General features: G+C 41.9%; 2 protein-coding genes across 2 annotated transcripts; both read right to left on the bottom strand.

Moving 5' to 3' along the window:
• Nucleotides 1-4,176: 4,176 nt before the first annotated feature.
• On the bottom strand, nucleotides 4,177-49,303 carry LOC144603425 (sodium-coupled neutral amino acid symporter 1-like). Its single transcript, XM_078416623.1, has 16 exons — nucleotides 49,064-49,303; nucleotides 36,288-36,437; nucleotides 35,300-35,357; nucleotides 33,204-33,319; nucleotides 26,412-26,485; nucleotides 23,586-23,678; nucleotides 22,929-23,007; nucleotides 19,549-19,631; nucleotides 16,983-17,041; nucleotides 14,725-14,826; nucleotides 13,027-13,106; nucleotides 12,840-12,940; nucleotides 10,276-10,394; nucleotides 9,649-9,790; nucleotides 9,408-9,505; nucleotides 4,177-4,695 (listed from the first exon to the last, which is right to left on the bottom strand). The coding sequence occupies exons 2-16, from the start codon at nucleotides 36,362-36,364 to the stop codon at nucleotides 4,579-4,581; spliced, it is 1,398 nt and encodes a 465-aa protein (XP_078272749.1). The 5' UTR covers nucleotides 36,365-36,437; nucleotides 49,064-49,303; the 3' UTR covers nucleotides 4,177-4,578.
• A 10,536-nt stretch (nucleotides 49,304-59,839) lies between these two features.
• LOC144603678 (sodium-coupled neutral amino acid symporter 2-like) lies at nucleotides 59,840-81,196 on the bottom strand. Its single transcript, XM_078417293.1, has 16 exons — nucleotides 80,796-81,196; nucleotides 79,665-79,905; nucleotides 79,314-79,395; nucleotides 79,110-79,225; nucleotides 76,788-76,861; nucleotides 76,600-76,692; nucleotides 76,358-76,439; nucleotides 71,808-71,890; nucleotides 71,097-71,155; nucleotides 69,434-69,634; nucleotides 68,734-68,813; nucleotides 68,081-68,181; nucleotides 66,827-66,951; nucleotides 64,676-64,820; nucleotides 64,480-64,577; nucleotides 59,840-63,519 (listed from the first exon to the last, which is right to left on the bottom strand). The coding sequence occupies exons 2-16, from the start codon at nucleotides 79,766-79,768 to the stop codon at nucleotides 63,418-63,420; spliced, it is 1,545 nt and encodes a 514-aa protein (XP_078273419.1). The 5' UTR covers nucleotides 79,769-79,905; nucleotides 80,796-81,196; the 3' UTR covers nucleotides 59,840-63,417.
• Between the last annotated feature and the right edge of the window lie 24,621 nt (nucleotides 81,197-105,817).

Raw genomic sequence — 105,817 nt, 5'->3', positions numbered from 1 at the left:
TGTTTCTACACGTGTAAAGTGTTACTTGTATAATTTACTACATTCAGGAGGACATAGCAGGATCACAGTGTTTGTTCATGCTGCAGGTTAACTGCCTCGCTTCCCCTGATAAAAGTCACATCCATTCACTGGTTCTCACTGAGATGGGCCTTAGATGCTAGGGCTTTTGGATGGCCTTAATAGCACCAAAGTACCCAAGCATGACCTGGATGTCAGTGAGTTGCTGAGTTTTTTTTCCTCTCTCCATCCACCATCTGTTCTTTAGGTCAGGAGTATTCAACCATCAGCTGTGTGCCGCCTGCCTTGCCACCAGCCCTGACCAACAAAATGTCAAAGAGAACATACCCCAAATTAAAAAAAGACAAGGTCTCCAGAGTAGATAGTAACCCTGCTAAAGTTGAAGAGTTGTAATCACTGGTTAGGATCATCAATAGCTTTCAATAGTGAACCAAATGCAAGACAGTGAAGATCTTCAGCCAAAAATCCTTATCCTCAGCCTTCATTCCTGGGAAGAGAAGGATATACTCGGGAACCTCTGAGATGCTGTGATCACGACCATCTTCGAAAAAGGTGACAAGTCCAAAACAAAGCTTTTCACTGTACCTCGGTAAACGTGACAACAATGAACCTAAACTTGACCGTAAACAATGGTGGTCACATGACCATACTGGAAAATTGTGGAAATACTTTGGTGTCTCATGTGCAAGGAGAACCGAGCACAAAAACCACGTACTTTGTTCAACTTGCATGAAGTTCCCAATTTTTAATTACATTTAATTTATTTGGAATTGGATCACTTATTGGACTAAAACATGGCACTGCTGGAACATATAACAGGAATAGGTCTTAGCCCCCATGATATCCATGCCGAAAATGATGCCAAGATAAACTAGTCCCCTCTGCCTGCATGTGATCCATATCTCTCCATTCCCCACTATTTCAGTGCCGTGCAATACTCCTACTTGTAATGATGGAGAAGCAAGATAAATAGTCTGACTGCTCTCTCGATCATCTAACGATACGCCTCTAAACCGAACAGGGGGACATGGAAACATATAAATAGTTTCATCAAAAAACTTAAAGGTAAACGGTTAAATTAAGAATATAGCCGTACAATAGTAAGGCAATTAACAAAAGGAGAACAAAAAGGGATTTTTATACAACTGAAATTCACGAAATGTCTTTATTGTCATTCATATTTAAAATATGAAAATATAAAATTAACATCCTTGAATCTATATTTAAGGACAGTATTTGCAATTGCTTCCCATAAATAAGGAAAACTTGCTTTTTTAACAGCTAAGTGATTTTTGAGCATGATTGTTGACACTTAATTTCAGAATTCACTGTCACAAAGAGCTCAGTTGTTTTCTGAAATGCAAGTATGTGACACCATTTTCACTCTATTAAAAGAAAGCATGCAGGCTTATTTGCAAATCAGTAATCCAAGCCAAAATAAATGAAAGTATATTTATGTTTGCTGAAAAAACAAATCTGTCACCAATAGAAATCCATCCAAATTGTAAATCTTCAAATCAGCGGAAAGTTTGCATAATCTAAAAAAAAATATATTTTTTATGCATCACGATTGAACTTTTTGGCTTATTTTTTGTAAAAAAATGTCTTCACTTTCTCCCTTTGAGAAGGTCCGAGACTACGACTGTAAAACTCTGATAATCTGGCATTCTTGGGACGTTGGTGATGCTGGACTATCAGATTTTCTGGACTATTGGATGTTATGTGCATTATTACATTAAATTGTTTTAAATTCATTTGTTTTAAATGATACATTGTTTTATAAATGTGAATCTGGTGAGTTTAAAGAGAGGAAGGAGGAAATGGGGTTGCAATGATTGGAAGGGAGTATGAAAGTTCATAACTTCATAAATTATAGGAGCAGAATTAGGCCATTCGGCCAATCGAGTCTACCCCACCATACAAGCAAGGCTGATCTATCTTCCCCTCTCAGCCCCATTCTCCTGCCTTATCCCTATAACCCCTGATACCCTTACTAATCAAGAATCTGTCAATCTCCGCCTTAAAAATATCCATTGACTTGGCCTCCACAGGCATCTGTGGCAATAGATTCCACAGATTCACCACCCTCTAACTAAAGAAACTCCTCATCTCCTTTCTAAAGGCACGTCCTTTTATGCTGAGGCTATGGCCTCTGGTCCAAGACACACACTAGTGGAAACATCCTCTCCATATCCTCCAGGCCTATTACTATACTATTGTTTATCTCTTAGTACAATTGGAATTATGTATCACCACCATCATGTCAAAATAAGGTTAACCAAAATCAGATGGATCCTTTGACAATGATCTTATTCCAGACAAGTTTGATCAGGCGTTGGTGAGTTGGAAGGGGGCATTGGAAGTGGGGCCCAAGAGAGAGAAAAGAAAATGTCCATCACGTCAGCTCTTGCTGAAACCTTCCTTTGCTAATTTCCAATAATTATTCCAACCTCTCATTCAAACTTCCATGAAATTGAAGTCATCCAAAGTGTGGTGTGCTGTCCTAATTTGTACTGTCCAATTTGGTCATGATCCTTGTCTCTAGTGATCTATGGTGTAACAGTATTTAATTCTCACCATTGACTTCAAATCTGTTCATCGTCTTTCATCGTCTTTATCTTTGTAATCTTCTCCGTTGCAATAATCGAAGATCTTTGAAGTTCTCAATTTCTATCCTCTTGAATGATCCAAATGTAATCATTGTAGAACAAGCAGCCAAGTGTTCAGCAGACAAGGGTCCAATTACTGCAATTCCCTTCCTCCATCGTCATACCGTTTACATTTAAGATGCTCTCGTGCCAGATGCTGTTTGTACCATGCTTGGGAAATGCCTTGGGATGCTTTGTTACATGAAAAGTGCTATACAAATATGTTGTTTTTGTGGAATGTAAATGAACAGATTGCTTCTCAACTTCCAAGGAGAATAGAGTTTGGAAATAGATGCTGGATTATCCATTGCTTATTTTTACATTGTTGCAAAAAAATCAAAGTCAGCCCCAATCAGTCTTCCATTTAAAAAAAAGTTTGGATAAAAACATTTGGAGAGGATGTAGTAGATGTTTGGAATTTGGGCACAGAGCTTACTATTGTAGAATCCTCCCAATTCTATGCTCAAGCCTTATGGTGTACAACAAATTCACAAAATATACCTTTAACTACATAACATTATTCAGTCATGGCCTGGGAATGGGAAGGCTGGACTTTGATTTATCATCTCTGAGAATGCAGCAAGCCTTCAGTACTGCTGTAAACTGTCAGCACGTCCCACATGTAACAAAGTACAATTAAAAAGCTGACATTAAGATATTTAAATTTTGTAGATAACATTTTTGTGGTAGTGTCTCTACGAGCACAGCTGATACTACTGCTGCCTCACAGCTATCAAGACCCGGGTTTGATCCTGACCTCGGGTGCTGGTGGTGTGGAGTTTGCACGTTCTCCCTGTGACCTTGTGGGTTTCATCCGGGTACTCTGGTTTCCTCCCACATCCCAAAGGCATGGGGTTTGTTTGGCCTCTGTAAAATTGCCCCTGGTGTGAAGGGAGTGGATGCGAAAGCGGAATAACATAGAACTAATGTAAATGGGTAAATCAATAGTGGGCATGGACTTGGTGGGATGAGGGGCCTGTTTCCATGCTATATCTAAACTAAACTCTAAAAGTTGCTTATACAGAGGTGGTGAACCTTGAAACTCATGGGTACATTCATAACAGCTACATAATAATCTAGAAATGCTTACTTCTGATATTAACTTATACCTGTATAATACGAGGAATCGCTGCACTGCATCAATTTACCAATAATGAAAAGGGTAAGGAATATATTAAATGTTTATTTCCATCTCCTGATGACATTTGAAAGCCTGTTTAAATCAAATTTTATAATTGAGACCTTTTATAAGTGAAGTAGAAGTGACTTTCCTGATGGATGACAATATGCCATATTACAATAGGTTTCAAAAGAGGACGAGGAGAAAAATAAGGTATGGAATAGTTTACGGGATGTAACTGTCATTTGAAAACATTGAATTAAAATAGAATCATTAGCAAAATGGGTAAAAAAAACTAAATAATTGATTTACAATTGCAGTATGAAAAATTGTCAAAAATATTTATTTTCCAAGAATGATAGAAAATTGGTTTCCAATTTTATTTACCAGATAAACATCCAAAAAAACAATCCATGTATGATTATAAAGACACAAGACACTGCAGATGCTGGAATCTTGAGCAAAACACAAAGTTCTGGAAGAAGGGCCTGAAGAAGGGTCTTCATCCAAAACATCATCTGTCCATTCCCTCCGCAGATGCTGCCTGACGCAATGAGTTCTTCCAGCACTTTGAATTTTGCACATATGATTATACATCTGTGAAGGATGCCTCTTCTTTATGGTCCAAAGTGATCTGTTTGCAATATCATAGGAAACGGTAACTGGTAAGCTACCAGGTGTGTCAAATCTTGAATAACCAGACAAACCTTTCACTGAACAATACTTCGTTGAACGCTCCAGAATGGCAAACAAATCTTGTCATTTTTCTTCACACTCTCACCAGTGTCTTTGTCATTTTGAGCAGCTACTCACGATTGTGCTATTGCCACTTCTTTCATGCCATTCAACAAAGATCAACGGTATAGTAACGGCCATAATTATTATCCCAACAATGAGAAAAGGTTTAACCTGGAAAAAATAAAAGTTAAAAAACAAATTATTCTCCGTTTATCGAATAAAGAAAGCTATAGGTGATGTCAAACTGATGGCATTTAACTGAGATTTTTAGAAAGAGATGCCTAGAAATGTATCCCTGATCAGTTGTGGGAAAAGTGCTCATTTCGTCAGTTTCAGCAGCAAGTAAGTAAATGAGAGGAGGAGCAGTACAGGAGATTTGGAAAGTGACCATTAATGTCCGGGATTGACTGGTCCTCGTAATACTCAAAGGAAGGTATTAACGGATCTAAAGAAGGGTCTCGACCCAAAAGGTCACCCATCCCTCCTCTCCAGAGATGCTGCCTGTCCCGTTGAGTTACTCCAGCTTTTTGTGTCTATCTTAGGCATTAATGGAATGGCTTATGTTGAGGTGGTCACTGCTAAGGTACAGACAGTGAGTAGATGATTGTCCACAAGGAAAGAAAGTAGGCAGAGAGTGCAGCAATCCCCATTGAAAACAAGTGTAACTGTTTGCATGCTGTTAGAGGGGGTGCCAATTCAGAGGAAGGCCGCAACAGCAGTCAGGTCTGTGGCACCCAACCTGGATCTGAGGCACAGTGTGGTCGGGTAAATTCAAAGAGGGCTATAGTGAAAGGTGACTCATTAGTTAGGACAGGCAAGAAATTCTGTGGCAAACGGGACTCGTCACCCAGTCCTTCCCTCCAGATATGCTGCCTGTCCCGCTGAGTTACTCCAGCGTTTTGTATCTATCTCCAAGGTGACGTGTTGCCTCCTGGGTGCCATCTTGGAGAGGATGCAGAACATTCTCAAGGGGGAGGGTGAACAGCCAGAAGTCGTTGTGCACATTTCCACTACTTATGAAGGGCTGCAAAGTAAAACTTGGGAACTATAGACATGCAGTCCTAATATCTGTGGTAGGAAGGTTACTAGAGAGGATTCCAAGGGATAAGGTATACTTGCATTTGGAAAGACAGAGGTTGAATGGGGATACTCAGTATGGTTTTATGCATGGGAGATTGTGTCTCATGAATTTGATTGAGTTTTTGAAGAAGTAACCAAGAAGGCTGACGGGTGCAGGGCCAAAAACATAGTCTACATCGAATTCAGTGATTTGTAAGTTTGCAGATAGCACTAAAATAGGTGGCTAGTGATGATGGTTATTAAGGATTACAACATAATATTGAACAACTGGCAAGTGGGCAGGGGAAAAGTGAATGGAGTTCAATTCAGGTAAGTGTAAAGTGTTGGATTTTGGGAAGTCATACTAGGGCAGGACCCTCACAGTGTATGGTCGGGCCCTGGGAAGCATTGTAAAGCGGAAAAACCCAGGTGTGCAGGTACATACTTCCTTGATAGTGGTGTTACAGATAGATAGGGTGGTGGTTGAAGCTTTAGGCACATTGGCCTTCATCAGGGAATTGAGTATGGAAGTTGGGATGGTATGTTACATTTGTACAAGGTGTTGGTGAGGCCATACTTGGAGTATTGCTTTCAGCTTTGGTCACCCTGCTCTAGGAGAGATACCATTAAGCTGGAGAAAGTGCAGAGAAGATTTGCCAGAACTCAAGGGCCTGGGTTATAGGGAGAGGTTGGGCTGGCTAGGACTTTATCCCTTGGAGTGCAGGAGCATGAAGGGTGATCTTATAGATGTAGATACAACCATGAGGGAAATGAATTGAGTAAATGTACAGAGTCCATTCCTCAGAGTAGAGGAATCAAGAACTAGAGGTTTAAGGTGAGAAGGGAAAGATTTAATAAGAACATGAGGGGCAGCTTTTTCACAGAGAGGGTGGTCAGTAACTGCCAGAGGAAGCAGTTGAGACAATGGAATAACAACATTTAAAAGACATTTGGACAGTTATACGGATATGAAAGGATTAGTTGGATATGGGCCAAATTGGGGCAAATGGGACTAACGTAGAAGGGCATCTTGGTCGGCCTGGATATGTTGAGCTGAAGGACCTGTTTCCTTAATGACACCTGTATGACCCAATGACACTTGTAGCCATGGTTGATTGTCGGGTAGCTCAAATAATTAGCAGTGATGCCCCATTGCTGCTGTGACATGGGTTTGATCTTGATCTCGGATGCTGTCTGTGGCATGTGTGTGTTCTTGTTTCCTCCTTCATCCTCACAAAGTGATGGTAGTTAACCAGCTACTGTAAATTTCCACTCAGCATAGATAACTGGCAAATAAAAACAAAGTGGCATGGGAGGAAATAAGTCAAAGGGGTACAGGGAATTAAGGAGAGGTGCATAAAACTGTTAGGATTGCTCTGCTGGGAGACAGTGTGGACCCAATGGGTGAACGGTCTCCTTTGTCACACTAAGTAAGTAAACTCTCTGCCCTCTAAAGTTCAGTCCACAGAAGCCAATGCAATGAATCTTGGAAGCTGCATACAACATAGCGATGCCAGATAATGCTGTCAGCCAGGGATGGATTTCTAGACATTGCTGCTGTGAAATGCAAAGTTAAAATACACAGCTGTTTCATAATGCTGAACTGTGATTTTCACAATCACATACTGTGATTGTGAAAACTATTTAGATCACATACTGTGGTCTAAGTAACAATAGTTACCCGAGTGCTGAAAACTTGTGACAAAGGCAGAAATAAATTATCACAAACTAGATCACAGTGTTTAATGCATCAACTGTGGAAATGTTTTCTAAAAATATCGCACTCATGGACTGCATTTTCCAACCACTATCGCAACCTATCAGAAACATTTAGGCAGGTACTTGGATAGGGTATGTTTAGAGGGAAATAGGCCAAAAAAGGGTAGGTGGTACTAGTGTAGATGGGACATGTTGGACGGTGTGGGCAAGATGGGCTGTCGGGCCTGTTTCTACTCTGTATGACTCTATGACTCTATGGATGGTCTAAAGTATTGAGCAGCCAGTGAAGATCAGAGAAAATGGAACGACCACTTTCACACATCAAGCTTTCAAAAGCGGCAATGTTTCTGACGCTGATTATAGTCTGAATATTGGACTGGACACTTGGGATAACTCGCCAGCTCTTCTTCAAAGTCGTGCCACAGAATCGTGGGAGACCAAACAAAGCCTCGATTTAATATCTCATCTGAAATACGGCATCTTGGTCTAGAAGCATCAACTGAGATTTTCTGATCAAGACTCTGGACTATAGGGTGAGAGTGTGATGAACTGGACATAGTCAAGGCATTCACGAAGTGAAAAATGGAGTGCGGTGCCGGTACCTTTACTGCTCGGCAATGGAAGCAGCAGTGGCCAAATGTCAAGATAAAAATGAAATAGGAAGTCCAGTGAATAATCCTGAATGCTAAATTATGATACAGTGAAACGGGATATACAATGCAATGGGAATGAAAAGTTTAGGATAAATATTCATGCTGAAGGATCACAGCAGGCCATTTTGGTTAAAATTAATAATAATAGGGCAGCATGGTGGCGCAATGGTAGAGTTGCTGCCTTACAGAACCAGAGACCCGGGTTTGATGTTAACTGTGGGTGCTGTTTGCACGAAGTTTGTACGTTCTCACCGTGACCGCGTGGGTTTTCTCAGGGCGCTCCGGTTTCCTCTCACACTCCAAAGACGTACAGGTTTGTAGGTTAATTGGCTTGGGTAAAAATTGTAAATTGTCCCTAGTGTGTAGGATAGTGTTAGTGTACGAGGTAGTCGCTGATCTGCATGGACACGGCGGGGCCGAAAGGTCTGTTTCCACGCTGTATCTCTAAACTAAACTTATAAGATCTACTGTGAGCACAGCAGCATTTACATGTTCCTGCATGTCATCATATGTCTAACCTTGGCCCTGAATCACATCTCTAGCAGTGGCAGTAGATTTTGACAAAAATGCTTGGCAATTATTTATAATTTCTTTGTAAATGTGCATCACATCAAAACAAATCAAACAGGGATGGCTGAGTGGGCAAACTACACTTGTGGTTAAGGCGTGGAATTTAAACAAAGGGTTTTCCCTGCATAGGTTCACTGTATCAGCGCTGTATTTCTGAACTAAACTAAACACTGTGATTTTTTTTCTGAATGAACGATGTTGCAGAACAGGGATTCAGGTTCCCAAAAGCATTAGAAATAAGATTGCAAATGGTCTAGGCCATTGTAAAAGATCTCATGAAATACTGGGCTGGGCTTTAATGTCGAGGGATGACAAAATAAAACTTTCAGAAATAACAGAGGTTTTGACAAATCACAGTTACTGTCTGCAAGTTCGCTTCAAAGATTTGGAACGACAGAGGTGGCGCAGTGCAGAATCAGCAGCATGCCGTCACTAGTACAGCAATGGCATGAAAAATGGCGATGTCGTCATTAAAACACACGTGTGTCATGTTAGATTTGTGTATTTAAATCTCTCAACTGACACTTGAACCCCACGACCTTTGAAATCGGAGATGAGGGTCCCACCAAACAATTCATGTAAATTTGGTGTTTCATTTTACTTGTGATGGGCTCTTTTCCCTCTGCAACCATCTGGTTCTCAAGGCATAATAAGCAAGTCTGGAGGTCAGTGCGTCAAGCTGACGCAGGGCATGAAGAAGATAAATAAGCTGGGTCAAGGTCTTTGTCAATTTATAATCATCTTTTGCAGAAGGTGCACGCAAAAAGAGTGTTTTTATTTAAAAGTAATAAAAAATATGTCACCCTTCAACACAAAATTGGATTTTAACATCCACATTCAGAATTAATAAAATTGATTGAATGCATTATTAAAGGTACCTACACTTATTTTTGTCCATTTGCCTTGAGACTCGATCTTCACAAGTTTTAAGTACAACGAGGCAGGCAGAATGAAGATCAACATATTAGCAGCAGTGGAGCCTGGAACACAAAAATATGCGATGTGTTTGAAATTTGTGCGCAATAAAAATTAAATGGAGTTACAGAAAAGAATATTGTATACAGGAATATATTATATATTCCATATAGCCATATATTTGTACAGCAATAATATTGCAACCGACCTATGACAGCAAATACATCCTTTATCGTTGGAATGTATATTACCAACAGATCCACAACAATTAGAAGAACGACTGTGACTATAATGTGATGAATCCAGTTGAACTTCCCCTTAAACAACAACAGGACAATTGAAGATCGGACCTACATGAATAGAAATCATAAACATGTGCTTAGCAAATTTTACAGTTATTAATCACCACAGCACTAAAGCTACACACAAGCACACACACACTTAGACAGCATATTTCATTATTATTTTCAATGCGAATAGTTGAAGCAATTATAAAAACACGACAAGTTCATAAACTTGCTCAGGCGTACATACACACTCATACCATGTCAAGAACTACCAAATGTACAAATTGTCTTCCTCAGCAGTTCAGATCACTAAATATATACTTTAATCAAAAATTAGTCCCTATTCATGACTGTCCCTATTCATGCTGTTATTCATTGAACTGAACAACCTTAGTCTGACTCTTAGAACTCTTATAACTTAGAATGTGTTTCTGTTCGAATGCAAGGGGAAATCTTCAGATCAGAGGATCAAGCATCTATTGACTTCTGCAGCAAATTCCGCAAAACTAAATTGACTAACAGTTTCACAATTAATCATGAGTACTCACAGTGAACAGAAGGACAGGCACAGTCAGTATTACTGCTATAATTACAGCCAAACGAATGAGCAAAATAAGCTTGTCACGAGGATCATTGTAAGAGTGAAGCAGCTCTTCTTTAACGTTGCCTGTGTGAAGAAACAAAAATAATCAGAAGCTGTCTTTCAAGAGAGTTAGATTTAGCGCTTAGGGCTAACGGAATCAAGGGATATGGGGGAAAAAGCAGGAATGGGGTACTGATTTCGGATGATCAGCCATGATCATATTGAATGGCGGTGCTGGCTCGGAGGACCGAATGGCCTCCTCCTGCACCTATTTTCTATGTTTCTATGTTTACCATTGGCATTTGACTAATTTTAGCCTGAATCTCAAGCACGTTCTCTGTGCATTTTCCAAAGACCTGGAGGCATTATTCCCGATGCTGCCTCATGAAATGGAACTGGCAAGGGTGACACAGCCACAGCAAGTCAAACCACCCATGGACTATCATGAGAGCTCTTTGGCTGGTCATGTTGTTTGAAGGCTTTTTCCACTGACTGTTTATATTTTTGATCATTGGCGACATTTAGAAACAGTTCAAATACATATTAATAAATTACAGTTTCAAAAACAATCTTAAACATTTAGTCTTAGAAATTTAATTAAAAGCCTTAAAAATGAATGTAAATATAAAGGAAAAAGAAAACAATCATTTAGCTGCACTTAACCTTCCACTGAAGTTGAATGACTCCATTCAGATGAAAGGAGCCATATTAAATGTGGCAGCTTAAAGTGTTGTAAAACTGATGCACCACGCTCTCAGTGGATCTGGTCCCTCAGCTCAAGACACTCCAGGACACCACTCCTGGATGCAGCAGTGCAACAGAAGGTCAAATGCACTGACCTCCAGCTTGTTGCATTGGGAGCGAAAGCCCCGTACTCTCTGACCCAGGCAGCTTAGCTAGCCAGCCCCTTTGAAAATACTTGACCATGTTTCAAGTTCCCACTGTCATCTAAATTAATTACTGATTCGCCTTTACAAGAACAGTGCTTTTAGTTGAATTACAGATCTGACTCTTGAGGCATTCATGTGGGGATAGTGAAATATGTTCTGCCCAAAACTTTGGTTTGAAGATAAAAGGCCATTTTCTACTTGTAACATTTCCGCTTCAATGCATTGGCCTCCTCTAACCCTAGTGATGAGTGAGTCGTAGATGGAGGTCATCCCCAGGTTACGGCAAGGATCCCTTCCTGTGAAATGTTCATAACCCCAACAGTTTTCAACTCAGAAATGAGGGTGCGGACTGAGATAGACAATAGGTGCAGGAGGAGGCCATTCGGCCCTTAGAGCCAGCACTGCCATTCAATGTGATCATGGCTGATCATTCACAATCAGTACCCCGTTCCTGCCTTCTCCCCATACCCCCTGACTCCGCTGTCCTTAAGAACTCTATCTAGCTCTCTCTTGAATGCATTCAGAGAATTGGCTTCCACTGCCTTCTGAGGCAGAGAATTCCACAGATTTACAACTCTCTGACTGAAAAAGTTTTTCCTCATCTCCGTTCTAAGTTGCTACATGGCGACAGATGTTTACATCCCCCCAGCAGCGGGAATGTCCATATGCCAGATGCCCATCTGTCGTACTTAAGTTGGACGTTCGTAAACTGGGGAAGTCCTCATTACTTTGTATCTCTAATTCCAACTGCATAAGAACAATTACATCTGAAATCTAATGACTTGAGACTTAGACTTCTGAGATAATGCAGGGAAACAGGCCCTTCGGTGCACCGAGACCACGCCGACCAGCGATCCCCGTACACTAACAATATCCGACACACTAGGAACAATTTACAATTTTAACCGAAGCCGATTGCCCTACAAATCTACATGTCTTTGGAGTGTGGGAGGAAATCGGAGCACCCAGAGAAAACCCACATGGTCACAGGAAGAATGTACGAACTCCATACAGACGGCACCCAGTAGTCAGGATTGAACCCGGGAGTCTGGCACGGTAAGGTAGCAACTCTACCGCTGCATCACTGTGCCGCCCCAATGCTAAATCTAGTTTTCAATTGAGGTATTTGGTTTCAGATAACGACGCGAGTGATTATGGTCAAAATCTGCACAATTCATTACTTGAAAGATTGAATCATTCAACAAAATGAATGACTGCACAGTTTACTACGCTGTATTCTATCTGCCACTTCTTTGCCCACTCTCCCAACCTGTCCAAATCCTTCTGCAGACTTCCTGCCCCTCCACCTATTTTCAAACCTCGCCACAAAGCCATCAATTCGATAGATCCCTTCGATGGTGGGGAGGTCAGATCACACAAAAAGGCAATTCCAGTTAATATTGGCACGGTTGAACCTCATGAAGAACTCGATCTACACATCTCGTTGATTTACTTACATATATGTTCCTCTAACACTGACAGTCAGGTGGCCTGTGGTACATAATAGCAGTGCTGGTGATTACTCCTAATATTTACTACCTTACTAAACCTCATGAAATAGCAACAAGAAGTGGCAAAGCAAATTAAGATCTGGGTTTTGAACCTGCGAAAAGAAGGATTAAATATTCTTTGCACTTACCAAAGAACGTCAGATATCCAAAAATTGCTGTCAGTAGGTACATGGTAAACATCGACCAAAAGGAATAGAGTGAAACCAGTCGCATTTTCTTCCATGTGTGCCTGAAAGACAGATTGGTCAATTTGTACTCAAACTGACTGCAGCTGGAAAATATATACATGTAATATTTTTAAATGATTACACTTACTTCTTAAGTTCACTGTAAATGGGCAATACTGATGGATGGCACACAAAAGCAAAGGCCACAGTGGGCAATGCATAGACTGTCTGTGGAATAAATCAATAGTTCAGATACAATCAAATTTAATTTGTTTTATTCATCGGATGCGGCCAATGCTGGCCAGCATTTATTGCCCGACCCAAACTACCCCTGAATCAGGTTATTTGTTGGGCGATTTCAACGGGCAGTTAAAAGACAACTACAAAATAGTAATAAAAAGGAACTGGCAGATGCTGGTTTATACCAAAGATAGACACAAAATGCTGGAGTCACTCACTGGGTCAGGCAGCATCTCTGGAGAAAATGGATAAGTTTGTAAGTTCATAAGTCTTTGGAGCAGAAATAGGCCATTTGGCCCATCAAGTCTACTCTGCCATGCAATCGTGGCTGATCTATCTTTCCCTCTCAACCCCATTCTCCTGCCTTCACCCCATAACCTCTGACACCCCTGACAGCTGCCATTGTGGGTCGGGACCCTTCTTTCAGACTGATTGTTGTTGGGAGAGTGGGGGTGGGAGGGGGGGGGGGGGGGAGTAAAACTGGAAGCAAACAGAAAACAGGACATATTGGGTCGGCAATAGATGACCTCAGGCAAGGAGGTTATCTGTTGGCTAGAGACAGGTGTGAGCCTAAGAGGGGTACATATTGGCAATCTATGGAACTAGCTCCCCCAATTTTACTGGAGGAGGGAGGGAGGAGGGAGGTGTTTGTAGAAGTCACCTAAAATGAGAGAATTCAACGTTCATACCCAAAGTATGAGGTGCTGTTCCTCCAATTTGCGTGTGGCAAATGGACAAGACCCCCAAATTTGTACGACTGGAATCATTCTGAGAGTAGATTTGTCAGGTTTTTATTCCTATAGTTAAGAAAATGGAATTTCATGCCATACAATGATTTCATGGTCCTTTAGATGAAACCCCAACATTATTTTTCATTTCAAATTGATTTACATCACTGGTCAAAGGAAAGCATGTGTGCAAAATCAAGTTTGAAAGAGAAAGTTACATGAATGGAAGCAAATTACAGCATCTAGACTACACACAAAGCGCTGGAATATCTCAGCAGGTCAGGCAGCACCTGTGGAGGGCATGCACAGCCGACATTTTGGGTCGCAACCCTTCATCAGACTATTGTAAGGCCCAACCCATAATTTTGCCTGTCCATTCCCTCCAGATACTGGCTGACCTGCTGAGTTACTCCAGCACTTTGTGTTTTGCTCCGGATTCCAGCATTTGCAGTTCCTTGTGTCTACGCAACACATAGGCTATTATACTACACATTTATAACATGCAATGAAGGGCAAATGCCTACCCCTTGATAAAAACATTGTGAATGTAATACATTGAAAATGTATGAGTATTTCAGAAAAGCTGTTGGCACATAGAACAGACAATGAAACAGGCAGCAGGTAAGGAGAGAAACACAGTCTGAAGAAGGGTTCTTTCTCTCCAGAGATGCTGTCTGTCCCACTGAGTTACTCCAGCACTTTGTGTCTACCTTCGGTATAAGCCAGCATCTGCAGTTCCTTCCTACACATGTAACACAACCTCCGTTTCTCTGCTGAGTAGCTGGGAGTTGACAGCATTTTCCTTTTTTCATTTCAGATTTCCAGCATCAGCAGTTTTTATACATTTCCATTTACTTATGAAACATAGAGTTTGGTACCTTATTATTCCAGACTAAGTACTTGGCTGTGCACATGTCTGTGCAGTTTGAAGAATTAGCCGCTATGTAAGGACAAGGAATCTGGGTCTTTTTATAGATAACCTGAAATCAAGACAAGCGCATCACTCCGATTTGCAGTTCTCTCAAACATTTGCAAACATTGTTGTTCAACTATGTGTAAAAATTCACAGTTTTAATCCCCATTTATTTATTGTATGTATATGAGCAGGCATTTTGCCTAGAAATCGCGCACAATCCCAAAAAGGACAAAAGCATTTGGTTTTTTGTGAAGGCCAGTGGGTGATTTTTTAAAAATGGTTCTTCTTCTGAAGAGTCCTAAGTTGAAACATCACCCATCTACGTTCTCTAGCGATGCTGCTTGACTCGATGAGTTACTCCAGCACTTTTTGTCCTTAAGTGATTTATTTTTCTTGGTTTGCTGCATGAGTTGGCTTCTGTAAATTGTCCCTAGTGTATAGGATAGAACTAGTGTCCATGTGAGCGCTGGACAGCATGGATTCGGTGGGCTGAGGGGCCTGTTTCCACTCTGCATTTCTAAACTAAACTAAACTAATCTTTGAATTGTAAAACTACACCCCCTTGGAGGGAATTCTTCTGTGATATATTATTTCTAGTCCCTGGGTGTTTGTAGCTGTTGAAATTAAATGACCCATGAAATCTAAGGTTTCAAATGCACTTGATTTAGTCTTGCAAGCTGCTGCCGATCCCTTTACAGGTGTCCAAAGCAGTCCAGGTCTGGGGAAGGCTTAGGGCATGGTGCAGGGAATGGATGCTAGGGCTTTGGGGAGGCACAGGGTTGCAGGTCAGGAGTGTGAGGGCTTGGTGATGAGTGATGGACAACATTGTCAGGATGGAGCTCAGCCGCTGGTGATTCTCTGCTGTAAGGCCCGACACGTGCGGCATGGTGGCGCAGCGGTAGAGTTGCTGCATTACAATGCCAGAGACCAGGGTTCGATCCTGACTGCAGGTGCTGCCTGTGTGGATTTTTCACGTTCTACACACGGGGAACAGTTTACAGAAGCCGGTTCACTGATTAACCTGCACGTCTTTGGAATGTGCTCCGGTTTTCTCCCACATTCCAAAGACGTGCAGGTTAATCAGTTAACCGGCTTCTGTAAACTGTTCCCCGTGTGTAGGATTAGAACTAGTTTAGGGGGATCGCTGGTCGGAATGGATTTGGTGGGCAGAAGAGCCTGTTTCCATGCTGTATCTCTAAACTAAACTAGTCTGAAGAACTGTCTCGACCCATACAATCACCTATTCCTTTTCTCCAGAGATGCTGCCAGATCCACTGAGTTACTCCAGCAATGGAATAAACTAAACTAAACTAAGTTGTCCATCAGAAGTGGGATTCGAATTCGGGTGAAGGGAGAGGTTTTAGGTTGAGAGAAGGCACGGATGGTAATGAAGGGGTCTGGTCAGTTGTTGTGGGGCCGAGTGTCCAAAATGGTGATGCCAGACAGCTTGTTGGACTGGAAGTTTGGATGTGGAAAATTCGGTCAATGTATTGAGGCGTCCACAAGCAGGGTAAATACCAATCTAAGTGAGGACCCATCAGAGTGGTGTTCTCAGAGCTGGACATGGACTTGTTCTACGAGGCTTCCACAAAAATATCTGAAACAGGGCATTCGGGCCTCCACAAATGAAGATTTACAGATTGGTGTCACTGCCTGCACTGCATCTTAGTGCACGCTGCTGCACATGCACGGCTTCCTCCACGCAAGGGGTGGCACAGTGGTGCAGTGGTAGGCATGCTGCCTTAGTGTTGGAGACCCGGGTTCGATCCTGACTATGGATGCTGTCTATGTGGAGTTTCAAAGTTCTCCTTGGGAACGCGTGGGTTTCCTCCGGGTGCTCCGGTTTTCTCCCACATTCCAAAGACGTGGGGGTTTGTAGGTTAATTGGCTTTTGCAAATTGCCCCTGTGTAGTGTCCGGGTGATTGTTGGATGACATGGACCTGGTGGGCTGAAGGGCCTGTTTCTATGCTGTTTCTCTAAACTAAACTAAGCTAAATTCTTGTGCATCAGATGCATGGAGGCCCAAAACATAAAATCATGGTCTTCCTTTAACCTGCTTGAAGATCCTTATTCTCAAGTTACATTTTACTTTATATGGAAAGTAAATCACAAAATGCAGAAAAAATGATTATCCACTTGATTTTATCCCACCATACAACGAGGCTTAGATTTATTGCAATGCACATGGTTTGACTCAAAGATACATGAAGAATACTTACTACAATCAGAAAGAAGGTCATACAGAAAAGCGAAAATCCGCTGGTGTATCCAAGGTATCCTATAAAAGGAATGATTAAACTATTACCTTGAATATTGATGCCTATTCCTTCAGCAGGATAAACCAGAATCATTTACCTGAGTCCTTCACAACATAATGTCCTTTCCAAAATATTCATTGCTTTTAAAGAAAACTAAGATTACATTTATGAAGAAATTGCAAGAGGTTTTTGAAATCATTGAAAATACCTCCCTCCCTACAACCTAATTTAGTTTAGTTTAGAGATACAGCGTGGAAACAGGCCCTTCAGCCCACTGAGTCCACGCTGACCAACGATCCCTGTACACTAACACAATCCTACACACCAGGGACAATTTACATTTTTTACCGAAGCCCTTGTGTTCTTTTTTCTGGCCCTTGTGTTCGGTGTCTTAAGTTGGTGTTCAGTGGTTGAGTCATCCATTAGTAGAACACATCAAGTCAAAACAGAAGGAGACAGGGAGAAAAAAAAAGTCCTGGCTGATTTCAGAAGGAAATGAAAATGAAATGAAACAGTGAGTTCAGATTGGGAGAGTCAGCCAAAATGTTCACATCAAAAAAATCACGAACACAGTTTCGATTCATTCGATTTCCCCACAGTGCAATCACAGTGCAATGAGACGATTGCGGCATTATTATACTTTATTAACATGGCGGCACGGTGGTGCAGCGGTAGAGTTGCTGCCTTACAGCACCAGAGATCCTAACCATGACTGGTGTCTGTATGGAGTTTGTACGTTCTCCTCATGACTGCGTGGGTTTTCTCTGGGTGCTCAAAAGACTTACAGGTTTGTAGGTTAATTGGCTTCGGTAAAAATTGTGTTTTCCCCAGTGTGTAGGATAGTGCCAGTGTATGGGGATCGCTAGTCAGCGCAGACTAGGTGGGCTAAAAGGCATGTTTACATGCTGTATCTCTAAACTAAACTAAACTGAAAATACTATGATAATCTACAGGATCTTGAGAACTGCACATTATGCTCAATAACATTTCTGTGTGATCATGTAAATCCATTTTTATGTGACACCTCATCTGAAAGGTAGCCCTGAACAAATAAGCCCTCTCAGTATTGCACCTCTGTGTCTACGGATCAAAATTAGAGTGAAACATGAGCACACAGAAGCCTGATTCATAGTAAAAGTGTTACCAAGAAGTAGGCTGGCGATTTATTTTAGGAAGAGGAGGAGGTGGGGATTTCCACACTTAGATCAGAAAGATAACTCGGCACTGATGGAAAGTGTGTCTTTACTGCAATAGCACAGTCACAATGATATGAACAGCAATGCAAAAAAGACAAGGAGGTCTGTCCATACAGCTCCCAAAGTTAATAATCTGTTCTGCCCATGCCATAAAGGAAATTAATACCTAAGTTGTCACCAGAACAGCAATTCATTAAAATCTAACGACAATGAATTAAGTTCCATTTACACTTCCAGAGAAGGGGTTTGAAGAATAAAGGAAAGAAATACAGTTAACAAAAACGATAAAAAAATATTAAAACATTCTAAAATAAAGAATATTGCTATCATTTGCTGAGAGTGCTCTGGATTCACTCTTATTTAAGTTTTGCTGGCTGCTATTTTCCTGTGTTTTCAATCTTTTAATAGCATGTTTACTCAACATTTTGCTCATTACTTGTCACCAAATTCAGTTGATGATTTTTTTCGTCATACTTAACACAATAACATAAACACTTCCTCTTTCAGTTCCTCGGCAGCGAGGTGCACTACCTTGTTTGCCACTTGCTCTCGTGGGGAAGTGAATCTTCCGCTAGGTTTTAGCAAGCAGTTAGTGGTGCAGTGAGGTGCATACCCAAGGAATACACCTGGAATGGGGCCAAGATCTCACCCACACCTGGTTGCTCATATCAATTGAAGAATGTTCATCAAATTGTTCTCTCCTTGAGATTTAATAAGTTGTATTAGAAATCACTTCAAGTAGATACAAGGCTAGATGTGCTCCTGACGCTATTTTAGTGAAACAGCATGGAAACAGGCCCTTCGGCCCACCGTCCATGCCCGACCATCGTTCACCCCATACACTAGTCCTACGTTATCCCACTTTTGCATCCGACACACTAGAGGGAATTTACAGAAGCCAATTAACCTACAAACTTGCACGTCTTTGGGATGTGGGAGGAAACCTGAGCACCCGGAGGAACCCACGCAGTCACGGGAAGAATATAGAGACTCCACACATACTCCACCCGTAGTCGGGATCAATTCTGGGTCTCTGGCACTGTGAGGCAACAGGTCACCCATTGGTTCAGCAAACTAGAAGCGTGAACACCCAGTCTTATTTTTACCATCTCTGGCATCTTGAGGTAGAACATAGAACAGTAAAGCACAGGAATGGGCCTTTCAGCCCACAGTATTTGTGCCAAACATGATGCCAGGTTAAACTGATATCATCTGCCTGTACATTATCCATATTTCTCTATTCCATGCACTTCCATGTGCCTATCTAAAAGCCTCTTACATTATATATACATATTAAAATATATATTGCTTTAAGGACATTTGATACCAACCTAAGTTCTTGAAAAGACACAAAGGTAAGATGATGACCAAAGTCACAAGTGGAACAAGGTACGTGCTGTTTAAGTACCAGACTCTGGAAAGAAACGAGAAATGTGCGTTATTATCTGCACTGAAAAAAATGTTTCACAACCGAGAAAACAACTGTAACCCTCTATTATTTGGAACAGTGAACAGTTGGTAGCTAGTGAGAGCAAAAAATAAACAGTTGGAAGAACTCAATGAGTTGAGGGGGAGACCTCATTGCAACTTACCAAATAGTGAAAGACCTGGATAGAGTGGATGTGGAGACAATAAACAATAGACAATAGGTGCAGGAGTAGGCCATTCAGCCCTTCGAGCCAGCACCGCCATTCAATGCAATCATGGCTGATCACTCTCGATCAGTACCCCGTTCCTGCCTTCTCCCCATACCCTCTCACTCCGCTATCCTTAAGAGCTCTATCCAGCTCTCTCTTGAAAGCATTCAACGAACTGGCCTCCACTGCCTTCTGAGGCAGAGAATTCCACACCTTCACCACTCTCTGACTGAAAAAGTTCTTCCTCATCTCCGTTCTAAATGGCCTACCCCTTATTCTTAAACTGTGGCCCCTTGTTCTGGACTCCCCCAACATTGGGAACATGTTTCCTGCCTCTAATGTGTCCAATCCCCTAATTATCTTATACGTTTCAATAAGATCCCCCCTCATCCTTCTAAATTCCAGTGTATACAAGCCTAATTGCTCCAGCCTTTCAACATACGACAGTCCCGCCATTCCGGGAATCAACCTAGTGAACCTACGCTGCACGCCCTCAATAGCAAGAATATCCTTCCTCAAATTTGGAGACCAAAACTGCACACAGTACTCCAGGTGCGGTCTCACCAGGGCCCGGTACAACTGTAGAAGGACCTCTTTGCTCCTATACTCAACTCCTCTTGTTACGAAGGCCAACATTCCATTGGCTTTCTTCACTGCCTGCTGTACCTGCATGCTTCCTTTCAGTGACTGATGCACTAGGACACCCAGATCTCATTGAACATCCCCTCTTCCTAACTTGACACCATTCAGATAATAATCTGCCTTTCTATTCTTACTTCCAAAGTGAATAACCTCACACCTATCTACATTAAACTGCATCTGCCATGTATCCGCCCACTCACACAACCTGTCCAAGTCACCCTGCAGCCTTATTGCATCTTCCTCACAATTCACACTACCCCCCAGCTTAGTATCATCTGCAAATTTGCTAATGGTACTTTTAATCCCTTCATCTAAGTCATTAATGTATATCGTAAATAGCTGGGGTCCCAGCACCGAACCTTGCGGTACCCCACTGGTCACTGCCTGCCATTCCGAAAGGGACCCATTTATCCCCACTCTTTGCTTTCTGTCTGTCAACCAATTTTCTGTCCATGTCAGTACCCTACCCCCAATACCATGTGCTCTAATTTTGCCCACTAATCTCCTATGTTTGCACTAGAGGGAGAGTTTAGAACCGGAGGGTACAGCCTCAGAATAAAAGGATGTACCTTTAGAAATGAGATGAGGAGGTTTTTCTTTAGTCAGAGGATGGTGAATCTGTGGAATCCATTGCCACAGACGGCAGTGGAGGCCATGTCATTGGGTAATTTTAAGGCAGAGATTGACAGGTACTTGATTGGTAAGTGTGTCAGGGGTTATGGGTAGAAGGCAGGAGAATGGGGTTGAGAGGGAAAGATAGATCAGCCATGATTGAATGGTGGAGTTGACTGAGTGGGCCAAATGGCCTACTTCTGCTCCTATGACTGATGAACTTATGAATGGGTCAAGCAACATCTGTGGAGGCAATGAGATCATGGATGTTGTGGGATGTGACCCTGCATCAGGAATGAAAGTGTGGAGGAAAGGTGGCCAATATCTTGAAGTGAAGGTTATGAGTCTAGGTAACGAGGGAGTGCTTTGCAGAGCACCTGTCGTCTGTCTGCAATAACCATCTTGAGCTTCCTACACCAACCTTCTCCACTGTCATGGTGAGGCTAAACACAAGCAGCACAACATATTCGGCTGGGTACCCTACAACCTAACGGTGTGGCCATTGGATTCTCCAATTTTAGGTAACTCCCTCTACTGTGTTCCCTTTCCACGCCCAGCAGCCTACACAGGTTTTCTCTCCCTTTATTCACCTTTTCTTTGTCTCCATCCTTCCCTTCCCAACTTCACCATATAGTTCCACCTGTCTTTTTTTTTCTTTTCTAACATTTCCACCTAACCCCTATGAACATTTGTTTCAACACTAGTCCCTTCTTCTTCAATACCTGGGTCCATCTGCCCATCATTGCTCCCTGCAACAACCCCCCCCCCCCTCCACACACTCTGATTCATCCTGTTCAACCTCGCATGTACCAAACAATGTCTCACTCCTCTTCTTTCTGCTACTTACTGATTATCTTTCCTCAACATTCTCAGTTCTGATGGAGGGTCAGGACCCCAAACATTGACTCTTCCTTCCTTTGTCTACACAGATGCTGCTTGACCCACTGAGTTCTTCCAGCGTTATTTTTGCTCAAGCATCCACAAACCCTTGTGGCTTGTGATAGCTAGTTCATCCTTTAACTATGTTCATAGGTTGTTCAAATTAATGATCACATTCCCGAGTATGAATAAGGAAAAGTCCGCTTCTGTGTGAAAGGTAACTTGATGATCCTGAATTGGCTCAAGAAGTGGAGGTGAGATCTTTATTAAGGCAGCATAGTTGTGATTCAGGATGCAGTCTCAGTGAAAGCAGATTCAGTGGGTAACATTCAAAAAGATTTTGATAAGCACCTGGAGGGGAAACAATTACAAACTGGATGAATTGAAGACCTTCAACAGAGCTGACACAGGCATAACTGACTGAATGGGTTTCTTCTGAGCTGCAATGTTCTACGATTCAACAATGGCGGATGATGGGAATTCTCTGCCACAAAACCCTTCCTGAAGCAGGATTTATAAATCATTTTATAAAAGAGTTGTGCATTTGGCTCAAAATGAAGAATGAGCAAGAGGGTGGGATTAAATCTCACATGTGGCTCACACGTGGTTTAGTGTGCAACAATAAAAATGACATTGATGTATTTAAAAGATAAGTTTTGAAATAGTTTTGAAATATCAGACTAGTATTTTCCTCCACAGAAAAAAAAATTCTACCCCTATCACTTTATTACAAGACATGAGGAAGATGAATTTCTTTAGTTAAAAGATCCTTACAACATGCCAATAATCATGTTTTAATATGTTAATTACATTGCCAAAATATGTTCTGCAGTGGAAGCTCCATAATGATTTGAACAATCTGGATTCTTGTCCGTTTTCATACAGACTTTAGAAATTCTCAATATTATGGACAAATATTTTCCCAATATATTTATACTTACTCAGAATCTGCTTGGTACATAAAGGACTCGATGACATGTGGTAGTTGATTCTTGACAATTAGTAAATAACTCAAGATGGCTAAAATAAAAGGAAGATCAAATGAATGTATTCTTTCTTTTCTTCTGCACAAATATATTGACCTTCCTTTAAGATTGACACTCAGTGTGAAGTGTTTTCTGACTGTAGAATTGTGCAGATTATCACAGGAGTGTTTTCAGCAAAGTGTGACCAAATCATAATTATGGGAGATTAAGTGTGACATTAACAGGAAAGGCACGTACATGTTCCATTCTGCTCATTACAGACACTCAACAACCAGTAGAACAAACAAAAATAACTGTTAGTTTCATCGAAACCCATTTTCAAGATTGCATCAAAATAAATTGAGGTTTTAATTCATTATTTAATTTAGTGCATATTTTGATATTTGTTAGAAATGTATTGTAAATCATAAAGGAATGTTTTAGAAAATATCATTCATTATCACTTAAGTCACTTTATTCTTATTTATTATTTCTCTCTTACTTATTCACTCTTCTTATTGTCCTATCATAAGCAGTCATGCTTTTGACAACCTGGACTCTAAACACAACCAGTGAACTGAACATTAATTTTGTACTTGAAAAAGTAACATTTCTTAATTCTGTAAATATTACCTCCAATGTTCTGAAGTGACGTCGATCCAAAAACAGCATATTTCCCAGGTCTGCCAAATGCTAGCTCTCCCAGTGTCTCATAAACCATGGAACCTAAATACAGGGACAGTTTTACATATTAAAATGTTAAGCTTAAATGTTAGTTTTAAAGTTCAACATATTTAGATATTATCTCTGTTTAAAATGTTGTGAAATGATTAATGGATTTGCAGCAGATAGACACAAAAAGCTGGAGTAACTCAGTGGGACAGGCAGCATCTCTGGGGGAAGGAATGGGGGACGTTTCGGGTCCAGACCCTTCTTCTGAATAGACCCTTCTTCAGACTGATAGATTTGCTGCACCTTTTCATTTACCTAAAGATATCTCACTTGAAAAACTATGAAAGATTAATTTCCATCAATCTTCATTGACGGAACATTAACAATTTCATCAATATCAGTATAAAGCAAGCATTGCACATTTAAAAAATAAATAAATAGATATACTTTATCTGCAACCTCTTGCTTGGAAGAATATAATGAATAATTAAACTGGTTCTATTTTAATGTTGTGTTTTCAGTTTACAAATTTCTTGTTATGTATCATTTCAGTGGCGTTGAGTAATTCAAATCATAGACGGCTGTGGAGGCCAAGTCTTTGGGTATTTTAAAAGCAGAGATTGATAGGTTCTTGATTAGTAAGGGTGTCAAAGGTTATGCGGAGCAGGCAGGCGAATAGGGATGAGAGGGAAAGATAGATTAGCCATGATTGAGTGGTTAGCCAGTGTCAATGGGCCGAATGACCTAATTCTGCTCCTCTGGTTTATGAATTTAGGAACTTATATCCAAGTTCCAGGCTTTCAATTCCAATTGTTTGATCTTGCACCTTTCTCGCCAACATCTGAGGACTGTATTGAAAGGATTATTTTGTCCCGGTTTATTGGCTGCATTTCAGATAATCCAATCTAGCAGTGGATAAAGTATTAAGAAAACAGCACGCTTGAAGAGATGAAATTAATAGATTTTTAAAATACATAAAACTCAAATAGTCCACAGCTCTGCTTTGCTATTTGTTCAAAAGTAGATGTTATCGACATTTATTATTCATCCTTGATCTAGTTGTACTAGGCTGTTTAATAGCACAATCATGCATTTCAGTTACATATTGTTCAAGGTGGCAGATTTTATTTTCAGTGAACTAGGATGGTGTTAAAGGTAATCTATTAGTTTTAGAGTCACTAATCGGCACTTACATGTATTATGTTAAATTTAAATCCCCAGCTACCATGGCGAGATTCAAATCATTTTCTCCAGATTAATACTTTGGAAATGTACACGCAATGCTGCTAAGCTTCATCATTTAGTTACTTCTTATCATTTTAAACTATATTAAAAATGAATAATTTATCACATAATTTCTTTACTTTCTGTTCATTTTTTACTTTCTATCTTTCCTTCACAGGCCTATTTAATAGGCTGATTGTTTAAAAAAATAAGTATTTATAGTTGCATATTAAACTTTTCTACTTAGTTTAGCTTAGTATAGTTTTGCTTTCTGATGAAACAGGAACAACATGGGAACAGGCCCTTTGGCCCACTGAGTCCGTGCCAATCAATGGTCACCCATACACTAGTTCTATCCTACATGTTAGGGACAATTTACAGGAGCCAATTAACCTACAAATCTGCATGTCTTTGCGATGTGGGAGTCAGTGGGAGGATGTGCATACTCCAGACCGCTAGCACCCCTGGTCAGGATGGAAGCCGAGCCTTTGGCGCTGTAAAGCTGCAACTCTACCGCCATAGAACACATAATAATGACCAGCTAAAATAGCATGGTATTTATTCACAAAATGCTGGAGTAACTAAGGCAGCATCTCGGGAGAGAAAGGAGCAAGACTCCTAACACCAATATTTGAAGGTATTAAGATGTTTAAGCTCCGTATTTTAAAAATACCGTAAGATTTGACACCTAACATACACATAATGTGGTTGCTGAGAATACGTGAATGTGCAGAGTGTGGCCGCAATCACCTGTCAAGTTTGAAAAGCAGAAACCCAATTACATAGAACATAGGAACAGTGCAGCACAGGAATGGGCCCTTCAGCTCCCAATGCCTGTGCCAAACATGATACTGTTAAACTGATCTCATCTGCCTATACATGATCCATGTCCCTTTATTACTTGCACTTCCATGTGCCTATCGAAAAGCCTTTTGAATGCCACTGTTGTATCAGCCTCCACCACAACCTACGGCAATGCGTTCCAGGCCCCCCATGAGTTCCTGTGTAAAAAACGTGCCCCACCCACACATCTCCATTAAATTATTCTCCACTCACCTTATAGCAATGCTCTCTGGCGTTGGACATTTCTATCCTGGGAAAAAGATTCGGACTGGCTACCATAATTATGCCTCTCATCATTTCATATACTTCTATCAAGTCTCCCCTCAACTTCCAATGTTCCAGAGAAAATAATCCAAGTATATCCAACCTCTTCCTGTATCTGAAACCCTCCAATCCTGCAGCATTCTGGTAAACCCCCACTGCACCCTCTCCAAAGCCTCCACATCTTTCCTGCGGACGGGCAACCAGAATTGATCGCAATATTCTAAATGCGGCCTCACCAAATTAACCAAGTGAGTTTGCAAAAAAAAACCCACAGTGCTGGTAATTCAGTGGTTCAGCAATATCTCCGGAGATAGGGAGACATGGATAGCTGACATTTCATGAGGTGTCCCTTCTTTAGGCCCTTCTTCAATTAGGTTTGTTAGTTGTTTACTTAAACATGAAGACTGGACAATTTGACAAGCAATTTGAGTGCTCGTGAAAGAAAGTATGACTTACCTGTTTCCACTGAAGCTTGGAGCAAAAGGTGAATTGAATACAATGACATCAGTGCAATGACAACTAAAAGGAATCTGTAAAAATAATTATAAATTTTAATTCTATGCTGAAAATAATAACATAGTTTTTTCTCATATTCATGCTGCTAATTCTTTTGAAGGTTTTTTGAAAAAAGGAAATAGTAGTAGAGAAAGCCATGTGCATAAATATAGGCAAATGGGGTTAGTTTAGTTTAGTTTAGAGATACAGCGTGGAAACAGGTCCTTCGGCCCCCTGAGTCCATGCCAACCAGCGACCACCCTACACTAGTTCTATCCTGCACATTAGGGACAATTTACAGAAGCCAATCAACCTACAAACCTGCATGTCTTTGGAACGTGTGAGGAAACCTGAGCACCCGGAGCAAACCCACGCAGTCATGGTCACTCACAAGTTCTCCGGTTTCCTTCCACATCTCAAAGATGTGCGGGTTCGCAGGTTAATTGGCCTCTGTAAGTTGCCCCCTAGATTGGAAGGAGTGGATGCAAAAGTGGGCTAACATAAAACTAATGTGAATAGGTTATCAGTGGTTGGTGTGTACTCAGTGGATCAATGGACCTGTTTCCATGCTGTATCTTTAAAACTAAACTGAAAACTATTTTTCCACAATGAGTTCCAGAGTTGAGATGGGGACAGAAATGTTATTTGTTGAGATTGCACTAAAAGATGAAAACTGGTGGTGAAGAATCTCCCCTTGGCTTATAATGCCAGGTAGACTGTAATTTAGTGGGTAGGTTTCCTGATGTGAAATAGGTGTCACCAGTTTTCTAACTAATGTTTAACACCTCCCATTAAGTGTCAAAGCAGACTAAAGAAGCAAACCCCACAGTGAGCCACAAGGAAGGTGAAAAGCAGCAACACCTTTCACTAATGCCGGTAATGTATGTTTACTAACGGGAACTCAAATGCTATTTTTTATCCAAGTCAAGTTGAGTTTAATGTCATGTGCACAAGTGGAGTACAATGAAAGGTCTTGCTTTGTGTGGGTGGTCGTTGGTCAATGCGGATTCGGTGGGCCTGTTTGCGCAGTATCTTTAAACTCTAAAATCTGCTTTCCACCTAATTATAAGCAGGAAATAAAGCAGCATCTGTGGAGAGAGAAACGTTTTATGATTGATGCCAGGAGGAAATTCTATACATTTGTACAAATCCTCTCCAGTCCCTTTAGCTCTGCAAACCTGATTAGTTTCGTTTTAACACTTGAACTATGGAGTAGGTGAGCTCTTCCTGTGAATGGTATGTTAATAGATGTCAGATAGAGGCATACAGCGTGGAAACTGGGCCTTCGCCCTTACTTGCCCACGCCGACAAGCATGCCCCACCTACACTAGTCCCACCTGCCTGCGTTTGGACTACATCCCTCTAAATCTATCCTATCCATGTACCTGTCCAAATGTCCTTCCGCTGCTGGACATGGGGGGGGGGGGGGGGGGGGGCAGGGTGAGGTGGAGACCCCCCACCAAATAAGGGATTCTGTGTAAATTTGGAACTTAATATCTGCATTGAATGTGTAACCTCCGGAAATGTCGGATGGGGTTTTTGAAAAGAAGATGTTTTGTAAATATTTATTACTTGAATAAAGTATTTTTTGATATTAAAAAAAATGTTTCTTAAACTTTGCGATAATACCTGCTTCAACTATCTCCTCTGGCAGCTCGTTCCATACATCCACCACCCTTTGTGTAAAAAAGGTGGTGAACTAATTAAAGCATTCAAATAACTTTCATAGGTGATAAAAACAGAAAATGCTGCAAATATTCAGCAGGTCAGGCAGTATCCGTGGAAAGAGGAAATTAGTTCACTTTTCAGATCTGAGACCCTTCATCACAATGGAAATATAAAAAGTTCTGACAAAGGTTCTCAACCTAAAATGTGAACTTGTTTCTCTTTCCACAAATATCACAAACAGCAGAGCATTCCAGCATCCTCTGCTTTCATTTGTTAGTTCTAGAATCTGCATTTTTAAATTTCCAGTGTTTTATCAAAGGTATTTGACTCGAAACATATAAAATTTGTTCCTCTTCCCACCAATGCTGCTCTGGGCATCTCTACCTTATAATATGCTGGAACATTAATTAAATGTGTCTTAAAATGTAGCTGGTGAATATTAACATTGTGCACCTTAAGTTGATCACCTTGAAGTCAATAAAGAAATAAAAAGAAAACACAATTTTTTAAAAAAACTGGCAAGAGAGAAATTTCAATTAATATGTAAATAGTTTTACTATTATATTAAATATTTTTAATGTGATAAAGTTAGCTGTAGATGGGTATCTGGAAAGGTTGAGGTAATAACAAAATAGCAATTAAACAGACTGCAGTTATGGAATGCAGGAAGTAAGGTAATGTGAGGTAATGGACTTGTATTTATATAGAACTAGCAAAGCGGAAAGGTCCATTTTTTATACGCTTATTCCAGACAAGAAAATTATCCCTTTGGAACTCATTGCACAAAATGTTGTCTTCAACTGAAACCACTGTTGCAAAGGCAGATAATTATGGGACATGTATTTAGGTACAAGAATAAAAGATGAGCTGGCTTTTTTTCCTTTGATCACAGTGAAATAGTGACAACAAATATGTTCAATGTTCTTAACATTCATGAAATCAGCTCACTAAAGAGCAACAAGGGGTTTTAGTTTAGTTTAGAGATACAGCGTGGAAAGAGGCCCGAAGGCCCAGTGAGTCCACACTGCCAAACGATCACCCGTCCACTAGTTCTATCCTGCACACTAGGGACAATTTACAGAGGCCAATTAATCTACAAACCAGCATGTCTTCAGAATGTGGGAAGAAACCGGAGCACCCGGAGACCACACGGTCTCAGAGAAAACATGCAAACTCTGTACAGACAGCACCTGTAGACAGGATTGAACCCAGGTCCCTGGTGCTGTAACTCTACTGCTTCATCACCATGCCACCCGGATTTATGCAACAAGATTTCTGTTCACTAAATTATGTGATAATTGGTGAATTTTAAAAATGTATTAATTCACAGGCTGTGGAAAAAAAACCTTAAAGAGCTAGCATCAGTTGGTTATTTTGACTTTGGTAATAATTGTAAATTGTCCCAAGTTTGTCAGATAGGGCTAGTGTATGGGGGTTGCTGTTGGTGGGCTGAAAGGCCTGTTTTTGCACTGTATCTCTAAACTGTACTAAGCTAAACTAAACTAAAGATTTATATAATCATATGAATTTTCCAGTTGCCATGGTGTGATTTGAACGCATGCTTCTGGAAACTATTCCAAAAAATGATCATGTTATTAGGCATTGAGCTAACAAGAGTCTGTGGGAATATTTTGTGCAGCATTATAATGGACAAATCATGAATTAAGATTATAAAATGATGAAGGATAGAAATCACTAAAATGATTTCAATTTTTTGATTCAATAATTTACTGAACTAACTGCATCATAATGGTATTTAACATAGAACTAAAAGGAAAGCGAGGTCATCTTTCAATCCTTCAAAATAATTGGCATGTTTATTTAGAATATGAATGTGAAAAATGTAGTTCTTCTAGAAACCAAAATAGATTAGTGGAATAGACCTTTTCACTGAAGTTAACCCTTAAGGGTAGACACAAAATGCTGGAGTAACTCAGCGGGTCAGTCACCCATTCCTTCTCTCCTGAGATGCTGCCTGACCCGCTGAGTTACTCCAGTATTTTGTGTCTACCTTCGATTTAAACCAGCATCTGCAGTTTTTTTTTTCTTACTTAACCTTTAAGGGATTAGTTCCAATAAGAGATTCATATTTTCATAATTCTAGAAGATATTAAATGTTCATTTAGTGTTTCATAATTCTTGACTAAAAATAATCCACCTTCGATGTGAATGACCAAGTGCAATGAATAACAATTGATGGACATATGGCAAATATTGACGTCTGTCTCTCAATTTCATTTTATGCACCTACTAAATTTGACAGACTGAATGGATTTGAATTTAATGCTGCCTAATGGGCTGTTCAATATTCATTTAGCTTAGAAGTGTTCATTAATCTCCATTCGGTTCCTATATGCATACAGACAATTCTGTCACTTTATTCATTTAATGAACATCTTACAAATGAAACCGACACCATCAGATAAATTCAGCAAATCTCAAACATCAGTTTTGATCGAATGAGTCCACATGCAGATTAAACTGCATATCTTCAATTAATCTTAATCTCGATTTTTTAAACATTTAATGACCTCAGTTCAGCTGGAATACTGATGCACTGTTTCGGCCTATATAATTCAAAGTTGAATCTTCATATGCAAGTTTCCTGGCCTTTACAATTGAATTTTTTTTTTTTTAAACATGCTGCTTCACCCCTTTATAAAAGCAGTTTAAAATCACATTCTAGACCATTCTGTACTCCTTTGCACATGGAATTACTCCCCAAAGAGAAGATGGTGAAATATATATTTTTTTAAATTGCAGATGCTAGAAATCTGAAAAAATAACAAAGTGCTGGAAATACTCAGCAAATCAGACAGCATTAATGGCGAAACAAACTAACAACATTTTAGGTCAAATGACATAAAATCATCCACCTGTAATGTTAACTCAGTCTTTCAACAACCCACAGCCAGGTGCTGTACGACCTGCTAGGATTTCCGAGCTTTCCCTATCGTTTAAGGTTTTCAGGAACTGTTGTGTTCTGCAACTCACAGAACCACCACGTTCTTTTATTTTGTTATATGCCCTCTTTCATCTGTTGATCAGTGGACAATTAAAGTTTGGACAACCTTGGTCAACCCTGTCACAGGTATTCCCACTGTTCTTTCTACTCCTCCTTTTCTACAACTTAACCGTTGTTTTTAGTTTAGTTTAGTTTAGTTTAGAGATATAGCCTAAAGGAAACAGGCCCTTTGGCCCACGGCCCATGAGTCCCTCCATGCTGACCAGCGATCCCTGCACACTAACACAATCCTACACACACTAGGGACAATTTACATTTAAACCAAGCCAAGTAACCTACAAACCCGTACCCGTAGGAGGAAACCGGAGCTCCCGAAGAAAACATACGAAAGTCATGGGGAGAATGTACAAACTCCGCACAGACAGCACCTGTAGTCAGGATCGAACCTGTGACTCTGGTGTTGCAAGGTAGCAACTCTACTGTATGTGCCACCATGCTGGCCTTTTTTCTTTTTTCCCAGTTCTTAAGATCAAAAATATCCATCCTGTTTCACTCTCTACAAGTACTGTTGATTATTACTGATATTTAGTTCTTATCACTACACACAAAGTTTGGCATGTATATGGAATGAGCTGCCAGAGGAGGTAGACGAGACAGTTACTATAACAACATTTAAAAGACATTTGTACACGTACATGGATAACAAAGGTTTAGAGGGATATGGGCCAAACGTTGATGGGGCATAATGATTGGAATCGGCAAGTTTTAGCTTTAGTTTAGAGATACAGGGTGGAAGCAGGCCCTTTGGACCTCCGAGTCCATGCCGACCATCGATCACCCTACACACTAGTTTTGAGTTATCCCTCTTCCACATCCTACACATTAGAAGCAATCTACAGAAGCCAATTAACCTACAAACCTGCACCATCTTTGGTACGTGGGAGGAAACTGGAACAAAGCCAAGAAAACCCAAATGGTCAGGCAGAACATACAAACTTTGCACATACAGCACCCGTGGGTCAGGACTGAACCCGGTACTCTGATGCTGTGAGGCAGCACTACGCCACTGTGGGCTGCTCTAGTTGGGCTGAAGGGCCTGTTTCCATGCTGCATGACTCCCTAAAACTCTAATAGTTTTTCAATAAGGAGAAATTGAATATGCAGTTGTGATGTATTAACCATTGTATTAGCATCTAAAAAAAGCATAAACTTGAAAGTTTCAAACACAGCCTGAAAATAAAAAATACCCCTAAAATCAGGGAACAATATTATTCATGGTTCGATTGTTGGCCTTTGTGCTTCTGATTCAGAGTATCGTAGGTGCGATTGGGACCAACGATCCAGGCTGACACTGCACTGCTGTACGAAGAAGCCATGTTATGTGAAATGTTAAACAAGCAGTGCATTCATTATCTCTTCTTGCAGTGAATGTGAAAGATCTAATGGGACTACACCGAACAGGAAGTACGTTATTGCTGGTGCTCCTGCCTAAATCCTTTAATCAACATCACTGAGATGTGAAAGACTAGCTTGTCGGCGCTACATTGCTACTTCTGGAGATATGTGAAGTGCAAATTAACCATCTGCTGCATTTCTTATATTAGAATGGAGATGTGTTTCCCAATATGTTGCATGGTTATGCAGAGTTGTTGCCTCCACGCTCGAGACCCGGGTTCAATCCTGACCAAAGGTGCTGTCTGTACAGAGTTTATACATTCTCCCGGTGACCAGGCGGGTTTCCCCAGTTGCTCCGGTTTCCTCCCACACTCCAAAGACATACAGGTGTGTAGGTTACAAGTGGCTTCGGTAAAGATTGTAAATTGTCCCTAGTGTGTAAGATATTGCTAGTGTACAGGGTGATCGGTGGTCTTGGTGTGGTCTCGGCGGGCTGAAGGGCCTGTTTCTGCGTTTTATCTCTCTAAACTCTAATGTACTTTGAGATGTTGCAAAGATGTGGAAGCCGCTCTACAATTTACAAATTCTTCCACCAACCCAATTATCTCTTTAGCGGATGAGGCCGCAAGATGCTATTTTTGAGGATAGGCTATATTTTTGACGGCATTCACAGCAGAAAGCAATGAAATTTCGTATTGCTGTTAATTTCAGCCTTCAATACTCACACAAATGGTATAATCCCAGTGTTGGCCATGGCGTATGATAAGCCCAAGAGTCCACTGCCAATGATGGCATTGCTGAGGTTGAACACGGACATCTGCATGGAGGTGGTTCCAGACCGCTGAATGAAATAGAGAAATAATGTTAATCTGACAATCAAGAGTAACAGATGGCTGGATTTATTTTATAAACATCTAACCCAATGATGTCATTTTGCGTGAAAAACTAATAATTACCAGAATTTTTAATGGATACACATTTAATATAATGTTACTAAATGTTGGGGTGGATGCAGAGTCTCTTGCCCACAGTGGGGGAATTGAGAACCAGAGGGCATAGGTTTAAGGTGAAGGGAGAAAGATTTTATAGGAATATGAGGGGTAACTTTTTTACGCAAAGGGTGGCGGGTGTGTGGAACAAGCTGCCAGAAGAGGTAGTTGAGACTGGGACTATCGCAACGTTTAAGAAGCAATTAGACAGGTACATGGATAGGACGGGTTTAGAGAGATATCAGCCAAACGCGGGCAAGTGGGACTAGGGTATATGGGACATGTTGGTCGGTGTGGGCAAGTTGGGCCGAATGGCCTGTTTCCTTGAATCCATATATTTTTAAAGCCGGCACAATGGTGCAGCAGTAGAATTGCTGTCTTTCCTGGTGTTGTGGGTTGTTAGGCAAGTTTCTCAGGTGTTATTGAGTTAGCAGCTAGTAATACAAATGAGAACAATCATTCAGATTATTCAAATTTAATTACGAGGCATGGGACTTCCTGAGTTTTGCTCCATTGTATATCACACCGGGAAACAATAGATAAATGTTAATAAGAAGCAAAATAGATGCTGGAATCTTAAGCAAAAAGCAAACACTCGAGGGAGCTCAGCAGGCCTGGCTGCATCTGTGGAGAGAATTGGACAGATAATGTTTTGAGGTGGGACCCTTCTTCCGTCTGGAGTGAATGCTCTAGCCTTAAATTGGAACCTTCAGGTAAAATCAAGGAAGGGTGCAGACAGGCTATCTTGCCACCTAACACATGGTGATGGACATAGTTATTCTGTCGATTGATTATGGGGTACTTGTGTATCCAGTGAGATACCCCTCACAATAAAGGTAATGAAGAAAAAAACCTATTAAAGGTGTTTGAATTCCCAATAAAGGGGGTTTTAATATTTAGAGGTGTCCTGTCAGATGAGATGCACTCCAGTTCTTAACATGTAACTTTATGGAACCACTTGTCTCCATGCAAAAAGATTAAAGTAACCAACATGTGCAATTTAGAGTCATAGAGTGATAGAGTAATACAGCGTGGAAACAGGCCCTTCGGCCCAACTTGCCCACACCGGCAAACATGTCCCAGCTACACTAGTCCCACTTGCCTGTATTTGGTTCATATCCCTCCAAACCTGTCCTATCCATGTACCTATCTAACTGTTTCTTAAATGTTGGGATAGTCCCAGGCTTAACTATCTCTGGCAGCTTGTTCCATACACCCACCACCCTTTGTGTGAAATTTGTTTAATCAGCTGGTGTTAATCAGCTGGTGTGCTTAGAGAGTATAGAGGGTTACTTCCAAGAGATTCCTCCACCAGCACTTTCAACATCACAACACTTGGGTTCTTCCCCTACTCCCCCAGCACCCACCCCCCTTATTACTGGATCACATCACCGCCAGTTCCTAAATTCTTTCCAAACCTATCTTTACAACTCTTATTTTGAAGATTCTCTCAAAGGTTATAAATACATTCTGATAGTTAGCATTATTAAGCCAGTGGCTACTTCATAAGTTCATAAGTCATAGGAGAAGAATTAGGCCATTCGGCCCATCGAGTCTACTCTGCCATTCAATCATGGCTGATCTTTCTTGCCCTCTGCTGTAGTTGCTCTCCACGTCCACTCTATCAGCCTTTCACTATTCGGTAAGTTTCAATGAGGTTCCCCCTCATCCTTCTAAACTACAGCAGGTACATACCCAGTGCCGTCAAACACTCCTCATATGTTAACCCAATCATCCCTGAGATCATTCTCATAAACCTCCTCTAGACCCTCTCCAACGCCAGCACATCCTGCCTCAGATATGGGGCCCAAAACTGTTCACGGTTTACTCACCTCCGCCTGGGTTGGCAGGGAACTTGTACTTTCAACAGCATCATTATAAATGCATTTTCTGGAAAACAATAATGCAAGTAATATGTAAATCTACGTTATGAATTTATTGGATTTACTGAATGCCCTATTTCACATTTTATTTTAAAATATCCAATATTGTTCTTTACACTATATTTTGAAGTAACTAAATAAGTGCAATGCTGAATAAATGTTTTGTTAAAATTATCAATACTCATAAATACATTTTCAACATAAATCAATGTGAATATTCTTTGCCACTGGGGTAAAATATGCCAACGAAATAGCATAAAGCACATTTAGAGATATAGGGTGGAAACGGACCTTTCAGCCCACCGAGTCAGTGAGGACCAACGATCACCCCTACATCAGTTCTATCCTACACACTAGGGACAATTTTACAGAAGCCAATCAACCTCCAAACCTCCACATCTTTGGAATGAGGGAGGAAACCGGAGCACCCAGAAAAAATCCACACATCACATGAGAACGTACAAACTCCGTACAGGCAGCACCCGTAGTCACGATTGAACCCGGGTCTCTGGGGCTATAAGGGAACACGTCCACTGCTGTGCCACTGTGTCAAACCTGGGTTGCTTCAACTGTGAGGCAACAGTACTATCTGCTGCACCACAATGCTATTTTACTGTGTGCACTGCAGTTAGCAACCTATTCTCTATAGAAATACCAGGTAGTCATCTGCGTAATCTGGCCCAATGTGTTTGCCTGGGTTACACTTGACGAATAATTTCTCTTTACCGTAACAAGTGGATCCATTAAAGTCAGCTTCCAATTTGTGAAATTAACTTTCCTATGTTGGATTTCTATAATTCTGGACATTCAATATCTTACTTTACAAAATATTATTTGCTAATGGCAGTTTTCTTTACAGTAGAGCAGTTAACAGTATTAATGATTCTTTAACATGTCGACATAATATTACACGAAGGAATTTATATTTTCCACTTACCCTTTCACTCCACCTTCTGCAGCTGCAGGTTGATATTCATTACATTTGGTGCTGGTCTTAAGTTCCACATTTGCCATCCCAAATTCCAGGTCAGCGTTTGGCAGAAGTGTTCAGAAAAATTCTTCAACGCTGTCTTAAATGGAAGTTTACCTATTTGGACCGACAGGGTAGTTTTAATTATTGAAAGATGAAAATAAATATTGAGTAGAACTGGTTGTTAAAACATTCCCACTGATTCATATTAGGACCAACCTTTCACAATTAGGCATGCAAGTAACATTCTTGTAGAATTCCTTGAGTCTACTTCTTCTAGAATTCCTCCTTGGAAATTTAGTGTGCAAAAAAAGGTTTGAATATTCTTAATTTAACACAGTGCTAATGATTTCTGATCATGCATCAATGAGCCGTGAAGGTTCTCTGTAGCATAACATTATTATTAGTTTAGGGAAACCGTGTGAAAACTGGCCATTCAGCCCATCGAGTCAGTGCTACCTAACGATCACCTGCAAAACATGAGCCACATTGGCTTCCTCCGATGCTCTGGTTTTCTCCACCATCCCAAAGATGTGCTGATGTGCAGGTTAATTGGCCTCTGTAAAATTTCCACACAAAGTGTAGGGAGTGGATGAGAAAATGGGATAACATAGAACCAATATTAATGGGTGATGGATGGTACGAGTAGTCTCGGTGGGCCAAATGGCCTGTTTCCATGCCTTATCCCTAAACTAAACTAAAGTAAACTAAACTGCACTAAGATGGTCAAGTATAAGGTAATTCCTTTCTACTTGATTTAATTGAGTCAATTGAAATGTTTTTAAATGCTTCTATAATGTTCTAGAGTTACGTGATTTTGATTATTTTATTGTTATAATTATTTTTTATTTTCTGTACTTTTTCAGTGCTTGTCACTGTAAAAGACATTTGCAAACATTCCACCTCAGTGTCACATCAGATAACCTGTGAGTTTGGGCGGGACCACATTATGTGTCCACCTAATCCGCTGGGTAAAGGCCATCAGTGAAGCTCAGAACAGCCCTGTGCTAGGCTGGAAGCTGTCAATTAACTGGGGGTCATCTGTCTTCCAAGTGGAGGCCATTTCCATCTAAGAGTGGTGCTTAGAGAGTTGACAACTGGTGAGCTCGGGAGATTTGTTAGCCAGTGGAAGATCTGATCTATTCACTTGTGTTCCATTCACATATATGTATAAAACCAGTAAAAAATTAAACATAACTGAACAACATCCATGGTTCTTGTCTCCAAAATACAACCTCAAACCATTAGACATTTGGACCAGTTAACTCGTGTTCAATGGGAGGAAAGATACAAGCATATTTTGAGATAGAGAATACACAAATAATTTAGCATGAATTCATAAAAGGAAAAGTCATATTTATGCAATCTTATGAAATGATTTGACAAAGTATTAGAATGTGCAAATGTGGACAATGTAATCATCATGGAAGACAGTCTTTCAAAAAGCCATGATAAAAGGTATTGCATTAATGACTCAATACAAAGAATAGACAAATGGTCTCTCGGCCCAGATAACTAACTGGGTTGACAGATGGTCATAAAACATAAGACAGAGTCATCAGCTAGAATGCAATCCCGACCTCCCATCTACCTCGTTGGAGACCTTTGAACTATCTTTAATCGGACTTTATTGGAATTTATCTTGAACTAAATGGTGTACCCGTTATCTGAGCACTGTGGACGGCTTGGTTGTAATTAAGTATAGTCTTTTCTTTGACTGGATAGCACTGTATCTCAGTACATGTGACAATAATAAACTAAACTAAAACTAAAGAGTCTCAGAATAAAAGGGTTAATTTCTTTGGTAAAACATGATTAGGAGAGACAATGGTTATGCACAGAACTAGTCTATAATCATAAATTAGTGGCATAATGTTACAAATTTAATTGATAACTAACTGAATATCAGATAGATAATGCAACAAATTACAGAATAACTGGGTCGAGTTGTAAATACATAAAAGGCAAATGAAATTTAGTGTCATGTGTGTATGATGGCACGTTGCATATTTTGGCAAGGGATTGCTACTAATTTATACTTGGAAAAATAAGAAATTAAATGGCACAGAGGAACAAAGGAGTCTTGGAATATGTTCGGAATCCAGCAATAGTACAGTTTGATAAGATCATCTGGAAGATGAGCAAAGTATTACCCTTCAGTCCATTGCATTGCTTTCATGCTAATGTCATTAGCCCACGATGGGCAGTTGAAAGTGAAACCATAAAAATCTCTAATGAAGAATATCTACCACTGTTGTTAACAATGCCAAAGCTAATTGAAACTGCCATTTAGACCCAACTTTATGTGAAATCAGCCGAGCTTTTACATTGTTAAGTGTCGAACTGCACAAAATAGTTACTGCTATTAATATATTTTAAGTGGCATTACTGATAGTTGGTGGCTACAATAATAAAAATGGACGGGACTTTGATTAATATGAATACATTGCATGATGGAGACAGGATATAGAAAATTCAGGCTCACGAAACATAAAATATGAATGAATTTTGCAGGTGCTGGCAATTTCCCAGCTGTATGCTTATATACAGCACGGACAAGAAGGAAAGTAAGCCTTCTCACCACAGGTTGTAAATATATTCATAAATAATCAATTGAAGCATGAAAACACTAACATCCTCAGTTAAATCAAGTGTGGCGATAGGACCAATGTTTCATTGTATGTCCACAGTTGAATGTCAACTGATTTCATGGAACCTGGCAGTGTATCTGAATTGAATGCCCTTTGCATTTGAATTTCCATTAGGAATTCATGTATACCTGCAATACCCTCTATGACTATGAATTATTTTAACCTGTAGAAGCAAGGAACTGTAGATGCTGGTTTACAAAGAAGGACATAAAGTGCTGGAATAACTCAATGGATCAGGCATCATCCCTGGAGCACATGGACAAGTGACGTTTCGTGTCAGGATCCTTCTTTAGACTGGAAGACGACGTTTCAGGTAAGGAACCTTCAATCGCAAGAAGAGTCTCGACCCAAAATGTCACCTATCTATGTTCCTCAGGGATGTTGCCTGACCTACTGTGTTACTCCAGTACTTTGTGTATTTCTTTAGATCCACGGCTTATTACAACTTTACCTTCTAACACAAGCAATATTTCCTTAAAATATATAAAAGGACTCACCGTTGCATTTATTGTTCAGAGCTGTTATCACTAAGAAACCTGCTATCCATCACACATATGGACCTCCCCACCATCAAAGAGATTGATAGGAGGAGCTGTCTCAAATAGGCAGCCAGTATCATCAAAAGCCCACACCACCCTTGCCCACTCTCTCAGTTCACTCCTGCCATCTGTAAGAAGGTATAAGAATATGAAAACTGTGACCACCATATTCAAGAAAAGCTACTTCCCAACAACCATCACGTTCTAGAACACTACACTACACTAACCTCAACAATGAACTATGGACAGTCTTTGGTTTTACTAAAGACTATGATTTTGTTTTGCACCGATATTGGGGTTATTGATTTATTGAATTTTTGTTTATTATATATTATCAATGTGCATTTTGTTCACAAGCCTGTTACGCTGTTTCAAGAAAGGATTTTATTGCCAATTGCCTTTGTTCGGGAGGGGGAACAAAAGCAACGGAAAATTCCACCAAGGACAAGGTTTGGACAGCTGGAGGCAGCCCGGGACTGACAGATGCTGGTGGATGTGGACCAACGGCTTACGGTTCCATCAGAGATAGCCATCACCAACTTGAGGCCTGATCTTGTCCTCTGGTCGAACTCTCAGCGCATGGTGTATTTTGTGGAGCTCACAGTCCCTTGGGAGGATGCTGTGCAGGAAGCCTTCGAAAGAAAGAATCTGCGATATACAGAGCTTGCAGCGGAGGCAGAACAGCGCGGCTGGAGAGCAAAGATCTGCCGGGTAGAAGTTGGATGTCGAGGATTTGTGGCAACATCTACCGTAAGACTGATGAAGGACCTGGGGATCAGTGGACAAGCCCTACGCCAGGCTATCAAGGAAACATCACGGGTGGCATAGCCTGTGGCTCTGGCTGAAGAGGAAAGACCCTATCTAGTCTCCCAAATAAGCCGGCTAGGCAGATGCAGAGGGGGGTGGTTCTGGGACGCCAGAATGCACTGCTGAGCCTACTGGAGACGTTGTGGGTCCAATCAGCGAAACGTCGATGAAAGTAGGTGCCCACTTGATAACCCCAATGACGTGTCTGCCTAGCCTTTCTCAACATCGGAGAAGCATAGGTGAGTGTATAAGCCTCCCATCACCACCGGGAGCAAGTTGACATTTGGCACTTTGGATTTCTAACATCTTGTCCTGTGTATTTAGAAACATTCCATGGCTGGTACATATGGCAATTTAACATTCTTGACTCTTTACTCTTGTGCTTAGCTAAATATCGAAAAAATACGGATGCTGGATATTTTAGATAAAAAGAGAAAATTCTGGAAAGACTCAGCAGGTCACCAGCATCTTTGGGCAGTTACCATTTCATGTTGAGAAACTTTGTCAAATCTGAACACTGCAAAACGGCTGTGATTAGATCAGATCTGGATGAGAAGGAGGTCGGTGGTTAACAAAATCATCTGAAGATACCAAAGAGGTATGAATTGTTAGAAATATTGACAGAGTTAACAGAGCTGCAGGAAAAATAATCTCAGTGATGCTGCTGGATGCAGAGTAATTAGTCTTTCAAAACCATGAGATTAAGAGCACAATGTGTGAATTCAGCATGGAATTATGGCCCAAGAAGGGTCCCAACCCATAACGTTGCTTATTATGTCCGAAGAACGGTCCTGACCCGAAGCGTCAACTGTTAATGTTCTCCAGAGATGCTGCCTGACCCGCTGAGTTACTTATGCACGTGGTCTGTTCTGCCAGTTCGCTGATGATACCACTCTTGTTGGATAATTATCAGGTAACGGTGAGTCAGAGTAGAGGAGGGAGATTGATAATCTGAGTGAATGGTGCCAAAACCACAATTTTGCTCTCAGTGTTTGTGAGACCAAGGAGATGATTGTTGACTTTACGAAGGGAAAACCGAGAAGCAATGTGCTTGTCTTCTTTAGCGGGACAGTGATGGAGAGAATCAATAACCTCAAGATCCTGGGCACACACATCTCTGATGACCTCCGATTATCTGTCCTGGACCCAGCAATCAATGGTTCAATGGTTCAATGATGCTTTATTTGTCACATATGCAACTTCACTGTGAAATTCTTTTTGCATATATTACACATGCTGATGCCACCATTTTTGGTGCTCCTCTCCTAGCCCAGCCATCTTTGTGTCCCAGGGGCGCCTCCTGCAGGCAGGGCCGTTTTTACAGCATTATGGGCCCCCGGACAAAGCAGTGTACTGGGGCCCCTACCGTTACTCTCCCCCACCCCCCTTTCCCTACCAGCCCCCCCCTGTCGTGCCGGCGAAAAGCACTTACCGAAAAGCACTTAGCGATGGACTTAGGGTGCTACATTGTTGCGAAAAGCACTTACAGATCGCTGTGAGAAGCACTTAATGACCGAAAATGTTGCGAAAAAAGCACTTATTGAACCTACATTTTTAAAGTAGTATTTATTTATTGCAAGTCACTTAACATACACAGATCAGCATGGGGCCCCTATGCTCGTGGGCCCCTGGGCAAGTGCCCATCAGGCCCATGCATTAAGACGGCCCTGCCTGCAGGCAACCTTGAAGGCGCTGGAGGCATTACCCCAGTTCACCCTCCCATCGGCCCACTCCCAGCGCCCGAAGTCTCCAGCTCTCTCCCGGTTACGCTGTCCGACCTGCCTTTGGAGGGCCTGTTTCGAAGCTGTATCTCTCAACTAAACTAAAATCTTTATTCAAGGCAGTCAACTCTCCACTAACTACATTGTCTGGTACAATAATGTGTCACAAATCATATACATGTTAACTTGTTCTGATATGAGTACATGCACTGATATACATCTCAATATTCTTTACTTTAGACATACAGCGCAGAAACAGGCCCTTCGGCCCACCGAGTCTGTGCCGACCAGTAATCCCCGTACACTAGTACTATCTTGGGACAATTTACAATTTTACCAAAGCCAATTAACCTACAAACCTGTATATCGTTGGAGTGTAAGAGGAAACTGGAGCACCCGGAGAAAACCCAGGCAGTTACAGGGAGAACGTACAAATTCCATATAGACAGCACCCGGGTCTCTGGTGCTGTAAGGCAGCAACAACTCAAGCTTTTTGTGTCTATCTTCGGTTTAAACCAGCATCTGCAGTTCCTTCTTACACAACTCTGCCACTGTGCCACCCCTAAATCATTATAACGAATTTCAAGTGGAATATATAATGGACAGTTGCCATTCATTTTATATTCTTGTCATTTATTAAAATAATTCCTCCTAATGTCAGATGGGGCCAAAATGATAAATCATAGAAATAGCTCATTCAGCCTATTACTTGTGGATAACACATCACCAGCAAACATGTTCCTCTTAATTGTCCACGCTTAATTTTGCACTTAGGAAACCATATTGGACCAAAGATTAAAACACCATCACATTTATAATGAGAGCATGGTAAAATTGAAAAAAAAAACCCACAAACTCTGCCCTGAAATAAAAACAAGATATTGTAGATAACGAACATTGAAAATAAAGACAGGAAATAATGAAATAGTCAGCTAGTCAGAGAGCATATGTAGAAAAAAACAAGTTAACACCCTGAACTTTGTGGTTGATAGTAAAATGATAATGGGGAGAGAATGTGATCATGGTTCAGCTCACTGAGTTTCACCAAAACTGCCTGATCAGTTTAATACTGAACCAGCATTATGCAGCTTTGCAGTGGAAAGTGCAGTACGGAAATCATGACCAAAAATAGGCAAGAGCCCGCTTCGAAATAAATGTAATAGTGAATTGTAAATTACCAGTATATACATGAATAATTTAACAAGTGAAAGAAGTAAATGTAATGATCTCTAATTTATAATATTTTTTGATAATGTGAACATTGCAGGTTAGACCAGCATTCATTGCCCATCTATATTGGTGATACTGTGCATTCTTACTGTACTTTAGCAAAGGTACTACCAAAATGCTCTTAACTAGAAAGTTAGGGTCATAGGGATAGAGGTATACAGCACGGTAACAGGACCTTCAGCCCACCGACATACAGGGCTAGTCCCATTTGCCTGCATTTGACCCACATTCCTTCCTATCGATATATCTGTCCAAATGTCTTTTAAAAGTCGTAATTGTACCTGCATCCATAGCTTCTTCCGGGAACTCATTCCAGATACGGACTACACCGTGAGTGAAAACGCCGCTGCTGAAAACCTAAAATCTCTCTCCTCTTATCTTCAGACTGAAGAAGGGTTCCGACCCAAAATGTCACCTATTCGTTTTCTCCAGATGTGCTGCCTGACCCATGGAGTTGCTCCCGCACTTTGTGTCTATCTTTGGTATATACCAGCATATGAAGTTCCTGCTACAATTGGCTTATGAATTTACCTAGGCAAGCTACTTTCTCCTAATTTGAAGGAAAGTTTGTCAGTCAGTGTGTTGCTGTATGTGCTGCAGGTGACTGCACTGATGGGCTAGCTGTGCCTGGGTGTAAGCTGGGATAGCAATCGTCCTAAGTCTCAAGGGTGGCGTCACACTGACCTTGGACGTGTATTCCGTATACACTGGAATTTAGAAGGATGAGAGGAGATCTTATCGAAACGTATAAGATTATTAAGGGGTTGGACACGTTAGAGGCAGGAAACATGTTCCCAATGTTTGGGGGAGTCCAGAACAAGGGGCCACAGTTTAAGAATAAGGGGTAGGCCATTTAGAACTGAGATGAGGAAAAACTTTTTCAGTCAGAGAGTTGTGAATCTGTGGAATTCTCTGCCTCAGAAGGCAGTGGAGGCCAATTCTCTGAATGCATTCAAGAGAGAGCTGGATAGAGCTCTTAAGGATAGCAGAGTCAGGGGGTATTGGGAGAAGGCAGGAACGGGGTACTGATTGAGAATGATCAGCCATGATCACATTGAATGGCGGTGCTGGCTCGAAGGGCCGAATGGCCTCCTCCTGCACCTATTGTCTATTGTCTATTGACCCCAAACCATTTTCAAGGATGTAAAAGGGGTCTCCTCTTGGTCCCAATTTCCTTGCTGTGGTGAGTTAGGTATCAGCTCATGCTAAAGGCAGAATGGCTTCCAGCTATCCCAGTCATTCCTTGACATAGATTCACAGTTTAGCTTAGAGTTACGGCATGGAAAGAGGGTCTTTAACCCACCGAGTCCACGCCCACCAATGATCACCCACCAATGATACACTAGTTCTAGTCCTATACATTAGGGCCAATTTACAGAAGCTAATTAAGAAGCGTCACCCATTCGTTCTCTCCAGAGATGTTGCCAGGCCTGCTGTCCTAGTAGCTTCAGTTCACAAACCTGCACATATCTTTGCATATGTGGGATGAAATCAGAGGTATCCAGAGAAAACCCATACGGGTCACAGAGAGAACGTGCAAACTCCGCACACACAGCACCCGTAGTCAGGAGCGAACCTGGATCTCTGGAGTTACAAGGCAATGACTCTACTGCTGCGCCACTGGGCAGTAATGCTGTAAAAGCAAGCACTACGGACTAGTGATGTTAACACACAAGCACACTGTCCTACAAAGAGTGCAGAGAAAAGTGCTCTTCAAAGGAAGTAGGACAAACCTGGGGCTCCACTAGACTTCACGCCCTTAAAGGAAGAGTCAAGAGAGTGAAGAATGTTTTATTGTCAAATGTCCCAGATAGAACAATGAAATTCTTACATAAGAATATGTAAACATAGTACACTGTAAATAACATAATAAACGAGAAAAAAAGTTCAGTGTGTGTATACATGCACATACACACATATGCATATATAATCTAAATCTAAAATCTATAAGGAAAGGGGAACTCCGGGGATTGGGAAGTTGTCAGTAGTTTGCACCAGGTTTCACCTTGGTCCTGATACAGCAGAGGGAGGGCATGGCAAATTCTCTTCTATTTACTGTAGGAAATCTACCCACAGATGCCGCGGCCAGTTATCACTTCTCATTTCAAGGCTGAAGGGCAGGATCATTTACCAATTAATGTCTTTTATTCACAAAATGCTGGAGTAACTCAGCAGGTCAGGCAGCATCTCAGGAGAGAAGGAACGAGGTACGTTTCGGGTCGAGATCCTTCTTCGTCCATCTTCTCCCAATGAATGTCAATCATTTATTCATGCGTTCGCGACTTTGCGTTTTTGTTCAGTTGTTGGAGCTTCGGGTAAACCTCTTTGACAGTCAGGGAAAGTGGCTGCAAGTTTGTGGAAGGCGCCCGCTCCGACCACATTGTACCATTACAGCACTCAGGCGTCACACCACGGATGCTTTCTCGTCGCTTTCCGGAAATGTACACGAGGGAGGAAGCTCCGGATAACGTTGTACCTATTTCAGAGTTCAGCACCAAACATGTGCCATTCGCCATTATATAAAATCTAAAGCTCGCTCCTTGGATGCGAACCACACGGGCTACAATGTCCCTCCCCCGTGAGACAACAAAACATGCTTATGCCTTCTTACAAGACACACTACAACGCTCCTCAAATAAAGTCTAATTCCCAGTCGATGCAAACCAGAAATAAACCTGCCTGCGGAATATTGCAACATAGAAAGAAGCGGCGTAAAAGAGGTCTGGAGGAAGGAACTGCAGATACTGGTTTAAACCGAAGATAGACACAAATAGTAACTCAGCGGGCCAGACAGCTTCTCTAGAGAAAAAGAATAGACGTTTCGGGTCGAGACCCTTCTTCAGTAAAATAGGTCATTCAGTTTAGCGGGGAGTTTCCCATTTAGTCTCTCTAAACTATGATGTATCCGTTTTGCTGAGAAATCGTTCCGTTTTGATGATTTATCTCATTCGCTTTAAAAAAAATCCCCCTTCTCTCTGCTTTCAGCCAAACCATATTTTACTGATCACAACTCTAACTATTTTAAAAAAAAACATTCCATCTGCCTTAGGTCTGTGTTGTCTTCTGTACTAATCCTCCATCAGATCTCAAAGTAACACTCCAAGGACAACCCCAGCTGGATATGAACCTCATTCTTCAACAAGCTCCCTGGATCAGAAAGCCAGCGTGCCCGGGTCTAAAAAGGAGGGGGAACAGAAGTAGCGGATCCACCGAAATTCCTTGGATTCTGGATAGGGCGCGGAGGACGAGAAACACACATATATATGTCACTATTCAAGAAAGGAGGGTGACAGGAAGCAGCGAAATTAGGGCTACTTAGGAAACGCTGGAATCTATTTTTAAGCAGCTAATAGGAGATTTAGGAAAAATATCTGACATTTAAACAGTCATCGTTGTTTTATGAAAGAGAAATCGGGGTTGACACATTTGTAAGGGTCCTTAGAGAATGTAGCGAACTGGATGGATAAAGATGAAATCCGCAGCCTATTTGAATTCCCAGGTGGTGTTTGATAAACGGCCTCCACAGAAGGTTACTGCTTAATATAAAGACGGGGACAACATATTAGAATGGACAAGACATTAACTAATATAAAACAGAGAATTGGGATAAGTATATTATTTGCAGAGTGGCATTCAGTAACTACTGAGATGCAAAAGGATTTGTGTTGAGACCTCAATTATGTACAATCTGTATTATTGTCATGAATGAAGGAGCTGTGTATTTTAGTCAAAATGATATAAAGATTGTGAGAGGAAACAAAGAGCCGACAAATGGATAAAGAAAGATAGGTTCGGCGAGTGGTTAGGAAATTGGCAGATGGAGCATGGTGTGGGGAAGTGTGACATTGTCTACTTTTGAAAAAAAGAATGAAAAGCGAATATTAGTTAAATCTAGCTATATTAAACATAGAAACATAGAAAATAGGTGCAGGAGTAGGCCCTTCGGCCCTTCGAGCCTGCACCGCCATTCAATATGATCATGGCTGATCATCCAACTCAGTATCCCGTACCTGCCTTCTCTCCATACCCCCTGATCCCTTTAGCCACAAGGGCCACATCTAACTCGCTCGTAAATATAGCCAATGAACTGGCCTCAACTACCCTCTGTGGCAGAGAATTCCACAGATTCACCACTCTCTGTGTGATATATTACAACATATCATCAAGAAAGGGATCTGGGGGTCTCTGTACATGCAATACTAAACAGTTGCGTTGTTGGAAGGAACTGCAGATGCTGGTTTAAACCGAAGATAGACACAAAAGATGCTGGAGTAACTCAGCGGGACAGGCAGCATCTCTGGAGAGAAGGAATGGGTGACGCTTCAGGTCGAGACCCTTCTTCGGACTCACTGTTAAACAGTTGCGTGCAGACGCAGCAAGTAATTAGGATGGTTGATAGAATGGTGGCCTTCATTGTAAGGGCTACCCAGTATAAAACTAGCCACGTTTTGATGCAGCTTAACGGTGTGTTGGTGAGACTGGAAACAGAATACTGTTACCTAAAATTTGGAAAATCCAATGTTTTTTTTACGAGTGTCTTCCTTTAGTTGGCCAAGTCACTGGAATTATCTTCCTCGCAGTGGTGTGGAATTGAAATTAATGAACGTATTCACGTTAGAGATTGACAGAGGGTTGAACTACACTGGACCAAAATAGAATGGGGAGCGGGCGGGAAAGTGGTGTTGAAAGAGGAAGACTTGTGGGCGGGGCGGTCTGGTCGAAACCTACTCTTGATTCTAATGCCCTCCAGCTCTTTTATTGTAGTAAGTCTCTCCAGGACAGGGAGCTGCGGGACCCTGGTATTTTTAAACGAGCAATAGGACAGAACGTTTGAAGTAAATGAAGTAAAAACAAGTAGAATATTGTAAACGCTCTTCGTGCCTGAGCCTGAGCCTGAGCCCAGCAGGGCTGATTCAGCGGATGGGGAAGTATATTTTCGTTCCTATTTGTAAATGTCAAGTGATGTTCTGCTTTTCAGACAACTTGAAAGGGAACCCATGAGCAATTGCAATAGTCGAACTAACGGGAAGTATCACGACGAATGGAAGTTCTTCCTTTCTGGGGAACTCACGAAATATTCCGCTACACACTCGGGCTGTGATGCGGAACGTTAAGACAGCCAAGTCAAAGATCCTCTCCACATGCTTCAGACGTCACCCATTCCTTCTCTCCAGAGATGCTGCCTGTCCCGCTGAGTTACTCCAGCTTCTAGTGTCTATCTTTGCTTTAAGTCTCACCAGCTATATACCAGATACCACGACCCCCCCCCCCCCCCCCGGAAAGACCTGGCTTCTCGCTGTTCAGAAATAAAAGCAAAAAAACGAAACAAACTGCTGGAGGAATGGGCAGACAGCTTTTCGAGTCGGGACCCTTCTTCAGGCTGCAGGGTCGGCCCACAGAGGCTGCCTGACTTACTGAGTTCCTCCAGCACTTTGGTTCTTGCTCAAAGATTCCAGCGCCTGCCTTCACGAAAAAAAGCCCGCCTTTTTCATCACATATATTTCCTTGACAAACCGAATTCTAGATTTATTGCACGATTTATCAAACTGCATTCATAAAAGTACACATTGAAATGACATATGGTTAAAAAAAAAAACCCACAGCGTCTAGCTATTTTTCTAAAAGGCTACATTGAGACGACCGAGTTGCAGTTTTCCAGTGAAAAGCAATAATTAAATTCACAATCTATCATTGCAACAAGACTGTGGTCAGATTTTATACACGTTAGACATTACACAATACAATTAAACATTGGGACAGATTTCAAGATAGCCTTAAAAGGTTAAAACGTTTACCTTTGAGGAGTGGAGAGACTTCGATTCGGGACCCCTTTTGATAGTTGTGAAACACGTGGCGAAATGATGTGTGTATTTCTCTGGACCAGCCTCCACTGGATGAAAGAAGCGAGATTCCAATTAGAGATGTTGGTGGGGCAGGTTATTCTTGCGTGGTGCTGTTAGGCTTTATGGACGAATAACAGCCTTCCGTCGTTTTTCAAGATACTTTATACAGCTGCCTCGGCTGCACTCACGATAGCACCCTCTTTCAATGGCAAATCGCTCATCAGAATGCGCAGCACCTGACGAGGCCACCACAAAGTGACTGAGGTTTCCTGGCGTTGTTTAACTCTGAGAAGAGTGAGGCAAAATGGAAAAACGAACCGTGGTCTATCTGAATATAACCAATGGGATAAATGCGGTTGAGGGAAATTATTTTAGTTGAGGAAATCAAGTGGAACAGTCGGAAGTAGAGCTAAGTAATAGTAAAGGGGTGGAGTAATATTGATCACAGTTCAAAGGTCACGTGTACCATTTAAGGTACAGTGAAACTCGATTTACCAAACAGTCATACCAGAAAAAGCAACAAGACACACACACAACTACATAAAAGTTTACATAAACATCCACCACAACGGATTCGCCACATTCCTCACTGGGATGGAAGGCAATATCGTCTAATCTTCGTCACTCTTTATTCTCCCACGGTCGGGGCAGTCGAACCATCCACAGTTGGGACGATCGAAGCTCCCGCAGCCGGCGATCGAAGCCCCCGCATCAGGGCGATCGTAGCTCCCGTGATCGGGGCGGTCGAAGTTCCTGCGGTTGGAGCTCCCAAAGTCGGTCCCTAACCAAGGGACCACCAGCTCCACGATGTTAAGTCCTCAGGCTCCTGCGGTTGAACCTCCGAGGTCGATCCCTCAATGGCAAGAGGCGGTTGGACCTCTGAGGTCGATCCCTCAATGTTAGGCTGCAGTGTGGACGGAGATATGATACGGAAAAAAATCACATCTCCGTCGAGGTAAGATTTTTTTTTAAAGTTTCCCCCACCCCACACATAATACAAAGCTAGAGAACACTAAAACATACATTTAACACATACTATAAAACATCAAACAAGGAAAAGAATGAGACAGACTGTTGGCGAGCCAGTGGTTCTACATGGTCTTCCAGCCATCTTGGTAAAGTAGTGTATAAGATAAATCAGGAAATTAATGGTGCATGTAACAATGGGTGTACAGTAATAATGGAGTACTTTAATAGTGTAAAAATAGTGGAGTACTTTAATTACATATGTGTTGAGCAAACTGGCAGTAGTACTATGGAGGTTGAATCCAAGGACTGCATCAGAGATAAGTTCAGAAGTCCCAGGAGCAGAATTAGGCCATTCGGCCCATCGAGCGTACTCTGCCATTCATTCATGGCTGATCTATCTTTCTCTCTCAACCCCATTCTCTTGTCTTCTCCTCATAACCTTTGACACCCTTTCTAAGCAAGAACCTGACAACCTCCGCTTTAAAATACCCAATGCTTCCACAGCCATCTGCAGCAATGAATTCCCCAGATTCACCACCCTCTGGTTAAAGAAATTCATCACCTCCTTTCTAAAGGTACGCCCTTTTATTCTGAGGCTGTGCCCTCTGGTCCTAGACTCTCCCACTAGAGATCACTTTTCGAAACATGGGATAAGAGCAGCAGTGTTCACCCCGAGAGATTGCTCTACCATTGGGCAGATCAAAGGCGATCCTCGGTTTCATTACCATATTCATGCTCTCTCCCTATATCCTGTGATGTATTTTGCATCTAGAAATCTATACAACTCCTTCTTAAATATGTTCAGCAACTTGATCTTCACCGCTTCCATAGTAGAGAGTTCCACTGGTTCACTAACCAGTGGATGATGATGGCTGCCATGGTGTACTGCTCCTTGCTGTTCTGTCTGGGTTTGTTCGTTTGTGTCGTCTGTGAAAATCCCCCAAAGATCACTTTCATGAGAGAGGTACTCATTAACATAAGATACTTGGTACCTCCAAACATTGTTCCGGATTTCTCTCACTCGCTGGATTATTTGGACCTGCTCGTCGGCGGGGCTGTGACTGTGTTCAAGGTCTTGAGACGGAGGAGGACCCGGGGGAAGCTCTCTGGAGCACTCGCCCGACTCCGGCGACGAGGATTACGCACACCGCTCCCGAGTACACTCCTCGCAAATCTACGTTCTCTCAACAACAAAGTGGACGGACTACAACTCCTCTGCCAAACAAACAAGGACTTCTCTCGAGCCGCTGCCCCGTGCTTCACCGAGACCTGGTTGTGTGAGTCGACCCCGGACAATGCGCTGCAACTGGCTGGCTTTTATCTACACCGCGGACAGCGAACCGAAAGCCGCGGGGAAATAAAGAGGCAGTGGAATATGCTTCGACACTAACCAGGGCTAGTGCAGAGACATCACTGGACTGCCTAACCTCTGTTCTCCTAATCGAGATTCTTTTTTATTGATTGCAAACCCTTTTATTCTCTGAGGGAATTTACCTCTTTTATTCTCGCTGGAGTTTACATCCCCCCCCCCCCCCCCCAAGCCTGCGTACGTGAGGCGCAAACGCAACTTGCTGACCAGGTAATGAGAGTATAGAGTGACTTCCCAGACTCCATGGTCATTGTTTTGGGGAATTTTAACAAGGCTAACCTCAGCCGAGAGCTTCCAAAATACAGACATCACGTTACCTGCCCCACCAGAGGGTAGAGAACACTCGATCATTACTATACTACAATCAGGAATGCATATCGCTCTGTTCCCCATGCGGCTGTGGGACTCTCTGATCATTGTTTAGTTCACCTTATTCTGACCCACAGGCAGAAACTAAAATCTGCTAAACTTGTGGTCAGAACAATGAAACAGTGGACAAGCGAGGGCATTGAAAACCTACAGTCCTGCTTTGACTGCACTGATTGGAATGTGTTCGGGGAAGCAACCATAAGCCTCGATGAATATACAGACACTGTGACATCATATGTCAGCTTTTGTGAGGACAGTTGCATTCCCACTAGGACCCGGATCAGGTTCAACAACAACAAACCCTGGTTCACAGCAGAACTCAGACAGCTCTGTCAGTCTAAAGATGAGGCCTACAGGAGCGAGGATGCAGACCTCTACAGGCAGGCCAAGTACAAGCTGAGAAGAGGAATCTGAGCTGCCAAGGAAAGGTACTCTGAGAAGCTGAGGAGCAAGTTCTCAGCTAATGACTCTTCTTCAGTGTGGAAGGGCTTGCAAGAAATCACCATCTACAAGAGGAAAACCCCCCGCTCCTTGGACAATCGTCAGCTGACCAATGACCTGAACAAGTTTTACAGCAGGTTCGATAGACTGAAACGTAACCCCGGTCCCATCCCCCCCCCCCTCTCTCCCCCACCCACTCCTCCCCAATGACCACTTCACACCAACTTACAGCCTGACTCCAGTCTGCAAAGACTGGACCCTTCCCCACCCACTCCTCCCCAATCACCACTTCACACCCACTTACAGTCTGACTCCAGTCTGCGAAGACTGGGCCCTCGTCCACTACCCACCCCCTCACTGCTGCCCAACATCAGTCTGGCCACTTCTCCATCACTAACAATAACAATTGAGGAGGTGGAGAGGCTATTCAGAAGACAGAAAAGTCGGAAATCTCCAGGACCGTACAATGTTTCCCCCTCTACCCTCAAGCTCTGTGCCGAACAACTGGCACCAGTCTACACAGACATTTTCAATCAGTCCTCTGCAAACCTGCACTGTCCCTGCCTGCTTCAAAGTCTCCACTATTGTACCCGTACCCAAAAAGCCAAGGATCACTGGTCTTAATGACTACAGGCCTGTCGCACTGACCTCTGTAGTCATGAAGACCTTTCAAAGACTTGCGCTGGCCCAGCTGAAAAACATCACAAACTCCCTGCTGGACCCTCTGCAGTTTGCATACCGGGCAAATAGATCAGTGGATGATGCAGTCAACCTAGGCCTGCACTTCATCCCCCAGCACCTAGACCGCCAGGGGACCTATGCAATGATTTTGTTTGTGGATTTTAGCTCTGCATTCAACCTCATTGTGCCAGAGCTACTCCACTCCAAACTCTCCCAGTTGACTGTGCCTGAACCCCTCTGTCAGTGGATCACCAACTTCCTGACAGACAGGAAGCAGCATGTGAGGCTGGGAAAGCACATCTCGGACCCGCAGACCCTCAGCATAGGAGCACCGCAAGGCTGCGTACTCTCCCCTCTCCTTTACTCTCGCTACAGCAATGACTGCACCTCCACAGACTCCTCTGTCAAGCTCCTCAAGTTTGCAGATGATGCAACCCTGATTGGACTGACCCAGCATGGGGTGGAATCTGCCTACAGACAGGAAGTGACACAGCTGGCGTCCTGGTGCCATCGCAACAACCTGGAGCTCAATGCTCTTAAGACGTTCGAATTGATTGTAGGAGATCTCCCCCTCCCCTTCCCCCACTCACCATCAACAACACCACAGTCACATCTGTGGAGTCATTTAAGTTCCTTGGAACCATCATCTCCAGGGACTTTAAATGGGGGGGCAACCATCGACTCCACAGTCACAAAGCCCAACAGAGGACTTCCTGCAGCTGAGAAAACACAATCTGCCACAGGCAATCATGGTCCAATTTTATACTGCCATCATAGAGTCTGTCCTCACCTTCTCCATCATGGTCTGGTTTGGCTCAGCCACCACGCACAACATCCGGAGGCTGCAACGAATCGTTCGATCAGCTGAGAAGGTTGTTGGCTGCAACCATCCCCCCATCGACGAACTGTACACGGCAAGGGCCAGGAAGAGAGCGGGCAAGATCATCTCTGACCCCTCTCACCCACAAACTCTTTGAAGCACTTCCCTCTGGAAGGCGACTCGGGACTGTCAAAGCAGCCACAGCCAGACATAAAAACAGCTTTTTTTTCCATGAGCAGTAGCTCTACTCAACAGCCAAAAGCATTTAGCCTCCTTGTGCTCTGGTATTTTATTTCATTCTTCACATGTTTAAATTGTAATGTTTTATTTTGAATTGCCTACTATATATCGTGTTGTTACTGGTGAGCAAAGCACCAAGGCAAATACCTTGTATGTATACATATTTGGCTAATAAAATTTATTCAATTCATTATCCACTAATTTCATCAGTGATAAGAGCAGAATTAGGCCATTCTCCTGTGTTCTCCTCGAACCCGTACAAATCACAAATCTATCTCTGCCTTAAAAATATCCATTGACTTGGCCTCCACAGTTTTCTGTGGCAATGTATTCCACAGATTCATCAACCTCTGACTGAAATAATTACTCCTCATCTCCTTCCTAAAGGAGTGTTCTTTAATTCTGAGGCTATGACCGCTGGTCTGGGACTCCCATGCTCTTTTACAGCGATTCATGCAGATCCCAGATGGTGGCTTTTAATATCTCTTGGACATTCTTTAAACAAATACTAATTTCTTTTAGTTCCTCTTTTTCTTTAGCCAATTCCACAGCATTTCTGGGAAGTTATCCGTATCTATTTCTGCGAAGGCAGATTTGGAGTATTTATATAAATGTTTTGCCATTTTGCTTCCTATTATAAATCCTCCTGATTTTGACTGTAAGGAACCAACATTTTTCATCACTAATCTTTTTTCTCTTCCTTTTACACACTTGTAAAAGCTTTTACAAATCATTTTTTATGTTCCTTGCAAGCTTACTATGACACCCTTGCAATGATACTTTATTGTCAGGTGTACTTTGTTTGTGTATACAATCCGGTAAAATCATACAGCAGACGTTACCTAGGCTGAACACAAAGTTTCGCCACATATCTGGCGCCGCTATAAGTTTCAAAAGTTCTTAGCACAGGTGTATCGTCTCGCAGGTCTGCCACCGCTCGTGGTTGCAGGCAGCCCGTCGGGCCCCTCTTTGTTCTTGCCCCCCCCCACTGCTGGGTCCCTCTTTGTTTTCGGCAGCCTGTCTGGTTGCTTTTTGTGGCCCCCCCGGCTGTGTCTTCCTTTGTTCTTGGCGTTCCCCCCACCAGGTCCCTCTCTGTTCTCGGCGGGGTCCATCTGCTGGGTTGTTCTCAGGTCTGACAGGTTGCTCAGGGTGGCCCCCGGCTTGGTCCCTCTTTGCTCTTGGCGGCCTGCCCACCGATTGTTCCCGGCAGTCCATTCGCCGTTCTGCTCCGTGGCGCATCCCGAGAATCTTCTGTCGCTGCGTGGCACATCCTGGGCCGTGTACACCTTTATTCTCATAATCAAATACCTGGCTCTTTTGTGCTAAATTTAAATTGCCCCCGATCATCAGGCATACTATTTTTTTCTCGCAACTTTGTGTGCCTCTTATCTATATACTAAAACTCTCGTTTGTTATCTTGTTTGTGACTGAACTTCAACCAAAACGTTGAATAGAGCAACAATTTAGGCCCACCTTACTCACCATTGTCACTTTGGTGATAATGCAAGTAGCTTTATTGAAATCAGTGTTATATTTTAAAACTTATTCACATTTTTAAGTTTAAAAGGAGGGGAGGAGGAGGGGAGGAGGGAGGGAGGGGGGGGGGAAGGGGGGAGTGGGGGAGAAGGGAGAGGGGAGGGGGGGTTGAGGAGAGAGGGGGGGGAGGATAGGGTGCTGCACCAATGCAGGAGAGGTTTGGGCCCAACGGGTCCACTTGATCTAGTAGTATCTATAACTCTACTTTATAAGCCAGGGAAAGTGGTCCTGTCAAGGGGGTTAGAGTGGTGTTAAATAAACCTCATAACATTACTAGAAAATTTTGTAAATCTGAAAATTGAGAAATATCTGAATTCATCAAAGGACAATAAAAGCGCCGATAATGAAAGGGAAAAAAGAATCCACAAAAAGGCTACGAAGAAACATTAAAAAATAATGTAGGAATTATGTATATGTGTAAAATGGAAGTCATAGAGTCTTAGAATCATAGAGTCATACAGCATGGAAACAGGCCCCTTGGCCCAACTTGCCTATGCTGACCAAGATGCCCTATCTACATGAGTCCCATCTGCCTGCGTTTGGCCCATATCCCTCTAAATCTTTCCAATCTATGTACCGGTCGAAATGTCTTTAAAATGTTTTATAATATCTGCCACAGCTACCCCCTCTGGCAGCTCATTCCATATACCCACCAGATTGTGTGAAAAAGTTGCCCCTCAGATTCTTAATAAATGTCTCACCTAAAATCCATGTCCTCTGGTTCTTGATTCCCCAACTCTAGGTAAAAGACGTTGGAGTTGGCCCATCTATTCCCTTCATGATCTTATATGCCTCTATAAGATGACTCCAATAAGATCACTTCCTGCGCTCCAAGGCATAATGTTTTAACCTGCCCAACTTCTCCTCACGGCCTGGCAATATCCTCGTCAATCTTCTCTACACTCTTCCCGTCTGAACAACATTGTTTCTTTATCAGGGTGATCAGAAGGAACTGCTGGAGGACCAATTAAAAGATATTTCAGTCGATATGTGGATGACATACCAGCCACACAAAACAAGCATGCATGTACAACAAGCAGATAAAGGCAAATGGTGTGCTAGCCTTCACAGCAAGAGGATATGAATATAAGAGGAAGGATATTTTGCCATAATTATACAGGCTCTGTGAGACCACATTAGCAGCATAATGTGCAGTTTTGTCTTTGTTAACTAAAAGAGAATATCTCCCTCCAGAGCAAGAGTGCTATGAAATTTCACAAACCGATTCCTGGGATGAGAATCTAACAGGCTCTGTATTCATGCGAGCTTAGCGGAATGAGATGCAAGTTAAATAAACAATACAAAAAGAAGGGGGGGATATTTCCCTTGGCTGAGGGGGTCTAACACAAGGGGTCAAATGACAAGAGGTTAACCTGTGAGATTAGGAAACATTTCTTCACTCGGAGGATAGATCCAAAAAAGCTGGAGTAACTCAGCGGGTCAGGCAGCATCTCTGAAGAAAAGGTAGGTGACTTTTCCAGTCGGAACCTTCCTTCAGACTGAAAGATAGAGGTGGTTGTGGTGGAGAAGCTATTGAGAAAAGGCCACAACAAATCACGACTGGCAATAGATGACCTCAGGAAGTGTGGAGTCCATAATGGCCCATTGTTGGCTAGAGAAGATGCGCTCGCAAAAAGGATACAAGGGCATGAACAGTGGAACTAATAGGAAGACATGGGCGGGGGGTGGTGGAGGAAAGGGAATGCAAGTTACTTGAAACGGGAGAAATCAACATTCATATCGCTGGGTTGTAAGCTGCCCAGGAAAAACATGAGGTGCTGTTCCTCCAATTAGTGTGTGGCCGCACTCTGACAGTAGAGCAGGCCCAGGACATCAAGGTCAGTATGGGAATGGAAAGGGGAGTTAAAATGTTTGGCAATCAGAAGAGCACGTAGGCCAAAGCGGTCTGAGCACATGTTCAGTGAAAGTTTGCATTAGGAACTTCACAAGGCTTTTTTGCACTCATGTTGATATTTTAAAAAAATGACCTTGCATTTATTGTATTACCTGTGAGTAGTGTGTTTACAGACTTGTAAGAACTCGTAAGTATTTCATAGTTCTGTTCTTGATACATATGACCATTAAACAATGTTGACTTGACTCTTGAATCAGAGCCGCAGAAGAGACCAAGTGGCAATGTTGTAAAGCAACACACATATAAGACTTCTAGATGCAGAGGGCATCAAGTGGTCTGGGGGAAAGAGCTGGAATACTCTGTTGCGACAGATGATCAACTGTGGCAAGGTGGACTTGTGCCGGTGGATGTGGTGTACCTCGACTGTCAGAAAGCCTTCGACAAGGTCCCACATAGGAGATTGGTGGGCAAAATTAGAGCACATGGTATTGGAGGTAGGGTACTGACATGGATAGAAAGTTGGTTGACAGACAGAAAGCAAAGAGTGGGGATAAATGGGTCCCTTTCAGAATGGCAGGCAGTGACTAGTGGGGTACCGCAAGGCTCGGTGTTGGGACCGCAGCTATTTACAATATACATCAATGAAGGGATTAAAAGTACCATTAGCAAATTTGCCGATGATACAAAGCTAGGTGGCAGTGTGAACTGTGAGGAAGATGCTATGAGGTTGCAGGGTGGCTTGGACAGGTTGTGTGAGTGGGCGGATGCATGGCAGATGCAGTTTAATGTAGATAAGTGTGAGGTTATCCACTTTGGTGGTAAGAATAGGAAGGCAGATTATTATTTGAATGGTGTCAAGTTTGGAAAAGGGGACGTACAACATGATCTGGGTGTCTTAGTGCATCAGTCACTGAAAGGAAGCATGCAGGTACAGCAGGCAGTGAAGAAAGCCAATGGAATGTTGGCCTTCATAACAAGAGGAGTTGAGTATAGGAGCAAAGAGGTCCTTCTGCAGTTGTACAGGGCCCTAGTGAGACCGCACCTGGAGTAGTGTGTGCAGTTTTGGTCACCAAATTTGAGGAAGGATATTCTTGCTATTGAGGGCGTGCAGCGTAGGTTTACTAGGTTAATTCCCGGAATGGCGGGACTGTCATATGTTGAAAGACTGGAGCGACTAGGTTTGTATACACTGGAATTTAGAAGGATGAGAGGGGATCTTATCGAAACGTATAAGATTATTAAGGGGTTGGACATGTTAGAGGCAGGAAACATGTTCCCAATGTTGGGGGAGTCCAGAACCAGGGGCCACAGTTTAAGAATAAGGGGTAGGCCATTTAGAACAGAGATGAGGAAAAACTTTTTTAGTCAGAGAGTTGTGAATCTGTGGAATTCTCTGCCTCAGAGGGCAGTGGAGGCCAATTCTCTGAATACATTCAAGAGAGAGCTGGATATAGCTCTTAAGGATAGCGGAGTCAGGGGGTATGGGGAGAAAGCAGGAATGGGGTACTGATTGAGAATGATCAGCCATGATCACATTGAATGGCGGTGCTGGCTCGAAGGGCCGAATGGCCTCCTCCTGCACCTATTGTCTATTGACTGGAAGGAGTACTCCTGCTTCTGTTGTTTTTTGTTTGTGTGTTTCCAGTGAAATTTAGCTCGTGAACATAGCTTAAAGATTTGCATCAAATTTGTCTATGAATGTGTTAGGTCCACCCATGATGAGATTGGGAAATGTAGGTGCTACTTAGTACAAGCCGACAAGGGCAAAGCTTCTACGCCCTTTGGCATCTTGTATAAAAGATAATTATTCTTTTGAAATAGACAATAGGTGCAGGAGTAGGCCATTCAGCCCTTCGAGCCAGCACCGCCATTCAATGCGATCATGGCTGATCACTCTCAATCAGTACCCCGTTCCTGCCTTCTCCCCATACCCCCTCACTCCACTATCCTTAAGAGCTCTATCCAGCTCTCTCTTGAAAGCATCCAACAAACTGGCCTCCACTGCCTTCTGAGGCAGAGAATTCCACACCTTCACCACTCTCTGACTGAAAAAGTTCTTCCTCATCTCCGTTCTAAATGGCCTACCCCTTATTCTTAAACTGTGGCCCCTTGTTCTGGACTCCCAACATTGGGAACATGTTTCCTGCCTCTAATGTGTCCAATCCCCTAATTATCTTATACGTTTCAATAAGATCCCCCCCTCATCCTTCTAAATTCCAGTGTATACAAGCCCAATCGCTCCAGCCTTTCAACATACGACAGTCCCGCCATTCCGGGAATTAACCTAGTGAACCTACGCTGCACGCCCTCCATAGGAAGAATATCCTTCCTCAAATTTGGAGACCAAAACTGCACACAGTACTCCAGGTGCGGTCTCACCAGGGCCCGGTACAACTGTAGAAGGACCTCTTTGCTCCTATGAGGCGACTAACCCTGAGAAGACAAGGACTGTTTTAAGAGTATAACTTTATTTACAATATATATAATACAATGGGTGTTTCATTGAAACAAGAGTGTAGCATTGTTAATAATGCACTCTCTTTGCTAACAACCAAATTACCTCCATCCAAATTGTCAGCCTTTCACAGTTAACGGTATAGAAATGTACATACATGATAACTTTTACATAATGTCAGTGAAAGCCTTTTTAATAGTATCAGAAAATACAACAGACATGAAGGCATTCTACCCACATTAATGAAAAGGATATGCTAAAAGGCAGCAGTCATGCTTTATAAGCTTTCTGTACTGCATGCTTTCACTAGTACAAATATTTAGAGTGAATTATACAAGTAGTATCAATGCACAAGCTTTTTAAAGTTCTGGTGACTGTCTTTGAAACACGAACTTCAGTTGTAAGTCACGCTTCATCATAATTCTTTGTAAAAATGTTACAAAAAACAAATTGAGAAATTATAATTGTTTTGCAATTTTACAAACGGCAATGAGTCTAGCTTCCACTAATGGAGAAGTCTTAAAATATTATTTATTTTTACTAATTAACAAAATTTGATATGGTTTCAATGTTGATCAACTGAGGTTCTGTTTGACAGCAACAACCAGTAACCCAGTCCAGTCACTCAGTACAAATAATTACATTGCGCCAGTTCATTTACTCGTTTGGCAACGTCACACCGTTTTAGCACTTGATATTGTGTTACACAAGTTATATTGAACAAAGGAAACACAAAGCACTGAAACAGAGTACCAGTAGTCAGCAGAAGATCTTCAGCCATCGCTGCAGCTTCGAAGAGAGTCCAGTAATTGACTCAGAAGGATTTAAAGGAACAATAATACCTCTTAAATATTGACAATGTATTTACAAATAGTCCAAGATTATGTACATTTATTTACAGAGTCATAAATATGTTAAATTATACTGCTTTCCTCCGGGTCTATAAATATTCTATGACAAATAGCAAATTAAAAAATAAAACAGTTTTGCAGCAGGTTGAACTGTCATAGGAAGCACAATATACTAGTTTTCTTTCAAGTAACCAAGTGGGAACAGCAGAATAACATTTCAATTTCAGGAAGCAGAAAATCATTCAGTACTGAATATGCAATATCGTTAAAAGAATGCCATCTTTTCTTCTTGGATCCCCTGATCTCATTTCTGTTATTGTCACGTCCAACTACTTAGACAACTGACAACATCATTGAAAATTACAGCCATTCTCTGTAGTGGCAACAGATGGCAAAAGAGACACAAAGGAAGTGCCTGAGTGGTGTTTTTAAGCTGGAGTTGTTAATGGAAGTACCACATTGTTCATTACAATCGCACAAATTCTACTTCCAACAACCACTGCTTGGCTTTAGACACATGACTTAGAAGGGACAATGGAGTGGTGTTTTGTTTTCTGCTGGAGAATCATCATGAGTGCACTTTGATGAGAGTTCAATGCAACCTCGACAAAGTGGACCATTGATGTTTATTAGCAGGGAAGAAAATAGCTCTGCGAAAACAATGGATACTGCTCCCCTGTTGACATTGCACATTCACAGATTCGGCTTCCAGAAGTGGAACAGCTGGCAGATGTGAAGAAATGCCACAACTGTATTCAACAAATGGTACAAAACATTTTGAAAAATGTAAAATCTCCTTCAATCGTCTCATTAACTATGAAATGGATTCCGCTCTCCAATATTCTCAATTATTATACATCACTAAAAACAGCATTATTATTATACAAGAAAAAAGCAGCTCCAAAAAAATACTTTAAACATGCTGAATTCTTCGACAAGACATAGTTACAAGTTTAGTATGAAAACTAAATCTTCAATTACCGGTGAGAATCCAATTATGCTAGAGATGCAGCAAGGAAACAGGCTTTTCAGCCCACTGAGTTCAGGCTGACCATCAACCACCAATTTCACACTAATCCTACATTCATCACATTTTTACTTTCCTTGCCGATTTTACCTCTCACCTACACACTTGGGACAATTTACAGATGCCAATTTACCAACCAGCCCACAGGTCTTTTGGATGTGGGAAGAAAGTGAAGCACTTGGAGGAAACCCAGAGGGAGAACATGCAAACTCCACGCAGACAGTACCCAAAGTTAGGATTGTTACACCTTTCCTCACTGGCAATCAGAGACATACTCAGCAAACAGGTGAGAACCTTTAAAGCCGCAGAGCTGGACAAGATGTGCTCTTTTCATCTTTTGTTCCCCTTGTGCCTGAGGTAGGTACAATGAGATAAACACCAAATCCACACTGAAATCTGTCCAATATCACTATTTCTTTCTACGTGAATGTTGACTGTATTGGGATATGGGACGCGAGAGCGGAATCTGATCCTACACTTATCCAGCACGCCAGGTAAAAGGGGGGCAATCCTGTAGTTGATTTGTGAGCGACATGTCCTATCCCTCACTGGCCTAGGGATGTGAAGTCCAACAGCAAATCTCAATTGATGCTCCTGTTGATGTGCATCAACTCCAGCCACGAACTGAACTTCTGTTCCGCACGTTTCCTTTATCCCACTGGATGCATGCAGTTTGTCCAAAGTCCTTTTATCCAGAACAGATTTGAATATTTCCAATATTTCAAAATCAAACAAAAATAATTAACGGAGAGTAGAATCAGAGAACCACACAGCACTGAAGCATGCCCTTTCTGCCAACTTCATCCACGGTGTCCTATTTTATTAATTTGTAAAATAAACTGGGCCAGTTTAGAGTAGAAACCTTTCACTGTGTCTTGCCTGCCAATGTGTTCTTTTTTTTAAAATCAACATTACCTTTTGAACAAGAGTATACACAACTCTCAACTAAAAAGTATAAGAAAATAACTGCAGATGCTGGTACAAATCGGTATTTATTCACAAAGTGCTGGAGTAACTCAGCAGGTCGGGCAGCATCTCGGGAGAGAAGGAATGGGTGACGTTTCGGGTCGAAACCCTTCTTCAGACTGATGTCAGGGGGGGGCGGGACAAAGGAAGGATGTAGGTGGAGACAGGAAGATAAGAGGGAGATCTGGGAAGGAGGAGGGGAAGAGAGGGACAGAGGAACTATCTAAAGTTGGAGAAGTAAACTAAAAATGCAGGTTGCTGCCTTAAAATTAAATAATCAAGTCTATATCCACAATAGTTTTGTTTTTTAAAAAAAGTCAAAAATTGCTGAATGTCTACATGCTGTCTGTTTAAATCTACTAATATACAGTGAAATATGACCACACCCTAATTAATTTAGCTTCAGTATCTACAAGAGTCAATTTCCTAAGGGTTTATAATGCTTTGTTCCACCACATACGTGGCCGTATAAATACATATTATACACCAATTAGTCCATTCTCTAGGAATGGTATTGTTATTATGGCCTGGGCCCACATTGCTCAATAATCAATTACAATATAAATAGTTTAATATTTTGGACAACTATTCCTAACTTTGAGGAAGACAGCAAACATGAATGCCTTTCAGATTTCTTGGAAATTTCAAGGCTGGGAAAATAGTAATTGTTCTTCAGAGTAATGATCAGTTCTGTTCAGTCGAGTATGTGGTTTTCTTCAGCAGCACTTTAGTGGCCACTATCCGCTGATGCGTTGTGGATCCAGTCGAGAACTATGAGCGTCATGCTTGAAAACATAACAATTATGCCACAGATCAGGAAAATTAATGCCTATGGGGGGGAAGAAGAAGAGCAAACTAGTCAGTACAGTATTTCTTTTCAAATGGTTTATATATATGTGTATCAGCAAAACATTCTATTCCAACTAAGAACTATTTAAAACAGGAAGCATATTAACTACTTAAGGATACTCTGATGAAACAAGCTTCCTATTTTTGAAAATTACTTTCCATGTTTATTTGGCTGAAGAGACTGAATTTTAGCAGGGTCCAAATGGCCTCGTTCTCTGCAGCCTGTCTCTTTTACCTTCTCAGTGAGGTGTTATTATTTCTAGAGTCTTGTAGACACAAAAACGCTGGAGTAACTCAGTGGGTCAGAGAGCATCTCTGGAAAAAAAAGGAAAAGGTGACGTTTCGGGTCAAGACCCTTCTTCAGATTGAGAGTCAGGAGGGAGGGAAACTAGAGATATGAAAAGGTGCAGAACAAATCAGAGTTGGATGTGATAGCTCAAGAAAGGTGGAGCCCACATGGTCCATTGTTGGCTGTGGAAGAGGTTACAATGAAGGAATACAAACTGAAACTAGCAGGAGGACTAGGGTGGGTGAGGGACAGAGAGAGAGGGAATGCAAGGGTTACTTGAAATGAGAGAAATCAATATTCATACTGCTGGGTATTAAGCTGCCCAAGCAAAACATGAGGTGCTGTTCCTCCAATTTGCGTGTGGCCTCTCTCTGACAGTGGAGGAGGCCCAGGACAAAAAGGGTCAGTATGGGAATGGGAAATATGTGCATGGGATATAAAATCTAACTGGTCTTTTTGTACATAGAAAATGTGAAAATACATCGTGCACCAAAATAATTGTTGCATAATTATATATTAAGTTGATTAAAAACAAAACAAATATTTAAATTTGGGTGAAGATAAATGTCTCCAAGTATGAGCTAAAACAATAAAGGTCTGTCCTTATAAACATTTTATTTATTGCACTTAAAAATTAGTTTTTCAACTTACCCCAATCTTCTGCGTTGATTTCATGGACTCTTTCTTTACAAGTTTGAGGTAAAATGCGGAAGGCAGGATAAAAATCAACATAGCAGCAGCAGATGAGCCTAAGAAAACATGGAAAGAGCATTAATTTTCATCAGGTCCCATACATTTGATTAAAAAGTGCACACATTAAAGAAGACATTTTATATTATGTACGCACCTATGAAGCCAAAGATATCTCGGATAGTGGGAACAAAGATGACCAGACAGTTAATGCAGCTCAGAATTACAACAGTGATTACTGTATGACGTATCCAGTTAAATGCTTTGCTGGGGAAAAGCAGCTGTTGAACAGAGGTTCGAATCTATGGGAACAAGTTAACATTATGTCACATCATTCATCCAATACCACATTTATTACACACTAACAAAAGGAGAGAGTAAGTTTCGTGCCATCAATTAATGATGGCTAGACAAGATAAAACCAGCTAGGCGAGATGCTGCTCGAATGATAATAATAGCAATAACTGGAACTGAGGTTAACTTGACCAACTTAAATAATCATTATTGATATCACCTGTATTATTTTGCCTATTTTTTTTAGCCTTATTCAGGTCAGAAAGACAGCAAGCCTTAAAAGTAAAAGCGTCACAATGATGCAATAAGTGTTTCTCTTCTCAATTTGGTCAAAGAATCACATAACAAGGGGTAGACACAAAATCCTGGAGTAACTCAGTGGGTCAGGCAGCATCTTTGGAGAAAAGGAATAGGTGATATTTTGGGTTGAGACCCTTCTTTCGAAACCTCACCTATTCCTTTTCTCCAGAGATGCTGCCTGACCCCTTGAGTTACTCCAGCATTTGTGTCTATCTTCGGTGGAAACCAGCATCTGCAGTTAGTTCCTACACATAACAAGGAATCTTGTCTTGCGTCTAACCCAGGCTATCACTTCTGAACTTTAAGTGGTCAGACCATTTGTATGAATTACAAAAAAGTTTACAAGTAGGTGCACCAAGCATTTAAGAAGGCAAAAGGCATTTTGGACTTCATATTAAGAGGATCGAAATTCAGAAATAGGGAGTATCTGGAAAAGGATATAGTATCATTGCAAGCATTGTAAAAGGGATTCACCAGGTTAACTCTGAAACAAGAGGACCGTCCTATCATGATAGTCTAAAGAAGTTGCATCTGTACGCTTTGAAGTTTGAAAAAATGAGGGTGATCTTATTGAAACAAAAGATCCTAAGGGTGGATTTTGAGATGTTTCTACTAATGGGAGTCTCGAATAAGGGCACACGCATTTTCGAGGGGATGTCATTTAAAATCCAGGTCTCAAATTTCATTTTTTATATAATAATAATAATACATTTTATTTATATAGCGCTTTTCATATACTCAAAGACGCTTTACAGAGATTTTGAGAACATAGGGGAAATGAATAAATAGATAAATAAGTAAATAAATAAATGAACAGAGAAAGGAGACAGAAGGTGAGGTGACCTTCAGTGGTTGAAGGCAGTACTGAACAGGTGAGACTTCAGCGATGTTTTGAATGTGGTGAGTGTGGGGGAGTCTCTAACGGTTTGGGGTAGTGAGTTCCATAGGGTGGGAGCAGCGATGGAGAAAGCCCTGTCCCCCCAGGATCTGAGTTTAGTCCGGATGTGGGGGGATAGGAGATTGGCAGCGGCAGAGCGGAGGGTGCAGGTGGGAGTGTGCCTGTGGAGGAGGTCGGTCAGGTAGGATGGGGCCAGGTTATGGAGGGCTTTGTAGGTTATGAGGAGGATTTTGTACTGGATTCTCTGGGGGATGGGGAGCCAGTGGAGTTTATAAAGGACGGGGGTGATATGGTCACGGATCGAGGTGTGTGTGAGTAGACGGGCAGCGGAGTTTTGAATGTATTGAAGTTTATTGATGATTTTTGAGGGTGCGCCATAGAGGAGGCTGTTGCAGTAGTCCAGACGGGAGGTGATGAAGGCGTGGATGAGGGTTTCTGCAGCTGGGTTTATAAGGCAATAAAACTCTGGATCATTTTATTCTCTTGGGTTGTGGAATATGGGTCATTGGATATGTTTATAGTGGAAGTGGATTAATTTGTGAAAGATTAGAGAATTGAGGGTTGTGGGGAATTGATACCGAAGAGGAATGGAGACCAGGGCTGATTAGCCAAGATTGTATGTAAAAATGGTGGGGGAAGCTCGAGGGGCCTGTCCTTCTGTTATGTTCATGGCATAAAGCACAGAAAAACATTTATTATCAGCACGTTGATCTTTCATGTTAAATGAACAGAAGCAACAAAATCCCATATTTAGCGTGTATAATCAAAGGGAAATTTCTACTCTGATATTGATTTCTTCAGAGGGAGTATACTTACTGGAAAAAGCACAACTGGAACTGTCAATGTAACAGCCACAAGTACTGCCAGACGGACAATAAGGAGGACAGTATCAGATCGGTACACCCTTGAGTATGTGTGAAGTAACTCTGGCTCAACTTCACCTGTAGAAGGGAAAGAGATTAGAGGTTTACATTTAAAACCTTATTTCCTTTTCTTTTTAAATCTATCAGGAGAGAAAACACCTCAAGAAAAAAAATTCTGAAACGTCTCTAGTCATTCTGCTATGTTAAATTGGAGTAATTAACAGGCTTCAGGAACAATAATCAAGGGTCAATGAGCTGAAACATAAACTATGTTTCTCTCTCCACATATGCTGCCTGACCTGCTGATTATTCCCAGCACTTTCTGTGTTTTTAGTTCACAATTCAGCATTTGCAATTTCTTTAGTTTAAAGTCAGGATAATTGCCCAGTTTTTTAAAATATAGCTACCATCTTTCATATCCACCTGACATACCAGGCTTGTTTCGTCTTTTGAGAATTTGGGGAAGTGGGGAGGGGTACAGTGGTGCAGAGGTAGAGTTGCCACCTTACAGTGCCAGAGACCCGAGTTCAATTGTGACTACAGGTGTTGTCTGTCCGGAGTTTGTGCATTCTCCCTGTGACCGCGTGGGTTTTCTCCGGGTGGTCCGGTTTCCTCACACACTCCAAAGATGTTCAGGTTTGAAGGTTAATTGGCTTTGGTAAAATTGTCTCCAGTGTGTAGGATAGTGCTCGCATACAGGGTGATCCCTGGTCAGCACAGACTTGGTGGGCCGAAGGGCCTGTTTCCACGGTGTATCACCATAGTCTAAATCTCAACAGCATAGACATAGACCTCCCTCTTGGCATATACTAATATCAGCCTAAGGTTCAACGTCCTAATATATTTCTTTCCGACCCAAGGCCTTGGCACATATGTAAAATATTAATGATAATTTGTCAAACCATTAAAAAAAGTCATTGCTGAATTTGTGTTTCAGACTTTTAGGTTATCCAACTTTTGTGGAAACACTATTTTTCTGAAACTATATACTGATTCTTCGCAAATAAAACATATACAATGATCAAGATGACACATTTGTTGGCATGAATTAGGAGGTGATGCATTTCAGCCCTATCCTCGCATGAGAATGGCTGTTTAATCTAGGTGATGCTGTCATGCTGAGGAAACAGTACATGAGGAGAAGACAGTGGCTCAACAGAGCAAAGGATAAAGGGATGAAAGGGTAGATACATTAATTGAGACTTACCAAGGAAGGTCAAGTAACCGAAGAGAGCAGCCAACAGGTACATAATAAATATAAAAAGAAACGAAACATTGGAAACTCTCTGCATCTTCTTGCGAGATCGGCTAAAAGAGAACAAAATATTGTTTTGATTAATTCATCCCAGTTCATTTAACATAAAAATATGGATATGAATAAATTCAGCACAATTTCAATAAATTATGAACAAATTATCATACATTTCAGGTTTTTTCTTCAATAGGTAACACAGAATATTTTTTTGAGGAAATTAACAGGAGCATCACATTCTTGGCAAATGTTACTGCCGATTTTGATGAGTGATGGCAAGCCGGGGAACAGAATGTGTTTTTCACTCTTGGAACTTCGTGTTCATATCAGATAGTGCAAGATTTGATGGAAGCAGAGGGAAAAGTACATCTAATCTGCTCTAGTGACATGCTTCAATACCCTCTGCTGGAAAAGCTTTTCTGTTCTCATTACCAGTAACTGATTAAAATGCAAGTGTTTATAAACAGTTTATACCCATAGGCAAATGCAGTCTATGAACTAGACCAGAACAGTGCCCAATTTATTTGATAGAGAATACTTCTGCTGAATCACAAGTGGAATTAATTCCCACACATGCTAAACGCAATATAATCGAAATGGGTTCTTACTCTTTGAGTTCTTCATAAATAGGAAGTACAGCTGGATGACACACAAAGGCAAATGTCAGAATTGGTATGGCATAGACAGTCTGAAATACAAAGGAAAATGGAAAGCTTAATATTAATAATTTACATTTATTCAGTGAATTTATCTTAACAAAACCATTCCAAGGCAAGAGCATTATTAAATATTATAATAATAAAGATCAGGCATTGGCGTTTTGTTTTAATTGATTTGATTGAAAGATGGAAAGATGCAGCAAAGAAATAGGCCCTTCGGCCCGCTGAGTCCAAGCCAATCATCGATCACCTGTTTGCACTAGTTCCATGTTATCTCACTTTTACATCCATTCCCAACATGCTGGGGACAATTTGCAGAGGCCAATTCACCTACAAACCTACACGCCTCGGGATTGTAGGAGAAAGTCGGAGCACCCAGACGAAACCCATGTGGTTAAAGGGAGAACATGCAAATTCCTCAGTCAGGACAGTACCCAAGGTCAGGATTGAACCTGGATGTCTGGTGCTGTGAGACACCAGCTCCACCAGCTGTACCACTGTGCCTCCCAATACCTCTTAACACTAAAACCACTGTACTGCAAGGTATCATGAGCAAACATATTACAAATGCATACGAGTCTCATATGAAATAAACCATGATCTTTTATGTTAATTTTTAAGCACATTTTCACAATTGATTCATTCTTACCTGTGAATTGAAGACAAAGTATTGCGGTTTACACATATCCTCATCAGTTGCATTGTGCATTAAACTGGGCTCCGAAACGCTGGTAACTACTTCATACGCCGATGTTGCAGTCATCATTATCGTCATATTCAATGTTGCATTGCCTAGCTCCTGGTCCATTAGGGGCAATGGACAAGGAATTTCAGTGTGCTTGTGAATTACCTGCAAGTATTTGTAACATGAGAATTATAATGGAGAAAAATAAAAATGGATAACCATGGTTGAGAATGCCAGTAGACAGTAGACATGTTTTCTTTAAGTCCACTCTAATTCTCCTGCTCCCCACAACCTCAAGGGTCAGTGATGGCCCGTTGAATGCCCTGCCAGTACAATGTGACCTACATCACAAAGGGTACAAGTTCTAAGTGCTGGAGTAACTCAGCAGGTCAGGCAGCATCTCTGGAGAACATGGATAGGTGACGTTTTGGGTTGAGAGCCAATCTGATCTGCTCCAGTGACATGCTTCAATACCCTTTGCTGAAAAGGTCTTTCTGTTCGCATTACCAGATATGGAACTGATTATAATGGAAGTGTTTAAAAGTAGTTTATACCCACAGGCGAATGCAGTCTATGAACTAGCCCAGAACTGCCCCCAATTATTTTAATAGAGAATCATAAGAGGATTCAAATTCTACACATGCTAAGTGCAATATAATAGAAATGGTTGTCACCTATCCATGTTCTCCAGAGTTGCTGCCTGACTACTAATTTACTCCACCTCTTTGCATCCTTTTTTTGTAAACCAGTATCTGCAGTTCCTTGTTTCTAGGTTCAATGTATGTTTTGTTTAAATGGATTCCAAAAATGTACCAGAGGGCTGCGACAACTGACATTGACATGACTTGGAGAAAAGGATGCAGCTACCATAATTGTTTAAATGTGGAAAGTCTTCTGTCAGAATGCAACAACAAAAAGCTCATTCTCCAGGTTCTCATGGGACCAGTCATTTCTTTATTGTCACTGGATCGACATCCTGGAACGCTTATCTAGCATTTCCCGCAAGTTCTGCAGGAGATAGAGTTGGTTGGCTCACCACCAAATATTCAAGGGCAATTAGCGATGGGCACTAAATGGGCTAAGACTTACCTCCCATCATTGAATAATACCTCTGTTGTTTGCCGGTAATGTTCTTTTCCCAAACATGTATATTTTAAAAAGCTATAGACGTGTACAACAATGGATGGTAATGCTTATATGAAGCTTTATCCAATGTCATTCACTGTTTCAGTATTGTTACCCAACATTAATATTCAGAACATTTATCTCCACATCAGCTGCACGGATTATTTCAACCCTGGGGCATGCAAATATAGTTTGTCAATATGGCTTTGGTTCTGTCATAGTCAACCAGCCTCTTGGTAGTCACTGGATTAACATAAGCAGCCACTAACAGCTGGGGTGATGGTGGTGGGATCTGGCTTTTAGAGAAATGGAGAACTGCGATGTGACAACCCAGACACTAACTGCTCCCTTCCACTTCAAGAAAAAAAACCCGATGTTACTGAGAAAATTAGGATAAAATCAAAACGTGCAAGACCCTTTGAAAAAAGTAGTTCTACCATTAAGCACTTTTACACAATTTCTGCTGTCATTTCTAACAAGATGAATCCAACTTCATACTTACAACTATTAGGAAGAAGAGCATGCAGAGAAGGGACAAGCCGCTGGTGTAGCCCAAGTAGCCTGAAAAATAAGAGGGGGAATTTATAGATGTCAGTAACATCCTTCAAATATTTTCCAATTCATGATTTAACAGTAAAATCGAAGAGTATTCTTCATAAAGGCATTTATAATTTTCCTATATGTTGCACAGAAAGAAAATGTGATCTATTAATATAACTACAGCTCACAGTGTCACTACAGTGTTGAACAGATTTTAAAAACCCATATCTGAACAAATTTGATTGATTAATAACCTCAATTCCCAACTGCGGCTGTGCAATTCTGTGTCCCTGAGTTTTGTGACATTTAATGATAGTCTTGCGTCAAGTTCACATTTAAACAGCAGGCAGTGACACTGAGGGGGTGGGAGGATCTGGATGTACGTGATTGTTTTCTACTAGTCACTCATTTGATGATGAATCATCATTGACAACCCTATTCTTAATAACCGAGTGCAGCATATCGCAATTCACTGAATCAAGAGGGAAAGTAATATGGATTTGGGTTTTAAAAACAGAAAACTTTGGTGTTCAGATTAAATTCTCAGCAAATTATTTTCACAATGGCAGACTGCCCACTTCAAAACAGAGGAGGCAACGCCTATAAGAAGTCATGGATTTTTAAAACTACACTATATTCCTACTGTCATTGACTTTCAGTGTAAACAACTCACCTAAATTCTTCAGCAGGGACAAAGGAAGAATTATGAATAAAGACACCAAAAGGACCAAGTAGTCACCATTCATGTACCATTGTCTGAAAGAGAAAAGCATTTCTGTCAGTCTTATTCCTGTTAGTCTTCACATAACAACTGAGATTTCTTAACTTTACTATTGAACGTCTTGTCTTGCTGACCAACATATGGTGGAGTCTTATAGGATAGATTGAGACATGTTAAATGCTTAAAGAGGCTTAAGCTGTCTTTACAATTTACATTTTATTTTTTACCCCTAACAAATTCACACACACAACATGGAACTAGACGAAACCAGTCCAAAACATTCATTAGCCACATGTCACCCAAGACCAACTGGGACAAGCTGGGAAAACAAGTTGGAACCAATCCTGAAGGAGTTGAAAGACTCCACCACCTTTGTCAGTCATAGAATAAATAAATGTCACAGCTCTTATTTTCCACGACAGCTGCATCTTATTATCAAAACATACAGTCCGAATACAGTTAATCGTTTGCACACAAGGTAGCTACAAAGCTGCGTTAAAACCAGAGACAGGTTGATTCCAATTACGCCAGGCATGTGATGCTCAAGAAATATTCCACAAAGACTGCTTCACTGATTCAAGTTAACAGGTTCGTTGCCAGTTGCACATTCTTTAATGGTGAAGGGCACTCATTATTGGTGGTGCTGCCTTTCCACTAATGTGAGTGAGGAAGGCAGCTTCGTGTAACTATATGCTATGAGTATAAGAGAAGCACAGGTCTGCATGAGGCCTTCCTTGACTTGTAGTCAATGTATAATGTAGCACATTAATTATTTTATACACCTAAATCATACAATTAAAGAAGATGATTGCACTGCAAGTTATTATGAATCTTGTATACATGATTAATTATTGGTACTTCTAATGCATGACTACACTCATCCTTCCACTGAAGCTACTTTAACAGTGGTGCCTATTCTGTATTTGGAGCTTAATTTCTAATTATTTTGCTTCCAGCTGATATGATAATGCTGTATTCTCAGATAAAGTATGGAATTCCAATGGAGAGATACTACACTTTAAATCTATTGAGGTGATTTTGTTTTTCAAAGACTGCCCAAAGCACATGTTTATTTGCCCTGTGCCAAACTTTGTATTCATTTGGGATTGCTTGGTGAGGTTTTACATCAGCTGATCATTGCGACAGAGTGCATCAAAGAACAGAGAAGTAAATGGGTTTAAATAACATGGGTCATCTCTGTAAATGGGTGACGGGAGTGGTGGGGAAGCAAGCCCACTGTGTGTTGTCGGAGAAAATGAATAGAATGAAAAAGTAACCCAGTAAATGAAATGTTCCAATGTCACCCTTTACTATTTTGTTTTGACAAGCAATTATACGCATTTATTCAAAGCTACACATAGCTGTCAGTTCTACTCTTAGCTTATCTTTCCTAAAGGAATTGGAAGATGCCAATTTCAAGATTGCAGTTGTGAGTTGGAAGATGCCACATGGTAAAATTTTTGGAAACTCCATTAAGAACACGGGTACACTGTCATGTAGCTTTCCCAATCATTGTCGTACTTCTCCATTATTCAACCCATGTTGCTCAAATCATTTGCATGTTTCGAATTACTGTTTTGCATTGCGGAATCTACTTCCGGTTTGACGATACAATTACTGGATTTTACAATAATTGAGGTGGACTAATTATACCAACCAATTATCACTTTTGTGTTCAGTTCCAGTCGAACTTTGCACTGCAGTTGGGGGTGATTAAGAACCCATTTCAGCACGGGAGGCTCAAAATGGCAACTGGGACTTGTGCGAACAGGCTAAGGAGCTGTACATCTCCTGCAGCAATCAGAATTGATGCTGAGTAGCACAGAGTCTGAACAGGGAATACATACTTAAACATTTTACTAAAAGGCAAATCATTCAAATGAGTCAACATAAAAAGGGAATGACAAATGGGATTAAGAGACATAAAGGGCAGGAAAAGCTTAAAATAAAATATATTTTCTTGGAATCTCCAAGAATAGTTTAAACCCAAGGGAAAATGTTTCCATACATATTGGAATTGATTTTACATGCCAGTGAGGTCGAGTACAAGTAACATAACTTGGTATGATTGCATTGTGTACTGAAATGGACAAATCCTAATCTTTTCCAGGATTAGACTGGATTTATGTCATGAAAGTACTTCCACTCTTTAAAATCACTCCATGTATCACCACATGGAGATTCTGGGTCAGATACTGCGGTTGGCTTCTGAAGGTGCTGTCCAATTACATTTTAATAATGGGGGTCACTGTTGGTCCTACTATCATTTTTACCTGAATTTCCAAGCCAAGGTGGCTGTTGGTGATTTGAATTTAAAGTCCCTGTTTTTTCTTGGGGGGTAGAACTCACAACTGCAATCTTGAAATTCTGTTTATCTGTGTATTATGAAACAGAAGGTGACCATTCGGCCTATTTGGATCTGACTATAGTTTTGATTTATTTTGCCATTTACCCTCATTAGAGAAAAATTCCAATTAACCTGCAAGGATTTATTTGGGATGAAACCAGAAACGTCTTCACTGCGTCCATTCTAATGAAAGCTTCACGCCTCAAATGAAAACATAGCTGTTCCATCTGCCCATCCTTAGAATAATTCCGGCATTGTTTTGTGTATACCAACTGTGTGCCTGGGTCCTGGACTTTCTCACTGCCAGGCCCCAAGTGGTCAGGATGGGGGAACACACATCTTGCTCCCTCCCCCTGAACATAGGATCCCCCCAGGGCTGCGTCCTTAGCCCCCTACTGTACTCCCTGTACACACATGACTGTGGGGCCAGGTTCAGCTCAAACTCCATCATCAAGTTTGCTGATGACACTGTGGTGGTGGGCCGGATCTCCAACAACGATGAGAAGGCCTACCGGGAGGAGGTGGCTGATCTGGCACTCTGGTGTCAGGACAATAGCCTCCTCTTGAATGTCACTAAAACAAAGGAGCTGATTGTGGACTTCAGAAGGGCTAAACATCCAAGGACGTACACGCCACTGGAGATAAATGGGTCTATTGTGGATAGGGTGAGCAGTTTCAAATACTTGGGAGTCCGCATCGCAGAGGATCTGACGTGGGCAACGCACATTGCCGCACTGGTGGGTAAGGCTAAGCAGCGCCTTTACCACCTTAGACAACTGAGGAAATTCAGAGTGTCGCTGAAGATCCTTCATTGCTTCTACTCTGGGGCTGTAGAGAGCATCCTGTCCGGCAACATTACAGTCTGGTTTGGGAACAGCTCTGCCCAGGACAGGATGGCCCTGCAGAGAGTAGTGCGTTCGGCAGAACGCACCATGGGAACTACACTCGTCCCCCTGCAGGACCTATACATCAGGAGGTGCAGATCCAGAGCAAGCAAGATCATGAGGGACCCCTGCCACCCCAGTAACGGACTGTTCCAGATGCTACGGTCAGGCAAACGCCTCCGCTGTCACGCTGTGAAAACGGAGAGGATGAGACGGAGCTTCTTACCACAGGCCATCAGGACTGTCAACTTTGATAACCCCAGAGACTAAATTTTTGTCGACACTTTTTGTGCTATGTTTAGTAACTTATTAACTTTATTTATATGCTGTAACTGTAATTCTTTTTGTGCACAACCCGCAGGCATTGCCACTTTCATTTCACTGCACATCGAGTATGTGTATGTGACAAATAAATTTGACTTGACTTGACTTGACTTGTACCAAGCCACACTGTTCTCTCCCACTTCCTGCAGCAAGATCACAACAAAATAATGTCTTTGGCATGGGATATCCAAACTATGGCAGGGCAATGAACATGCCATGCCCTCCTCGATTTTATTTAAACCGAATTTCGGTTGACTAACAGTTTTTATGGAAACTAACCATTGGATGTTAACTGGAAATAGATGGGTGTACATTACAGTTGACGTCTGTGGCTGGAAACACTCTTATACCAATTGAAACCAGCCTTTCATATAGCACTAGCTCAGTTGGATGTAAAACATGACTTTTAGAATAAAAATAGAAAATACTGATAAAACTCAACAGATCTGTTACATTGGAATGGGCTAGCATACCTAGGATGGTGATAGCCAACGGAATACAAGGCATAACAAAATGTATTACCCTGGGTTAAATGTAGCATTCCATTCACATTAGTTGCTTTCTGCAAGGGACGCTGAACTTTGTGTAGTTAGTCAGAAACAGACCCTTCAGCCCAACTCATCCATGCTAACCAGGAACCAACTATACTGGTCCCATTTGCCTGCATTTGGCACATATCCTTGTAAACCTTTCCTTTCCATACACCTGTCTAAATGTCTTTTAAATGCTGCTACTTCATCTGGCAGCTTGTTCCGTATACCTAGCATCCTCTGTGTGCAAATATTACTCCTTACATTCCCACTAAACCTTTCCCTTCTCATCGTAAACCTTCGACCTCCAGTTCTTGATCCTCCTCCAAAGGTGAATGTTTTTTGGAAATGTTTTTAAATCTCTGGTACAAATCTTTAGCATATTGTGCCCGACATTCGGTTTGTAATTCAACGTACCCAGTCTTTTCCTCAAATCCCAGCAAAGCATGAATGACAATTGGTAGCTCATATTTCACAATGTAGAGGTAGCTTGATGTAGCTGCAGTAAGAAAAAGGTAAAGAAAAGAATAATATGAAAAAAAATAACTAAGACCGTCTAAACGTCGAGGCTAAATGTCTTTAAATTGGAATATGTAGACCTTAAGGAGGATGTTCATATTTTGAACGAAATGTAGTTTAGGAAAATAGTGGAATTTTACCTCCAATATTCTGCATCGTGATTGAGAGTGATGCTGCCAATTTCCCAGGTAACCCAAATGCTTTCAGTCCTAGTTGTTCATAGACCAGTGAACCTGGGACAAAAAGCAAGGTTTAATGCACGAACATGAAAATATTCCATTCTGACGAAATTAAAGTATGCACTGAAGCAAAGAAGCAAATTAATTACCTCCTTCCTTTGCTGTCTTCAGTAAGAGATGTATGGAATATAGAGAAAAGACTGATACAGCGCTCAAAAGAATCCTGGAAAAATGCAAAACAGTAAGATTGCTGTTATATGACACTAAACAATGAATCACGTTTTCATTCAATAATGTTACCTACTCCCAGCTATTCTACATTTTCCTTGATCTCCATTCTCTTTGCCGTGTTTTCACAGTCCCTTATCTATCTACCTCCCCCCCCCCCCAACCCCCACCCCAATGTCAGTTTGAAGATGGGTCTTGACCCGAAACATTACCCATTCCTTCTCTCCAGAGATGCTGTCTGTTCTGCATTTTGTGTCTATCTTTGGTTTAAACCAGCTTTTGCAGTCCCTTCATACATACATACTTCATTCAACAATGAATGGATTGTAATTTACATTAAAGTCAATGCCTGATTGCAACATTAACAAGTACAACTTCAGTTGTAAGGAAATAAAAAGTGATAGTGAAGAGTCATCATTTTGTTTTAAAAACAAACTTCAATCCTTTCACCATGTGGCTAACTAATTGGCTGCAGCACTGATTTTTCACACATCACAAGAGGTTGCCTTTACAACGCTGTTACCTTGTCCCTGCCATCCTAAATAATGCAAGATCAGAGCAGCTTCTCAGCCAAATCAATGGATACTGCACATCCACAATAATTAGTTATGTATGCAATTGCACTGTCACCCAACTACATTTCCACCCAATGTTACATGCGATTTTTCTCTTTTCCCTGGTGGTATGGCAACTATGCACATCATAGCAAGATTAATCACTGCTCTCAGTCACTTGAGGAATAACATTTCAGCAAATGATCATTATAGCAACCGCTCATTATATTATCAAACCAATGTCGAAACACACAAAAACGCCTATTTACCTCCCTCACCAATGATTGATACCATTTAAAATCTACTTTAATCTTTTCTGTTGCTACAGAATAAGAAACAGAACTATACAGTGGGCAAGATTAAATATCAAGCAAACTCATGATTTTACTATGCAATGGCATTAATAAGAACATGCATTTTATTTTGTATATTTATCCACATATTTCAAGAACAGCCTTTTTCATTTCCTTGAACACAGATTGCTTTGCAAATGGTACAATCTATTGGCACAAAGTGAGAGCAGCATTATTTACAGTTTCTAAGCTTTCATGTTGTTTTTAGTGACCATGGATGCATAACATTGTCACAAAGATTGTATTATTTTTGCTAACGACACACTGCATTATATTAATCAACACCTTTGCTGTTGTGTGGCCACCTATGGGAGAAGCAATCCTATTTATTCAGTTGGTCACAAGATTAGTTGCCTAATCTTGAAGTTTAGGAGTGCCCTTCTTTTTTACTCATTCATCAAAGAAGCACAACCTTTCTTAAATAAGTGGTAGCCCCAGGCCAAATATTTCAAATGCCTCTTTGCTGTAAATTGGTTAGATGGAATGTATTACAAGTAGTCTCCCTTGTTAACAAACAGTATAGGGAATACATCTAGCCTAAGCAAATTAGGCACACAAGGCATGGGTAGGTTCTTATACTGGCTGTTTGCAATCACATGAAACCCATTTTACAATATAATCTGCTGTATGAACAATGGGATCTGTAACATACTAATCATATCCAATTCCACAAATCTAAACTTCTTAAGCTTAAAAACCGATTCCCACTGGTTGCCACCAAATCCTTTGTTTGTAAACATCCCTTTAACTCCCTCCCCCACTAAGAAGGAATTACAAGTCCTCTCCCAGCCTGTGCTGCACTATTACTCAAGGTCATCTCCAACCAGTGACTGAGAAACACACAAGGAAACAAACCATCCACGGGCCCATGAATAAATGATTCACCTCAAACAGACGGAATAAGCAATCCAGTCTGAACAGTTCCATGCTCCCTCAGCCTATTGTTCCCAACTTACATGCCCATCATTATCATCTGTTACTGTTTCGTCAGTTACTGTTAAGGCGCTTCGCAAGGATAAATTAAAAGATTTAAAGCTAATGCTTTGTCCTGCCCTATTATATGCTGAACTTCACATTCGTAGTTGCCATCCTTTCACATGTCAATTAAGATGTCAACAATGGTGTATATTGAAAGTGCACAATTTTTTTTAAATGGACAATTTGAAAACCTGCTGAGACTCCTCCTCCCTAGACATGTGACTAAACAGTAGGTAAGGAATACAGCAAAGGACCGCATTAGGTTGCTGCAGTCAGTGCTGCACTGCAGTGTCAGCAGGTTAGGAGCTGCATCTTGCAAAGCACGTGCTTTTTGTTTTGCCGTCTATGAAACACTTACACAAAAAGTACGATTCCAGTGTTAGCCATGGCATATGCCAAGCCAAGAATGCCACTGCCCATAATGGCATTGCTGAGGTTAAATGCTGAAATTCCAAATGAGGTATTTCCAGTTCTCTGGCAAAAGAAGATAATAAACAAATTCAATAAACCATAGATGCCAGAGCATATTTCTGAATGGAAATACACAGAATAAAGTACTTACATATTCTTCTTCAAATTTCTTTTTCCCATAGTACAAATTTGGCAGAAAATTCTGACTTTCTGCATCATTTTCGGTATATTGACTGCAAGAGTAAAAAATAAAATTACAGCATTACAGAAAGCTGATTTGCTGGTAGATTCTTAAATGTAAATTATAAATTTTTTATGGCACAGATCACGAGTTGAGAGATCTGAATTATTCATTGAACCATGTGATGCTCTATAATGCAGCAAGAACGGTACAATATACCTCGCATGGCAAACGGTTTTTCCATTAAGTACAATTAGGAGAGCGTTTTATTCAATTAAACTAACATTTCTCATTATCAGAAATCTGGAGATATTCCCTTACCTATTAATGGGAATCTTTTTAGTGGGAGGGTAGTCGTTGCTGTTGGTGCTGCTGGTGTCGTCATCTGGTGTGATGTTAAATCTGTTCATCTCCGTTATGGTCATGGTCAGACGATTTTAGTGAAACACTTCTAACTTCTTTGCGTTTGGTTCCTTCTCTCTTGCGTTGCAGTCGGCGGTGTGTACACTTCTTCTGCCAGCGACCTGCCTCTCCCCCCTGTGCTTTGTCCGTGTGGTTTCCCCTAAGGAAATAGTGAAATGTCAATAACCAGGCAACCAGCTGAACACATCCTCCTTAATTGTCCCTCTCCACGTGATCTGCCGTGGGTATATCAGCTACCCACTCAGCTCGAATGGAAAAATACTGTGAAGAACGGCGACGCACCGTTGTCTCTCTGTGTCAGCCCACCAGTCTCATCACGAGATGCAGGCAAAATCCTGGATGCGTCCAAATCAGACAGAGTAGACTGTATTAAACATCAATACACGGGCATACTTATTTTAGAAATGGAATACAACCATTGCCCTAATCTGATATTACTGCCTTTATCCCAAACATTTATATCTCCAATCGCAACCTGTACATAATTTTATTTTTTGCTACATTTTTACATTTAATTTCTGACGAGGGCAGGGTTGCGCTGATGAAAACACCGCAACCAAACACATAGTCTCGTCTCTGCCCTACACCGTTAATCCAGCCAGAGAGGAAGGGTGACATTTGAATGAGTCATGAGACTACAACACACGAATCCAATGTAATTTTCCCGGTGGTTGATTAAAACTCAGATTTACCGAATTGCAACGAGTGTGCAGAGCCGAAGTAAAATCATTTTTGCTCATATATCTTACGATAAGATAAAGGAGACATGATCTCAAACAAAAGCAATTGATGTGGCCATTGATGTGAAATTCGAAATTCTGGATAATGAATAGGCGGCATCGAGCCAGTTGCATCATCCTCCTCCTCTTGATGACTATCGCAATACATGCATGTTGGAAATTAGCCGCGGACAAAATGTTATCTAAATTAAATACCTATATTGAAGGCTGATCAGGGCATCAATTCACATCTACCAGAATAAAATGAGAAACGAGGTCAAAGAGACAATGGCTTGAACGTATTGCTTACCTCTTCCCGGACGTGCCTTTTAAAAATAAAAGATCTTCAATTACAAATCAGTCCGATGTGTGAAATAACAAGGGTGGTTATTTACATCCAAAAAAATGTCGAGTTTAAAAGAAAGCAGAATGTAGTAGAGGTCAAGGTATCTGAAGAAGCTTGTTTGATGAAGATTAATTCTAAGGCAGCCCTCCCTTTGGATATTCGCCCATCTGTATCTGTTTGACTGTATAGATATATTGTTATTAAACTGAGATCCGATCCGAAAAATACCCGACCGTCCAGTGCCACTCCTGTATATATGCCGTCTTGGTGTGAATAGTGTTTCAGACTAATATAAGAGACCGATTTAAAATTGCATCAGAAAGGGGTGGGGTTTCATTTTCAAACCCCGCCATTCGTCGGAGTGGAAACTGTCACCGCTTCTAAAGATATCTAATTGCAATGTTTGTAAACAAATCCGTCCATATATATATATATATATATATATTTTTTTTACATGAATGCCATATATCTTGGTTGCCCCGACAAAGACAAACTGTCAGATGTACATGTAAATGTCACATTTAGGCAACAAAGTCCTCTCTCTCTCGTTTGTAATACAGTATAAGAATATCCTATGTTAAATTTCGATGCAAACTATAGCTCAGGGTTTTCGTGATTAGCGGGAAAGGGTTCCTGCTGATCCAGTCTGTTTTAGTTACCGAAGAGACGATTCTTTGCCTTAGAACGAATTTTTAAAATCATTTCTATTCATTTCCAGAGAGAAGAAAAATGTACACACACAATTTCCGGAAACCGTGAACAAATGCTCACCGCATCCACCCAAACGTCATGTTCAAGGTAGGTTTAAAGACGATGCTTGAAGGAACATCATGTATTTGATCCGGATGTGAGTAAATGTTTTATTGAGGGAAAGTGACGCAAATCATCAGGTACAGAGCGGCGCGGCTCTGATCCACTGTGAAATGCCTTCAATACTCCAGAGCTGATCAAAAATTATTTTATAAAAGCACTTTGGAATCAGGGGCTGGCAAATCAGAGGGAGCAAAGCGTGGCGTTTAACTGCCTGCGATGTAACCCTGAAGACTGATGCGACAATTGATTTATTGTTAATTTAAAAGAAATAAACTTTATTCAGAATTAAAAATATATACAAGGCAAAAACTGTACAAGAACTCTTCATACCTTCCCAGTGTCAAAACATTCAACAGTGTTCAACAAAGCACTGGTGTTCGCACCTATCTTTAAACAAAACACCCGGTGACATCCCTGCCCTTGTTTCAGGGGTGTCCCCTTCGGATTCTGTCTTTCAGTGCCCAGCAGCGGAAGGACCATTGACTGGACTTGTTGGCACATTGATAATACAAGTGATTTTACACCATAACATTGTAACTAGGCAGCGACACCCCAACAGGAATATTCCTATGTGAGGCACCACGTTAGGTTTGTAGCACGGATTTTGAGTTAAGGTCATTTTTGTTTTTGCCTGGGGGAAAGGGGATTTGGGGGGTTTCTGATTCCATTGATTTGATATTGGCAGTCTGAATTCTTGCAAGACAATTCATCACGAGCAGCGCCACCGTCATCGGCTCCCTTGCTTTGGAACAACTAATGCGTCACTTTGACGCTCGAGAGCAATGCCCCTGTTCTTTGTCGTGGCCCCTCCTGTAACTGGGATCCGTGCCAAAGCCCAGCACAAGGTGTGTGTGTGTGTGTGTGTGTGTGTGTGTGCGTGTGTGACTTCTGCACATGATGTTATGCAAAAGAGACCTGAGTAAAACCCAGGAGAGTTAAGACCGAGGAGACAGCAGGTGCTGGAATCCAGAACAAACACAGAAAGCTGCCAGAGCTCAGGATGTTAGGCGGCATCTGGGGAAGTAAAAGGTGCAAGTGGGGATGGGATGTGAGATGGCCGGTATATTGCAGTACTTAGAGGTGTGGGATATACACAGGTAGGAGGTACAACACAATGGCATGGATATTGCATTTTCCTATTTTAAGTGACCCACCCACCCGAAGTGCTTCCCAGCCGCGCACATTTTCCCTTTGTTCGTCCCTACCATCCACATCCCGCCCTCTCCCAGACAAACGTGGTTCCATCTGACCAGGATCCACTACTCATCTGGCGCCACCTATCTGCCACCAACCTCTGCCTCATCCATCTTCCCTCCGTCTGGTTCTGTCATCTCATCATCCCCTTCCCATTTAGCTTTAATTTATTTATTATGGTCACCTGTACCGAGGTACAGTGAAAATCTTTTGCTTGCATGAGGTCCAGTCAAAGAAAATACTTGGTTCTTAGACTAACCAAGCTGTCCACAGTGTACAGATAAAGGATGAAGGGTACAACATTTAGTGCAAGATATAACATTGTAGTCCAGGACTGCATCAGGATCCATCTATCACTACCAATCTCTGTCCCACCCTCTCCGCCAGTTGGTTCCATCTGTGCATCATGCCCCACCCCAACCAGTTCCACCTCTCACCTAACAACCTCTACACCGCACCCCGATGTACTGCTATGTTCTGTCAATCTTTCTCTTCCCTCTCTGTCCTGGCCCTAAAATGTCAACTTCCACCTTTCGTCCCACTGATTTCTCCCAGTGTTCTGTTTTTTGTCTCGACAGTGAGAGTGTGCATGGGGGTGGACATCCCCATCGGGGAAATGTTAGGAATACGTGGAAAATTTATCAATAAAAGCCTTTGCTGTCGTGTCAAACTGAGAGGGAGAGAGAGAGAAACAAGTCTTGCTCCAATTCAGAATATAGACACAAAGTGCTGGAGTAACTTAGCAGGTCATGGCAGCGTCCCTGGAGAAATAGAATGAGTGACGTTTCAGGTCGGAACGTTTCTCCAGGTGGTCCGGTTTCCTCCTGCATTCCAAAAACGTGTAGGTTCATTGGCTTCGGTATAAATTCTAAATTGTCCCGTGTGTAGGATAGTACCAATGTACGGGGATCGCTGGTCGGTGCAGACTCAGTGGGCTGAAGGACCTGTTTCCGTGCTGTATCTCGATTGGTCATATGTTTTTTTTTAATCCTGTTTTTTTGCAGAGGTGTGTAGGAAATCAAACCCGAAGCAATTCTGTAAAACAGAATCTTGGACTGGAATCATGGCATTTTTACAGTTTTGATTGAGACCATTCAGTCCATTGAGACAATGGCAGCCCCAAATAAAGTAGTCCTTGTCAATTCCATTCACCAGCTCGAGTCACAGAGTCATACACCATGCAAACCTTTGGCCCATCAAGTCTGCGCTGACCAACAAAGCATCCATTTGCACTAATCCTGCACAAATCCCATTAGTCCTACAATTTATGCACTCTCATGTGCCTATCTAATTCCCTGCTAATTATATTCATGCAGGCAAAGAGTTTCAGATCATAACTGCTCTCAAAGTAAAATAAATTTTCCTTGAACTTTTATATCCAATTTTTTAATATGCAGTGCAAATGATGGAATTTAACAAAAACTAAAACTAATGGAAAGTCACAATAGAAGGGCCAAGTCTTTAAGATAAGATCAGAACTTTGGTCAGAATGGAAGAGTAATAGTAAAGGAATGTGTAAACAAACAGAAATAAGAACTGACCAGAATATATCTTGAGTGGAGTCCCACTTCCGGTACTGAGACACAATGAAATGCAGGATTTACAAACTTTACCTAGGTTAATTATTGCTAAGAAACACGGTTTAGTTCAAAGTAGTTTTTAAAAATGGCTAGTCAAGAGGGCAGACTGGAAAGCTTGTATAAATTCCAGGAGTGTTCTGCAGACTGACCGGAAGGCTACAGGTAAAGGGGTCTGAGAGAGAGACTGAACCCATCACAGACACTGTGCACTGTTTGGTGCTGTTAGTGTGTGAGGCCATGGAAAAGGGACAGTGGAAAATTACTGGGAAGTTGTGAGTATCAGTTAAAACAGGAAAAAGAGACACATCACCACTCTGCGAACAGTTCATGTTAAAAAACTGTTGCAAGATGTTGGTGGATTATTAACCTCCTACTATGTAAGATGCCAGGTGCAAATTGACCTTTTTGTGTACATAATGTTAAAAACAATTCTGTTTCTGACTGTATCGCTGATTTAAAGAGGGCATGCTTCTTCCTATCTATACAGTATTAATGTTGATAAAACTATAAGAAAAGTTTTAAAGTTTTCGATGATTTTCTTTCTAATTAATAAAATAAACAAAGACAGCGTTCAAGTACTCGAGGAGCTGCAGAATGGATTCTCAACCTCAAATAATGGGGAAATAAATTCAGCCTTGAAAACAGCCTTGAGCTTTTATGAAAGATATAACTTTCATGGAAAGATAGATTTGGAAAATTACAGTATACTAATCCATGGGGAGCAGAGGGTTAAGCCATGAAAGCAATTCTAGGACAGATTCACAGAATCATAGCATGGATGAATGCCTCTCTGCCTGTCATGTCTATACTCGTTCAATGTAAGAGCGAACCAGCTATTTCTACCTACCTGGCCTTTCCATGCGCTAATCCATTATTTTTTCCTTGTAGATGCCTGCCCAGCTCCTTTTGAGAGGCTAAATCAAATTTTCCCTCACTCCTATCTCAGGCAGTAGATTTCAAACTCTAATCATTCGCTATGTGAAGAAAGGTTCCTTCATTTAGGTTTTGGTTCAAACACCTTGGGTGGCACAGTGATGCAGCGATAAAGTTGCTGCCTAACTGCGCCGGAGATCCGGGTTTGATCCTGACCTCGGGTGCTGTCTACGAAGTTTGTACGTTCTCCCCGTGACCGTGTGGGTTTTCTCTGGGTGTGCCAGTTTCCTCCCACATCTCAAAAGGCATGCAGGTTTGCAGGTTCATTGGCTCCTGTTAATTGCCCCTGTTGTATAGGATAGAACTAGTGTGAACGGGTGATCATTGGTCAGCATGGACTCAGTGGGCTGAAGGGATGTTTCCACCCTGTGTCTCTGAACTAAAAACTAAACTAAACACTTGTTCTATGTCCTACACTTCTTGATCTCTCCATCAATGGCAACATATTCTCTCTATCTACCATTCATTATTTTATAACATATCAGCACAGGAAGAGGCCCACTGCCCTGAATTAAATAACACTTTCAGGTACCACTCACAACCTCCTGTGTTCTGAGGAGACCAATTCTAGTTTCTCCAGTCCCTCCATATAAGTAATGACACTTGTTCTTGGAGTCATCTTAGTAAATCTCCTTTGTACTCTCTCCAATGCTAACATTTGTGAATAGTGGGACCTGGGACCAGACACAGTGCTCCAGTTGTGGCTGAACCAATTTTTAATAAAATTCATCATGACTTCCTTGCTCCTGAACATTCTTACACGAGGAGCCAAGAGTAGCACTGGACATCAATGGTTCAAAGTTTTGATTGTTCAATGGTTCTTTATCGTCACATGAACTGACGTACAGTGAACTTTCATTGCATCCAATTCAATAAATTATTAATACAGGACCACAATCTTAGATAAGGTACAAAATGTATAGAAGTAATCCACTGAGACAATATACAAGAGTCGCCAGGTGTTGGCGCCATTTTTAAAGTCCAAGTTGCTTTAAGTGCACCTGGCCATAAAGGCCCATTGATCAGGTGGCATTGCTGGGTCGGCCAGGCCAAGTGAAGTTGATGGTGTCCTCCACTGCTGCTCTGCTGCAGGCCGCGTCCAGTCCGCAAGTTCGGTCTTTTGGAGTGGCCCCGATCTGGTCGTATCCCCAGCTGCTGCAAGGCCTTCAGCCATTAGCTCGCTACAGCACCCAGCAAACCGTCGTCTCCTCCTCGCTTGGCCACCGTTCAGCCGTTGTGGCCAGGGGCGCCTCCTGCAGCCAAACCTGAGGGCACAGAAGGTTCTTTTTATCAACCCTTTGTTCTTGGCATCTGCCGCCACCATCTTGACTCTCCCAACCCTTCTCTCTGGTTCTCCGGTCCTCAGAGATGACCAAAGGCCGGGCCCGGCAAGTTCCTTTTCGAGGACGGGCTTCCCGGCACCATGTTGGGTGAGCCAGGCCTGCTGTTGGGTGATGGGTGCAGTACCATGGTCTGCCACGTGGCACCACAGTTGATAAGGATGCATTGGTTTAATGGTACAATGAATGTAGGGGAAGAAAGATAAAAAAATGTTGATTGCATTTAGTGTATATTATGAATAAAATATATATTTGAAATTAAAAATAAATATGTTTCTAATCTTAAAACACTGGATCTCATTTACTTTTCTTAACCATTTTGCCAACCTACCTTGTCACTTTCAACAAACTCTAGTCATATGTCCCCAGTTCACTCTACTCTTATATACCTTTCAGAAATTATATCAGAAAGTTGTTTCACACACATGCTGCTCAGTGTACTTGAGTCCAGGGAAGTGCAAAATCAGAAATTCCAATGCAATCCCTCCCTGTCAAGTCAAGAATGTTCAATTGTCATATGTACCAAAATTCATTGCCACAGATGGCTTAGAGCCCAAGTCAATGGATATCAGGGATTGACAGATTCTTGATTGGTCTGGGTGTCAGGGGCAATGGGGAGAAGGCAGGAGAATGGGGTTGAGAGGGAAAGATAGATCAGACATGATTGAATGGTGGAGTAGACTTGATGGGCCGAATGCCTTTGATAAGGTCCCACACAGGAGATTAGTGGGCAAAATTAGAACTCATGTATTGGGTGTAGGGTATTGACATGGATAGAAAATTGGTTGGCAGACAGGAAGCAGACAGGAAGCAGAGAGTAGGAATTAACGGGTCCCTTTCAGAATGGCAGGCAGTGACAAGTGGGGTGCCGCAAGGTTCAGTGCTGGGACCGCAGCTATTTACAATATATATTAATGATTTAGATGATGGAATTAAAAGTAACATTAGAAAATTTGTAGATGATACAAAACTGGGTGGCAGTGTGAACTGTGAAGAGGATGCTATGAGGGTGCAGGGGGACTTGGATAGGTTGGGTGAGTAGGCAGATGCATGGCAGATGCAGTAAAACGTGGATAAATGTGAGCTTATCTACTTTGGTGGCGAGAACAAGAAGGCAAATTATTATCGGAATGGTGCCAGATTAGGAAAAGGAGAAGTGCAACGAGACCTGGGTGTCCTTGTACATCAGTCACCGAAAGTAAGCATCACGTACAGCAGGCAGTGAAGATAGCTAATGGCATGTTGGCCTTCATAACAAGAGGATTTGAGTTTCGGAGCAGAGGTTCTACTGCAGTTATACAGGGCCCTGGTGAGACCACATCTGGAGAATCTTGTGCAGTTTTGGTCTCCTAATTTGAGGAATGACATTCTTGCTATTGAGGGAGTGTAGGTTCACGAGGTTAATTCCCAGGATGAGAAAAAAACTTTTTTACCCAGAGAGTTGTGAATTTGTGGAATTCTCTGCCTCAGAAGGCAGTGGAGGCCGGTTCACTGGATGCATTCAAAAGAGAGTTAGATATAGCTCTTTGGACTAGTGGAATCAAGGGATATGGGGAGAAGGCAGGAACGGGGTACTGATTGTGGATGATCAGCCATGATCACATTGAATGGCGGTGCTGGCTCGAAGGGCCGAAAGGCCTACTCCTGCACCTATTTTCCATGTTTCTATCTGTCTATGAATGGTTTAATTCTTGTCCTAGAATTTATGAACTTATGAAAATGGAACATGAATGTCTTACTTGCAATAGCATAACAGATTTATAAACACAGAAACATTGTCTGTCCATTTGCTACCTGACACTGGCATTGGGCAGCACGGTGGCGCAGTCACAGAGTTGCTGCATCACAGTGCCAGAGACCTGGGTTCGATCCTGACTACAGGTGCTGTCTGTACTTTTTGTGTATGTTTTCCCCGTGACCATGTGGGTTTTTCCTGGGTACCCCGGTTTCCTCCCACATTCCAAAGGCGTACAGGTTTGTAGGTTGCTTAGCTTCGGAATAAATTGTAAATTGTCCCTAGTGTATACAATAGTACTAGTGTATAGGGGATCGCTTGTCGGCATGGACCCAGTGGGCCAAAAGTCTGTTTCCCTGCTGTATCTCTAACCTAAACTAAACTAAACTAAACCAACCCAAACCAAACAGGCTTAGTTCTTCCAACAGTTTGTTTATTGCCCACAGAACCATGAGCACCTTATCCTCAAAAGCCTATTAACAAGTGCATTTGAACCGCTGATAGAGAGAAAACACAACTAGAGAAATCGGTGCAGTTGGATTTGACAGCATTGCCTTTGCAAAACTGCTTCTCCTTTGCAGCTGGATCCAGTGGTTTAGAGATTCCACGAAACAGCTTGTGACTAATACTGAATTCCTGCAGCTACTGAGGGAGGCAAATGTTGGTCGGCCGTCCTTCTTCTGGGAGGGCAGAAGTTCTGTCTGATTGTTGCTCTTATTCATTTTGAGCAGGTGCCTGGTTTCCATCAGCAGAGTGCCATCGACAAGGCAACATAGCATGACATTCTTGTGCTCTCGGGAGCAGTAGTGAACCGGGCTATGGATTCACACTCATAATACCTACGAGTAATGAGTCGCAGAGAGACTGAGAGGCTGGTGAATCAACAGAACTGTAAGGTACAGAGTGCATGTTGCCACATAGAAAGTGGAGAAGGAAAAACATTCCGGTCTGCCTTCAGCTGTTAGCAGAATCTTGATAATGACAGTCTTGAGAACCAACTCTAACACTAATATTTGTATAAAGCAGAAACAAGTACAAACTGAGGGTGGTGAATCTGTGGAATTCATTGTAACAGACAGCTGTGGAAGCCGTCATTGGGCATTTGTTAAGGCGGAGAATGACGGATTCTTGATTTGTACGGGTGACAAGGGTTATGGCAGGAAGAAGGCAGGAGAATGGGGATGAGAGGGAAAGATAGATCAGCCATGATTGAATGGTGGAGTAGGCTCGATGGGCCGAATGGCCTAATTCTGCTCCTATGACTTATGACCTTATGAACAGATGATAAATCCAATTAAATGAGTGTGAAATTAAATAAGGAAGTGAACACAATCAAAAGGGAAGCTCTATGTCTGGTGTGTGATGAAAACCCAAGCAGGAATGAATAGTATCATTTCCTTTAGTTGGAGGTGAAGTGAGGCGGCACTGTTGGGCAGCTAGTAGAGCTGCTTCCTCACACTGCTCGCGACGCGGGTTTGATCCTGACATCAGGTGCTGGCTGTGTGGTAGTTTGCATATTCTCCCTAAGAACACATGGGTTTCCTCTTTGTGCACCTGTTTCCTCCCACATCCCAAAGACATGTCGGCTTGTTGTCTCAGTAAAAAAATACCCCTAAAGTGTCGGGAGTTGATGAGAAAGTGGGATAACAGAACTAATGCAAACAGGAGATCGATGGACTCGGCAAGCTGAAGGACCTGTTTCCATGTTGATCTCTAAATTAAAACCAAAACAGAAACAATAGGAAGAGTTCCTATGCCTGGAGGAGGGGGAAGATAAATTCTGTGCATTGCAAATCCCAAAACAGTTGGTAAAGAAGACGATTTCACTCTGTGAAGTGCACACAGGATTCTTTCCCTTTGATTGACCCATGGCCACCTTATTGAAAAGGAGCTCAGATGAGAACAGGAGATAAGGAAATTGTCATATCCCACTATTCCCTATTAGATTGGACAACCTAAGCTAACAGGAAAAAAGAAAGGAGAGTAGAAACAAGGAACTGCAGATGCTAGTTTACACAAAAGTACGCAAAATGCTGGAGTAACTCAATGGTCAGGGAACATCCCTGGAGAACATGGAGAGGTGACGTTTCGGGTCGGGTCCCTTCATCAGACTGATTGTGGGGGTGGGAGGTGAGAAAGCTGGAATAAAGGAGGGGCAGGACAACATGGCAGGTAATAGGTGGACACAGGTGAGGAGGGAACATTGATAGGTAGATGGTTATAACAAGGACATAGATGAAAGCAGAAGGTGTGAGATAGACTAGTTGAAGAGTTGCAAATTATGACAAAGGAACAGCACAGTGGCACCACTGGTAGAGCTGCTGCCTCACAGCTCCGGAGACAGGTTCGATCCTGACCTCGGGTGCTGCCCATGTGGAGTTTGCACGTTTTCTCCCTGACAATATATGGTATATGTCCCATCTGCACTAGCCCCACCTGTCTGCATTTGGCCCAGAATCCCTCCAAACCTGTCCTGTCTGAGGGCCAGGGCTCTTGTTGAATATCAAAAATCAAAATATCTGTTGCCAGAACTAGGACTATGACAGCAGTGTGATGTTCATGTCTGTCGCTGTTGGAACTGTCCATTAAACCCTTCATTAAAATAACACCTTACATTTCAGTTTGTATTTTTATTCCAAACTTATAAAGCCATTACCTAACTTAAAGACAATTATAAAATGAAACCTTTCCATGATGACGTCGGTATTTCATGTCCTGATCATTGTGCTTCACGGTGAAAAACATCTGTGTGTGATTTCCTTTACTGTGGGGTGACTTTAAGGAGCAGCTACCAGCTAGAAGTGTCAGCGTAAGGTCTTGGTCCAATGGCAAGAAAATGTAGACTCTGCTGCATAAACGTAACACAGTCACATGTACATGGTTGTACACACTAATGCCCACTCACACTCTTGCAACATACATGTGCACATTAACCACACTTGGACAGGCACATCCCTCTCTTATCCTAACCCTCTCCCTCAATCACTTTCTCAACCTCCTCCCCAATCCTTCCTTCCTCTTCAATCATCCCTCTTCAATCATTAGGCATCATGGATTTTCATTTACACAGAGTTGACATGGATTTACATTTAAGAAACATTTAGACTGATACATAGATAGGATAGGTTTAGAGGGATATGGGCCAAACACAGGCTGGTGGGACTATTGTAGATGGGGCATGTTGGTCAGTGTGGGCAAGTTGGACCGACAGACATGTTTCCACACTGTGTTACTCTATCTACGACTACGGTGAAAACTATATGCAATCCAGGCTGATAAATCAGAGCTTCAAAATTAATGAAGGCATCAGTTCTGTAAGACCCTTTTAATTATTGTAATCATGCTTTTGGAAAGATTTCATGTTCTAATTTTACTTTAAAGTTAGGTAATAGCTTTATTAGTTGAGAATATAAATATAAACTGAAATGCAAAGTGCTATTTTAATGAAGGGTTTAATCCCAGCTAATCCTAATTTATTAGTTCAGACATATCAAAAGTATCAAGTCTTTCAGAAACTGCAGAAATACCCAGGCGTTGTATTCACTTGCCAGCTATTTTATTCCCAAACTGGTGATGCGTAACACAACCCATTAAAGGTAATTTCAAAACTCTGAATATTACAGGGCAGGGGTTGGGAGGCATAATTCTGTCACCAGGTTTGGATGGACCGATGGAAAAATTAAACAAGCTATTGATGTGAAAGGAAGTGGTTACCATATGAAAACGAATGCATTTAGACTGTGCACTTACAATCTTTCATGTTTTAAATTCATTTGCTAATGTCCTGGCAGTAATCACAAGAATAACCTAACTCACTCACTAAGAACGTACCTTTAGAAAGGAGATCAGGAGGAATTTCTTTAGTCAGAGGGTGGTGATTCTGTGGAATTCATTCCCACAGGTGGTTGTGGAGGCCAAGTCAATGGATAATTTTAAAGTGGAGATTTACAGATTCTTGATGTTTTCACCATTCATTAGAAAATGATGGTAAAATGACATTGAAGATGCCCAATCCACATCTCTGCAGACATGGCCCTTGCCAGTTTCGCGTCTGACGCCTTGCAACCCTGCATGTGTGGAACAGATGCCATTTTGGTGCCGTGCCATTGAAAGTATCTAAGGAAACACACTAATGATCCCAGTTTCTTGCACCTGCAGATTTTGCACAAGAGCCAATATTCTCATTGGAGTTAGCGATGAAAGCAAGAATGGGTCTTTCTGTATGGCTCCATGTAATTATAGATTGCTGGCTGGCTTGAGAACAGTATGTGTTGTTTCCTTGTACTCACTTCCAGTGAAGTAGGGTACTAGGGCTTAGTGCAGGGTTGTGTTAGGGGGGGTTTGGATTTGGCACCAGAGGTAGCAGAGTTCCTTCCCTGAAGAGTATTAGTGAACCAGAGAGGCTTTTACAACAATCTCATCGTTTCGTGGTCATCATTCCTAGTAAGAACTTTTCAAATTCAAATTGATTTAATGACTTGAATTTAAATTCACAAATGCACTTAAATCAACTAAGCTACTGGAAACCAGTTCATTAACATAATCATTATGCTATTTGTTTCTGTAACAACAAGCTGGGAAGAAAGTAGGGCAGATAAGTCAACCAAAAGATTCTTCTGTCAAGGTTCCCGGGTGATCTTTACCACTGATGATATCACACCTGCTGAATGTTGCGAGCATTTTCCATTTTTATTTTAGAATTCCAACATCTGCAGCTTTGATAGATTCATAGAGTCATCGAATCATGCAGCCTGAGAACAGTGGTCACTGATCCCAAATTTCTCATCCACAACACATCATCCACTTGCCCTTCCCAATTTCCTAAAATTAATGTAATTTTTTAACATTTACTGCAGAATTCTACTGGTTCCAGATCTCATTCCTTTACATCCAAGTCACACACATTGCTGCTCACTTGTGAATTTCAAACATATGGATTTGCATCTAATAGTTTTCAAATTTAACACCATGTAGAACTCTTTGTTTACTGTGATCCATGTATGGACTATATTGATAGCCATGCAAAGGTGAGCAGCTCCGTGATCATTGTATCACATGACTATCACAAGACCAATTATTGGAGCTTTCTCATTAGTTGAAAAGCAATTACTAGTTCTTATGATCACAGGTGACCTAATTCAGATTTGAAATGGTTGCAAGATTCATTCCTTTACACCTGATAGCCGGGATATTGTTTCATACGCTAAGGATGGAATTACAGTTTTCATAAATAAATCTAATTTTGCAAGTGAATGAGATCTGTCTCAAGCTTTTGTTCTCTGTAGAAAAAATAATTAACTGGGTAATGTTAGCATGATCTACAGAAGCCTTTACACATGTTGACAAAATATCTTCCTTGATCCGAAAGCAATTTTTATAAACCAACAGCATTTTACATCAGATTTCTTCAAAAATTAAAGAATTTAGGAAGCTGGAAATGCTGGAATCTTGAGCAAAACACGAAAGTGCTGGAGGAACTCAGATTGATCTAGGGAACATTACCGACCCAAAACGTTGCCTGCCCATTCCCTCCATAGATGCTGCCTGACCAGCTAGGTTCCTCAGGTAGACACACAATGCTGGAGTAACTCAGCGGGTCAGGCAGCATCTCTGGAGAGAAGGAATGGGTGACGTTTGGGTCGAAACCCTTCTTCAGACTGATGTCAGGGGAGGGGGAGGGACAAAAATAGGATGTCGTCAGAGACAGAAAGACTCATGGGAGAACTGGGACGGGGGAGGGGAAATTGTATAGCTCAATGATAGACTCAGAATGTCACGTGGGAAGATAAGTTACAGTTCCTAGGGCTTACATTGCACTTCATTTGAACATGATTGACGTTGAGGGCAGAGAGGTCAGAATCCCAGAGAGATGGAAAATTAAAGTGACATGCAATTTGGAAGTTCAGCGTCATGGCTGTAGAATGAACATAACTACTCCATGAAACAGCCACCGAACTTGGCTTGAGTTGCTCTTGTGTATAAGGGACTAGATTATGAGCAATGGGATATGGCATGCTAACTTGAAAGTAGTGCAAGTAAATCGTTGCCTGATGTGGAAAGAACATTTGCAACATTGGATGGTGTGAAGGGAGGAAGAGGGAGGCAGGTATTATACCAACTGTGACCCAGGATGCTGCCATTGGAAGTGGAATGGGTAATGATGGAGATAGAAGAGTACCCCAGAGCATCCTGGAGATGATGGTCCCTTTGGGAGGCTGGAGATCGTCAACATTTTAGTTCATTGCAGATTGCTACTTCTTCTGGGTTGCAGAGCAATTTATTCCTTGTTAGGATCATGACTAATTGGAATTGCCAATATTCTGAGCCTTATTTAGAATGGCATAATTCCATTAAGTACTATCCTGGCACTTCATGGTGGTATGCACTTAAGAATAATATCAGGACTTCAAAGACATACAGATCTTGGCTAGGTCTAGACTGTCCCATAACATTATGCATGTGATTTTCTGCTGATGGGCACTGTACCATACCAGTATGACTCAGGTGATAATTGCCTTACCTTATAAACTGTGCGGAGATCACATGTTCTCAGTGTAATCCATGAACTGCATTGATCTCAGCCGCACATTATTGCTGGCTTTGTGAGCATTAATCCATGCTACTTTCTACATGGCCCACCAAATTTTATAACACATTTCCTTGCCATAGTCGTCTCATGGGACAATTTTAAGAAATTGAACTGCTGGAAAAAACAATGAGGTATGTGGAGTTAGTTTAGCTAATTGTCACGTGTACTGAGGTACAGTGCAAAGCTTTTATTGCGTGCTAACTAGTCAGTAGAAAGGTTGTACATGATTAAAATCGAGCCATCCACATTGTACAGATACATGATAAAGGGAATAACAGTTAGTGAAAGATAAAGTCCAGTAAAGTCCGATTAAATATAGTCCAAGGGTCTCTAACGAGGTAGGTATTCATTAAAGACTGCTCTCTAGTTGTTGATAGATGGTTCAGTTCTTGATAACAGCTGGGAAGAACTGTCCCTGAATCTGGAAGGAGGTTATGAGATAGTTTAATTGCAAAACTATTAAATTATCCCTTTATTCACTAACATATGATGGCCGTTTGATGGCACTGGGCCGGTACTCGCTGGAGTTTAGAAGGACGAGGGGTGACCTCATTGAAACTTGCCGAATAGTGAATGGTCTGGATAGAATGGATGTGGAGAGTATGTTTCAATTAGTGGGTGAATCTAGGACCAGAGACCATAGCCTCAGAATAAAAGGACGTACCTTTAGCAAGGAGATGAGGATTTTTTTTCGTCGGATTTAGATTTTTTAGATTTAGGTTTAGAGATACAGCGCGGAAACAGGCCCTTCGGCCCACCGAGTCCGCGCCGCCTAGTGATCCCCACACATTAACACTATCCTACACACACTAGGGGCAATTTTTACATTTACCCAATCAATTAACCTACATACCTGTACGTCTTTGGAGTGTGGGAGGAAACCGAAGATCTCGGAGTAAACCCATGCAGGTCGCGGGGAGAACGTACAAACTCCGTACAGACGGTGCCCGTAGTCAGGATCGAACCTGAGTCTCCGGTGCTGCATTCGCTGTAAGGCAGCAACTCTACCGCTGCGCCCACGATGATGGTGGATCTGTGGAATTTATTGCCATAAGGCTAAGTCAATTAATATTTTAAAGGTGAAGATTGCTAGATTCTTGATTAGTTCGGGTGTCAGGGGTTATGCGGAGTAGACAGGAGAATGGGGTTGAGAGGGAAAGATAGATCAGTCATGATTGAATGTGGAGTAGACTTGATTGCTCGAACGGCCGAATTCTGCTCCTTTTACTTATGAATTTATCAGAGTACAATTCAGATTAGGCCAGTAGTCCTGAACTCAATTATGTCTGCCTGAATCACTGAAGCAATTTAATTAAAATCTTTGTACTTGTAACAATGCCATGAGTGCCTTGTGTTGACATTACCGTAGATCTACTTGTATAAGACGAAGCTAGACACAAAAGGCTGGAGTAACTCAGCGGGTCAGGCAGCATTTCTGGAGAAAAGGAATAGGTGATGTTTGGGGTCGAGACCCTTCATCTGATTGAGAGCCAGGGAGGGGGAATGAGAGGTCCATTGTTGGCTGGGCACGAGGGATACAAACGGTGAAATTAGCAAGAGAACTAGAGTGGGGGGTAGGAGGGAAAGAGAGAGAGAATTGAAGGGTTACTTGAAGTTAAAGAGATCAATATTCATGCCGCTGGGTTATAAGTTGCTCAAGCGAAATATGAGGTGCATAAGACACTGACAGGTGAAGTTATGTCTTGAAAAGAATAGTAGACAATAGGAAAATACATGGGGGCTTTATGGAGCAGTATGATAAGTCAGCTACCCAAATCAAAGTCAATAAAACCAACAGAGATTTTGAATAGGGTAACAATAACCACTTGAGTCATAGTGCAGGGTGAGTTCAAACATTGAACAGCATCTGTAGTTCCTTCTCAAACATTGTAGTTTGGTCAAGAAACAACAGACATTCAAATACATGAAACAGAGCATGACATGTCATAACACTGAGCCTAGAGTTTGTGATCCGAGATATGAGGAAATACTGGAGAAACAGGATTTTTAACCTTGAGAAAATGCATCTAAAAGATGACTTTGCAGATTGCGACGGCGCATCCTCTCCGATCCCCATCGCAGGCAGGCAGGCAGGCAGGCAGGCAGGCAGGCAGGCAGGCAGGCAGGCAGGCAGGCAGGCAGGCAGGCAGGCAGGCAGGCAGGCAGGCAGGCAGGCAGGCAGGCAGGCAGGCAGGCAGGCAGGCAGGCAGGCAGGCAGGCAGGCAGGCAGGCAGGCAGGCAGGCAGGCAGGCAGGCAGGCAGGCAGGCAGGCAGGCAGGCAGGCAGGCAGGCAGGCAGGCAGGCAGGCAGGCAGGCAGGCAGGCAGGCAGGCAGGCAGGCAGGCAGGCAGGCAGGCAGGCAGGCCAGCAGAAGCCAGCGAGCAGCACTCCAGACTGTGTTGAGGCCACAGTTAAAGGATGGATGGAAATGGATGGAATCGGATCAACTTGTCTGTACCTCGTCAGCCCTGCTCCTTATAAACCTTGGGAGTTCCAGCCAAGCGAAAGGAGAGAGAGGAAGCAAGACAGGAAGAAAGCAGGGCAGTGAGAAGGGGAGATCAAGTGAAAGACCCCTTACTAACCGTACTTCTTTACATGGGCTTGGAAGAAGACTGAGACTGCCAGCACCTCCGCCTGAGGCCAGAGTGAGCCGCCGGGACAAATGCAGGATAGCCAGCGCCTCCTCACTGACGATGAGGGACTGCACCCCCACACGCACCCGGACTTTCTCGTCACTATTGTCCGTCATTTGAAGTGAACCATATTACGTGAGTTCACCCTGCTACGAGCGTTTGCCGACCCAGCGTCATCTCTGATGCCATAAGAAATATGTAAGGTTTCAGAAAGGCAAACGTTAGAATATTATTATTTTAAATTAAGTACTCGGAGTGGAACAAGGAGAAACTGGTTTAAACCGGCGCGAACCAAATTCCGGAAATAAAAACTGGAAGTGCTGGGAATGTACAAGGAGATCGGACAGTCAGCACATGTGGGTGGAGAAACAGTGTTTGAGCAGCAATGGGAAAGTTAGAGATGGAAAATGGTTTTATGTTGCAGAGAGAAAGGGGAAGGAGCTGGAAGTACAAAACAGGAGAGTTGTGATGGAGTGGAGATTTAAGACTGAAGTGGAGGAAAGGCTGGAGGCCGATGGAGAAAGCTAATAAGGGGTAGGCCATTTAGAACGGAGATGAGGAAAAACTTTTTCAGTCAGAGAGTTGTGAATCTGTGGAATTCTCTGCCTCAGAAGGCAGTGGAGGCCAATTCTCTGAATGCATTCAAGAGAGAGCTAGATAGAGCTCTTAAGGATAGCGGAGTCAGGGGGTATGGGGAGAAGGCAGGAACGGGGTACTGATTGTGAATGATCAGCCATGATCACATTGAATGGCGGTGCTGGCTCAAAGGGCCGAATGGCCTACTCCTGCACCAATTGTCTATTGTCTATAATTAAAGTGAAAGGTAACTGAAAACTCAGGGTCATCTTTGCAGAGTGAATGGAGGTTTTTTGCAAAGCATTCACCTCATCTGCGTTCGGTTTCTCCAAGGTAAAGGAAACCACATAGTACATGTACCAGAGCCACAGAGTCATATAGCATGGAAACAGGCACTCTGGCCCCACTTGCCCACACCGATCAACCTATCCCTTCTATACCAATCCCACCATCATGCATTTGGCCCAGGTCACTCTAAACCTGTCCTATCCATGTACCTGTCTAATTGTTTCTTGAACTAATCCATCAATCACCTCCTCTGGCAGCTCATTCCATGTACCCACCACTCTATGTGTGAAAAATTTATCCCTCAGATTCCGATTGAATCTTTCCCTCTTCACCTTAAACCTATGTCCTCTGGTTCTTGATTCCCCTATTCCCCTATTCTGGGTAAGAGATTCTGTGAGTCAACCTGATCTATTCCTCTGTAAGATCACCCCATCTCCTGCTGTGCTCCAAGGAATAGAATGCCAGCTTGCACAACCTCTCCCTATAGCTCAGGCCCTCAAGTCCTGGCAATATCCTTGTAAATCTTCTTTGCGCTCTTTCCAACTTGATAGCATCTTTCCTATAACAAGATGCCAGGGACTGAGCACAATACTCTAAATGCGGCCTCACCAACGTCTTATATAACTGCAACATGACCTCGGCAGGATATTCTTGCTATTGAGGGCGTGCAGCGTAGGTTCACTAGGTTGATTCCCGGAATGGCGGGACTGTAGTATGTTGAAAGGCTGGAGCGATTAGGCTTGTATACACTGGAATTTAGAAGGATGAGGGGGGATCTTATTGAAACGTATAAGATAATTAGGGGATTGGACACATTAGAGGCAGGAAACATGTTCCCAATGTTGGGGGAGTCCAGAACAAGGGGCCACAATTTAAGAATAAGGGGTAGGCCATTTAGAACGGAGATGAGGAAGAACTTTTTCAGTCAGAGAGTGGTGAAGGTGTGGAATTCTCTGCCTCAGAGGGCAGTGGAGGCCAGTTCGTTGGATGCTTTCAAGAGAGAGCTGGATAGAGCTCTTAAGAATAGCGGAGTGAGGGGGTATGGGGAGAAGGCAGGAACGGGGTACTGATTGAGAGTGATCAGCCATGATCGCATTGAATGGCGGTGCTGGCTCGAAGGGCTGAATGGCCTACTCCTGCACCTATTGTCTATTGTCTATTGTCTATTGGCACTTCTATATCCAATACTGACTGATGAAGGCCAATATGCCAAAAGTCTTTTTGACCACCCTATCTACCTGTGATGCCACCTTCAATGAACTACGTACCTGCACTCTTAGATCCCTCTACTCAACAACATGCCCCAGAACCCGCCATTCACTGTCTAGGTTTTGCCCATGTTAGACTTTCCAAAATACATCACCTCACATTTCTCTGTATTAAATTCTTTCTCTGTACTAAGTACTATGTATACTAAATCGGAAGATTGAAAACTATATATTGCACCATCAACTGAAAAAGAGTGGGGTCCTGGGAGGCAGGAAGAGAGGAGATAAAACTAAAGGAGGTGTATCTACTGTTGTTGGCATGGGGTAGGAAAGATCAATGAACTGCAGCAGTTCAAGAAGACGGCTCATCAACATATTCTCAGGGCTAACAAATACTAATCTTGCCAGCAATGCCCATATCCCCACTTCGACTAATGTAGCTGTTTGCCACTGACAGGTTAAAAAGAACGAGTTCCAATCTCCAAACAAACTTGGCATAAGGTTGGTGCTGGACCACACCTATGTCCTTTGGCATTGCCTGCAAGCTCTGCACTGGGTGTGCTGATGCACCAAGAATTTCATTGCATATTTCCATTAATCCATCCTCTGAGCCTGCCCTGTTAAAGTTCTCGTCTGAGTCATCTGTAGAAAAACTAATTCCCAAGGTTGCCTCAGGAGAGATATCGCTTGTCCGACATTTTCTTCCATCATTCCCGCAGGTTATTCATGTCCAACATCTCAACCTGTGCTCGATTATATTGATCAATCATGATTCATCCCAAATAGTCAATGTGCTAACTAACACTAACACAATTGCAATTCTTGCACCGACGTCTCAGATTGGCAGTAATTCAATTATGGCAGCCAGGTCTCTCGATACATCACTGAGAATTGAGGCAAATGTAACATTTGCATGGATTGGTTCGTACTGTCCATGTTCATTGAGTTCACTGTTCTTTTGCTGATTTTCCCCGTTCTTTTGCTGATTTTCCCCTCACAAACCCACTTAATACTAATCCCAGAATCTGACGTGCATAAGTGGAGTTGTTGCAAGTATGCCATGTGCTATCACTGCAAATCTACTCAAGTATTTCTCCTTGTAGATAGAAAAAACACTACAGGCAGTGGTTAAGCAGTGTGGAAGTATGGAGAATGTGAACGCTCACAGTCTTTTTCCCAGAGTAGTGGTTTGTAAAACTAGAGGATGTAGATCAAGAGGGACATCAGGGACAACTTTTTCACTTAGAGGCTAGTCCGTATCTGGAATGAGCTGGCAGAAGAAGCTGTAGAAGTGGATACAGCTATGACTTTAAAAGACATTTGGACAGATGTATAGATTGGAAAGGTAGAGGGCTATGGGTCTAATGCAGCCCAATTGGGCGGCACAGTGGTGCAGTGGTAGAGTTGATGCCTTACAGTACCAGAGACTCAGGCTCGATCCTGACCCCGGGTACTGTCTGTGCAGAGATGACACATTCTTCCTGTGACCACGTGGGTTTTCTACGGGTGCTCTGATTTCCTCTCACATTCCAAAGTCGTGCAGGTTTGTAGGTTAATTGGCTTCTGTAAATTACCCCTAGTGTGAAGGATAGAATGAATGTATGGTGATTTCTGGCTGATTGAAGCAGACTCGGTGCAGACTGAAGGGCCTGTTGCCACGCTATATATTTAAACTGAACTAAACTGAACAATCGGTAGACACTAAATGCTGGAGTAACTCAACGGGACATGCAGCATCTCGGGAGAGAAGGAATGGATGACGTTTCGGGTCGACTCGAAACATCACCCATTCCTTCTCTCCCATGATGCTGCCTGACCCGCTGATTTCCTCCTGCATTTTGTGTCTACCTTCGATTTAAACCAGCATCTGCAGTTTTTTTTCTAAACTGAACAATATGCCAATTTGGTTAGCATGGGGAAAGTGGGCTAAGGGTTTGTTGCCAAACTCTACAGCTCTCTGACAGATATAATCCACTTTAACTTACGACCTACATCCACCAGGTCATATACTAATATTGCACATAATTAGGTGGTTATCACATGTTGAGACATGGAAATGAATAGCCTGTAGCAAGGGTGGAGGAAAATTTAGCACATGGCGTTTCTCATGAGGCAAGGTTGGAAGTGACAATAGATAATAGACAATAGGTGCAGGAGGAGGCCATTCAGCCCTTCGAGCCAGCACCGCCATTCAATGTGATCATGGCTGATCATTCTCAATCAGTACCCCATTCCTGCCTTCTCCCCATACCCCCTGACTCTGCTATCCTTAAGAGCTCTATCCGGCTATTTCTTGAATGCATTCAGAGAATTGGCCTCCACTGCCTTCTGTGGCAGAGAATTCCACAGATTCACAACTCTCTGACTGAAAAAGTTTTTCCTCATCTCAGTTCTAAATGGAGAGTGAGATTTCCAAGTTCCAAGTGAGATTTTCTGCTGATGATTCACAGCAGAACTTTAATTGGCCAGGCTCCTGAAGACGGTGATTGGTGTGCACAATAAAATCCTTGGTGTAAACCTTCCATGCAACGTCAAGGAGCATGGATGAGTTCAGCACCAACGTTCAACTGTTTTTATGGGGCACTGAACTATTCATTCCAGCCTAGAGGTGATGAACTTCTTCATTGGCATCCATATCCAAACATATTGTAGTGTTTGAAGAAGGGTCTCGACCCGAAACGTCACCCATTCCTTCTCTCCAGAGATGCTACCTGTCCCGCTGAGTTACTCCAGCTTTTTGTGTCTACCTATAATGTACTCTCTATTGGGTGATGCTTCAGTGCTGCACAAATAGATGCAGTGACGAGATGCAAGTTCAGACTGCGATCATGCAAGAGCACTTTGCAAGTTCAGCTCAGCAATCTCAAAAGCATTCCAAGCCACATAAAGGTGTCCAGCAAAACCCGTGGTTTTCATGGGCACACCAACTAGACACGTACCTTCTAAAAGAACGTGATGCAGCAGCAAATGTTTCATCTTCAGTGGGTACTTGAACCCAGTGGGTACTTTTGTGTATTCATTACATTAATTATAAAGGTCAATCATTCTGTACAGTTATAGAACATATAGAACACATGGACAGGTCCCTCACCCCACAATGTCTGTGCTGAACATGATGCCAAATCTGGAGACCAAAACTGCACACAGTACTCCAGGTGCGGTCTCACTAGGGCCCTGTACAACTGCAGAAGGACCTCTTTGCTCCTATACTCAACTCCTCTTGTTATGAAGGCCAACATTCCATTGGCTTTCTTCACTGTGTGCTGTACCTGCATGCTTCCTTTCAGTGACTGATGCACTAGGACACCCAGATCTCGTTGTCCGTCCCCTGTTCCTAACTTGACACCATTCAGATAATACTCTGCCTTCCTATTCTTACCACCAAAGTGGATAACCTCACACTTATCCACATTAAACTGCATCTGCCATGCATCCGCCCACTCACACAACTTGTCCAAGTCACCCTGCAACCTCATAGCATCTTCCTCACAGTTCACACTACCACCCAGCTTTGTATCATCTGCAAATTTGCTAATGGTACTTTTAATCCCTTCATCCAAGTCATTAATGTATATTGTAAATAGCTGCGGTCCCAACACCGAGCCTTGCGGTACCCCACTAGTTACTGCCTGCCATTCTGAAAGGGACCCATTTATCCCCACTCTTTGCTTTCTGTCTGTCAACCAATTTTCTATCCATGTCAGTACCCTGCCTCCAATACCATGTGCTCTAATTTTGCCCACTAATCTTCTATGTGGAACCTTGTCAAAGGCTTTCTGAAAGTCAAGGTACACCACATCCACCGGCTCTTCCCTGTCAATTTTCCTGGTTACATCCTCAAAGAATTCCAGAAGATTAGTCAATGTGCTAACTGACCTGATCCTCACAAAACTAACACAATTGCAATTCTTGCACCGACGTCTCAGATTGGCAGTAATTCAATTATGGCAGCCAGGTCTCTCGATACATCACTGAGAATTGAGGCAAATGTAACATTTGCATGGATTGGTTCGTACTGTCATGTTCTCCCCATACCCCCTGACTCCGCTATCCTTAAGAGCTCTATCTATTTAGATTGCTGGGTTTTTGGCTGGAAATGGAATTTCATAATTGTGAGAAATATATCCTATTTCCGAATGTTTGGAAAATAAACCAATGGTCCTTTATTTTGGTCTGACAGATTTTTATTTGTTCCCTTATTCTTGCTGTCTGGGATCGAATACACTCCACCATTCATCTTTACAATCATTTAGGAATCTATAAATGAAAAGGATCTTTAATAACTTCAGAAAATTGGAGGTAGACCTGAGCCGATGTCAGTAACGAAAGGAGCTGATTAAATAGTTATTAAAGCCCCTTGATTATTTTTAATACGATCAAGTTAAATGTAACTTCTCCACAGAAGACATTTACCAGCTAACCAACAGATCTAAATTTGTGTTTAGAACTATTTGAATATTGAAGATTGGTATATTTAAATCTGTAATCCATAATTATAAAATACAATTATAATTGTTCATTTCTGTTTTCATCCTTTATCATGTGAAAGCAATGGGGATGGGAAAATCATGTCTTCTTTACATAGCTGGAGATTTTTAGACTTTAGAGATACAGAGATACAGCGTGGAAACAGCCTCTTTGGCACACCGCTGTGGATCTCTTTCACCGTCCGGCGCGGCCTGGAACGTGGCAACTCCAACAGCCTGACTGCGGGAGAAGACAGCAGGGGAAGAGAAAAGACATTGTGGCCTTCCATCACAGTGAGGAGGTGACTGGAGGAGACTCACTGTGATGGATGTTTCTTTTTGTTTGGTGTTGGTTTATGATTGCGTGTGTCATTGCTTATTTTTACTGCTCTTATTGTTGGACTGTGGGTAATCTTTAATTTCACTTGCGCATTTATGTGTATGTGACAAATAAAATTGACCATATTGACCGAGGCCGTGCAGACCAGCGATCAATCCCGTACACTAGCACTATCCTATATTCGACGGGACAATTTACAATTTTACCGAAGCCAAGTAACCTACAAACTTGTACGTCTTTGGACGTGTGGCACGGAACTGGAGCACCCAGAGGAAGCCCACGGGGTCACAGGGAGAACGCACAAACTCCGTACAAACAGCACCCATCGTCAGGATCAAACCCAGGTGTCTGACGCTGTAAGGCAGCAACTCTACCGTTGCACCACTGAGCCGCTCCAGATCTGGACAAAACGAAATGATATGAAGCAGGCGGAGTAAGCAAGAATTCACTGGGTATGGAGGCAGACCCCTTAAACCAGAACAACCCTGACCTATCACACACTTTGAACTATGAACTATAGGGTGGAAAGTTTGTTTTTCATGCAAATCAGCATAAAATTTATTTTTGTGTCTGGTTTTGTTTTGGTTGTTGAGAGGAGATAAATAATGGGACAAATTTTAGGTGAAAAGCCAAAGTTCTGAAGCAAAGAAGGGAGGCTTCCACTATTCACATGAATTATATTACTTTGTAGGGCCACATTCATTGTTGTTGCTGTGTTTTTTAAAATTAAATGCAAACCACTAGGGAAGTAAGGTGTCAATGGCTTCATTTGTTCTGCAAGCTAAGGTTTTACTGACCCACTAATGAACCTATAGTCACCAAACAAAAGGTTTCAAAACATGTTTGTAACCTGGTCGTACATAAGCAAGAAAAAGCTGACGTGCCAAATTCAACAGCAGATGGGTCAATAATTCAATGATTTCTACTGTGTGCGTATTTTGTGTTAACTATTTCATACAGTCTAAAGTGATTGAAGGCCCGCAGTGATGTGAATCCAGTAACCCCATACTATCTAATTCACTTTATATGCCAGAACATTTGTTGGATGAACTGTTACATTGTGATCAATAAATAATATTAAGCCAACAATTTAAAATGCATCTAAATTAATTAGGCGTAGAGATTACAGCATAGGGCAAAGCATAATGCGTCCTCATGCTGTTATTTCATAGATTGGAAGGTAAATTATTTCATAAACAAATCAATATATGGATTCCTCTAATATTGAAAACAAAATCCAGATTCTGTTTTTTTTTTGCCTTTTGCCAGTTTTGTGGTTCTTCCATAAACAA

This window comes from Rhinoraja longicauda, chromosome 20 (assembly GCF_053455715.1).
Source record: "Rhinoraja longicauda isolate Sanriku21f chromosome 20, sRhiLon1.1, whole genome shotgun sequence".
NCBI lineage: Eukaryota > Metazoa > Chordata > Chondrichthyes > Rajiformes > Arhynchobatidae > Rhinoraja > Rhinoraja longicauda.
This window is presented reverse-complemented; position numbering and strand designations above follow the sequence as displayed.

What these genes read in the sequence shown, in the direction of transcription:
- LOC144603425 (XM_078416623.1), bottom strand. Translation starts at nt 36,364, where the DNA reads ATGGCAAATGTGGAACTTAAGACCAGCACCAAATGTAATGAATATCAA. An exon ending in GCAGAAGGTGGAGTGAAAGG is followed by an intron (nt 35,358 to 36,287) that starts GTAAGTGGAAAA and finishes ATTGTTTTCCAG; the next exon opens with AAAATGCATTTATAATGATG. An exon ending in ACTTAGTCTGGAATAATAAG is followed by an intron (nt 13,107 to 14,724) that starts GTACCAAACTCT and finishes TTTATTCCACAG; the next exon opens with ACAGTCTATGCATTGCCCAC.
- LOC144603678 (XM_078417293.1), bottom strand. Translation starts at nt 79,768, where the DNA reads ATGACCATAACGGAGATGAACAGATTTAACATCACACCAGATGACGAC. An exon ending in AAAAAGATTCCCATTAATAG is followed by an intron (nt 79,396 to 79,664) that starts GTAAGGGAATAT and finishes TTACTCTTGCAG; the next exon opens with TCAATATACCGAAAATGATG. An exon ending in GAAGACAGCAAAGGAAGGAG is followed by an intron (nt 76,693 to 76,787) that starts GTAATTAATTTG and finishes TTTTTGTCCCAG; the next exon opens with GTTCACTGGTCTATGAACAA.